The sequence below is a fragment of the Dendrobates tinctorius genome, unplaced genomic scaffold (genome assembly GCF_039654945.1).
Source record: "Dendrobates tinctorius isolate UK_male_01 unplaced genomic scaffold, ASM3965494v1 ptg000206l, whole genome shotgun sequence".
Taxonomy (NCBI): domain Eukaryota; kingdom Metazoa; phylum Chordata; class Amphibia; order Anura; family Dendrobatidae; genus Dendrobates; species Dendrobates tinctorius.
Window position 1 is genome coordinate 2,237,834 of NW_027361873.1, and position 144,179 is coordinate 2,382,012.

Genomic DNA, 144,179 nt, shown 5'->3' on the forward strand with positions numbered 1-144,179 from the left:
GTGACTCAAGACCGCTTCAGCAGGCCATCCTGTCGCAGTGGAACAGGTCTGTCTCTTCCCTGCATCGTCCGATTTGACCCTCATTCCGTCTCAAACAGTCCCTCAATTGGTGGCTGACATCACTGCTCATCTCCCAGGGCTGGTCCTTCCTTCCGGTCCACTGGCAAGTTGTGACGACAGACGCCAGCCTTCTCGGCTGGGGTGCGGTGTTTCATCATCTGATCGCCCAGGGTCGTTGGTCGGCGCAGAAAGCTGTTCTGTCGATCAACGTCCTAGAGATACGGGCAATTTTCTGTCCCTACTTCACTGGGAAAAGCTTCTCAAGGGTCTGCCAGTCCTGATCCAGATGGACAATGCCACAGCGGTGGCATATGTCAACCACCAGGGAGGGACTCGGTGTTCCTTGGCGTTAGCCGAGGTCTCCAAAATCCTCCATTGGGCAGAGGTGATGGTTCCAGCGATATCCGCTGTGCACATTTCCGGTGTGGACAACTGGGCCGCCAACTTTCTCAGCCGTGAGGGCATCGCGGCAGGGGAATGGTCCCTACATGAGAGATCTTTCACCAAACTTGCCTTAGTTGGGGGACCCTGGATGTGGACCTTATGGCGTCCTGTCTGAACAGGAAAGTCCCACGGTTTGTTTCCAGGACCCGAGATCCTCTCGCGGTGGGCGCCGATGCTCTGACCATTCCTTTTGGTTTCAGTTTGTGCTTCCCTGTTTCCTCCTCTTCTTCTTCCAAGCTGTTGAAGATCAAGGCGGAAGGAGTACCAGTCATTCTCATCGCACCGGTCCGGCCCAGATGGTCTTGGTTCGCGGACTTCGTCAACCTTCTCGCGGACGCTCCCTGGAAGCTGCCAGACAGATCAGATCTGCTGTCTCTGGGTCCGATCCACCACCCCAATTCTCTGTTGCTTAATTGAACGGTGTGGCAGGTGAAACCGCGGTTCTGAAAGAGTCAGGTTTTCCAGATCGGGTAATCCACACAATGATCTGGGCTAGGAAGCCCTCGTCTTCCAGAATATACTATCGCACGAGGAAGGCCTATTTCAGTTGGTGCGAGTCTAATCACATCCCGCCTATGTCCTTTTCGTTCCCTTCTATTCTAGCATTCCTCCAGGCGGGCCTGGAGACGGGTCATGCCCTTAGTTCTCTAAAGGGTCAAGTATCTGTGTTTCCCATTCTTTTCCAGAAGACGTTATCCTAGCGACCGCAGGTCGACTTTTCTTCAGGGGGTTTTCTTCCTTTAAACCTCTCAAGGAAGTTTTCCTGTCCTTTCTCTCCTGGAAAGTGGCCTTTCTCGTGGCCATCACCTCCATCCGGTGCGTCTCGGAGTTGGGGCCCTTGTCGCTCCCCCTTTGGGTACTTCACCAGGATAAGGTGGTTCTGCGGCCTCCGCTAACCTCCCTTCCAATGGTGGTATCCGCTTTCCTAAATGAGGACATCGTTTTACCTTTTTGTCCTGGTCCAAATCATCCTCTAGACTTCTCCCTGAACAAGCTAGACCTAATCAGGATGATGGAGGTCTATTTGGGTAGAACGGCTTCTTTCCGGAAGACAGACTCCCTTTTTGTCATTCCGGATGGTGCGCGAAAAGGCCTGCCTGCTTCCAAGGCGGCTATTGCTCACTTGATCAGATCGGCAATTTTGGAGACTTACCGAGTCATGATCAGAGTGCCCCCTCCTGGGGTTAAGGCTCACTCTACTCGTGCGGTGGGCACCTCCTGGGCGGTGCACCACAGGGCTTCAGTGCTGCAGTTTGCAAGGCTGCAACCTGGTCTTCTATTCGCAAACTTTTACTAGGTCCACACCTACGCTTCGGCGGACGCCAGCCTAGGCAGAAGCATATTGCAGGCGGCGGTGGTAAGTTCTCTGACCTAGTGGAAGTTTGATTTTCCCTCCCCAGGGACTGCTTTGGGACGCTGAAATCTCATCTCCCGAGATTTCAATGCCGAGATCTCCATCTGCGCTTGCGCGGCGGCCATTTTCCAGGAAGCAAGCCACCGCACAGGCATGGATGGAACGGCAGAGCCCCCCACGCAGCACAGGACAGAGCCCGGCGGCAGGCACCGGGGGACACAGCGTGGAGGCGGCCGCACCCGAGGGACCCAGCGCTGTGGCGGCAAGTAACGGACACCCGCAGCGGCAGCACAATAAAAGGTATGTTTGCATTGTAAGACGCACCCCTATTTTCCCCCCCAAATTTGGGAGAAAAAAAGTTTCTTATATACCGTATTTTTCGCTTTGTATTTTTTATATTTTTGCACTGTATTGTTTTATCACTGCACAGGTTTATTTACACTTTTTGTGCCAATACTTTTGCATTATTTTTGCACTTTTTATAACTCTTTGCTGCTATATTGACTGTTTCTATGGGTTTTATTCTGATCTGTGTCAGGTTTGGTGGTCTAGAGATAACATTATTTGAGTTGATATAAAGCGGATAATAAATCCAATTAATAAGTCATATATACTCTTTATATTATGGCGGTCTAATTGCCTCATGCACTATTTTTATGTCTTTGTTGTTGAGCCAAAAAATATTTTAATAAAGGCTATTTTAATAAGAAATTTTTTCCTTTTATTTATTTCCATGGCCCCCATCAGGTTTTTTTCTCACCATCTTCAGTTGGTTTCTTCATTCATTTATATTGGATGGTCAACCATCCAATTGCTTGGGTGAGGGCACTTCTTCTCACATATAGTCACGATATTCTATTATTGACTTAATTTGATTCCACTTATTCCCACCCTTCCTTAACCTAGTTCAGAATTTGGCCAGTATTTTACATACGTGTTTCTAAGCCAAAATCAAGAGTGGGCCAATTGGAGGAAAAATATAATAGAAACACGTCACCACTTCTGTATTTGTAAGCCAAAACCAGGAAAAGGTGAGAGATACAGACGTAGAATACTGAATAGGTGAACGTTACATGAAAGTTATGTTCACATACGTTTTTTTTTTTCAGTGAGGTTTGTCAGCCGGACAAAAAAATACAAAAACATAGCAGAAAAATAAGCTGTAATTTCCAACACTGCTCAGAAAACTAAGCACTACAATATGCAGTAGCACCCCATAATAAAGGCGGAAGCAACACAGGGGCAAAAAAAATAAGGAAGCAACCACACACAAACCTAATTCATGGAGGGGGTGATTGCCTAGTATTAGAATTGCAAACGGCACCTGTTACAGTTGTGTTGTGCAGTGTCTGGCTTGCAGCCCATTAATGACACCCCATACTATTGGATCAGTCAGGCTGCCCAGCACTATATAAGTGCACCCCTCAGGGACCCTAGTTTTCAAGGCCAACATTCATGAACTTGGCTGCATTCTGAATAAAAATGTGCAGTAAAATATAATGTTTATGAGATGTTCGATATTTTGGCCAAAATGCGCAAGCTCGCAACCCATGTCAAGGGTCCTTATTGTCTTGAGAGACTCTACACTAAAATGAAAAAACACATAAAAAGGACATGAAAAAAAACATCAAAAAAACTAATGCCGCAACCACACACAAACCAAATTCATGGAGGGGGTGATTGCCTAGTATTATGACCAGTATTGTTCACATTATGCCAGACACACAATGAGATACCTGCGCTAAAAGCCTTCAGAGATGGACAGCCTATGGGAGAAAAAAAAGCTGAAAACAGGTATGTTGCATATGCTGAAGACGTGCTAACTAAAAATAAAATGCACTAAAGAAACCATAACTCTGTATACACCTTTGCGCTAATGTCCTTCCCTGGAACATGTAGGACCCACAGAATCTGTACTAAATTGCAAAACAACTTTGTGTACATCAACAGCACAATAGGTATATATGTAAATGAACACCAGGCTATATATGTGCACTGTACTCTGAACAGCAAACTATGGGGTAGGTGGTTTATTGAGTGGTTTATTAACCAGGATGTTTCTTGGTTTAGAACCCACAATCTTAGTGACAGGACCTAAATACCGAGAGGGGGTAATTTCTATTAAATAGTCTGGAATGAATGATTTGGGGTTCTTTAAGAGATTTTTATTGCTACAATTTCTCTTCACTTTGTCTAGTTCACCGACAGCAATGGCACGAATAGTGGGAGATGGATGAAAACTCTATGCATCTTTTATTGTGTTACCGGATGTAACGACTAATAAGGGGGAATTATGATAGCCAGATAGTTCCAAATCTAGAAAAGTAATAGAATGCTTATCTGTAAAGCGTAAATTGAATTGATTATAATTATGCCAAGAATAAAGGGATATCAGACTATTCTCCATTCCAAACATGTGATAAATCGTCAATGAATTTAGCATAATATTTCACAGATGTACAGAAGCACATGGTAACCTATAAAGCATTCCTCCAACCATGCCATCACCAGATTTGTTACCTAGGGAGAATTTGGTGCCCATGGAAACCCTGCTTTTTTGGAGAATTTTTTTTTTATTGAACATTATTTTGTGTCCGTAAAAATGAAAGTATAGATTTGATGAACCCTTGTAAATCTGGGTAAATGGACTATGTTTATTCGAATGTAACAAATGGACTATTTATTTGTATGGACTATTCCAATGGTGCGGTGTGCTATGATAAAGTGCTATTGCGTCACTGGTTAACCAGGACTAGAAGTTATACCATCTAATATTTTGAAACGTGTACGACATCACATGATTTCTGTATATGTCCCGGGATGCTGTGGACCAGTCACTGGTTGGAGGGAGGAGTCCAACCAGTCATCAAATGCTAGATATAATTGGATGCATGGCATTGGGAAAACCTGTTTTATGGGTTTTAGGAAAGGTGTGCATGATGGGCATTACATGATTTTCAAGAAGTAAAAATTCACTTTCCTTAGGCTAGTTTCACACTAGCGCATGGAGGAGGTGCGAAACTCCTCCCCCTGCCCCGCAGGCCACATGCAGATGTAGGTGGAGCTGAACGGAGGAGGCGTGGCAGGGGCGGAGCTTCATAGAAGTCCACATCCCTCCGCAGCTCCTCCATATGCTAGTGTGAAACTAGCCTTATTTGAAAAAAATTCCTAATGATAATCCACATTGTATGATTGAAAAATTTGTAGGATCACACTTGAGAGAAGTATTGACATTGAGATCAGCAAGCATATTAATAGAATTAACAATCTGTAACGACTCTCAGGTGTTCTGGGACCAGGGGATCCTTCCCTGTCCGTAACGCTAGAGGCGCTCTAGTTCGCCCTGTTCCCCGTATTACTTCTGATGGTGAAGACTCTGGGGCCATGTACCTTGCCTTAGCTCCTGAATCTGCTCTGTCTGTACCCTTCCCCCACCCAGGGAAGAGGGGAGTAGTAGTGTATTGTAATACACCAACCAGACTAACAAGGTAATACAAACAGGGGTAATGAAAAATACCAAACATAGAAATACTGTGTCCGTAAAGTCATGGTGCACTTTTGACCAGTCACAGGAAAGCAACAAAAGACGATAGAAATGTGAAATCTGCACCAAATAAAAGGAAAACCCTCCCAGGTTCTGTAGGATGATGTGGCAGCACGTGCACATGCGCAGATTATGACGTAACACAGAAAACAGAGAATTACAGATGTCCTTATCCGTGTGTGGCAAGAACTTCACTATCGTCTGGATGTGTGTAGGGCAACAAATGGAGCCCACATCGAACTGCACTGAATAGGTATGAAACTGGGAGAGTTTTTCTTTTATTTGGAGCAGATTTCACATTTCTATCGTCTTTTGTTACTTTCCAGTGACTGGTTAAAAGTGCACCACGGCTTTACGGACACACTGTATACTCACACATATAACAGGAATGCACCAAGGAGTTGAGGATGGGGTTAAACCAAAGTAGGAGGCGGAAGGAGATTTTATCACACACTCAAAACCTAGCAGCAGTCATAGATAAACCCTCCAGCCATGCAGCATAAGCTACTCTGCCAATGAGTGTTAGCCAGGAGCCCAGATTATATAGGAGATGGGAGTGGCTAAAAGTGCACAGCTGAGAGGATTAACCCTCCAGGAGCTCTCAATTGAACAGATTAACTCCTGCATTGCCAAAAGAATTTTACACTGTTTAATAAGAAGGTGAAGTGCTTCTAATTGGTGCAGGAGTAGGAAAAATCAGATCCAGCCTTCCGGCTCCTATCTGTTGAGGTGAACCCATGACACAATAATGGTTAATTAACACCACCACCGAACCCCCTTTGTCTGACATTTTTACTACAACATCCAATTATATTCTCTGTGCTTTTTAGGTGAGGAAATATCACCAAATATATGTAGATAATAGGGAAATGTACACATCCCATATAAAAAGTGTATATTCCCTGTGCTTGTTAGGTTGGGAATGAACCTGAAATACGTAGATTACAGTAGAATTGCCCCATAAAAACAGGTGTATATTATATTCCATATGCTTGTTTGGTGTGGAATCAATATGGAACTTATGTAGATTACAGGGAACTGAACATGTATCTCATAATCAGGTGTATATTATATTCTCAGTACTTGTTAGATGGGAATGAACATGGTGTGTGTGTATATATATATATCTCTATCCGTGTGTGTGTATATGTGTGATTATATATATATCTCTCTCCGTATATATTTGAGTATAAGCTGAGGTTTTTCTCCTAAAATGCCCCTCCTTGGCTTATACTAGAGGGTCCAGAAGATGGAGGGGGAGCGACAGTGGGGTCACAGGAGGCAGGAGCTGGCTGCTGCTAAAGAGAAATGAATATTCACTGAACTGGCAGTGAATATTAATTTCTCTGTTAATAGCGGCCACAGTAGTTGCAGCCGCTGGCTTCCTGCAGCGGCCAGGCAGTCACGTGTGCCCGCTGCTTAAGAGGAATGAATATTCACTTCTCTCTACCCCCATGGGAGTGGAGAGAAGTGAATATTTATTTCTCTTAAGCAGCGAAGCAGCGGAGACACATGACCGTCCGGCGGCTGTAGCTGACACTGTGTGCTATTTAATAGCAATGAATACTCGCTGCACATAGTCTTGGCGTGGAGAGCACTGAGTATTCCAGCAGCTGGGGGGGCCATGCAAACAATGATAAGGAGCCATGCAGACCGGGATAGGGATGAGGGGCCATACATATCAGGATGGGGATGATGATACAATGCATACCCGGCTTATACTCAAGTCAATAAGTTTGCCCAATTTTTTGTGGTAAAATTAGTCTCGGGTCGACACACACACTCTTCTCCTAAAATTAAATATTTTTGATGATATTCTATTTCATTTCTTCTGTACAAAAAGTGAAACTCATATAAAGTAATTACAGAGTGATGTATTTCAAGTGTTTATTTCTGTTAATGTTGATGATTATGGCTTACAGCCAATGAAAACCCAAAAGTCATTATCTCAGTAAATTAGAATAATTAACAGGAAGCCTTTGCAGGTGTTTTTTAAGTGTTTGAAAAACTCCCTTAGTCTGTTTTAGTAGGCTCTACAACTATGGAGAAGACTTCTGACTTGACAGCTGTCCAGAAGGCAGTCAATGACTCACTCCACAAGGAGGGTAAGCCACACAAGGTCATTGCTAAAGAAGATTCCTCACCGTGCCCGCACTGCGTGTTGTGAGGATACTCCAATGACGGGATCGGGCGGTCATGTGACCACTAGTAAGCAGTTCTCATATTTCCGACCACAATCTGACTTTGTGCCCGGTCTCAATCAATACACTGCCATTGAGTGAGGTTGCGCCCACCTTGTCGGCACGACTGCATGCACACAAATCACATACTTGCATTCACGTGACTGCCCGCTCCCGGGCACCAGAGAATCCTCACAGAGCGAAGTGCAGGTGCTGTGTGGATTCAAAAGTCTGACTTTAACCTGAATATATAGCCCCTTTACGACCCAAAAAAATACAAAGGGGTTGTCTACTACCTGGACACCCACTTTTGAAATAACGTAGTCCTCCTAATATAAAAATACCCTATACTCGCCTCTTACTGGCACAGTGCCAGTGCTGTTGGCGCCGGTTCTCCATTATGCCACGTGACCACTACAGCCAATCAGTGGCTGCTATTAACGCTGCTGCACTATCACTACTTTGTCCAAGGTTCGGCCATGGGAAGTGATGAGTGCAGCAGTCTAATAGCTCATGTGGAATAACGTCATACGTGACCTGGCGCCAACAATGCCTGCACCAGAGGGGAGAATATACTGTTATTATTTTACAAAGTGGAATATAGCATTAGAGAAGGGGATGTCTGAGCAGTGCTAACGCTACTGCCTGGTATTCAGACCCGATGTCATATCAGATGGTAGAATGCAGGTCAACAGTAGACTTCTAAAAAGGCTTTGTGCTGTTTGTGTGCTTAGACACTGTGCTGTCTGGCCACAGCTTCGGCAGTGCTCACCTTTGTGAGGTGGGTAGAAAAGTGCAATCGCCCGTTACTTTATGCATGCCTCAGAAAGGTGGACACTGCTAAGCGGGCAGCCATATTTCTCGCGCGAGGGTCACATCGCAGTGCACGGGCTGGCCCAGCACTCCTTTTGACCTGAGTGTGACCGTGTGATGTATTTCGATGCAGCGGTCCGGTCAGGAGAGCCGACTGTGAGTTCGAGGATTGCGATGCAAAATACTGCCGTCTGTATGCACCCTCAAAGACGAAGCACACCGTGACTCCATCTGCCTCGTTGAAGTCAACAGCCCCGTAACCGATTGTAGTATTATCCTATTTTTCAGGTCTTTAGACGGAAGCACTGATGGAGCAGCCGACGTGTGGCAGTAACACATAGCCTCAACTTTGATGGGTCCACTTTTTTTTAAGGCCAAAATCGCACAAATAATAATGTGATGTTGGTTAATTGGGGCTATAAAAGTGGTGATCTGGGACTTATGTATTTTTTTTTTTTCTTAAGGGGCAAGACCTTACAGGCAGGTAGTTGCTGACTATTATGGGGTGGCCTAAAGGGCCGCAAACTTTATCGCTCTTTCCCTTCCTTATGATGTGGGAGGTTCAGATGTCATATAGTGAAGCCACAGAAGGATGAGAACGTTCTGGTGGCTCCGACTGAATGAAGAAACAAAGAATAAATCCACAGGTCCTAACTTGAGATGAGCAGGACGCACAGATGACGTCCTGCCGGCCCTGGGTGATCAAAAGCTGCTCCAGGGACGCTGGAAAGTTAGAGAATCACGGCCTCCCGTCTAGCTGCCAGGTACCACTGACCTGGACCAGAGACCCATGAATCCATCCACTCCTCTCTAGTCCCAACTGTCCCGGATCCAGCGGACAGTCCCGGATTTGGTCTCAGGCGTCTGCTGAATGTCCCTCACTGCCAGCGCCCCTCCAACCAATCCTCCTGCGGGGGAGAAATGGGAAAGCAGTGTGGATCAGAATGTGGCCAAAATTTGGCACGGCATATTCTGTTCCTCTTCTGTTATTCAAAGTTGGGACTGGTGTCACTATTGGTATGTTTTTAGTACGTCCCCCCCGAAGTGCTATAAAAAGTAGGATCATCCCACCGCCAGAGCGTCACTCCAGCAGCGTCTATCTGACGAAAGCTATTGCTCTCTGGTATCAGTCCTTACACTGGGATGGAGCCCAGTATCACCTCTATGGAGGATGTATAGCACGACTGCGCTCTGACACAAGCGTCACTCTGCAGACGTGACGACACCCGCCCAGGCACAGCAGGCAGGCACTGTCTTTCTGCTTTTACCCCCGCCACGTACAGAGGGCGCTCCTCGCACTCCTGTATGTTCGGGTAAGACTACCCTTCTGCTGGGCAGCTCTATGGTAGAGAGCTGGTGTCAGAGGTCGCGTTTCCGGGCGGCGCACGAGCTAAGCAACCGGAAGTGGTGGCGCCCGGCTGTATCCATTGGAGAGTGTAAGTTAAGTTGTCTGGCTTTTGTAATGGCCGTTTCCAGAGCAGACTGTTGTCTTGTGCCCGACCGTGGCAGATGTTTAGCGCTGGCACCAGGACCTTCTTTCTTGTTGGGCTAGTGTCGGCTCTATTTGGTGGTCATGGCTCCTCTCCAGAAAGAGCCGACTCTCTGGTATCCCCAATGGACTCCTATTTACCGTCTAGGTGATGAAGTCCAACCTATAGGCAGCCATTTCTCTGGGTGGGTGGGTGGGCCGTCAGTTTCATCTACCCCCCGACCCAGTCATGTGACCCCCAGTGAGGGCCGTTCACAGGAGGGACCGCCTCTTTGTGCCGGATCGGCTGCCAACAACCCATCTCTAATTCTTGGACCGAGCGGTATCGGGGAATGGCTCGTTGGTGTTTCTGTGTTCCCAGTGTCAGTAGATGTTTGTGATCTTCTTCCCTGTGTGGTAGGGGTCCCATCACCATAAAGAATGTCTTCAGATGCAAAGAAAAGGAAGCCAAAAGTAATCCGGAGTGAAGAAGGGAAGCGAAGCCGCCATGAGGAGCAGGTACCTGAAGATGGACATACTGTAGTCAAAGGCGAGGCGCAGCTGTTTGTAGAAAGGGAATCTGGTGTTTGCCACCTTACCTGAGAGAAGGAAATGTACAGAAAGGTTCTTATTCCAGCAATGGGTTGCTTGCTGTAGTTTTGCTAATTATTACTATGGAATTGAGCACCAGAAAATATATGCAGCACTCACCAAATAATGATCATATTGCTTTTATTCCATAATAAAAGAAATTCCATGATCCAAGCCAATCCTGCTTGGAGATCCTTCTGACAGAGTTAACACTACGGCCGAAACAGCCACAGTGTGAAGATGTAGGACTGATTGCCCCAAGGATCATGGAATAAAAGCAATATGAACATTATGTGGTGAGTGATGCATGTATTTTCAGGACTTCAATTCTATACTGTACGATTGGTTATCTATTCTGGTTATTTGTGGATACTGAGAACCAGCAGTTCAGGTTGGGTCCGTTTTATTCTGTTGCGATACTGTGCGATATGGAGCCAAACCTACAATCTATGTAAGGACTTCTGATAAAATCGCTGTTTTTATCAGCAGATTATGCCGAGAAGACTAGTAAAAATGCATTCATGTAATCCTCCATAATCATGAGCTCTCTATACCAGCAACCCCAGCAATAATTCAGTTTTCTGCCTATGGACAGTGCACACTGAAAGCTGGCAGTCGGTGGTGTGGGTAGGGTTTTACAGAGCTCCGCATTCAGAGAACTTATAGATATGCAGCATATAAAACAGATGTTATCAAAACTACAGCAATCTGCCCAATAGGTGACACATTGCTGGAATCAGGGTCAATGCCCCTACATTATTGTGCTGTTTTCAGATGGGGTAGCAAAAACCTGGTGATTAATTCTCATATGAAGCTACTGTAAGAGCAGTGAGACTATGGAACTCTCTGCCATATGAAGTTGTAATGAGTGATTCCCTACTAAAATTTAAGAAGGGACTGGATGCCTTTCTTGAAAAGTATAATATTACAGGGTATATACACTAGTTTCCTTAATATTGCGTTGATCCAGGGAGCTAGTCTGATTGCCGTATGTGGAGTCCGGAAGGAATTTTTTTCCCCAATGTGAAGCTTACTGTTTGCCACATGGGGTTTTTTTTGCCTTCCTCTGGATCAACATGTTAGGATAGGATATGGGTTGAACTAGATGGACTTAAAGTCTTCCTTCAACCTTAATAACTATGTTACTATATTAAATAGGAACTATTAACACTCACAATGGAGAATGCCCTCTTAAACTTCAGTGTAACTAAAGTAAGAGATCACAGTATACCTGGGAGCTTGTCCTGAGGTGGCCCTCTAGGACAGTTTGGGGTGGGCATTTTAAATTGCACTAACGTCCTTGAATGTAGTGTCAAGTTTTGTAAAAACCCATTTTTGGCACTATTTTTTTTGTACAGGAAGGACGATATTACAATGAGGAATCAGAGGTAGATGTGCGAGACCCAAAAATAGACTACCAGCTTTACAAAGAAACCTGTGAAGATTTGCAGAGACTCATGGCTGAAATTCAAGATCTTAAAAGCAAGGGCAGCAAAGACATGGTATTTCCTGATGATTAAATAATTGTATGATTGTTTAACTTAAAGGGGCTATCCAGCTCCTTTTACTTTGCATCAGCAAGCAGCATATTGTTTTCATTACCTGTAGGCGTGATGTCACCAGCCTCTCTCATATCCCAGTGTGGGGGTGGAGCTGGATTATGCCTCAAGTTCTGTTTGCGCAATTGTTGGAGACTCTTTCCCTGAATAATTTATAGTATTTGAAATGCTCTTAATAAGTCTCTTGAGACCTGCTGGTTATTGGTTATATCTGTCATACAATAGATCCACTATAGTGTTGTCTACATTCATAAAACAAGCCAACATGCCAGGTGTGCACTTGGCCTTCTTGCATCCAATTTATCAGTACATGCCTTTTGGATAAATATATCAGTTTTGAGATTATTTTTTTATTTTTCTTAAAGGGAACTTGTCATGTGAGATTGCATCAGGAAGGTGCTTGGGAGCTGCTGGCTTTGAGGCATGCCGGCATGACTTCAGTCACCACTCACAACACTCTGCGTTGGGGCTGAAAGCACGCCTTGACACTTGTGATGACCGAGATTCAACTTTGGGTTGTAGTACATCAGTGCAGATTTGGCTGTGAAAGTGCGGGTCGTGCTTACAACTGTTGTGCTCAATGCGGTGACTAGTGGCACGCCTGTATGTCTGCAAGCTGGCGGCCTTCCGGAACCGGGCTTTCAGTAAGGAGATCGGGCACCTTGCTAATGCAATTAATGTGCAAACTAACTCTGTATCTGGGGGTTGATGGTGTTATATGATGTGACCGGTTCCCTTTAATGAAAGATACAGCAATAGATGGCAGAATGAATCGATGAATTATAAATATCAAATTGCTATTCCCATTTGTCACTATATTCTCTATTTAACTGTCTCCCGGATCAGTCTGCGGAGATTGAGGAAAAACGTATCCAGACCTGTGTACACTTCATGACCCTCAAGAAACTGAATCGCTTGGCTCACATCCGATTAAAGAAGTCTAGAGATCAAACTCATGAGGTGCGCGGCTTTTAGGCCATTTTAATATCTTATTAAATACACATATTGAAATTGCAACAGCAGGAAGGACAAGAAAGAACTAGCATTAAAATACTGCTCAATATATTAATTTTATATACACTCTTCAACATTGAAAGTGCATCACGAAGAATGAAATGTCATGGAATAATGGAAATCACAGGCTGGATAGACATGGTAGCAATATGCAAGTGTAATGTCCATGTAAGGCTAGTTTCACATTAGCGTTTTTTTGCGCAGCGCGTCGGGCGCATAAAAAACGCAACGAAAAACGCAAAACAAACGCGCGTTTTTTTAACGTCATGCGCACGCTGATGCGTCAAAAAAATGCAGCGTTGCTTGCATTTTACATGCGTTTTTGGATGCGTTTGCGTTTTTTATGCACATGCGTTTTTAGGTGTGACATTTTTTCCATTGTCTAGAGAACATTCTAGACTTGTTTAACTCAAAAACGCATGCGCCAAAAAACGCAAGCGTGCGCAAGACCATGCGCACGCATGCGTTCCCATAGACTTCAATGTGGGTTTTTTTGCGCATTCCGTGCGCAAGCGTGCGCATGCGTTTTTTTGCCAAGACAGGGCGCACCAAAAAATGCAACATGTTGCGTCTGGCGCGCCTGGCGCGAAAGACAAAAAAACGCATGCACACGAAAACGCAAGTGTGCGCAAGACCATGCGCACGTCATGTTAAACATAGGTGCGCAGTGCGCACGGGTGCGCACGATGCGTTGCGCACAAAAGTGCTAATGTGAAACTAGCCTTATGCACATCTCTTGACTGTATGTTATTGCAATTCAGCCTGATTCACACCTACCATTTTGTGTCTAGAGCTACTGTGTAGACCTTATGTGTCTCTCATGGTTACAGACTGTAAATTAACCCTGCAGTAATACGTCTTTTCGTCTGTCTGCTTTTCAACATACTTCCTATAAACAGCACTCAATATATAGACTTCAGCAACTCTTCTTTTTTTCCCACGTCAGTAAATGTAAATCTTCTTTTATACTTGTTTTATTTTTTTTATAACATACCAGGCTAAACAGAAGGTGGATGCATATCATTTGCAGCTGCAGAATTTGTTGTATGAAGTTATGCACCTTCAGAAGGAGATCACCAAGTGTCTGGAGTTTAAGTAATACTTAAATACCTATTAGTAAAAAATACAAATACACATCCTTCAGTTTTTCAGGTCCTCATTTAATGATTTATTACTTTGCCTTCTTCCTAGATCCAGGCATGAGGAAATTGAGCTTGTAGATGTGGAAGAATTTTATCGAGAGGCTCCTCCAGAGATTAGCAAACCAGAGACTACATCAAATGACCCACATCAGCAAACGTTATCCCGTCTGGACTGGGAGCTTGAGCAGAGAAAAAGGTCAGATCTAATTGTTCTGCTCTGATAGATCTTTACACCACCAGGTTTCTCATACACACGTGAAGAACACTTTGTTATATTTGTCCATAATGATGTTATTCTACTCAATATCGCATTTCTAAGCAATGTTCACATTTTGGAAAAGCTTTATTTTTTTATTTTTTTTTTTTCTTGGCCCACTTTAGGTTGGCAGAAAAGTACAAGGAGAGTTTGGCCAGTAAGGAGAAGATTCTAAAGGAGATTGAAGTGAAGAAGGAATATCTGAACAGTCTCCAGCCACAGCTTCAAAGCATTATGCAGGTTATTTGCTCTAAGATTTCTTTAACGGAATAACATCCCACCATTGACCTTTCGTATCCTCATAGTGTGTGTGCCTTTAACAGTTACTTTAACAACCTGATCGCTGTGCTCTCACTTCTGCCTTTATTTGCTGCCACCAGTAGTTTTGGCTTGGTTAGCAGTGTGATTATCCCCCATCAATGCTAGTCACTGATCACAAATCGGAAACACTCCCCTAGTCACTTGCAGTAATTAGTAAACAATGGAAAAAATATATGAATTTAATATAATTTTCCCATTCAGTTATGGTGAAAGATGTAAGGAAAATGGAGGACAGCTGTAATAGCATGTCCCAGTATTTTTTTTTTTTTGTCAGCAGATGTATCTTAACCCCTTAATGACCGGAGCTTTTGTCGGTTTTCGCTCCGCTTCTTCCCAGAGCTATAACTTTTTTTTATTTTTCCCGTCAATATGGCCATGTGAGGGCTTATTTTTTGTGGGACGAGTTGTACTTTTGAACGATACCTTTGGTTTTACGATGTCGTGTAACAGAAAACGGGAAAAAAATTCCAAGTGCGGTGAAATTGCAAACAAAGTGCAATCCCACACTTGTTCTTTGGTTGGCTTTTTGCTAGGTTCACTAAATGCCAAAACTGACCTACCATTATGATTCTCCAGGTCATTACAAGTTCATAGACACCAAACATGTCAAAGCTCTTTTTTCTCGTTCGCCTTATTGGGGGACACAGAGACCATGGGTGTATGCTGCTGCCACTAGGAGGCTGACACTATGCACAAAAAAAGGTTAGCTCCTCCTCCGCAGTGTACACCCCACCGACCGGACAGGGAATTCCTCAGTTTAGCTTGGTGTCAGTAGGAGGTGGACACGGGTCTTTCATTAGACCCTTATCTACCTCAGTGTGCGTCGTTCCTTTTCAGGTTCCGGTGGGATACAGTGTGAAAAGTCACAGCTGTACTCCCACAAAGAGACTATGAGTACGATGTGTACTGCCACCCCGTATCCTCATAGGTCTCTACAGCAAGACTAAGAGCTCAGCACGGATGCGTGCCAGCGATCCAGATGGTCCTCGCTCCCCGTCTCCCACCCACTCGCCCACCAGAGCCTGTCGGTCTGGATGAGACGCAGACACTACAGAAGACAGGCAGCGTGGGATATTGAGGTACCTTTATTGAATGCCAGAAGGAGGTAAGTATGGGGGCCGAGTCACATCCTCCTCATCCCTAGATGGGCATCTCGGCGGCTCCAATCTTATTCAAAGCGGCCACTGCGGCCGCCGCAATTACTCCTGGCCCTGGCGTCAGAAGGGGCCTTGCCCGGCGTTTTCCCCCCCGCCTTCAGTCCTGGGCCCAGCTGATAGCGGCGTTCTGCAGAGCGGTTGCCGCGGCAGTGCTGCGGGACCTCCGCGCCGCCCCACGCTAACAGGTGGCCGCCGCTAATAATTTAGGCCCCGGCTTCATATCGGGCCTTCCTCTGCGTCGCAGCCACGCCCCCCGCCCCTTTCTTCTAAGCGGGCTTCTCTCCCGCCCGTTCCAGGTCCTCCCACCGCCTCCTTCTTGCACCCAGCCTATTCTTGGACAGTGGGCGGTGCCTCTTTCAGGCTAGCAGTTAGCGCCGCCCTTCTTCTTCCCCTGGAAGCGCGCGTTTTTCCCATTCCTCTCAGGCGGTCGCCATCTTCCCAGCCTGTCAGCCGGACGCCGTTCTGTCAGCCGGATATCGCTCTGACCTGCAGCTGCAGACAAGCCGGATAGCATTGTCTCTGGGGACACCGGACCGTGAGTAGCTCTGCATCTGCAGACTGACACCCTCCTCTGCCTTCTGTCCCCCAACCTTCCGGCACTACCTCAGTTATCACTATGTCTAACTCTACATCTGATCGTGCCCGCTCTACGGCTCCCCCCTGCACTCTAGTCAAGTACTTTGCGTGCTCTTCTTGCAATCGCAAACTTCCCTCAGGTCAGTCCACTCCCCTCTGCCTGGACTGTAGCAATCCAATTCAGCCTGACGCCGCCCTTGAGCCATCTATGGCCCCAGGTGAGAGTGAACCCCCCATGCCTGGCTGGGCTTCATCTCTTTCTCAATCAGTGGCAGACCTCACCAGGGTGTCTCAGTCCCTAGTAGCCGCTCTGGATAAGTTGCCCCTGGACACTTCTGCAGGGTCCAGCAGGTCTCAAGAGATACCTTCTGAGTCAGCCAGCGTTAGTTGCAAAAGACCCAGGCAGGATCTCCAGCCGGAATCCTCTCCTCGTCCCATCTCACCGCATAGTCCGTCTCAGCAGCCTCCTTCCCGGGCCTCCTCTCCCGAGTCAGGTGAAGTGTTCTCGGACAGGTCTTCTGAGGGGATTTTAGAGCTGGATTCGGACCAGGATGCGAATATGAAGGTTACGGTGCAGAACCTCATTGCAGCGATTCACCAGACCTTCGAGATTGCTGACCCCCCCCCTGCGAAATCCTCAGATCAGGAGGTTTCGTTCAGACGGGCGGAAACACCCTCCAGGGTATTTCCTTTCCATTCTGAGTTTGGAAAGATTTTTACCAGGGAAAGAGAAGATCCGACCAGACGCTTTCAAAGAGGAAAGCGTCTCGGCGTACTGTACCCGTTTGCTAAAGAGCTCATGGACAACTGGGCTGCTTCTCCCTCGGTGGACCCGCCCGTGTCCAGACTTTCTAATAACACGGTTCTCCCGCTTTCAGGCGTGGCGGCTCTAAAGGATTCTAATGATAGGATTATAGAATCCCTAGCTAAGTCCGCCTTCGAAGCGGCTTCAGCGGCAGTATGTCCAAGCTTTGCTTCATCTTGGGCAGCAAAAGCCATAGCTACTTGGGCAGAGGATCTTCGTCAGGGCATCCTAGATAAAGCACAACCAGAGTGATTGGCCGATCTCGCCAATCAGATTTCCCATGCGGGGGATTATCTGCATTCTGTTTCTTTGGATGCCGCATCCTGCGCGGCTCAGGCGTCAAGCAACGTTGTGGCAATCCGACGTACAATTTGGCTCAAGGCCTGGCAGGCGGACTTGTCTTCTAAGAAGTCTCTTACTAATCTGCCTTTTCAGGGAGTACGCCTCTTTGGATCCCAATTGGACCAGATTATTAAGGACGCCACCGGAGGCACGAGTTCCCTTCTCCCTCAGTCTAAGCCTCGCAGACCTCCACTAAGGCGTCAGTTTCGACCCTTTCGGGCTTTCCGCCGTTTCAATACGGCAGAGAACCCATCCAACCAACAAAGACCGCAGGTGCGCCAAGATAGAAAGTTTCCTTAAGACCCACTCCTTCCTGGCGATCCCACTCTTCCCAGGGCAGACCATCCAGATCCAGGTCTGGACGGTCTACATCTGCATGACTATCGTCAGACTCCCGAGGGTCCCTTCCGATTGGGAGGTCGGCTTCTCTTCTTCAGGGACGTTTGGCTGGCCTCAGTAGAGGACGCTTGGGTCAGGGAGGTTGTATCGTCAGGATACAAGATAGAGTTTGTTTCTCTTCCACCGAATAGTTTCTTCGAATCCCGTCCTCCAAAGGATCCAGCCTTGATCCCGGGGTTCTTTACGGCCATCACCTCTCTCCTCAGTTCCGGTGTGATTGTGCCCGTTCCCGTCTCAGAGCGGTTCACAGGATTTTATTCGAACCTTTTTGTGGTGCCGAAAAAAGGCGGGGCGGTCCGACCCATCTTGGATCTCAAGCTTCTCAACAAGAGAGTACGCCTTCGCCACTTCCGGATGGAGTCGGTTCGTTCGGTAATCGCTTCCATGGAGGAGCAGGAATTCATGTGTTCAATAGACATCCAAGATGCCTATCTACACTTGCCCATATTCTCCGGACATCAGAAGTTCCTGCGTTTTGCGATACGCCAGGAACATTACCAGTTCGTCGCGCTCCCCTTCGGTCTCGCCACCGCTCCCAGAGTCTTCACGAAGATCATGGCTGCGCTGATGGCCTTGTTGAGGATCAGAGGTCTCGTTCTTTTTCCGTACCTCGACGATATTCTGATCAAAGCTTCCTCTTTTCAACAGGCTCGCCTAAGTTTGACGATCGTCCTAGACACCCTTTCCAATTTCGGGTGGATCGTCAACAGGAAAAAGTCTTGTCTGATTCCTTCTCAACGTCTTGTGTTTCTGGGCCTACTGTTCGACACTCGTCGGTCAAGGGTCTTTCTCCCACGAGAGAAGATTCTTTCCCTGCAGCAGGATGTATGATCGCTGCAGATCACACGATTTCCGTCCCTCCGAACAGCTATGAGGGTCCTGGGAAAGATGGTGGCGGCGATAGAGGCAGTTCCCTTTGCCCAATTTCACGCCAGACCTCTCCAGCACGCCCTTCTGTCGAAGTGGAACAGGTCGGCTCTGTCCCTGGATCGCCTTGTACGTCTTTCATGCCGGGTCAAGCGGTCACTCAACTGGTGGTTGATGTCACTTCTTATCCACTTGGGTCGGTCTTTTCTTCCCATTCACTGGCAGGTTGTAACAACGGATGCCAGCCTCCTCGGCTGGGGTGCAGTGTTCCACCATCACACTGTTCAGGGTCGTTGGTCGACTCAGGAATCAGCTCTGCCGATCAACGTCCTAGAGATACGAGCGATCCATCTGGCTCTTGTCCACTGGGAAAGGCTCCTCAGGGGCCTGCCGGTTCGGATTTAGACAGACAATGCCACAGCGGTGGCATATGTCAACCGCCAAGGAGGGACACGGAGTGTCTCAGCCCTGGCAGAAGTGTCCAAGATCCTTCAGTGGGCAGAGATTTCGGTACAGACAATCTCCGCGGTACACATTCCTGGCGTAGACAACTGGGCCACTGACTTTCTCAGCCGCGAGGGTCTCGCGGCAGGAGAGTGGTCCCTACATCCGGAGGTTTTTCTTCAGCTCTGCAGTCGTTGGGGAACCCCGGACGTAGATCTGCTAGCTTCTCGCCTCAACAGGAAGGTCCCACAGTTTGTATCCAGAGCTCGAGATCCTCTCGCAGTGGGCGCCGACGCTCTGGCCATTCCTTGGTCACAGTTCGAGCTCCCCTACCTGTTTCCTCCCCTTCCTCTTCTTCCCAAGCTGTTGAAGAAGATCAAGGCAGAAGGAATTCCAGTCATTCTCATCGCCCCGAATTGGCCCAGAAGGTCTTGGTTCGCGGACATTGTCAACCTTCTCGCGGACGCCCCCTGGAAGCTTCCAGACAGGGCAGATCTGCTGTCTCAAGGTCCGATTTGCCACCCCAATTCTCGGCCGCTCAATTTAACGGCGTGGCTGTTGAGACTGAGGTTTTGAAACGAGCAGGATTCTCCGGTCGAGTAATTCATACCATGATCCGAGCCAGGAAGCCATCATCTTCCAAAATTTACTACCGTACTTGGAAGGCCTATTTCACTTGGTGTGAGGCCAATAACATCGCGCCTATGTGCTTTTCGCTCCCTTCCGTTCTGGCGTTTCTTCAGGCAGGGCTGGATGCGGGGCTTGCTCTCATTTCCTTGAAGGGTCAAGTTTCGGCACTGTCCATTTTATTTCAGAAGACTCCCGCCCTCAGGTCAAAACCTTTCTTCAGGGCGTGGCTCACACGGCTCCTCCGTATCGAGCACCCGTGGATCTATGGGATCTGAATCTGGTGCTTGACGTTCTGCAAGGTTCTCCCTTTGAACCTCTCGGAGAAGTCTCCCTTTCCCTTCTCTCCTGGAAGGTAGCCTTTCTGGTGGCCGTCACCTCCATCCGGCACGTGTCGGATTTGGCGGTTCTTTCTTGCCGCTCTCCTTTCCTGGTACTTCACCAGGACAAGGTATTTCTGCGGCCTCCGCCCTCTTTTCTTCCGAAGGTGGTGTCCTCCTTTCACCTCAATAAGGATATTGTTCTGCCGTCCTTCTGTCCGAGTCCAACTCACCCTCAGGAGCGGTCCCTGAACAAGCTGGATCTGGTCAGGGCGATGAGAGTCTATCTGTCTAGGACGTCTTCCTTGCGAAAGACAGACTCTATTTTCGTCATTCCAGATGGGGCGCGGAAAGGCCACTCGGCTTCCAAAGCTACTATTGCTCGCTGGATCAGATCGGCAATTTTGGAGGCCTACCGGGTTAAGCATCGAGTGGCCCCTCCGGGGATCAGAGCGCACTCTACCCGGGCAGTGGGTGCTTCCTGGGCGGTACGCAACAGAGCCTCCGCGCTGCAGCTTTGCAAAGCTGCAACCTGGTCTTCGGTTCACACGTTTGTGAAACTCTACAGGGTCCACACCTACGCTTCGGCGGACGCCAGCCTAGGTAGAAGGATTCTGCAGGCAGCGGTGGTGAGTCCACTGGCCTGATGGAAGTTTGTTTCCCACCCCAGGGACTGCTTTGGGACGTCCCATGGTCTCTGTGTCCCCCAATAAGGCGAACGAGAAAACAGGATTTTTGGGTTGCTTACCGTAAAATCTGTTTCTCGGAGCCTTCATTGGGGGACACAGCACCCTCCCATGTTCTACAACTCCTGTTCTTACTTTGGTTGATTTGGTTACAGTTGAGTTGTTTGTTCTGTTTTCAATCTATTCTGTTACTTCTCCTACTGCTTTCTCACTAACTGAGGAATTCCCTGCCGGTCGGGGTGTACACTGCGGAGGAGGAGCTAACCTTTTTTGTGCATAGTGTCAGCCTCCTTGTGGCAGCAGCATACACCCATGGGCTCTGTGTCCCCCAATGAATGCTCAGAGAAACAGATTTTACGGTAAGCAACCCAAAAATCCTGTTGTTTTTTTTTGTTTTTTTTATCTAAGTGGTGAAAAAAATTTCAAAGTTTGGTTTAAAAAAAAAAAAAAAAAAAATTGCGCCATTTTCCGAGACCCTTAGCGTCTCCATTTTTCGTGATCTCAGGTTGGTTGAGGGATTATTTCTTGCTGACGTTTTGATACCATTTTTGTGCAGATACGATCTTTTGATCGCCCGACAGATTGACAGTTTGTCTTTTTTGGTCACTACGCCGTTTAGCGATCAGGTTAATCCTTTTTTTTAATTTATCGGGCTATTCTGAACGCGGCGATAGCAAATATGTCTTTTTTTTTTTTTTTTTTTTTTTTTTTTTTTTCTTTTGGCATGCTTCAATAGCCTCCATGGGACTCTCGAAGCTGCCACAACTCGATCCCCTCTGCTACATTGAAGAGATGCTCAGATCATCTCCGTGTAGCAGATTTACTGCATTGCTTTGAGTGCTAACCACGGGGTGGCGCTCACAGCAATCCGGCATCAACAACCATAGAAGTGGGGTCACTGGTGAGCGCATTTCCTTCCGGATGGCCAGGAGCACTTGTTAAATGCTGCTGTCAGAGTTGGACAGCGGCAGTTAACTAGTTAATAGCCGTGGGCGGATCGCGATTCTGCTCCGCGGCTATTGCGGGCACATGTCAGCTGTTCAAAACAGCTGACATGTCCCGGCTTTGAGGTGTTCTCACTGCTGGAGCCCACATCAAAGCAGGGGTACTGCCATTGGACGTACTACTTCGTCCAATGGCAGTAAGGGGTTAATAGGTTAAAAGGGTTTTCAAAATTGACAATCCATGCTTAGGCTAGATCGTAAGATGAATGGGTGGCCAACGTGAGGCACCCCACATTGATGAACTTTTGGCATGTCCTGCGATGGAAGTGTATCAGGCCAGAACACCACAGCTCAGCGCTCTGCAGTGGATAGTAGGGCTGTGGCGTTGGAGTCCATTTTGGGGGAGTCAATATAACATGGATGGACTCCTAAAAAATATAATAAATTGGGTACAGTAGTTCAGTGCAGGATGTGCTGTAAATGTTTTCATAATAATTTGGGAAAGTTATGAAATGTCCTATAAATGTCTGTTCTGTTCCTGATATAAGGAGAGAAGAATCTGTGCTGCTCTTTATGTACATGCTCAGTAGTGACCAGTGCTGTGGGGTTGGAGGTTTAGGTGAGATGAATCTGTGCTGCACTTTATGTACATGCTCAGTAGTGACCAGTCCTGTGGGGTCGGAGGTTTAGGTGAGATGAATCTGTGCTGCACTTTATGTACATGCTTAGTAGTGACCAGTGCTGTGGGGTCAGAGGTTTAGGTGAGATGAATCTGTGCTGCACTTTATGTACATGCTCAGTAGTGACCAGTGCTGTGGGGTCGGAGGTTGAGATGGCTGTTCCCCATGTCGCTCCTTCCCCAGTCCTGCGGGTGCTGGTTCGAAGTCGAGACCCCCCTCCTTCCCCAATTCCATTTGGTCTTGAGTTGAGGTCGAGGTGAGGAAGAAGCCCCCTGATGGTGACAGCAGCACCCTCCCTAATCCCCCTCTGGGGGAATTAGGTTGAGGCGCCTCAGGTAGGGTCTGTACCACGGCAATCTGCAGCTCACAGTATTCAGGGACCCCAGCCCAGCTGCGGGCTCCTGTCGGGGCCGGGGGGGAGTGCGGGCAGGCATGGCACATACAGATACAGGGCGCCCTGTCTCTGCCGCAGCACCAGCTCCATAGCGCCTCAGGGGGACCCATCACAGGGCCCCGCTTCGGATTGTGGCCCCACCGCTATCCTACCTTTCAATCCTGGGGGAGTCCGGTTCAGATCTGACCCCCTCCCGGACTTCCGCGCCAGCCTGGAGCCCTTTCTGGGCATCGGTAACTAATTTAGGCCACGGCTTCGGCCTAGCTGAGGTCGCCGCCTCCTCTCCGCCCCCCCCTGGATGACAAATATGACACTCTACAGTGTCATAGAAGGGGCGGATCGAGACAGGGCGTGTTTTTACACATCTCTGCGCGCTCTTTCTCAGCTCTCCGCCCCCTTCTTCTCCCTCCTCATCCTCTCGGCGGCCATTTCTGCTGTAGGCATCAGCAGCACCACGCCAGCCAGTCTCCGGGGGGCACAGGACTCTGGATCTTTGGTGCTGGACCTAGGGGCATGCTGGTGGGGTAAGATCACAGCTAAGGTTTTTTTACTCGGCTGTGAATCTGGATTCCCTATAAGGCTCTCATATAGGTTTTTGCCTGCATAGCCACCCCTGTAGGCTACTCTCATATCCAGCCCTTCCGCACTCTGTGCACTATGCCGGGCTCAAGGTACAAGAGAACCAAGCAGGACTGCTTTTATGCATTCTGCACAGCCTGCAAAACCACTCTCCCCAGTGGCAGCACGTACCCGCACTGTCGGGACTGTATCCAGAATACTGGGTCAGAACCCCAAGAGGCTCCTACCAATGCTTCAGCGGCTGCTACCACGCCGGAATGGGCTACCCAGATGACGCAGTCCATAGATAACCTAACCTCCACATTGCTCCAGGCTCTGGAGGGTCATGTCTCGGCTATGAGCGTTACCCAGCAAAGGGACAGCTCCACTCAGGGGCAGGCCGTTTCTGGCTCTCCCAGACGTAAGCGCACCCACACGTCGCGTTCCTCTGCATCATCCCATAGCACACGGTCATCCCCCTCTAGGGAGAGACACCGTAGTTCCAGGTCACCTAGACCGTCCCCTACCAGAGTCAGACAACGCAGATCTCCACAGCGATCCCCGACGACAGAAGGCCTTCGCCCCAGCTCGCCCTCCAGGGAACGCCTCAGCGATACGCAGGATTCGGTAGGCATCTGTGACTCCGACTCAGACAACGAAACGGAGCGGTCTCTGGTCCCTTGTCCCCCTAGCAATACAGCGCTAGTTGAGGACATAATCTCTTCCATCCATCGGGTCCTGGACATTTCCGATCCAACCCTGGAAGCCCCAGAACACAAGATTTGCTTTGAAGTTGTTCTGAAACCACCTAAGGTCTTCTCTAACCACCCAGAATTTCAGGCGATCCTTACTAAGCAGTTTTCGCAGCCTGAGAAGAAATTCACCAATTGCAAATATTTGGAGGCTAGGTACCCCTTCCCACAAAAGGGCACCAAGGAGTGGACAGATCCGCCCGAAGTGGACCCCCCAGTCTCTAGGCTAGCAGCACAGACCCTCCTATCACTGCCAGATAGCTCAGCCCTCAGGGACGCTGCAGACCGGCAGGTAGAACGCATGGCTCGTTCAGTTTTCGAAGCAGCAGGGGCCTCCCTGGCTCCCGCATTCTCTTCAGTATGGGCGGCCAAGGCCATTCTGGCTTGGGCCAAAAAATTGCAAACTTGCCTCCAAGCTTCAATTCAAACCCTGAGCTGTCGGACCAAGCGTTTCAAATGGCAGTGGTAGCAGATTACATGCTTCATGCAGCCCTGGATTCCGCAAGAGGTGTAGCGGGGATAGCATCAAACGCCATCACGATTCGGCGTATCCTCTGGCTGCGGGAATGGAAAGCGGATGCGGCCTCAAAGAAGTCCCTCACGCATCTCCCGTACCTCAGTGGACGGCTTTTCAGTGAAAAGTTGTACACAATGATATCCAATGCCACTGGGGGTAAGAGTACCTCTCTCCCTCAACTAAAACCTAAACGCACGTTCAAACGGCGTAACCAAACACAATTCCGATCCTTTCGGAAGTCTTTGGGCTGGTCCGACTCGCGTCCAGCACAAAATCGTAACCGCTCTCCACACAGGGACAACCCACGGGCGGCGCAGAGGCCAGACAGGAACTGGCAGTCGAAAACAGGCCAGACGAAGCCCAAAGTAGGAAAACCTCAGAATTTCTCCTCATCATAACTCACGAACTCTGGCAGACGACTTCTACTCTTTCAGCAAGTCTGGCTGCCTATTACAGAAGACTGGTGGGTCAGGGAAATAGTGTCTTCCGGGTACAAGATAGAGTTAACTTCCAGTCCACCGAACCGGTTCTTCCTCTCTGTTCCACCAAAACCGCCAGAAAAGGCTTGTGCTTTCCACCAAGCGGTTTCCTCTCTCCTTCTAGCAGGAGTCGTAGTACCGGTTCCCGCGGCCGAATGTTTCCGAGGGTTCTACTCCAATCTATTCGTAGTCCCCAAGAAAGGAGGCAGCGTCCGGCCCATACTAGACCTAAAACAACTCAAAAAGTATGTACGAGTTCGTCATTTTCGCATGGAGTCCCTTCGGTCCATCATTGCGTCCATGGAGCAAGTACAAAATCTCGCCTCCATAGACATACAGGATGCATACCTGCATATACCGATTGCTCCCGCCCATCAGAGATTTCTCAGGTTCGCAATCGACCAGGACCACTACCAGTTCGTGGCTCTCCCGTTCGGACTCGCCACGGCTCCCAGAACATTTACCAAGGTCATGGCTGCCACCATGGACGTTCTACACTCCAGAGGCGTAGTAGTCGTTCCATACCAGGACGACCTTCTCATCAAGGCTTCCACCTTCAAGGACTGCGAGGTCAGCGTCTCAATCACAATCGACACTCTGAGTCGCCTGGGCTGGTTAGTCAACTTACAAAAGTCATCGACTACCCTGAGTCAGTCTCTGACCTTCCTGGGGATGCTATTCGACACCTCCAGGGGTCTGGTGCTCCTTCCCAGAGACAAGGCACTGGCTCTCCGTCTAGGAGTTCGCATACTCCTCCGCAATCTCCCCCGATCTCTCCGGTGTGCCATGAGAGTCCTCGGCAGGATGGCAGCAGCAATGGAGGCGGTACCATTTGCCCAGTTTCACCTCAGGCCTCTTCAACTAGCCATCCTCAAGTCCTGGGACAGGAATCCTTTCTCCCTCGACGGAGTTCCGGCTAAAATCGGCAACCAGGAGGTCCCTGCACTGGTGGCTCAAGCCAACCTCTCTGGCAACGGGAAAATCCTTTCTCTCAGGTCAATGGAAGGTCCTGACCACTGACGCGAGCCTGACAGGTTGGGGTGCGGTGCACCTACGGCACAGGGCAAGTGGTCACCAGTGGAAGCGAACTTGCCCATCAACGTCTTGGCAATTCGGGCCATCTTCCTGGCATTGAGAGCCTTTCGTCACTTACTGGCAGCCTCTCATATCAGAGTACAGTCGGACAATGCCACTGCAGTGGCATATGTGAACCACCAAGGCGGGACCTGCAGTACCCAGGTGATGAGAGAAGTGGCACATATCCTCCATTGGGCGGGAGACACGAGGTCGGTACTCTCTGCGGTCCACATTCCGGGTGTGGACAACTGGGAAGCCGACTTCCTAAGCAGACAAGGAATGGACTCGGGAGAGTGGTCTCTCCATCCCGAAATCTTTCGACAGATCTGCCATCGCTGGGGGACCCCGGACGTGGACCTAATGGATCCCATCTCAATGCCAAGGTCTCCAACTTCATGGCCAGGACACGCGATCCGCGGTCGCTCGCAGCAGATGCCATGGTTCAGGACTGGACCCAGTTCCAGCTTCTGTACATCTTTCCACCTCTCCCCCTGATATCCAGAGTCGTGAGGAAGATCAAACACGAGGGAGTTCCAACCATCCTGATCGCGCCAGACGTACATGGTACGCCGACATCGTACAACTTTACAGCAGACGTCCCCTGGCGTCTCCCCGACCGTCCCGATCTTCTATCACCAAGGCCCGTTCTACCACCAGAACTCAGGGGCTCTCAATTTGACGGCGTGGCCCTTGAGACCTGGGTTCTAACCCAGGCAGGACTCTCAACGGACGTCATTAGATCCATGATCAGGGCACGGAAGCCAGCCTCCGCCAAGATTTATTACCGTACCTGGAGAGCTTTCTTCACCTGGTGCGAATCTCGCGGCCAGATTCCACTCCCTTATTCCCTCCCAAAAGTCCTTGGCTTTCTCCAATCGGGCCTGGACGCCAGACTATCCCTGGGCTCGCTTAAGAGCCAGGTGTCAGCGCTCTCAGTGCTTTTTCAGAGGCGCATCGCTAACAAGCCACAAGTAAGGACCTTTCTCCAGGGGGTTTCCCGATTGGTTCCCCCCTACAGACATCCACTGGAAACGTGGGACCTTAACCTGGTCCTGACAGCATTGCAGGCACCACCTTTCGAACCCCTTAAGGAAGTCCCACACCGCATTCTATCACAAAAGGTGGTTTTTCTGGTGGCAATCACCTCGCTTCGCAGGGTGTCTGAATTGTCAGCACTCTCCTGCAGACGGCCCTTCCTAGCCTTTCACCAGGACAAGGTGGTTCTCCGTACAGTCCCATCCTTCCTTCCGAAGGTTGTGTCCAACTTCCACCTCAATGAGAAAATTTCATTGCCATCCCTTTGCCCGGTTCCGGTTTATAGAGTGGAGAAGGCTCTGCATACGCTTGACCTCATCAGGGCATTGCGTATATACGTGTCTAGGACTGCGCCCTTCCGGAAGTCTGATTCCCTTTTCCTTCTTCCAGAAGGCGTTCGCAAGGGTTTGCCGGCTTCCAAAGCTACCCTTGCCAGGTGGATCAAGTTCACCATACAAGAGGCTTACCGCCTTAACAATTCTCCTCTTCCGGCCGGTATCGCGGCACACTCTACGTGGGCGGTAGGGGCCTCCTGGGCCATTCGGCACCTGGCTTCGGCGCAACAGGTGTGTAAGGCGGCCACTTGGACTAGCTTACACACGTTTATGAAACACTACAGAGTTCATACCCAGTCCTCAGCGGATGCGAGCCTGGGTAGACGGGTTCTGCAGGCGGCAGTGCCCCAAGTTTAAGGACCTGTCTGCACAATATTCGTCCATTGCTTCCCACCCAGAGACTGCTTTAGGACGTCCCATTGTTCTGTGTCCCCCAATGAGGCGACAGAGTAAAGGAGATTTTTGTGTACTCACCGTAAAATCTTTCTCTTAGCCTCCTAATTGGGTGAAACAGCTCCCACCTTGTTGCCCACGGGCCGTTGTTACGGTTGAGTTCTCATATTCTTCTTTGAGCTTGTACATGGTGGCCTTATTACAGGCATGGTTATTTCTGTTAACTTCCTCCTAATGCTTTTGCACAAAACTGGAGAAGGCTGACGCCGTCCAGGGGTGTATACTGCAGAGGAGGAGCCATAGTTAATCTTTTTCAGATTATGCATAGTGTCGCCTCCTAGTGGACAGCAGCATAACACCCATGGTTCTGTGTCCCCCAATTAGAGGCTAAGGCCTCTTTCACACATCCGTTTTGCGCCGTTAGGCGAGATCCGGCTTTTTTTTGTAAAACCGGATCCGGCGAAATGCAATGCCGGATCCGGTTTTTCGCCATTGGCTTGTATTAGTGCCGGATCGCGCTGGATGGCCTTGCGGTTCGTCCGTTTTTTGGCGGATCCGGCTATTTGTCTCATTCCGGCGTCTGGAAAAAACGACTACTGTAACGTTTTTTGTCTCCGGCGAAAAAGCCGGAAGCGCCGGATCTGACGCTTCCGGCTTTTTGCCACAATGAAAGTCTATGGGCGCCGGATTCAGAAAAAGACGGATCCAGCCACCGGATCCGTTTTTTTTAGGTCTGCTCATGCTCAGATCCAATTGGCCAGCCCCCAGGAAACAGATATAACCTGCTAGATGGATCCGGCAGAAAAACGGATCCGTTTCTACAGTTCTCCAAAATTTACGCCGGATCTGTTCTTTCTAAAAATAGCCGGATCCTGCCTGACGGCAAAAAGATGTGTGAAAGTAGCCTTAGAGAGATTTTACGGTGAGTACCCAAAATCTCATTTTTCTGCATTGCGTTTCCTTCTTTTTGTGTTTTTAATATTGTCATAAATATCAGGGCTGTGGAGTCGGAGTCGGTGCTCATTTTGGTGGAGTCGGTATAAAATGGACCGACTCCGACTCCTAAAATATATAATAAATTGGGTACAGTAGTTCAATGCAGAATATGCTGAATATTTTTTTCACAGGAATTTGGGAAAGTTATGAAATGTCCTATAAATGACTGTTCTATTCCTGATCTAAGGCTACATTCACACACAGCGTTTTTCCTGCGTTTTTTTTGAGGATACGTTTTTCAGTTGCAAAAGCAGATCAGCTTTTTAAAAAACCGCATCACCTGAAAGGTTTTTGAGATCATAGATAATGTTTTCAATAGCAAAAGCAGATTAGAAATCTGCTCTATCTATATATCCATTTATCAATATCTGTCTATCCATATCATATCTGTACCAAAAAGAATGAAAGCCGGATAGCACACAGACTAACACTCCTTTTTTTTTTTTAGCACCAGTCAGGTACACCTCATAGCTGCCCAAAAGGACGCCCAGGACAGGCATTGCTCGTCTTCAGTAACATCAACTGATAGTTGGAATAAATAGACTGCATTCATCACCACATCTTCTTAAGGTGCAGGCTTTATTTTCAAGTGTAGGGGTGTGCAGTATGAGGTTCTGCAGCAGCTGAGGTGTGCAGCATGAAATTCTGCGGAACAGTATGAGATTCGCCCCCCCAGGTTTGATCCTGGCTACGCCCATAGTGTGAATGTAGCCTGAGGATCTAGGCTTTATCTTAGCCGAGATAAGTCATAGTGTGTATGTGTGTGTGTGTATATATATATATATATATATATATATATATATATATATATATATATATATATATATATATATATATATATATATACACACACAGTACGGACCAAAAGTTTGGACACCCCTTCTCAATCAAAGCGTTTTCTTTATTTTCATGACTATGAAAATTGTGGATTCACTCTGAAGGCATCAAAACTATGAATTAACACGTGGAATTATATAGTTCAACAAAAAAGTGTGAAACAACTGAAAATACTGTATGTCTTATATTCTAGGTTTTTCAAAGTAGCCACCTTTTGCTTTGATTTCTGCTTTGCACACTATTGGCATTCTCTTGATGAGCTTCAAGAGGTAGTCCCTGGAAATGGTTTTCACTTCACAGGTGTGCCCTGTCAGGTTTAATAAGTGGGATTTCTTGCCTTATAAATGGGGTTGGGACCATCAGTTGTGTTGTGCAGAAGTCTGGTCGATACACAGGTGATAGTCCTACTGAATAGACTGTTAGAATTTGTATTATAGCAAGAAAAAAGCAGCTGAGTAAAGAAAAACGAGTGACTATCATTACTTTAAGAAATGAAGGTTAGTCAGTCCGAAAAATTGGGAAAACTTTGAAAGTGTCCCCAAGTGCATTGGCAAAAACCATCAAGCGCCACAAAGAAACTGGCTCACATGAGGACCTCCCCAGGAAAGGAAGACCAAGAGTCACCTCTGCTTCGGAGGATAAGTTCATCCTAGTCACCAGCCTCAGAAATCGCAGGTTAACAGCAGCTCCGAATAGAGAATAGAGCTAATACTAGAGAAGAGAGAGAGAGGATTCAAAAAGATTTAAATAAACTGGAGAAGTGGGCAGTAACTAACAGAATGGTTTTTAACAGGGAGAAATGCAAAGTACTACATCTGGGCAATAAAAATGAAAAAAGCATATATAGATTGGGAGGAATAGGGCTAAGTGACAGCACATGTGAAAAAGACTTGGGTATACTAATAGATCACAGACTGAATATGAGTCAACAGTGTGATGCAGCAGCAAAAAAGGCAAATGCAGTTCTAGGATATATTAACAGAAGCATACAGTCTAGATCACGTGAAGTCATTATTTCCCTCTACTCCTCTTTGGTCAGACCTCATCTGGAATATTGTGTCCAGTTTTGGGCACCACATTTTAAAAAAGACATCAACAAACTGGAGCAAGTTCAGAAAAGAGCGACCAGAATGGTGACCGGTCTGCAAACACTGTCTTATGAGGAAAGGTTGCAGGATTTGGGAATGTTTAGTTTGCAAAAGAGAAGACTGAGAGGAGACTTAATAGCTGTCTACAAATATCTAAAGGGCTGTCACATTGTAGAAGGATCAACTTTATTCTCATTTGCACAAGGAAAGACTAGAAGCAATGGGATGAAACTGAATGGGAGGAGACACAGATTAGATATTAGAAAAAACTTTTTGACAGTTAGAGTGATCAATGAGTGGAACAGGCTGCCACGAGAAGTGGTGAGTTCTCCTTCAATGGAAGTCTTCAAACAGAGGCTGGACAGACATCTGACTGGGATGATTTAGCGAATCCTGCTTTGAGCAGGGGGTTGGACCAGATGGCCCAGGAGGTCCCTTCCAACTCTACGATTCTATGATTCTATGAGACCAGGTCAGTGTTGCACAGAGTTCTAGCAGCAGACACCTCTACAACAACTGTTAAGAGGAGACTTTGTGCAGCAGGCCTTCATGTTAAAATAGCTGCTAGGAAACCACTGCTAAGGACAGGCAACAAGCAGAAGAGACTTGTTTGGGCTAGAGAACACAAGGAATGGACATTAGACCAGTGGAAATCTGTGCTTTGGTCTGATGAGTCCAAATCTGAGATCTTTGGTTCCAACCACCATGTCTTTGTGCGACGCAGAAAAGGTGAACGGATGGACTCTACATGCCTGGTTCCCACCGTGAAGCATGGAGGAGGAGGTGTGATGGTGTGGGGGTGCTTTGCTGGTGACACTGTTGGGGATTTATTCAAAATTGAAGGCATACTGAACCAGCATGGCTACCACAGCATCTTGCAGCGGCATGCTATTCCATCCGGTTTGTGTTTAGTTGGACCATCATTTATTTTTCAACAGGACAGTGGCCTCAAACACACCTCCAGGCTGTGTAAGGGCTATTTGACCAAGAAGGAGAGTGATGGGGTGCTACGCCAGATGACCTGGCCTCCACAGTCACCAGACCTGAACCCAATCGAGATGGTTTGGGGTGAGCTGGACCGCAGAGTGAAGGCAAAAGGGCCAACAAGTGCTAAGCATCTCTGGGAACTCCTTCAAGACTGTTGGAAGACCATTTCTGGTGACTACCACTTGAAGCTCATCAAGAGAATACCAAGAGTGTGCAAAGCAGTAATCAAAGCAAAATGTGGCTACTTTGAAGAATCTAGAATATAAGACATATTTTCAGTTGTTTCACACTTTAATTCTATAATTCCACATGTGTTAATTCATTGTTTTGATGCCTTCAGAATGAATCTACAATTTTCATAGTCGTGAAAATAAAGAAAACTCTTTGAATGAGAAGGTGTGTCCAAACTTTGGTCTGTACCGTATACAGTGTATTACATATTTACAATTTATTACAGTTTTTTGTGTTCTAAAGTTGTATTCCAATAAATAGATATTATGTTCTATCTAAATATCTTGATTATTGGATCATAGAAATGATTAAATGTCTGATGTTCAAATTGTACTACAATAAATTTTTCACTTAAATATAAGCAATATATGTGTGGGAGTCGGAGTCGTGGAGTCGGAGTCTGAGTCGGTGTAAGGGAAATTGAGGAGTCGGGAGTCGCAGGTTTGGCTTACAGACTCCACAGCCCTGATAAATATACAATAAAGATTTGTTAGTTATAGTTTTGTTTGGAGGAGTTCTCCTTTTGTCGGTTTTCTAATTCATTTTTTCAACTCCCATTCACGTTTTTTTCCCTCCATCTTTGGGTTTTGTTGCGGCACCAAGTGTCAGCTGAAGATTCACCCCCAGTGATCTAAGATTGATGACCTATCCAAAGGGTTGGCTCTTCAGTTTCTTGTTCCCGGATATCCCCTTTAATGTTCAGTGGGAGTAATGGATTGCTATCTCAGTACATGATAGAACATAGATGAATGCTTTTATGTGCTATTGAATTTAACCACAGTACAGGGCTTTGGAAGCTTGAAATGTTAATTTTCTCTCCTCAGGCTTCGTTGCCAGTACAGGAGTTTCTGTCAATGCCGTTTGACTGTTTGCACAAGCAGTATGAGATTGCACGACATCTACCAGCACCCCTGTATGTGCTTTTTGTTCAGGCTAGTGCCTACAGCCAGGCATGTGGTGAGTGTGGTTTTCTAAGATACTTTCCTTTTTATGATTCCATTTACCAAGTTTAAATTTTAAAGACATGGGGTTCCCCATAGTTACATCACTTTTGTATTGTAAAATTGAATTATGTTACATGTGTCTTTATTTTACTCATTTATATAGCACCATTAATTTAACTGCACTTTACGGACATCATTGGCACTGTCCTCGATGGGGCTCACAATCTAGATTCCCTATCAGTATGTCTTTGGAATGTGGGAGGAACCCGGAGGAAACCCACACAAACACGAGGAGGACATACAGACTCCTTGCAGATGTTGTCCTTGGTTGGATTTGAACCCAGTACCCCGGCGATGCAAGGCTGCAGTGCTAACCACTGAGCCACCGTGCTTGTACAAGCTTCAGTAAGAATTAGCAGGAGACTGCCAAGAAAAAGGGTCCAGCCTATTTTTGCTCTCATTTGAGAACTTGCGGAAGGTGATTTTCATTGCTGCTTTCATTTGGTGTTGGTGCAGTGTGGCAGCCAGTGTTGCTGTGGTTTTGTGCTTTGAGGACGGTGTGGTCTGGAATCATATGGACTCGGTCCTGTAGCATAGGCGCAGTGAAGCATAAGACCGCCCGCCCTGCTGGTGCATTTTCGCTGTGACCGCACTTTGCGCACGACTGCGCTCCTTAAAGGCCTTAGAAGTTAGGACCCACTAAGAGGTTTGCCGTGACATGGCAGTGGGCTTCATACATGCTGATCAGATTGTTAAACTAAGAACCTCATGTTCAGTATTATATTTTTGCCTAGCGGCATTAGATTAATTTGTGATTTTTTTTATTTTTGGAGGTGCGGTCCATGCATTGTTGCCTTATCGGCTGTCTCGTGCTGCATTCTGCACCACAGTTTTTCGTTGCCGGATGCAGGAACGTGAGGTGCTGCATAACCCCTTTACTCTTAAAAAAAAAAAAAAAAAAAAAGCGAAAGTCAGATTGTGCATATCACCTCATATTTTGTCTCTGTGTGTACACATGGGTCTTCTACTGTAGCTCCAAATAGAAAGTTAATTTTCACGTTTTTGTCTTTATTCTTTCGACCTCCACATTCATCTGCACTCTCTGCTAAGCTAAGTGTTCTCAATGGGAAGAGGGGAGTGAGCCTCTGCCATACTCCTCTGATGGTTGATTATCTCCCCGGAGGACAATGTTTCGGACTTCTTGAAATCCAAAGACGAGCAAATGCACATTAGATGTTCTGCCTGTCCCTCTGAAGTCTGCGGACTCTGCTGACCTCAGTCCAATGTGTATGGTTACCTTTTAAGTCTTTTTAAAATATTAGACCTCTTTATCTTGGCAGAGCCATGAATGATCCGGTTGAGCTGTAGTAAATGGCTGACGTTCCATTCAGTTCTTGCTGGTATTTTGTTCATGGGTGCTGTTCTGATTGATCATTAGACTGATCACTGTCAATGTAATGTTCATCAGAAGTAAAATATTGCTTGTGTTGATATGTTACCTATACTACCCTTTTTTTTTTTTTTTTTTTTCTCTTGAGATTTTGTAAAAAAAAATCCTCCAGACGGGATATCCCTACACTTTTTCTTGTTATCAGCATATAGGTTAACACCATACAATTTTCTTTGCTGTCCAGACAGCGCTAATCATCACTCTTCTCCTTTTTGAATAGTACAGAATGTCGGCAAACTTTTTCCATACTGTCAGGATACATTACTTTGTCATCACTGTTTTCTTGCTGTCAAGTTACAGGATATATCAACATTCTTTTCCTTGTTATGACACAGTATATACCCACACTCTTTTTCCTTGCTTTCAGGACATGGAATATTACCCCTTTTTTTTTTTTTTCTTGGTGTCAGTACACAGGCTGTCACCACACTCTTCTCCATGCTGTCAGAACACAGGCTGTCACCACACTCTTCTCCTTGCTGTCAGAACACAGGCTGTCACCACACTCTTCTCCTTGCTGTCAGAACACAGGTTGTCACCACACTCTTCTCCATGCTGTCAGAACACAAGCTGTCACCATACTCTTCTCCATGCTGTCAGAACACAGGCTGTCACCACACTCTTCTCCATGCTGTCAGAACACAGGCTGTCACCATACTCTTCTCCATGCTGTCAGAACACAGGCTGTCACCACACTCTTCTCCATGCTGTCAGAACACAGGCTGTCACCACACTCTTCTCCATGCTGTCAGAACACAGGCTGTCACCACACTCTTCTCCATGCTGTCAGAACACAGGCTGTCACCACACTCTCTTCCTTGCTGTCAGGACACAGGCTGTCACCACATTCTTCTCCTTGCTGTCCAATCATACATTCTCTGGACGCATTTTACTCTAATTTATGTCTTGCTCTTTCTCTACCTATTTCCCCTTTTGCCCTGATGTCAGCCCACATGAAGAGTTACTCCCAGCCCTATCGGCAGGGTGAGTATTCATCTTCTGTTCAGCTTTTTGTCACTTTTCCTGTGTGGTAAACTTCAAAATTGCATTTTGCTTCCGGTATGAAGAATTTTGGCTATGATTGCAAATGAGAACGATGCTGTGACGTCTCATGGGGTGTTACTTCACTGTGTGCTGACTATTGAGCTTTCGTTGTGGTAAACTGCTTCGTGGTTTGGGGCTTAAAGCATTACCAATGTTGATTGCATGACTCATGCATGCGAAAATGTTCTGAGATTTTATCCTGGAAAAAAACAATATTGACTTGTCTTCCTATATCTTAATGGCACCATGATACTAGTTAGTACATGCATATCTGTAGTTGGGAAACATTAAATGCTATTCATTTGTATATACATTCAGACTGAGATACGACAGACTTATTATTCACATGGCTGGAGCAGACCATACATGGTTTTTGATGCTTTTTGTACCATTTGCAATTTAATGAATTAATTTTCCCATCTTGTGTTGTAGACAAGAAGCTTGTGGTCAGCATTGAAGGGAGTGTTGAAGAAGCCAAAGCTTTATTTAAACCACCTGAGGATTCTCAAGGTATATAATCCAACATGTAATAATGTATGGGAATCTTTTCTATGTAAGCGTTGTTATATTCTGTCAACATAAAAGATCTGCTATGGAAGAGTCTTGGATTTTCTAGCTGTGTCATATCTCAAATCATGTGCACATACGACTTTCTTAGCAAGACGTGTTTCGTGTTTATTTTTTCTAAACATTGCAATATTGCAGAATATTATTTAGTACTTTTATAATGCAGTTCTGAAGTGTGATCTCATGTGAGCTTGAACAAGATAAGTCGCAAAAAAGACTCAGTCATAATCATGATAATCTCGAGAAATTCTGTAAAATCCCTATTTCTCGTTCGCCTTATTGGGGGACACAGAGACCATGGGTGTATGCTTTGCTGCCACTAGGAGGCTGACACTATGCACAAAAAAATGTTAGCTCCTCCTCCGCATTGTACACCCCACCGACCGGCACCAATTTCCCCAGTTTAGCTTAGTGTCAGTAGGAGGTGGACACGGGTCTTTCATTAGACCCATATCTACCTCGTCGTGCGTCGTTCCTTTACAGGTTCTACGGAAGGATACAGAGTGAAAAGTCACATCTGTACTCCCACATGGAGTCTGCGAGTACGGCGTGTACTGCCACCCCGTATCCTTGCAGTTCTCCGCGGCAGGACCAGCCAGCCGGACGCCGACACCAAGACGTGCCAGCGACTCTAGGGGTCCTTGTCGCCAGTCTCCCTCCCACTCGCCTACCAGAGCCTGTCGGTTGGATGAGACGCAGGACTTCTTCAGACCCAGGTAACGGATCGGGGATGGGTGAGTATAGATCTTCCCCTCCCCCCCCCCCCCTTTCTGGGGACAGGGAGCACAGGGCCTTTTTCCTTTCCTCCCCTTGAGAGCGGCTTGCGGTTGCGGCGTCCCCTTCTTCCGACCTCTGCGCCGACCCACTGCTGACAGGCAGCCGCCGCAACTAATTTAGGCCCCGGCTTCAGTTCGGGCCTACCGCTGCGTCGCGGCCACGCCCCCCGCCCCTTTCTTCTAAGCGGGCTTCTCTCCCGCTCTTCCCAGGCCCTCCCACCGCCTGTCCTTCACCTGCCCAGCCTGCTATTGGCTAGAGGGCGGTGAATTTTAACCCTGCGATGTGCTCCGCCCTCCCTCCTCTCCTGGACGCGCGCTCTTTCTCAGGCAGGCGCCATTTTACCAGCCTGTTAGCCGGACACCAGCTCGTCACCGGATCATCTTCTGCCTGCTGGTTTTTTCATTCAGGAGATCTATCGGCCGGATTTCGCTCTGACCTGCATCCACTGACAGGTCGCAGAGCATCGCTTCTTGGGACACCGGACCGTGAGTAGCTCTGCACTGCAGACTGACCCTTCTCTGCCCTCTGTCCCCCAACCTTCCGGCATTACCTCAGCTTTTCACTATGTCTACCTCTAAGTCTGATCGTACCCGCTCTACTGCCCCCCCCTGCACTTTAGTCAAGTTCTTTGCATGTTCTTCGTGCAATCGCAAACTTCCCTCAGGCCAGTCCACTCCCCTCTGCCTGGATTGTAGCAACCCAATTCAGCCTGTCGCCGTCCAGGAGCCTTCTACGGCTCCAGGTGAGAGTGAACCCCCCATGCCTGGCTGGGCCTCCTCGCTATCTCAATCAGTGGCAGACCTCACCAAGGTGTCTCAGTCCCTGGTGGCCGTTCTTGATAAGTTGCCCCTGGACTCTTCAGCAGGGCCAAGCAGGTCCCAAATTGTTCCATCTGAGTCAGCCAGCGTTAGTCGCAAAAGACCCAGGCAAGATGCCCAGCTGGATTCCTCTCCTAGTCCCATCTCACCGCATAGCCCTTCTCAGCAGCCTCCCTCTCGGGCCTCCTCTCCCGAGTCAGGTGAAGCGCTTTCGGACATGTCATCTGAGGGGATTTTAGAGCTGGATTCAGACCAGGATGCAAACATGAAGGTCACAGTGCAGAACCTCATTGCAGCGATCCATCATACTTTCGATATTGCTGACTCCCCTGCGAAATCCTCAGATCAGGAGGTTTCGTTCAGACGGACAGAAGCTCCCTCCAGGGTTTTTCCTTTCCATTCCGAGTTTGGGAAGATTTTTACCAAGGAAAGAGAGGATCCGACCAGACGCTTTCAAAGAGGAAAACGTCTAGGCGTACTCTACCCATTTGCTAAGGAGCTCACGGACAACTGGTCGGCCTCTCCCTCGGTGGATCCGCCCGTGTCCAGGCTTTCCAATAACACGGTTCTCCCGCTTTCAGGCGTGGCGTCCCTAAAGGATTCTAATGACAGGATTATAGAATCCCTGGCGAAGTCTGCCTTTGAAGCGGCTTCAGCGGCTGTGTGCCCAATCTTTGCTTCATCCTGGGCAGCAAAGGCCATAGCCACGTGGGCAGACGACCTTCGTCAAGGCGTCTTAGATAAGGCGCAACCGGAGCGTTTGGCCGATCTCACTAATCAGATCTCCCATGCTGGGGACTATCTTCTTTCCGCTTCCTTGGATGCCGCATCCTGTGCAGTTCAGGCGTCAAGCAACATAGTTGCAATTCGACGTACAGTTTGGCTAAAGGCCTGGCAAGCGGACTTGTCTTCTAAAAAGTCCCTCACTAACCTGCCTTTTCAGGGGGTGCGCCTCTTTGGGTCCCAATTGGACCAGATTATTAAGGACGCCACCGGAGGCACGAGTTCACTCCTCCCTCAGTCCAATCCTCGCAGACCTCCTCTAAGGCGTCAGTTTCGACCCTTTCGGACTTTCCGCCGTTTCAATACGACGGACAACTCCTCCAGCCAACAGAGACCGCAGGCTCGCCAAGAGAGAAAGAAAGTTTCCTTCAGACCCACTCCTTCCTGGCGATCCCACTCTTCCCAGGGCAGACCGTCCAGATCTGGACGGTCTACTTCAGCATCACTATCGTTGGACACGCGAGGGGCCTTTCCAATTGGGAGGCCGACTTCCTTCCTTCAGGGACGTTTGGCTGGCCTCCGTAGAGGACGCTTGGGTCAGGGAGGTCGTATCTTCAGGATACAAGATACAGTTCGTCTCTCTCCCACGGGATCGTTTCTTCGATTCCCGGCCTCCAAAGGATCCAGCCTTGATCCCGGGGTTCTCTACGGCTATCGCCTCTCTCCTCAGACAGCACCACTACCAGCTCGTCGCACTGCCCTTCGGTCTTGCCACCGCTCCCAGACTCTTCACGAAGATCGTGGCTGCGTTGATGGCTTTGTGAGTCAGAGGTCTCGTTCTTTTCCCGTCCCCAGACGATATTCTGATCAGGGCTCCCTCATTTCAACAGGCTCACCAAAGTTTGTCAATCATCCTGGACACTCTTTCCGATTTCGGGTGGATCGTCAACAGGAAAAAGTCCTGTCTGGTTCCTACCCAACGCCTGGTCTTTCTAGGCCTTCTGTTCGACACTCGTCGGTCAAGGGTCTTTCTCCCACAAGAGAAGATTCTCTCTCTGCAGCAGGAAGTACGATCGCTGCAGATCTCACGATTCCCGTCCCTCCGTACAGCCAGGAGGGTCCTGGGAAAGATGGTGGCGGCGATAGAGGCAGTTCCCTTTGCCCAATTTCACGCCAGACCTCTCCAGCAGGCCATTCTGTCGAAGTGGAACAGGTCGCCTCGGTCCCTGGATCGCCCTGTTCCTCCTTACCGGATCAAGCGATCCCTCAACTGGTGGTTGTCGTCACCTCTCATTCTATCGGGTCGATTCTTCCTTCCCATTCGCTGGCAGATAGTAACCACAGATGCCAGTCTCCTCGGTTGGGGTGCAGTGTTCCGCAACCACACTGTTCAGGGTCGATGGTCGGATCGGGAATCAGTACCGATCAACATTCTGGAGATTCGAGCTATCCATCTTGCTCTCGTTCACTGGGAAAGGCTCCTCAAGGAACTGCCAGTACGGAATCAGGCTGACATCACCACAGCGGTGGCATATGTCTACCGCCAAGGGGGAACACGGAGTGTCTCAGCCCTGGCGGAGGGGTCCAAGATTCTTCGTTGGGCGGAGATTTCCGTTCCGACAATTTCCGCGGTGCACATTCCCGGCGTAGACAACTGGGCCGACGATTTTCTCAGCCGCAAGGGTCTCGCGGCGGGGGAGTGGTTCCTCCATCAGGAGGTGTTTCATCTGCTCTGCCTTCGGTGGGGAACCCCGGATGTAGACCTCATGGCGTCTCGCCTCAACAGGAAAGTCCCACAATTCGTGTCCAGGTCTCGGGACCCTCTGGCAGTGGGCGCCAACGCCCTGGCCGTTCCTTGGTCCCAGTTCGGCCTTCCCTACCTGTTCCCTCCTCTGCCTCTTCTTCCCAACCTGTTGAAAAAGATCAAGGCAGAAGGAATTCCAGTCATTCTCATCGACCCGAATTGGCCCAGAAGGTCTTGGTTCGCGGACATTGTCAACCTTCTCGCGGACGCCCCCTGGAAGCTTCCAGACAGAACAGATCTGCTGTCTCAGGGACCGATTTGCCACCCCAATTCTCGGCCACTCAATTTAACGGCGTGGCTGTTGAGACCGAGGTTCTGAAACGGGCAGGATTTTCCGACCAGGTAGTTCAGACCATGATCCGAGCCAGAAAGCCATCATCTTCCAAGATCTACTACCGTACTTGGAAGGCCTATTTCACTTGGTGTGAGACCAATGACATCGCGCCCATGTCCTTTTCGCTCCCTTCAGTCCTAGCGTTTCTTCAGGCAGGATTGGATGCGGGCCTTGCCCTCAGTTCCCTGAAGGGTCAAGTTTCGGCGCTGTCCATTCTATTTCAGAAAACATTGGCTTCCCGTCCTCAGGTTAAGACCTTTCTTCAGGGCGTGGCTCACACAGTTCCGCCGTACCGGGCGCCCGTGGATCCATGGGATCTTAATCTGGTTCTTGAGGTTCTGCAAGGTCCTCCCTTTGAACCCCTCAGGGATATTTCCCTTTCTCTCCTTTCTTGGAAGGTAGCCTTTCTGGTGGCCATCACCTCCGTCCGTCGCGTGTCGAAACTGGCAGCTCTTTCGTGCCGCTCCCCTTTTCTGCTGCTCCACCAGGATAAGGTAGTTCTGTGGCCTCCGCCCTCTTTCCTGCCGAAGGTGGTGTCCTCGTTTCACCTCACCGAGGATATCGTGCTACCATCCTTTTGTCCGTATCCAACTCATCCCCGAGAGCGGTCCTTGAACAAGCTGGACCTGGTTAGGGCGATAAGAGTCTATCTGTCTAGGACGACTTCCTTGCGAAAGACGGAGTCTCTTTTCATTATCCCTGATGGGGCACGGAAAGGTCACTCGGCGTCAAAGGCCACTATTGCTCGCTGGATCAGATCGGCAATTTTGGAAGCCTACAGAGTTAAGCGTCGCGGAGCCCCTCCGGGGATCAGGGCCCACTCTACTCGGGCAGTGGGTGCCTCCTGGGCGGTGTGCCACAGAGCTTCCGCGCTGCAGCTTTGCAAAGCTGCAACATGGTCATCGGTTCACACGTTTGTGAAATTCTACAGAGTCCACACCTACGCTTCGGCGGACCCCAGCCTAGGTAGACGGATTCTGCAGGCCGCGGTGGTGAGTCCGCTGGCCTGATGGAAGTTTGTTTCCCACCCCAGGGACTGCTTTGGGACGTCCCATGGTCTCTGTGTCCCCCAATAAGGCGAACGAGAAAACAGGATTTTTTTGGGTTGCTTACCGTAAAATCTGTTTCTCGGAGCCTTCATTGGGGGACACAGCACCCACCCATGTTTTACAACTCCTGTTCTTATGTTTGTCGGTTGGTTACAGTTGAGTTGTCCTGTTTTCATTCTGTTTGTTACTTCTCCTACTGCTTTCTCACTAACTGAGGAAATTGGTGCCGGTCGGTGGGGTGTATACTGCGGAGGAGGAGCTAACATTTTTTTGTGCATAGTGTCAGCCTCCTAGTGGCAGCAAAGCATACACCCATGGTCTCTGTGTCCCCCAATGAAGGCTCCGAGAAACAGATTTTACGGTAAGCAACCCAAAAAATCCTGTTTTTCTTGTCAGTTCGATCTTTTTGGTCTTATTTTATTCATGCGCCTCTGAATATTTCAGTTTGTTTTTCGTTTTTTTCCTCCTTTTTAAATTTGCCATATGCTCCAGAAATATGGCCACTTTTATTCAGTGCTTATTTTGATGATCATTACCATGGGGTGGTTCTCATAGGGCAGCGGGGCACACACAGCCCTCCGTGTGGGCAAGTTTGTAATCGCCTTTCTGCATCAGTGGACTGGGGCCGGCGGGTGAAGAGCCCTGCGCGATGCCAGCCCTTACTGAATTTGGATCTGCGTCATCGGACACACATCTAGCTGGTGTATTGCAGCGCACAAACTTGCCGGGTCCGTGCATCGTAATACGTGCTGCTGGCCAGTTGGCAGCTAACGTCTGCATACACGTGATTGGGCGCATGGCAGCGACGTCATGCTCCTCCCGTCACTTCGACGCTGAATTCAGCTGCTAGCTTCAGAAGACGACACGGCGGGGAAAGAAGGAAGGTGAGTAGCAAAGTTTGTATTGTGTGATATGGAGGCACATACATAGGAGGGGAGCATATACCGGGATGAGGCGTGGTGGAGCATGTTCCAGGATGTGGGTGCATATACCAGGATTGGAAGCATATTCCTTTATATCTGCTGTCTGGTACGCCTCCTCCTCTCTTTGACTGCTCTCTGCTGCCTCTGCCTGTTCTCTGGTGCCTTCGCCTGCTCTCTGCATGAGCTGTTTTTTCTAAACTAAAACTTCAGTATTCAGGTTAAATTGCCTTTTTCCCGTCTCCTATGATGGCACACATGAGAGAGGGGATCCGCCCAGCCAGGACAGGAACCCTACTGAAGATAAAAGGGACGGTACCTCTTTCTCGCTTCAGTTGGGTTTCCTGTCCTGACAGGGACCTGTGTGCTGAAGACGGCATCACACGTACCTGCCCCTCTCCTGTGCTGGCGTGGAAGAACAGGCGGGGTCCTGGGCGCTGTGCTTCGGGGGGGGGGGAAGTGCCGTCCGCGGGTCCCCTGGGGGCTCAGCGTCCAAGCGGACGTAGATGCAGCACGGCCTGGGGTCCTGGGGCTTTGCCGTGGCTGCCGCGCCGCTCTCCCCCTTCTGCCGCATCTATCCAGGTCAGGAGGGGCGGCTGCTTCCGGGTCGCGCCCCTCTGACGTCACACGCAGGGCACGCTGGGAAAGGGGCGTGCCCGTGTGATTTTGTGAGGCGGCGCCGGGATCCAAGATGGCGGCGCCCATCGGAAAAATGCCGGCCGGCATAAGAAGATCCCGGCGGCGTGGCAGGGGGGCTGTGGGGGTAACCGGAGGAGGCGGAGAGTGCAGTGGATCCCCCTTATTAGGGGTATGACCACAGAAGACGCACTCATGCCCAAAACTTCACAATGGAAGTGGGGCAAGAAGAGCAGCAGTGGCAGCAGCAGCAAGAGCTCTCGCCAGATGCCAGGCTGAGCCGCCAGCATACCAGGAGCAGCCACTCGTGTGGTGGGAGCGGCAGTCGTAAACGCGACCGGCATGACTCTGAAACGTCCAGAAGAAACGTCACGAGTGCATCTGAGGAGCCTCCGAGATCGGTACCCCCGATTGACAGCGCGGTGGTAAGTGATCTACGTGAATGTCACCCTTATGGTATCGGGGTTCGATTTTTTTTCTGTTTGATCACTAGGGGTCGAGGAATTCTAGCAGCAAAACAAAGAATAGAGAATGCGCCCTATGCAGACACCCGCTGACAGATCAGTGGCAGAAAGATCTCTGCGCTAACTGTACAAACAAAACCATACAGGATGAAATCCCTGATTTGGTGACTAGCCTTAGGGCTATAATACAAGAGGAGGTGAAAGGCTCCCTAAAAGCAGCCCTTAAAACGGATAAAAGAAGCCGTAGAAGGGATTCTGATTGAGGCCTCGCTAGTGCAGAAAGGTCGGGAAAGATTGCTGTCCCCCTCCACCTCCTCTTCCTCTACTCAGTCCTCAGAATCCTCCTCGGACAGCGATATATGGGGCCGTCCATTTTTCCCAACAGAGGACGTGGAAAAGCTGGTCAAAGCTGTCAGGTCTACAATGGGCCTTAAAGAGGAAAAAACTCCTAAATCATTGGAGGATGTTATTTTTGGAGGACTGGAGGAAAGGAAAAAGCGCACCTTCCCTGTAAACGATAAGATAAAGGCCTTAATTGACAGGGAATGGAAAAAACCTGAGAGGTCAGGGGGCTTACCTTCTACATCAAAAAGTAGGTACCCATTTGAGCAAAAGGATTCAGAAACCTGGGAAAAAGTCCCAAAAATTGATGGTGCCATAGCTAAATCCTCAAAAAAGGTATCTCTACCATTAGAGGACTCTGGTGTGCTGAAAGACCCGCTTGATAAAAAAAAGCAGATGGTTTCCTGAGGAAGCTTCGGCAGGTGGATTAAAACCAGCGATAGCTGGTACTTGTACCGCTTGTGCCCTCATGGTCTGGCTACAACAAATAGAGGACCAGATCAAGGATAGAGTTCCTAGGGACGAAATACTGTCTAATCTGACACTGGTACATGGAGCAGTGGCTTTCCTAGCGGATACCTCAGCAGATTCCGCGAGATTAACAGCTAGAGCAGCAAGCCTGTCAAATGCGGCAAGACGAGCCCTGTGGCTTAAAGGGTGTCCAGGAGATTTGCCATCGAAACATAGATTGTTCCATTTCATGTGATGGCCAATTCCTCTTCGGGAAAAAACTAGAGGAAATTTTGGAACATGCGGGGGATAGGAAGGATAGGAAGCTTTCCCCGATTTCCGGGAGAACCCAAAAAGCAGCCTTTTCGGTGGAGGAGATTTAACAGGGGTCGTCCCCCAGGAGATAGGAAAAATTGGGACTTTAAAGAAAGGAGGATCGAGCTATATGTTTAAAGGGCCCTCTACTTCCTCCAAAAAATCTCCCCGATGACATCAGGTAGGGGGAAGGCTTTCTCTCTTCCTTTCTGCCTGGGCAAATATCTCCCCCAGTACATGGGTCCTAAACATAATCAAGGACGGTTTAAAAATAAAATTCACCAGTCAGCCCAGGCATACCTTTATAATGACACCCTGAAGGAGAGCCCAAGAGCAACAGCTGGCCCTGGAGACGGAAGTCTTGGGACTAGTGCAAAAACAAGTCCTACAAGAAGTCCCAGTGCAAAAAGTAAGAAGGGGGTTCTACTCCCCCCTCTTTAATACAAAAACCAGACTGCTCTTGGAGAAACATAGTCAACCTGAGTAGACTCAATCAGTGGGTAGGCAATTGCTCCTTCAAAATGGAGTCAATCAATACGGCCACAAAAATTCTGTTCCAGCACTGCCTCATGGCAGTGATAGACTTAAAAGATGCCTACTATCACATCCCAGTCCATCGGGAGTAACAAAAATACTTGAGAGTAGAGCTCTACGTCCAAAGTCAGGTAAAACACTACCAATACGCAGCCCTTCCGTTCGGCCTGTCTACAGCCCCCAGAGTTTTCACCAAAGTGATGGCCGAAGTAATGTCTTTTCTTCGTTCCCGGGACATTGTCCATACCTGGACGACTTTCTTGTTGTAGGGAGGTCGGAGACCCACTGCACACACCAAGTGAAGGAAGTGATATCAACTTTAATAGGACTAGGATGGATAGTAAACATCCCCAAGTCAAGATTAACACCAGTAAAAGTGCAATCCTTCCTAGGGTTAATACTGGACTCCGAGCGACAACGCTGCCTCCTACCAGAGAACAAAGTGACCAAGATAAGGGGCCTAGCTCGCACAGCAATACAAAGGCCAGCTATGACACTGAGGAACGCAATGTCCCTTTTAGGCTCGTTGACATCATGCATACCTGCGGTAGGATAGGGACAGTACCACTTAAGACAACTACAGTGGGATGTTCTGTCAGCACAAACAATTGAAAGGGCATTTAGAGAGCGAACTATGTCTCTCCATGGCTCTAAGAGATTCCCTACTCTGGTGGACTGTAGAAAAGCATCTAACAGCCGGTGTCCCGTGGCAAAAACCAGTCGAGGACATCATTACAACCGACGCGAGTGCCACAGGATGGGGAGCACACATGGGATCCCACTCAATACAGGGAACCTGGTCCTCGCTAGAAAAGGATTACGGTTCAAATGTAACTATGGGCAGTAGAAAAAGCCGGGAAACATTTTCTCCCCTTGCTTCGGGGCCGCCACACTCGAGTCATGACGGACAATCGGGCAGTAGTAGCCTACATCAACCACCAGGGGGGAATGAGATCTCGGGGCCTCATGGAAATATCAGATCTACTTTTCCATTTAGCAGAACAACATCTGTTATCCATCACAGCACTGCATATAAAGGGGGTAGAAAATACACAAGCAGGCTTCCTGAGTCCTAGGCACCTAAGACAGGGGGAATGGTCCCTAAACTCCCAACTTTTCCAACAAATAGTTCAAGCCTGGGGCAAACCGGAAATAGACCTGTTCGCCACTGCACGCAACAGAAAGGTTAGGAAGTTCTACTCACTGAATCCAGGAGAAAACCCTTTCGCAGTAGATACCCTGGAATTTCATCCTGGCCTATGCATTCCCCCCGATACCGATAACAATGATCCCAGTAGTGGTCCGGAAAATCAGGGAGGATCGAGTGAGAATAATTCTTATAGCTCCGTTTTGGCCGAGGAGGCCTTGGTTCTCCCTTCTGAGATTCATGTCAGTGACAGATCCATGGATCTTACCTGAGGTTCCAGACCTGCTTTCCCAGGGACCAGTGGTCCACTCTCAGGTGAAGGGCTTCCATCTGGCAGCCTGGAATTTGAGAGAGCGCTACTGAGTTGCCAGGGATTCTCTCCAGGGTTAGTCTCCACCCTGTTGAAGAGTAGGAAACCTATAACATCCCAAATCTACGGTAGAACGTGGAAAAAGTTCCTAGACTTCCTGGGGGAACCTTTTAGGGGATGTAGCTCCAGTGGGACCTATCCTAGAATTCCTACAGTCGGGGCTGCAACTTGGGTTAGCCACTAACACCCTCAAAGTCCAAGTCTCAGCTCTGGGGGCCCTATATAACTGCAACCTAGCAGCCAATAGGTGGGTGTCCCGGTTCATAAAGTCCTGTGGCAGGTCGAGGCCGGTCATTATCCCAAAGATACCACCCTGGGACCTGAATCTAGTCTTAGAAGCTTTAACCAAAGATCCCTTTGAACCATTACAAGAGCTGTCACCAAAACTACTCACACTTAAAACTGTATTACTGGTAGCCTTAACATCGGCCCGTAGGGTGAGCGAACTACAAGCTCTATCTATATGCCCTCCATATACGCAGATCTTGGATGACCGAGTGGTTCTAAGACCAGACCCGGCCTACCTCCCCAAGGTGGTCCAAAAGCTTCATGGGACTCAGGAAATCTCCTTGCCATCTTTCTGTAATAATCCTAGAAACCCTGGGGAGCAAAAGTTCCATACATTGGATGTAAGGAGAGCCATATTACAGTATATGTCAATAACTAGTCAGTGGAGGAAAGATCAGTCCCTTTTTGTAGCCTTTCAGGGTAGTAGAAAAGGGCACGGGGTAGCTAACAGAACCATTGCCAGATGGATCAGGAAGGCCATTGTTATCCTACTCTGCAAGTGGCGCTCCGGTTCCAGAAGGCATCAAGTCTCACTCCACCAGAGCCGTGGCTACCTCCTGGGCAGAGAAGGCTGAAGTATCAATTGAACAGATTTGTAAAGCCGCTTTTTGGTCCTCACCTTCGACCATTTTTAAGCACTATCGACTTGATTTATCTTCCTCTACTGACCTAATCTTTGGTAGAAGGGTGCTTCAAGCGGTGGTCCCTCCCTAAGGTGTCTTATTCTACAAAAGTCTCTCATGTGTGCAGTCATGGGAGACGGGAAAACACCAAGGTTACTTACCGGTAGCCGGTTTTTCCGGAGCCCATGACGGCACCTGTATATCCCCCCCCTTATCACTCCTTTGGTGTGCACTATAGTTTGGGTGCTTTTTTTTTAGTTAGATATAATGTGGTGATAGTTTTACCACGTGTACTAACCCGGGGGGCCTCTCATGCTCTGTAAACCAACTGAAGCGAGGGAGAGGTACCGCCCCTTTTATCTTCAGTAGGGATCCTGTCCTGGATAGGCGGATCCCCTCTCTCGTGTGCCGTCATGGGCTCCCGAAAAACCGGCTACCGGTAAGTAACCTTGGTGTTTTGGCACTTTGTAGTAAATGAGTGGATTTTGGGTTGCAGTTTAGGCACTTGGTTTCTAAAAGGTTCACTATCATTGTCATAGGGACTCACAGTGTCATATTGCAGAGAAAATGCATGCCCACAGGGAATCTGGAATCACGCTCCCTTTTTAAAGATCATAAAAATTACTACTAACCAAAAAGTCTCCAATCACTAGAACCATGTGTCAGATATAAAACAAAAAAAAATCAGGGGAGCAACAGAAATAAACTGTAAAAACTGGCTGCTTTTGACCTATTGACAGGTCCACTTTAAATGTATCTTAAAATTTTTACAGAAAAGTTACGGAGAAGCTAAATGACAACGTTTTTACATTTCTGATCATTTTATATTTTCAGCACAAAATGTCAGTTACATGTCAAAAACTATGCGCCGAATGTATAGCAAACTTCTTAAACATTAGTATAGGTTTTAATTCTGCTCGGTTTTCTCTTAGATGATGAAAGTGATTCTGATGCCGAGGAGGAGCAGACAACGGTGAGAAATAGTGGTGTGTGTGTGTGTGTGTGTGTGTGTGTGTGTGTGTGTGTTTTTTGTTTTTTAAGCAACTCAAACATTTTTGATAACTCCTGATCATACATACATACAGGTTATATTTCGTTCAGGCACTACAAGGTATGCCTTACAACTGACTCACTGAAGAAGTGGAAGTAATTCCTATGTATATATTGTGTATACACAAGTAATAAAAGAGGATTCTGATTGACTAGTTTTAATTCAGCAGATATTGAATAAATTGCTAGATATCACAAAAATATAGGACTGTAGGCCATGTGCATGTAAATATGCTGATCATGTAAGAAAATTGGTGAAAATTACGATCAAGCAAAAAGGTAATTCAAATTTGTATACATTTTATTTAGAATAATCAATAATATTCAAGGGTTGAAAAAAGACTGAACCAAAAGGGCAGGGCACAAATAGAACACTGGTACATATTCGTAAACACACAGTGGTATTAAATGCACTAAATTATATATAGTTAAGGGTATGCGTACTGTTAAGTACCGTAATATATATTTTGCCAATCTAACTAGGGCTGTGGAGTCTGTAAGCCAAACCTCTGACTCCGACTCCTCAGTGTCCATGACACCGACTCCATGACTCGGACTCCCTCGTACCAGGGCTATGGAGTCGGCAAGCCAAACCTTCGACTCAGACTAAGGCTCCTCAATTACCATGACACCGACTCCACCAAAATGGTCTCCGACTCCACAGCCCTGAATCTAACTGGAGGCAAGGTGAATGTATGCTTGTAATGCCTTTTCCAACCTATGCAGCCGCCTATTTCAATAATAAGGTGCAAAGTGCAGTATGGAATATATGAGAGGCTGTTGGTATAGAGTCTTGCTAAATAAATATAATTTATAAGATCATAGAATCATAAAATCGTAGAGTTGGAAGGGACCTCCTGGGCCATCTGGTCCAACCCCCTGCTCAAAGCAGGATTTGCTAAATCATCCCAGTCAGATATCTGTCCAGCCTCTGTTTGAAGACTCCCATTGAAGGAGAGCTCACCACTTCTCGTGGCAGCTAATTCAGTAATAAAGTACGTCTGCATGATAAACAAGTGAAGCTAGACATAATAGCATTCATTATCAAGATATAGATGTGTCCTGCGTCCCCCTACACGCATTTTGGCACGTAATTTTTAATTCGTTTTTTGCATAGTCATAATTGGCACCAATTTTCTTATGATCTGCATATTGACTGGTTTAAAGTCCACTTTTGTCTTTTTGGCAATAATTATACTATGTATAAACTTAAGTCCATATCCATTTTAGGAAGCTGAAAAAAGTACTTTGCAGCAACTTAAAATAATAACGTTCTGAGATATACTACATGAACAGGAAAGAGCCTTGCCTGACTGAACCGGTTTCCTTCTCAGGAGCTTGGCGATCTCAGGCTAATGTGGCTACTGCGTCCTGGTTTCCCAATGTCTGAACTGCCTATACAACTGGTCTGGACTGTGCTGATGTTGCTACTAGAGAGCCAAGTGTGAAAGTTGATAATAAATGTAGCAAGGGTTCGCCTGGACTAATCTTGCACATCAGAATTTGCCATGCTTGCTGGTTGATAAGACTGTATTTTATAACTGTTCCATTTTTGAATGGTTGACCCCTATTTAGATATGAGGGCACTACATATTCCCTGGCGGCGTGCCCCCACCAATCAGCTGTTTCCAGTAGTACTAGCAGGATACAGTTTACAGCTCCAGAAGAGCACAGCTCCATACATTGTGTAGTGTTTTTTTCGGGTACTTAAGCTTAACTCCTATACACTTGAATAAGAAGTGAACTACAGGACCTGCGTGCAGTCATTGGTCACTGCTGGGAGCCATGGTGTTCCTGCACTATACATACATTCTGCTACCTGAGCTGCAAACAGCTTGTTAGTGGGGTTGCCTGGATATTAAACCCATACTGTTCTGAAATGACCTAGCCAATGGTGAACTCCTTTAAAACCCACTGACTATGAAAACAAAGTTCTATCCCTGTATATAACTGAGCCATGGTCACTCATGCACAATACTGCTGCATTCATTATCTGTGGATGGACAGAAATCTTGACGTAAAGTGCTTAGCTATGTTCATCTGTTCCACAGATACCGGTTGTATGTGTTATTACAGCTCAGCCCCATTCACTTGAGTGGAGCAAATCTACAGTATCAAGCCAAGCTGATGGACTCTGGTCTCACTGTTAAATGAACACTACTTGGAGGATAGCCAGCCTAGAGAGGGTTTTCTTTTGGGCTATGTAGACTCATTCTTTATTTAGTAACACATCAGAATTGAAACATTTTTCCTGGTCCGGATTGCCAAAACTGACATTGATGTGAAGGAATTTAAGTGTGACTATTCTTTTTATTTTTTTTTTTATTATTTTTTTTTTATTATTAACAATTTTAACAACAAGGAAAAGGTACAGACAGTTACATTATATATATATATATATATATATATATATATAATATATGACATTAAGCCAAAAACTGTGACTGTTCTTATAATATTTCACCTCCTATATATAGAAAAACACGACAGACTGCGACAACTATGGAACACCCTGCAAACACATTTTAACCCCTCTCTCTCTTCCGGTATCTTTCCTTCCTCATTTAAGTATGCGTCATACAGCCATTACTTAAAAAACCTTCCCTCGACCAAAACTGTGCTATAGACCTGTCTCTAATCTTCCCTTCATCTCTAAACTCCTGGAACGCCTGGTCGACTCCCGTCTTATCCGCTGTCTCTCAGATCACTCTCTTCTCGACCCTCTCCAATCCGGTTTCCGCTCTTTACAGTCTACTGAAACTGCTCTCACTAAAGTCTCTAATGATCTACTAACAGCTACATCAAATTGTCATTACTCCATGCTAATTCTCTTGGATCTCTCTGCAGCATTCGACACTGTGGATCACCAGCTCCTCACTATGCTCTGCTCCATCGGCATCAAGGACACCGTTCTCTCCTGGTTTTCCTCCTATCTCTCTGACCGCTCCTTTACTGTATCTTTTTCTGGCTCTTCATCTTCCACTTACTGTTGGGGTTCCTCAAGGATCGGTTCTAGGCCCCCTCCTCTTCTCTTTGTACACTGCCCCTATTGATCAAACAATCAGTAGATTTGGTTTCCATTACCATCTCTATGCTGATGACACCCAATTATATGCTTCTTTTCCTGACATCACGCCTGCCTTTTTAGAAAACGCCAGCGATTGTCTAAATGCTGTATCTAACATCATGTCCTTACTATATCTGAAACTGAACCTGTCAAAGACTGAACTCCTTGTGTTTCCTCCCTCCACTAATGCACATATGCCCGACATTGCCGTTTCTGTGTGTGGTTCCACTGTTACTCCCCAGCAACATGCCCACTGTTTTGGGGTCATACTTGACTCCAAGTTTTCATTCGCCCCCCCACATCCAATCACTGGCTCGCTCTTGTTATCTGCATCTCAAAAACATTTCTAGAATTCGAGCTTTTCTTTCTTTCGACTCCGCAAAAACTCTTACTGTTTCTCTTATTCATTCTTGTCTGGACTACTGTAACTCTCTTCTAATTGGTCTCCCTCTTACCAAACTCTCCCCCCTCCAATCTGTCGTGAATGCAGCTGCCAGAATTATATTCCTCGCCAATCGTTACACCGATGCCTCTACCTTGTGCCAGTCATTACACTGGCTACCCATCCACTCCAGAATCCAGTACAAACTTATTACCCTCACCCACAAAGCTCTTCATTGCTCAGCACCACCCTACATCTCCTCCCTTGTTTCAGTATACCATCCTACCCGTGCCCTCTGTTCTGGTGATAACCTGAGGTTAGCATCCTCAATAATCAGAACCTCCCACTCCCGTCTTCAAGACTATGCACGTGCTGCGCCAATTCTTTGGAATGCACTTCCCAGGTCAATACGATTAGTCCCCAATCCCCACAATTTTAAGCGTGCCCTGAAAACGCATTTATTCAGACTGGCCTACCGCCTCAACACATTAACCTAATCTATCCCTATGTGGCACAGCCAAAAGTTTTTTACCATAACCAGGTTCCCCGCTTCATGTTCCCACATGCTTTATGCATCCATTAGCCCTCTGCATCCGTACTGTTACACACTTAACATTATGGCTGGTCCATACAATCAGGGCAACTGTTACCACCCACCTTTCGTGTCTCCCCTTTTTTTCCTCATAGATTGTAAGCTTGCGAGCAGGGCCCTCATTCCTATTGGTATCTCTTATGATCTATGTGATTATTGCTATGCTGTAATGTATATTGTCTGTACAAGTCCCCTCTGAAACGTAAAGTGCTGCGGAATATGTCAGCGCTATAGAAATTAAATTTATTATTATTATTCCCTGGTCAATACAATTAGTCCCCAATCCCTACAATTTTAAGCGTGCCCTAAAAATGCATTTATTCAGACTGGCCTACCGCCTCAACACGTTAACCTAACTATCCCTGTGTGGCACAGTCAAAAGTTTTCCAATAACCAGGTTCCCCGCATCATGTTCCCACATGCTTTATGCATCTATTAGCTCTCTGTGTCTGTACTGTTACACACTTAACATTATGGCTCGTCCGAACAATGAAGGCAACTGTTACCACCCACCTTTCGGGTCTACCTTTTTTCCTCATAGATTGTAAGCTTGCGAGCAGGGCCCTCATTCCTCTTGGTATTTGTTACAATCTATGTGGTTATTGTTATGCTGTAATGTCTATCGTCTGTACAAGTCCCCTCTGAAATGTAAAGTGCTGCGGAATATGTCGGCGCTATAGAAATATAATTATTGTTATGTATTTTTTTTTTTTTTTTTTAAATGTTACAGAAACGTCGGCGCCCCACACTTGGTGTGCAGCTAGATGATAAAAGAAAGGAGATGTTGAAGAGACATCCACTCTGTGTTTCTCTTATAGTTAAATGCAAAGGTAAGTTAGTTTTGGCCCTTGGAAGACTGTAGGATATTAAAGGATCTAGAATATCACATTGGAGGTTTAATCATTTTTAGAGAAATAAATGGTAGACTGAACTACTTTTCCAGTAAAAGGAGACATAATGGAAACATGACAAACTCAGCTATGATTGTAGTCCTTTGTATCTATCATGTAACAAATCCATCCCTGGCATGAATTCCATTTTCTCTATCGCTTCATTGGGGGACACAGAAACCATGGGTGTATGCTGCTGACACTATGTACAGAAAAAGGTTAGCTCCTCCTCTGCAGTATACACCCCACCGACCGGTACTAATTTCCTCAGTTTAGCTTAGTTTCAGTAGTAGGTGGACACGGGTCTTTCATTAGACCCATATCTACCTCAGTGTGCGTCGTTTTCTTTTCAGGTTTCCGGAGGGATACAGAGTGTATAGTCACATCTGTAGTCCCACAAAGAGACTGAGTACGGCGTGTACTGCCACCCCATATCCTCATAGCTCTCCACAGCAGGACCAAGAGCCTAGCACGGATGCGTGTCAGCTATCCAGATGTTCCTCGTCCCCCGTCTCCCACCCACTCGCCTACCAGAGCCTGTCGGTTTGGATGAGGAGCGGACCTACTTCTACAGGGTTGAGGGAACCCAGCTGGAACGACTTGCCGAGCTAGCCAATCAGATCTCCCATGCAGGGGAATATTTGGTCTCTGCCTCCTTAGATGCCGTGTCTTGCGCAGCTCAAGCGTCCAGCAACGTCGTTGCAATCCGGCGCACAATTTGGCTTAAGGCTTGGCAGGCGGATTTGTCTTCAAAAAAAGTCCCTTACCAATCTGCCTTTTCAGGAGCGCGTCTCTTCGGATCCCAATTGGACCAGATTATTAAAGACGCTACTGGGGGTACAATCTCTCTTCTCCCTCAGTCCAAGCCTCGTAGACCCCCTCCAAGACGTCAGTTTCGGCCCTTTCAGTCTTTCCGCCGCGTCACGTCGGCAGAACCTTTTTCCAACCAACAAAGGCCGCAAGCGCACCAGGATAGGAAGAAGGTCTCCTTTAGGCCTACTCCCTCCTGGCGATCTCGCTCCTTCAGGGCAGATCCTCCAGGTCCAGAACTGGACGGTCCACATCGGCATGACTATCAACAGTTCCGAGGTACCCTCCCAACTGGGCGTCCGACTCCTTTTCTTCAGGGACGTCTGGCTTGCCTCGGTGGAAGATGCTTGGGTCAAGGAAGTTGTATCCTCAGGATACAAGATAGAGTTTGTTTCTCGGCCCCGGGATCATTTCTTCGAGTCCCGAGCTCCAAAAGATCCCGCCTTAGTTCCGAGTTTCTTTGCATCCGTGGCCTCTCTTCTCAGTTCCGGGGTGATTGTGCCCATTCCCGAAACAGAACGATTCACAGGGTTTTACTCAAACCTGTTTGTAGTGCTGAAAAAAGGCGGTGCGGGTCGGCCCATTCTGGATCTCAAATTACTGAACAAAAGGGTCCACCTGCGGCATTTCAGGATGGAGTCCCTTCGTTCAGTAATGGCTTCCATGGAGGCGCAGGAATTCATGTGCTCAATAGACATTCAAGATGCCTATTTGCATGTCCCCATCTTTCCCGGGCATCAGAAATTCCTGCGTTTCGCTATTCAGCAGGAACACTACCAGTTTACAAAGATCATGGCGGCGGTGATGGCCCTGTTGAGGATCAGAGGTCTCGTACCTCGACGACATTCTAATCAAGGCTCCGTCCTTTCCCCAGGCTCACCAAAGTCTTGCCATCGTTCTCGACACCCTTTCCAGTTTCTGGTGGCTCGTAAACAAAAGGAAGTCCTGTCTTGTTCCGACTCAACGTCTGTTGTTTCTAGGCTTATTGTTCGACACCCGTCGATTGAGGGTGTTTCTTCCCGAAGAGAAGATGATATCTTTACGGTGGGATATACGATCGCTGCAGAGCTCCCAGCTTCCATCTTTCCGGTCAGCCATGAAGGTCTTGGGAAAGATGGTGGCGACGGCCAAAGCAATTCCCTTTGCTCTATTTCACTCGAGTCCACTTCAACAGGCCATCCAGTCTCGGCGGAACAGGTCTGTCCTTTCCCTGGATCGTCCAATCCGCCTCTCGTCTCGGGTCAAACAGTCACTCAATTGGTGGCTGACGTCACCTTTCATTGCCCTAGGCCGGTCATTCCTTCCGATTCACTGGCAGGTTGTGACAACGGACGCCAGCCTTCCCGGCTGGGAGGCAGTGTTTCGCAATCAGACTGTTCAGGGTCGGTGGTCGACTCGAGACAATTCTGCCGATCAACGTTCTCGAGATACAGGCGATTTATCTGTCCCTCATTCACTGGGAAAGGCTTCTCAGGGGTCTGCCAATACGAATTCAGACAGACAATGCCACAGCGGTGGCATATGTCAACCACCAAGGGGGGACACGGAGTTCTTCGGCTCTTGCGGAAGTGTCCAAGATTCTCCACTGGGCAGAAGTATCAGTCCCAGAGATATCCGTGGTGCACATTCCCGGCGTGGACAATTGTGCCTCCGATTTTCTCAGCCGCGAGGGTCTCGTGGCGGGAGAGTGGTCCTTACATCCGAACGTCTTTCATCAGATTTGCCGTCGTTGGGGGACTCCAGATGTAGATCTGCTGGCGTCTCGCCTGAACAGGAAGGTCCCACAATTCGTATCCAGGGCCCGAGATCCTCACACAGTGGGCACCGATGCTCTGACCATTCCCTGGTTTCAGTTCAAGCTTCCATATCTGTTCCCTCCCCTTCCTCTTCTTCCCAAGCTGTTGAAAAAAAGTCAAGGCGGAAGGGGTACCAGTCATCCTCATCGCTCTGGATTGGCCCAGAAGGTTTTGGTTCGCGGACATCGTCAACCTTCTCGCGGACGCCCCCTGGAAGCTCCCAGACAGAGCAGATCTGCTGTCTCGGGATCCAATCTTCCACCCCAATTCTCTGCCGTTTAATTTCACGGCGTGGCTGTTGAAACCGCGGTTCTGAAACGGTCAGGTTTTTCGGATCGAGTGATTCACACCATGATCCGGGCTAGAAAGCCATCGTCTTCCAGAATTTACTATCGTACATGGAAGGCCTATTTCACGTTCCGCCCATGTCCTTTTCTCTCCCTTCTATCCTGGCTTTCCTCCAGGCAGGCCTAGATGCGGGCCTTGCCCTCAGCTCTTTGATTGAAGGGTCAAGTTTCGGCGCTTTCCATTCTTTTCCAGAAGACGTTGGCCTCCCATCCGCAGGTCAAGACCTTTATTCAAAGAGTGGCTCATGCAGCACCTCCTTGCCACGCTCCCGTGGATCCATGGGATCTCAATCTGGTCCTGGAGGCTCTTCAAGGGTCACCCTTTGAACCTCTCAGAGAAGTCTCCCTATCTCTTCTCCCCTGGAAAGTAGCCTTTCTGGTGGCCATCACCTCCATCCGGCGCGTGTCGGAATTGGCGGGTCTTTCTTGTCGCCCCCCTTTTTTTGGTGCTCCACCAGGATAAGGTGGTCCTGCGGCCCCCGCCTTCTTTCCTCCCTAAGGTGGTGTCCACTTTCCACCTAAATGAGAACATTGTTCTCCCGTCCTTTTGTCCGGGTCCAATCCACCCTCTGGAGCGCTCCTTGAACAAGCTAGACCTGGTCAGGGCGATGAAGGTCTTCCTGGCTAGGACGGCTCCCTTGCGGAAGACAGACTCACTTTTCGTCATTCCAGATGGTGCGCAGAAAGGTCAGCCAGCCTCCAAGGCTACTATTGCTCGCTGGTTCAGATCAGCAATTTTGGAAGCCTACCGGGTCAAGCATCGAGTGCCCCCTCCTGGAATTAGAGCTCACTCTACCCGGGCAGTGGGTGCCTTCTGGGTGGTGCGCCACAGAGCCTCCATGCTGCAGCTTTGCAAAGCTGCAACCTGGTCTTCGATCCACACATTTGCCAAATTTCACACCTATGCTTCAGCGGACGCCAGCCTAGGCAGAAGGATCTTGCAGGCGGCGGTGGTGAGTTCTCGGACCTAATGGAAGTTTGCTTCTCCCTCCCCAGGGACTGCTTTGGGATGTCCCATGGTTTCTGTGTCCCCCCAATGAAGCGATAGAGAAAACAGGATTTTTGGGTTGCTTACCGTAAAATCTGTTTCTCAGAGCCTTCATTGGGGGACACAGCACCCTCCCATGTTTCTGCAACTCCTGTTCTTCTGTTGGTTGTTGGTTACAGTTGAGTTGTCTGTTCTGTTACTCTATTTTGTTACTTCTCTTACTGCTTTCTCACTAACTGAGGTAATTAGTGCCGGTCGGTGGGGTGTATACTGCGGAGGAGGAGCTAACCTTTTTCTGTACATAGTGTCAGCCTCCTAGTGCCAGCAGCCTACACCCATGGTTTCTGTGTCCCCCAATGAAGGCTCCGAGAAACAGATTTTACGGTAAGCAACCCAAAAATCCTGTTTTTCTGTTCTTAATACGGAACCGGTATACTGAATTCCTAACTCTGTGATCCTGGCCTTAGCTGGTAAAAAATGTATGATTGTTATCCTCCTCTAATTTACAGATCACAGCTCCTTCAATCTTACTTTCTACTTCCTTATGAATCTCAACATACTCACTGTGAAGGCAAAAGTTGTGCCAGTGTCTGAACTGACCAGCTCCATCAGTGCTGGGTAAGTGGCCATAAGCCTATGTAAAAATGGATATACAAGTCTTTTGTTAAAGGGAATCTGTCAGAAGTTTGCTGCTATGTAATCTGACAGCAACATGATATAGAGACAGAGATCCTAATTCAAGCTATGTATCACATAGTTTACTGGGTGCAGCAGTTGTAATAGAATCAGTTTTCCCTGCTGCGGAGCTCAGATTAAGCCCTGTGTACAACTGCCCACATCACTGAATTACAGTTTTCTGTGAATATTGAGGGCCCCTTTTCATCAAGACATCAAGTACACACCTCATTATGAATCAGAAGCGTTTGACAAGTGGTGTGTGCCATACTATATTCCTATCTCCATTCAGTGACTGGAGTGAGATTTTTTCCATATGCAGTGCCACAGCTAGTCATGAATTAGATGAGTTTTGGTGAAGAAGTAAGAAACTGTTTTAAAAACATCAAGTCACCAAATTTTTGTGCAATTTAGTCAAAATTTCTCTTGCTTCATTGGTGGATACAGACTATGGTTGTATGGTGCAGCCACTAGGAGGCTGAAACAAGGCAAAAAAAAGTAGGCTCCTCAGCAGGTTATACCCACCAACTGGCACAAAACTAATCACTTTTAGCTTAGTGTCTGTAGGAGGCAGACACTGGTCTGTTGTCAGACCCATTTCTAGCTTTTTAGGGCTTTGTTGTTTTTAGTAATCTGTCCCACTGTCCCTTGTCAGGTCTGCACAGTAGGACCCTAACGCTTTAAGAGCATTCAAGTGTCCTTGCCTTCCTTTTCATGCCCGCTCGTCCCTCAGAGCAAGGCTGCATTGGGGACGAAGACTGTCCACAAACCCAGGATGCCATCCACAATCTCCTCAGAAGAGGAGCCATACGTCACTTCAGGGAGCTCAAGGTGCTCCCCCTTTTCCTCTGTAGGGCAGTGGGCGGTGGAGTTTGAGCTGAGTGTAAGTGGAGCGTTGGCTCCAGATTTTTCACTAACCTTATGGAGTTTAAGATTCTTGCCGGGGCTTCATCTGGTGGATCTAGCCAATCAAATTGCTCAGGCAGAAAAATATCTTCATTTAGCATCGCTGGATGCCACTGGCTGTGCCTCTCAAGCCTCCAGTAATGTGGTTGCCATCCACAGTGTTACTATGGCTTAAAGCATGGCATGTTGATATTGCTTCCAAAAGAGTGCTCATCAGCCTTCTCTTCCAAGGCTCTCCTCCCTAGAGCAAATTTGGGCCAGATCATATTGGAGGTTATCAGTGGGAAAAGCGCCCTACTTCCTCAGCCTTGAACCAAGTGCCCTCTGTCAAAAGGGAAGTCTGTTCCCTTTTGCTTCTTTCGCCAGTTTTCCTCTGGTGAAGGGTCACTCTGTCAGGATAAGTCATCCAACCCTCAAGAAAAGAGGAGACCCTCCTTCAAGCCAGCTTTATCCTTGTGCCCACGCAGTACTCAGATCAGATCTTCCAGGAACAAATAAAACAGACTATCTTCCACATCACTGGTCATTACCACCAGGGAAGTCTTACAGTGTGGGTGGCTCTCCACAGTCGGAGATGCTTGGGTCACTGAATCATCTATTCCCAATACAAAATAGTTTCCTCAACGCAGCGCCCAAACCCCCCCCCCCCCCCCGCGCAAGAGATCCCATTCTCTTTTGAGGGTTTTTCTTCTCTTGTACAGACATTTGTCATCGTTTGTCCCTCCACAAGAGCACTACAGGGATTTTTATTCAAATCTTTTGTCTGTTTTACGCAATCCCTGCATATGTTGCTTCTAACAGACACGACATGCCGGCACGCAAACATATTTCTTTATCGCCTTATTGGGGGACACAGAATACCATGGGTGTATGCTGCTGCTGCTAGGAGGCTGACACTATGCAAAACAAGAAAATTAGCTCCTCCCCGGCAGTATACACCCACCAACAGGCACCAAGCACCTCAGTTTGTGCTTAGTGTCTGTAGGAGGCGGACCGGGATCTCCCCAGATCCGCATTTAATCCTTTTCTTTTCAGGTTTTAGTTGTGTTTTTTAATGATTTCCCCTTTCTTTATCAGATACAGCATCAGGAAACGGGATGTGAGTTCATCCTGCTTTTCCTATTAATGCGGCTGAGCGAGCAGTGTGGTGTCACCCACATCGCAACTCTCAGGACCGCAGGCAGGACCTTCCCCTATCACCCTCGGGTGCTATGGGCTTATAACGGTGGCCGGTCCTAGCCGAGTACCCTCCTCACCCCTCTCCCGGGACAGGGCTGAGAGGAAGACGGCGGTCGCCAGCGGTGACGTTTCCCCTACCATGGCCGTCTTCTGCACCATACGGACATAGTGCGGGTACTGAGGATCGTTTCTCCCAGCGGCCTGCTGGCTATCGTGGGCCCCTGCGGTCGTCATCCTCAAGGACGTCAGGTAAGCGGATCCAGATGTCCCCTCCAGCCCCGCTCTCAAATATGGCCCCTAGCCCTGCAGTGTTACAGCCAGTACTGCGCTGTATTAAAATAACCACGCTATCAGGATCAGTACCTTTTTGAATTTCCCGCCAATTTTCCTTCTCCAAGCGCTGTTAGACGCGCTTTTCATCGGGGTGTTCAGCGGTGGCCGCCACAGGCAGCATCCTACCCGGTGGCTGCAATGTCCCTGTGACTTTCCTATCCCTGTGGCCTCCCTGTCTCTGTGGGTCCTGTCCCTGTGGTTTCTTTGCTCCGGGCGCGCTGTCGCTCATGAGGGCAGAGGGAGCACTTTCACTTTCGTTTTCAAAAAAAAAAAAAAAAGTTAAGGAAGCTTCTCCCCTCTCCCTGCGCGCGCTTTCTTCGTGCACACTTACAGCATATCACAGGGCTGCTTTCACTTCAGCCCTGTCAGTGGGACATTTACCGCGCCCTCCTCGGTCCTCTCCCAATCAGGGCTTGGCGATTAAGCCCCGCCCATCGCTAGGGTCTCTTCCTGCCTCTCTCTTCACAAGTTTTCTTTCTGGGAGACACAACGCTGGTTTTTCTGCACCTGAACCTCGGTAGGCTCGGCGCTCTTCAGCTGACGCTAGAATTAGCTCCCATCCGCAGTTCCACATCAGGCAGGGTTTCTACCCCTTTGACATATGCCCAATCCTGCAGGGGCTCTCTGCTCTAGGACCCACTGTTATTCACTACGCCTGCGCGCGGCGTAAAAAGAAGTGAGTATCAGGTCAGTCGTCTCCCTTCTGTCCGCCCTGCAGCCCTTCCTCCATGTCTGCCCCTCAGGAGCACTCCGAGCCCCGGGTTGAGAGCACCCCACCCCCTGAGTGGGTCGTGGCGGTCTCAGTCGGTCTCTGATCTCACGAAAGTGTCTCAATCTCTGGTCCAGGTCTTAGAGCGGTTACCCCAGCTATCTGCAGCCACCTGTGCGCCGACCTCCTCTCACGGTGAGTCGCCAGCACCTGACCGCGACCCTCAGACGGACAAGCCGGGTAGGGGCTCTAGGAAGCGGGTCCTGTCTGGCTCTTCTTCCAGTTCGCAGGGTCCCTCCGCTTCTCCCAGGCTACGCTCTTTGTCTCCATCCTCAACAGACGATCCTAGGTCAGACGATGATTCCCAATCTGCATCTGACTCAGAAGCGGACAACATAGCTAGAACTCGGGATATGGTAGATGGTCTCATATCAGCTATATTCCAAACTCTCAAGATAAAGGAGGATAAGGCACCCCCTCAGGAATGCCCTGTTTCCTTTGAGAAAGTGAGGCCTCCATCTCGAACCTTTCCTAATCACAAAGAGTTCGACACTTCCTTAGCCAATCACTGGTAACATCCTGAGAAACGTTTTTCAGGCCGCAAGTACTCAGATGTACTATATCCCTTCGATGCAGATCTAGTCACGAAATGAACCAAAGCTCCCGACGTAGATCCACCAGTTTCTCGGATTTCCTCTAAGACGGTTCTTTCCCTTCCGGACGGAGCTTCTCTTAAAGATCCAACAGATAGGCAAATAGAGTTGTTGGCTAAGTCAATTTTTGAGGCATCCAACTCTCCCCTCTGTCCTATCTTCGCCTCCGCTTGGGTGGCGAAGGTCATTTCAGCTTGGGCAAAGATTCTGCGCAAACGCATTTCAGCAGCAGCCCCTCAGGACGAGCTGGCGGATTTAGCAGGCCAATTTAGTCATGCGGGCAAATACCTTTTGGCTGCCTCCTTGGACGCGGCTGGGTGCGTAGCAAGAGCTAACAGCAACATAATAGCCATACGCCGCTTTCTTTGGTTGAAGTCGTGGAATGCGAATCTCGGATGCCACTGGTGGAAAGAGCATTTCCCTTCCCCAGTCCCGCCCTAAGAGGTTCTTTAACAGGAAGGCTTCTCGGCCATTTAGGTCCTTTCGCCCCTCCTCTCCCGCAGAAGGTTCATCCCAGCAGTACCGGCATCCTGCTTCCAGAGACCGGAGAAAGCCTTCTTATAAGCCAGCTCCCCGCTGGAGATCCAGAGGTCAGCCCTCCAGGTCCTCAGGCTCCCGATCCGGCAGATTTTCATCTAAGTGACGGGTCACCCCCACCTGGAAATCTTTCCAGGGTGGGAGGCAGACTTTCCTCTTTCAAAGACGCATGGTTATCCATTATCGACGACGCTTGGGTCAGGGAAATCATCACATCCGGATACAAAATCGAGTTTTCTTCTCCCCCAGTCGCTTCTTTCTGTCTCGATCCCCAAGACAGCGATCACAGATTCCAGGGTTCCTTCAGGCCGTCTCCTCCCTCCTTTCCGCAGGGGTCATCGTTCCCGTTCCTGCAAACGAACGGCTTTTAGTGTTCTACTCGAATCTCTTCGTAGTCCCAAAAAAAAGGACGGCTCTCTTCGTCCAATTTTGGACTTCAAGTTGCTCAATAGCCACGTGAAGATCCGGAGAGTTTCTCTGTTCTGTGGACATACAGGATGGCTGCCTCCACATCCCCATTTCTCTGTGGCATCAGAGATACCTCTGCTTTGCGATTCAGGACAATCACTATCAGTTCACGGCCCTCCCCTTTGGACTAGCCTCCGCTCCCCGTGTCTTTACGAAGGTGATGGCAACAGTCACGGCCATCCTTCGATCCAGAGGGATTCTTATCATCCCTTTCCTGGACGAGCTCCTGATCAAGGGTTCGTCCCGCCAAGACTGTCTTCACAGTCTTCAGGTAACCCTGTATGCCCTCAGTCAACGAGGAGAAGTCCATCCTGCGCCCTACCCAACGTCTGACCTTTTTGGGCATGGAGTTCGACACGAACCTAGCCCGGGTGTTTCTACCGAGGGACAAGTTTTCAACCCTTTCCAAAAGGATCCAGCCTCTACAACGCTCGAGGATCAAGTCCCTTCGGTCCTGCATGAGGGTCCTGGGGAAGATGATAGCTTCCATGGAAGCAGTGCCCTTCGCACAATTCCACTCTCGCCCTCTCCAACTGTTCCTCCTGTCAGTCTGGGACAGACCTCGTTTTCTCTGGACCGCCCCATTCTTCTTCCGCTCAGGGTCAGACAATCGCTGACTTGGTGGACATTGCCGGCGTCAGTTCTCCGTGGAAGGTCTTTTCTTCCGCCTCGGTGGCAGGTCTTCACCACCGATGCCAGTCTCCTAGGATGGGGGGCGGTTTACCATCAGAAAACGGCCCAAGGGCGCTGGAACGCCTAGGAGACTCTCCTGCCCATCAACCTTCTGGAGATCAGGGCAATCCTCCTTGCTCTCCTTCGTTGGCAGCATCTCTTCGTAGGCAATCCAGTCCGCATTCAGTCAGACAACGCCACGGCTGTGGCGTACAAAAACCACCAGGGCGGTACTCAGAGCAGGCAGGTAATGTCAGAAGTGGCAAGGATCCTGCGCTGGGCAGGGCGTCACGTTCCGGCGATCTCCGCTGTTCACATTCCAGGGGTGGAAAATTGGGCAGCCGACTTCTTGAGTCGCCAAGGTCTAGCGTCAGGCGAATGGTCCCTTCATCCCACAGTCTTCAGTCAAATATGCCAGCGTTGGGGCACCCCGGACGTCGATCTCATGGCATCTTGGATGAACAACAAAGTTCCTCACTTTGTAGCCAGGTCCAGGAATCCTCTAGCCGTCGGTTGCGACGCCCTAGTAATTCCGTTGTCCCAGTTCCAGCTGCCTTACCTTTTCCTTCCCTTGCCCTCATTCCTAGAGTGGTCAAAAAAAAAAAAAAAAAAAAAAAAGATAGTCAGAGGGCATTCCAGTCATCCTAGTGGCTCCAGACTGGCTGAGACGCCCTTGGTACGCGGAGTTGGTGAACATGCTCGTGGACGTCCCACGAAGGCTTCTAGACCGTACAGATCTTCTCTCGCTAGGCCCTCGTTACCACCAGCATTCTCAGTCTCTGAGTGTAACGGCATGGCCGTTGAGGATGCAATGCCGAAGGATTCAGGGTTTTCCAGCCGGGTCATTCAGACCATGATCAAGGCTCGGAAGCCAGCTTCCTCCCGCATTTACCATAGGTTCTGGAAGGCCTTTTTCCGTTAGAGCGATAACAAGGTTCTTCCACTGTCATTCTCCATTCCATCCATTCTTCTTTTCCTCCAATCTGGTTTGGATGCGGGCCTATCCCTCAGTACTCTCAAAGGCCAGGTGTCTGCCCTAGCAATCCTCTTCCAGAAGGATCTAGCTTCCTTACGCAAGTGAAGACTTTTCTCCAAGGAGTCGCCCATGTGGCTCCTCCTCATCATTCTCCGATAGATCCATGGGATCTCAATCTTGTTCTTGGCGCCCTCCAGTAGGCACCATTCGAACCAATCCATGACATCCCTCTGTCTTTCATGGCAGGTGTCTTTTCTAATCGCCATTACTTCCATCAGGAGAGTTTATGAGCTGGCGGCCTTATCCTGTCGTTCTCCGTACCTTATCCTCCACCAAGATAAGGTGGTTCTCAGGCCAGTTCCTTCCTTCCTTCCAAAGGTGGTATCTTCCTTTCACATTAACGAAGATATCGTCCTTCCATCGTTTTGTCCTACGCCTGCTCTTCCTCTGGTAAAGTCACTCCACAAACTGGATGTAGTGAGAGCCTTGCGTGTTTACCTTGCCAGGACCGCTTCTCATTTCTGAGGGTTGCCGGAAGGGTTTTCCGGCCTCCAAATCCACAATGGCTCGCTGGATTCGGTCTACCATCCTGGAAGCCTATCGACTTCAGGAGAAACGGCCCCCTTCGGGAGTGAAAGCCCACTACACCCGGGCTGTTTGGGCTTCTTGGGCTGTGCGACACCAGGCTTCGGCCTCACAACTTTGCAGGGCCGCGACCTGTTCGTCTTTGCACACCTTTGCGAGGTTCTACAGGGTTCATACCCAGGCCTCGTCTGATGCAGCTCTTGGTAGGAAGGTTCTGCAGGCGGTGGTCGCACATCGGCCGACCTAAGCCCTTCCTTCTGTCGTTCCTTTATTGCTGTTCCCACCCTCGGGACTGCTTTGGAATGTCCCATGGTATTCTGTGTCCCCCCAATAAGGCGATAAAGAAAGAGGGATTTTGGGTTCTTACCGTAAAATCTTTCTTGGAGCCTTCATTGGGGGACACAGCACTCTCCCTGTTTAAGTTGTACCGTGCTGGGTCTTCGAGTCCCTTGTTGGGTTGGTACATATGTTCATTGTTTTTGGTTGCTTCTCCTACTGCTTTTTCACCAACTGAGGTGCTTGGTGCCTGTCGGTGGGTGCATACTGCCGGGGAGGAGCTAATTTTCTTGTTTTGCATAGTGTCAGCCTCCTAGCAGCAGCAGCATACACCCATGGTATTCTGTGTCCCCCAATGAAGGCTCCAAGAAAGAGATTTTACGATAAGAACCCAAAATCCCTCTTTTTTGAGTATGCCAAAGACACTCTGTTAGCACACATGCATGCTCAGGTAACACCTTATCCGAGCATGTTTGTTCATCACTATTGGTTGCCAAGAAAGATGGCTAGATCTGGCCCATCCTGGATCTCAAGTTACTAAACAAGCGAGTACGCATATGCCATTTCAGGATAGAATCCTTTTGTTCAATGTTAGGCAGAGGAATTTCTTTTCTTTATCGCTTCATTGGGGGACACAGGTAACCATGGGTGTATGCTGATGTGGCTAGGAGGCTGACACTAGGCAAAAAAGGAAAATGTCTCCTCCCCAGCAGTATACACCCACCGACAGGCGCCAAGTACCTCAGTTTCTGCTTAGTATCTGTAGGAAGCGGACCTGGATCTGATCCCAGATCCACTTTTTTCCTTTGCAGGATCCCTGTTTTTGTGTATTAATCTTTTCCCTTTGTTTTTCAGATTCATCTCCTAGGGTAACAGGGTGAAATGTCTCACCCTGTTTTCCCACACGTATGTGACCGAGAGAGCAGTGTGGTGTCGCCCAACCACTGACCTCCAGGCAGGACTTTGTCCCCTGTCACCCTTCTGGGTGTTTCAGGGCGACTCAGTGGCCAGTCCTTGCCTTTTCCCCTCCTCTTCCCTCTCCTCGGAGAGGGCTGACAGGAAGACTGTGGTCACCAGCAGTGACCTCCCCCCTTCTTGTAAGGGGTTGATGCCGTCTTCTGCACCTGTCTGGAGACGGTGCAGGAAGGAGGATCCGTAATACCAGTGACCCTCCATCATCCGATGGCTCCTAATGGATCCTCAGCTGTGAAGAGGAATCGGGACCCACCTGCAGGTAATGTATGATTCCTACCTCTTTATGCAGCTGCGCGGTGCAGCTGCGCAGGCAGCTTCCCTGGTAGGCACAGGGCTTCCTCCATCTACTTCGGAAGCCCTTCTCTCCACCCCCAGCAACGCGGTGCAGGCACGATCACCTCATTATAGGCTTTACAGCCGCAGACATTGTTTTTCTATCTACCGCGCTTTCCCTGCCACTCCAGCGCTTGAATTTCGCGCTCTTTCTTTCCCAGTGTGGGGACTTTGCTGTCCAGATAGTTTGTGCTGTTTAGGCCCCGCCTCGCTCGCGTCCTTCGGCACTCATTCTTTACTCCGCCCTCTCTTCGATGTCTAGCCAATCCAGGGACAGCTCTTACTTGACCGGCAGGTCACAGGCTGGCTACTCCACCCCCCCCCGCGCGGCAACCAATCACAGGGCCTCTTTCTCTTTCACTCTGGCTGATTGCGGGGCTGGTCACGCCCACCCCTATGAGCTATCCAACTGGATTCTATACTACTGTTTCTCCGGCCTCCTTTAGCCTACGCCTCCTGCTCTTCAGTGTGCTGCCATCTCCGCTCTGCCGGAGACATCTTGGATCCGTGAGCTCTGCTGATCTGCACCTCACAGCCTTCACGCGCTTCCTGCTGCGTACTTCAGACAAGGGGACACAGCTAACCTGCAGTCATCTGCTGTTCGTCGCTGGTCTGGTAGGCTCTATCCTCTACCTATATAGTCGCCCCTCAGCACTAGCAACAAGGCTCGATTTATGCCCAACTCTAAAAGGGTTTCTGGTCCCCCCTCTAAGCCCACCCTAATTTATTACTCCTGCGCCCACTGCAGGATTTCTGCCCATCCTGCAGCCCTTCTACCATGTCTGCCCCTCGGGACCACACCAACGCCCAGGATGAGAGCACACCCCTCCCTCCGGAGTGGGCTGTTGCCATGTCTCAGTCGGTCTCTGACCTGACTAAAGTATCCCAGTCCCTGGTCCAGGTCCTTGAACGTCTTCCACAGCTATCTGCGGTCACCTGTGCTCCGAACACCTCTCAGCGATTCACACACACCTGACCACAACCTTCAAAGGGACAGATTGGGTAGAAGCTCTAGGAAGCGGGCTCTTTCTGGCTCCTCTTCCAGCTGACTGGGCCCCTCTGCAGCCTCAAGGATGCCCTCCTCTTCCCATTTCCCCTCCTCGGAGGAGGACCTGGGGTCGGATGTGGTTTCTCAGTCCGGGTCTGACTCTGATACAGACCGGACTTCCAAAATGCAGGACATGGTAGATAGCCTTATCTCGGCTATTACCCAAACTCTTGATTAAAGAAAGATAAGATGCCTTCTCGGGATCACTTCGTTTCATTTAAACGAGTAAAGCGTCCTTCCCAATCACAGGGAGTTTGAAGCTACTTTGGCCAAACATTGGGAGCATCCCGGAAACCGCTTTCCGGGCAGGAAGCACCTAGACGTGCTATATCCCTTTAGTCCAGATTTGCTCACCAAATGGGCGGAGTCCCCTAAAGTGGATCCGCAGGTATCTCATCTGTCCTCCTAAACAGTTCTGTCTCTACCGGATGGTGCGTCTCTTAAGGACGCGACAGACAGGCAGATTGAGTCCTTGGCCAAATCGGCCTTTGAGGCGACTGGTGCCTCCCTCTGCCCCAGTTTTGCCTCCACCTGGGTGGGGAAATCCATCTCTGCTTGGGCTAAAACACTTTGCCAAGGCATCTTAGCGGCAGCTCCTCCAGATGAACTGGCAGTTTTGGCAGAACAGATTGCTCACGCCAGCAAATATCTTCTATCTGCCTTCTTGGTTGTGGCTTCCTGTTCCGTCAGAACAAGTAGCAACATCATTGCCATACGCCGCATGCTTTTTTTTTTGAAGGCGTGGAATGCAGACCCGATCTCTAAGAAGTCACTCACCAACCTAGCCTTCCAGGGTTCTAGACTCTTTGGGTCCAGGCTGGACCAGATAGTTTCAGACGCTACCGGTGGTAAGAGCACCTCTCTGCCTCAATCCAGATCTAAACGTCCTTTCAACAAGAAAGGTCCTCTGCCTTTTCGGAGGACCGTCCTTCTGCTACAGGTGAAAGGAGGAAATCATCCTTCAAACCAACACCTCACTGGAGGCCAAAGGGCCGCTCCTCCAAGCCCTCCTGGTCCCGCTCTAACAGATTCACTTCGAAGTGACGGGTCACCCCCACCTGAAAGTTTCTCCAGGGTGGGAGGACGTCTTCTTTTCAGGGACGCATGGTTCTCAGTGGCCGGCGATGCCTGGGTCAGGGAGATCATGACGTCCGGCTACAACAGGGGTGGGGAACCTTTTTTCTGCCGAGGGCCATTTGGAATTTTATAATAGCGTTCGGGGGCCGCATAAAATTATTAATAATGATGAGCGAGTATACTCTATGCTCGGGTTTTCCCAAGCATGCTCAGGTGTCCTCTGAGTATTTTGGCGTGCTCAGAGATTTAGTTTGTCGACGCATTTGCATGATTTGCAGCTCCTGGACAGACTGAATACATGTGGGGATTCCTTAACAAACAGGCAATCCTCACATGTATTCAGGCTGTCATAAATCATGCAGCTGAGGCGACGAAAACTAAATCTCTGAGCTCGCCGAAATACTCGTAGGACACCCGAGCAACGAGTATACTCGCTCATCACTCATTAATAAACTTAAACATTAGCCAACTATATTTATTCAAACATTTAAATAACTCCTACCTAATGTGATGGCTGGAATGACTTCTCTTTGGTGAGGTGTTTGATATTGGGAGGTATTGATGATGTTGCTACTCGCAACTGGTTTTCTAAGCTTGCATCAGTCAATCTTGAGCGAAGGCGACACTTTGCAATGGAAAGTTTTGAAAAGAAATGCTCACAGCAATATGTTGTTCCGAACACAGATGCATATTTCAATGCATGTCTCCTCACAGTGGGAAAATCATCATTGTTCACATAACGTTTGTAAAACTCAAGCAATGGGAGGTTATTGTATCTAGCTTTCAGCTCAGCATTGTTTTGCAGCTGAATGATTTCGTGTTGTAGGTCATCAGGCAAAGATGTCCAGTTCTATTTGTTTACTTTTGATATCCTTGAATCTTTCATCAAATGCTTCAATTAGTTTGGCACATTCACCAGCATATTCAAGTGTGGTGGAAGGCTTTTGTCTTTCCAGAGTGGTGAAATGAACTGTGTTATTCCTTTCAAGTTGCACTTTCCACAGCTTTAGTTTAGCTTCAAATGATTTCACGTTTGAAAGCAGAGAGCTAAGAAGCTGATTGGGACCTTGCAGCTTAACGTTCAGCTCTGAGAGGTACTTGGTAATGTCTACCATGAACGCCAGATCACACTGCCACTTGCCATCATTGAGTTCACTGATGGGTTTCCCTTTCATCTCCATGAACTGCTTGACTTCTTCCCGCAATTCGTAAAACCTCATGAACATGTTCCCGCGACTTCACAGTGATAAACAAGATCACCATACTCCGATTCAAGATTATTCAGTAACTGGCGACTGTTCAGTGCTCGGCTTTTGATAAAGTTTATGCATGATACTACTGTTGACATCACATTGTTGAGCCGCAATGACTGAGCACAGAGACTTTCTTGGTGTATGATGCAGTGGCATACAACTAAATCACTTGAATGAAGACTAAGGCGATTCATTTATTTCTTGACAAATGCAATTAACCCTTTTTGCGAGCCAACCATGGCTGGAGCTCCATCTGTAGTAAGGCCAGTTAACTTTTCAAATGGTAGTTGAAGCTTCTTCATTGATGAAACAAGTGTCTCAAACAAGTCTTCACCTTTTGTACTGCCATGCATGGCTTCCAGTGACAACAGCTCTTCTCGTGTGTCAAACTCTGCAGTGATTCCACGAATGAAAATGGCCAGTTGGGCAGTATTTGTTATATCTGTTGTCTCGTCACAAGCCAGAGAGAAAAATTGGAAATCTCCTGCTGAATCCTTGAGCGTTTTTACAATATCTTGTGCTAAATCAGTAATCCGATCTGAGACGGTTCTCCGAGACAAACTAACATTCTGAAACAATTTTACTTTGTCTGGTGCTAACAGCTCTGCAGCAGCCACCATGCACTCTTTCACAAACTCTCCCTCTACATGAGGTCTCAACTTCTTTGCAATTAGGGTACCGTTACACCTAGCGACTCACCAGCGATCCCGACCAGTGATATGACGCGGTCAGGATCGCTGGTGAATCGCTAGGTGGTCGCTAGTGAGCTGCCGCACAGGCAGAGCTCACCAGCGACATCGCTGGGGACAGGGATCGCTACTTACCTGTCAGACGCGGCGATCCTGCGTCCTCCCGCCCGGCTCCACGCGTCGCTCGTCGGCGCCACAGGAAGCGCCGCAGGAAGCTGACGACGAGGAATGGTCCAGCAGCTTCTCGCGCGATCAGCGATAACCAGCGGGGGAGCCGGTCGGAGGTAAGTATCAGACACAGCGATATCGCTAGCAATATCGCTGCAACGTCACAAAATCGGTGACTTTGCAGCGATATTGCTAGCGATATCGCAGTGTGTAACGGGGGCTTTAGCTCACTAACTACATAGCTTGTCTGGATAACACTGCCTCGGTCACAATGCGACCTAGTCAAAGCGGATTGTTGCGATTCCAAACTCCGTCGAAGAGCATTGATTTTATCCACACGCAGTTGGCCTTTCAATTCATTGAGCTTTGCATGTTTTGTGCTGTAATGACGCTCCAGATTGGCTTTTTTCAATACTGCTAATGCATCAGCACAAACCAGGCACACAGGTTTGCCTTTGACTTCAACAAAAAAATAATCATTTGTCCATTTATCTTGAAAACCTCGACACTCTGCATCAACTTTTCTTTTCTTTACACTGGCCATTTTGTCTCACCACTACCTGAACCTACTTGAAAAATAAAAAGTATGACTGAGCAAAATAATTTCAAGGGAACCTATCACCTGTAAAAACGCTATTAGCCTGCAGATATAGGTTAATAGCGTTTGAATCCTGCTTGGCGCCTGCAGATTGAACCCCGCTGAACTTTAATTCTCCCAGCAGCGTTATGGTTTCCGTCATGGAGGTGGCGCCGGTGTGGGTTCAGCACCGCTCTGTGTATGGAGAGCAGCGGCTGTAACCGCAGCCTTACGCACTGACTGACAGCTGCTATGCATTGGAAACCATGAAGGGGGGGCGCAGTTACAGCCGCTGCTCTAGATTTACAAAGCCGTGACTGAACACCTTCAGGAGGATTAGAGTACGTTTCCTCCCAACAGTGGGGTTTTATATGCAGGAGCCAAGCGGGTTCAGAACGCTACAAACCTGCAGATTAACCCCATTTCTGGGGCCTGAGCCCTGAGGTATACAAACATATACAAGTAGGGACACAGTCAAACAGTTGAAAAAAGGTCCCCAATGGGCAGCACAGGTCCCCAATGGGCAGCACAGGTCCCCAATGGGCAGCACAGGTCCCCAATGGGCACGTCCCGTCCCCATTAGGCAGCACAGGTCCCCATTAGGCAGCACAGGTCCCCATTAGGCAGCACATACTGACCTTACACAGCAGCTCCGGTGACCAGGATGATGAAGATGGCAGGCCGGGTGATTAGGAAGGCAGGCCGCAGACCGCGCCGCTCACACTGGGTAGCGGCGTGCGGTTACTCGTCCTGGTTAGTATCAGTGCGCGGGGGCCGCTGGGGTCCGGCGGGGTGTGCTTAGTCCCCGTCAGTGCCTGTGGCTGCACGTATCAGTGCGCGGTATCCAGCGGGCGGGGCTAGGAAGCAGAGCAAGAGTCCTCCTCTGCTCCTCTGGCATCAAGGTACCCGATCGCGGCTCTGGAGCGGCTGCGGGCCGGATCAAAGGATATGGCGGGCCGTATACGGCTCGCGGGCCGGACGCTCCCCACCCCTGGACTACAAGATCGACTTTTCTGCCCCCCCCCAGGAAGACGCTTCTTTCTGTCTCGCCCACCAAAACAGCTGTCTCAGGCACCAGGGGTTCTTCAGGCCATCTCTTCCCTTCTAGCCACCGGAGTAATCGTACCCGTCCCTCAAAACGAACGATTTTCAGGGTTCTACTGGAATCTTTTTGTAGTCCCGAAAAAAAAAAAGACTTCGCTCCTCCCAATCTTGGACCTCAAATAGCTGAATCACCATGTTCAGATCCACCACTTCAGGATGGAGTCCTTGCGCTGATCATCGCCATGGCAGGGGAATTTCTCTGTTCTGTAGACATGCAGGATGCTTATCTTCACATTTCTGTTTGTGTACAGCATCAGAGATTCCTTCGGTTTGTCATCCAGGAGGATCACTATCAGTTCACGGCCCTTCCTTTCGGTCTGGCGTCTGCCCCCCGGGTCTTCACGAAGATCATGGCGGCTGTCATGGCCATCCTTCGCTCTTGGGGGCTTCTCACAATCCCTTACCTGGACTATCTGCTGATCAAAGGCCCGTCCCACCGAGACTGCGATCAGAGTCTTCAAGTCACTCTGGACAATCTGGTCAATCTCGACTGGATAGTGAACTGAGGGAAGTCCTCCCTGACCCCTACTCAGCGACTGGTGTTCCTGGGCATGGAGTTCGACACGAACCGGGCTCGTGTTTTCCTTCCAAAGGACAAGTTTTCATCTCTTTGCCAGGGAATCAGATCCCTAAAGCGTCCAGTCCCTCTCCCCCTTCTGTCGTGCATGAGTCCTGGGGTGGATGATTGCCTCCATGGAAGCTGTGCCCTTTGCCCAGTACCACACCCGTCCTCTTCAGCTGGCCCTCCTGTCTGCCTGGGACAAGACAACGGTCTCACTAGACCGACCTGTGCTGCTGCCTCTCAAAGTGAGGCAATCCCTGACCTGGTGAACGCTTTCCGCCTCAGTCCTGCGCGTGAGGTCCTTTATTCCTTTTCGGTGGCAGGTCATCACCACCGACGCCAGTCTCCTCGGGTGGGGGGCGGTTCTCCTTCAGCACACAGCGCAAGGTCGCTGGAACGCTCAGGAAGCCCTTCTCCCCTTCAATCTTCTGGAGATCAGGGCAATCTTCCTTGCCCTTCTCCGCTGGCAGTCTCCTAGCAGGCAAGCCGGTTCGCATTCAATCGGACACCGCCACAGCCGTGGCTTACATAAACCACCAGGGCGGGACTCGCAGCAATCAGGTGTTGGCAGAAGTGGGGAAGATTCTGCGATGGGCGGAGCGTTGCGTTCCGGCCATATCAGCCATTCACATTCCGGGGGTAGAGAATTGTGCAGCAGATTTCCTGAGTCGCCAGGGTCTCGCATCAGGCGAGTGTTCTCTCAATCCCACAGTCTTCAATCAGATATTCAGTGATGGGGCACTCCGGACGGCGACCTAATGGCGTCTCGGATGAACCACAAGGTTCCTCTGTTCGTAGCTAGGTCCCAGGATCCACTGGCCGTCTGTTGCGACCCCTTAGTAATCCCATGGTCCCAGTTTCAGCTACCTTTATCTTTTTCTGCCTCTCCCCTTGATTCCGATGGTCGTGAAAAAGAAAGAGGGGATTCCCGTGATCCTGACAGCTCCAGACTGGCCAAGACGACCTTGGTATGCGGAGCTGGTAAACATGCTCTCGGACGTTCCCTGGAGGCTTCCAGACCGTCCAGATCTTTACTCGCAAGGCCCCGTCTTCCACCAGGAGTTCTCAGTCTCTGAGTTTAACGGCATGGCCGTTGAGGCCGCAGTTCTGAAGGAGTTTGGATTTTCTCACCAGGTCATTCAGACCATGATTAGAGCGAGAAAACCAGCATCCTCACGCATTTACCACAGGTGTTGGAAGGCCTTCAGGTGGTGAGAGGAAAACCGCTTGTTTCCAATGTTCTTTTCCCTTACTTCTATCCTGGGCTTTCTTCAAGTGGGTCTCGACTCAGGTATATCCCTCAGTACCCTCAAGGGCCAGGTTTCTGCTCTGTCTATCCTTTTCCAGAGGGATCTGGCTTCCCTTTCAAGACCTTTCTTCAGGGTGTCGCCCACCTGGCACCTCCTTACTATCCTCCGATAGATACATGGGATCTTAATCTCGTCCTTGGCTCCCTCCAAGGTTTGCCCTTCGAACCCATTCAGGACATTTTATTTTCCTTTGTCATGGAAAGTGGCCTTCCTAATTGCCATTATGTCTATTAGGAGGGTTTCTGAGTTAGCATTATCTTGTTCCTGATTCGACATCAGGACATGGTAGTTCTCAGACCTGTTCGTTCCTTTCTTCCCAAGGTGGTCTCTTCTTTTCACATCAATGAGGACATTGCCCTTCCTTCCTTTTGTCCTTCTCCGGTTCATCCTCTGGAGAAGTCCCTCCACAAGCTGGATTTGGTCAGAACCATTCGGGTCTATCTTTCTAGTACCGCTTCCTTTCGTCAATCCGATTCCCTGTTTGTCATCTCTGAGGGTCGACGAAAGAGGCTCCCAGCTTCTAAGTCCACTATCGCCCGTTGGATTTGTTAGGCAATAATGGAGGAGTACCGCGTTCAGGACAAACAATCTCCTTCCGGCGTGAGGGCTCACTCCACCTGGGCCGTGGGGGCTTCCTGGGCTGTTCATCACCAAGCTTCGGCCTTATAAATCTGCAAGGCCGCAACCTTGTCGTCCTTGCACACATTTGCGAGGTTCTGCAGGGTTCATACCCATGCCTCGTCCGATGCAGGCTTGGGTAGGAAGGTCCTGCAGGCAGCAGTTGAGCACCGGCCGACCTAGGTCCATTTTTTGGCCATTCTTACTTTTCCCACCCTTGGGATTTCTTTTGGATGTCTCATGGTTACCTATGTCCCCCATTGAAGCGATAAAGAAAGAGGGATTTTTGGTACTCACCGTAAAATCTTTCTTGGAGCCTTCATTGGGGATACAGTACCCTCCCTGATTGTACCATTTTTTGGGCGTACGTGGCTTTTTTTTGTTGGGTTGGTACATATGTTTGAAGTGTATACTGCTGGGGAGGAGCTATTTTTTTTTTTTTCCTTTTTTGCCTAGTGTCAGCCTCCTAGCGACAGCAGCATACACCCATAGTTACCTGTATCCCCCAATGAAGGCTCCAAGAAAGAGATTTTATGGTGAGTACCATAAATCCCTCTTTTGTTCAGTGGATATTCAGGACGCTTCTCAGTAAGGCCCCCTTCACATGTCCGTGTTTGCAGTATGTGTGGCATCCATTTTATAAAAGTATTCAATATGTACCCATTATAACCTATACTGCTGTGCACGTCAGTATTTTTACACTGACAGTGTGTCTGTGTAAAACACACAGAGATATGTCCGTTTTTTACCGGCAGCCCGATAAGGACCAATACAAGTCTAGGGGTTCATGTAACAAATGTACAGCACACGGATAGCATCTGTGTGCTGTATGTATTTAACATTGTAAAGTATAGGAGAAATTTTATAATTGTTTTCTTTTGCATTACCTGAAAAATTACTGTATCTGGAAGGCCTTTTTCTGTTGGTGTGAATCCAATCTTACCGTCCCTATGACCTTTTCCCTGCCGTCCCTCCTGGCCTTTTTGCAGTCGGACTTTGAGGCCAGTGTTGCCCTCAATGCTCTGTATCCTGTTCCAGAACTTGGCCTCTCACTGTCAGATCAGTACCTTCTCCAGTGTGTGGCCCATTCGGACCCTTCTTACCATCCCCCTGAGCTCCTGTGGGGACCTCAACCTGGTTCTGAATGTTCTTCAGGGCTCTCTGGGTGATCTGTCTGCATCTTATCTTGGAAGGTTTCACTTCTGGTGGTGATCATGTCCATCTGACAGGCTTCTGAACTGGTTGAATTCTCAATCAAGACAAAGTAGTCATTCGTACAGTCCCCTCCTTTCTTCCAAAGGCGGCCTTTCATCTTAATGAGGAAATTGTCCTCCCCTCTTTTTGTCCTCCCTCTCATCTTTTCCAATAGTTTCTGAACAAATTTAGATTGGTTCGCATTTACCTTTCCAGACAGCCCTACTGTGCCCGGAAAGGTCTTTCAGCTTCTAAGGCTATTTTCGCTCGTGGATCCTGTCCGCAATTTTGGAAACATATTGGAAAAAGAACAAATCTCCTCCCTCTGGGCTTATGGCTCATTCCACTAGGGCAATGGGAGCTTCTTGGGCCGTGTTCCACCATGCTGCCGTTCTGCAGGTTTCCATGGTGGCTAACCGCTCTTCAGTTCACACATTTGTCAAATTTTACAGCGTTCATACACATTTCTCTATTGTGGCCAACCTGGTCAGAAGGGTTCTCCAGATGGCAGTTGCTCTCCTCCCAACCTGAAACATATGTCTTTCATTTTTGTTTCCTGGTTGTTGTTGTTTTCCCCACCTTCTTTTGGATGTCCCATGGTCTCTTGTGTCCCACAATGAAGCTATAGAGAAAAGAGGATTTTGGGTATGCACCGTAAAATCTTTCTTTGAGTCTTCATTGGGAGATATAGCACCCTACCTTTCTATGCATGTTCTACTCTTTTGTGTTACTTCTCCTACTGCTTTCTCACTGATTATTTTCTTGCAAGTCGGTGGGTGTACCCTGCTAAGGAGGAGCCAACTTTTTTTCGCCAACTGTCAGCCTCCTAGTGGCAGCAGCAGCATACACCCATGGTTACCTGTGTCCCCCAAATGAGGCTCAGAGCGATTTTACAGTGAGTAACCAAAATCCTCTTTTTGCGACTTTTCAAGAGCAATTTGACAGAATTGAGGCAAAATTGCTTTGATGAATCAGTGCTATGGAGTCGGACTCGCTGTCCATTTTGATGGTGTCGGTATAAAATTGACTCCTAGAATGTTTATAATATTGCACTGAGCTACTGTACATAATGTATGTGCTGTAAATTTTTTCATAATTTTGGGAACGTTATGAATTGTCCTATAAATTTCTGTTCTGTTCCTGATCTAAGGATCTCTGCTTTTAGATGAGATGACTCTGTGCTGTACTTTATGTTCATGCTTAGTAGTGACCAGTGCTGTGGGGTCGGAGGTTTAGGTGAGATGAAACCGTACTGCACTTTATGTACATCCTCAGTAGTGACCAGTGCTGTGGAGTCGGAGGTTTAGGTGAGATGAATCTGTGCTGCACTGTATGTACATGCTCAGTAGTGAGGCAGTGCTGTGGGGTCGGAGGTTTAGGTGAGATGAATCTGTGCTGCACTTTATGTACATCCTCAGTGACCAGTGCTGTGGGGTCGGAGGTTTAGGTGAAATGAATCTGTGCTGCACTTTATGTACATGCTCAGTAGTGAGGCAGTGCTGTGGAGTCGGAGGTTTAGATGAGATGAATCTGTGCTGCACTTTATGTACATGCTCAGTAGTGACCAGTGCTGTGGAGTCGGAGGTTTAGATGAGATGAATCTGTGCTGCACTTTATGTACATGGTCAGTAGTGACCAGTGCTGTGGAGTCGGAGGTTTAGGTGAGATGAATCTGTGCTGCACTGTATGTACATGCTCAGTAGTGACCAGTGCTGTGGAGTTGGAGGTTTAGGTGAGATGAATCTGTGCTGCACTTTATGTACATGCTCAGAGTAGTGAGGCAGTGCTGTGGAGTCGGAGGTTTAGGTGAGGTGAATCTGTGCTGCACTTAGTGTACATGCTCAGTAGTGAGGCTGTGCTGTGGGGGTCGGAGGTTTAGGTGAGATGAATCTGTATTGCACTTTATGTACATGCTCAATAGTGACCAGTGCTGTGGAGTCGGAGGTTTAGGTGAGATGAATCTGTGCTGCACTTTATGTACTTGCTCAGTAGTGACCAGTGCTGTGGGGTTGGAGGTTTAGGTGAGATGAATCTGTGCTGCACTTTATGTACATGCTCAGTAGTGACCAGTGCTATGGCGATGGAGGTTTAGGTGAGATGAATCTGTGCTGCACTTTATGTACATGCTCAGTAGTGACCAGTGCTGTGGAGTCGGGAGGTTTAGGTGAGATGAATCTGTGCTGCACTTTATGTACTTGCTCAGTAGTGACCAGTGCTGTGGGGTTGGAGGTTTAGGTGAGATGAATCTGTGCTGCACTTTATGTACATGCTCAGTAGTGACCAGTGCTATGGCGATGGAGGTTTAGGTGAGATGAATCTGTGCTGCACTTTATGTACATGCTCCGTAGTGACCAGTGCTGTGGAGTCGGGAGGTTTAGGTGAGATGAATCTGTGCTGCACTTTATGTACATGCTCAGTAGTGACCAGTGCTGTGGAGTCGGAGGTTTAGGTGAGATGAATCTGTGCTGCACTTTATGTACATGCTCAGTAGTGAGGCAGTGCTGGGGAGTCATGGAAATTGAGGAATTGGAGGTTTGTCTTACTGACTCCACAACTCTGCTGTATATTTATAAAAAGCTGCTAATGAGTGGTGTGGGGCGTTGTCTGACCAGGAGGTAGCTTGTCCTGTAGTGATAATTCCCTGATTTAATTGAATCAAAAACACCACATAGCAAGTGATAAATCTCTGGAATCATGCTTTCAGCCCCTATATCATGCTGCACTCAGATTACATAAGAAAAGCCTGCTGATGGATTCCCTTTCATCTCTCTAATATTACTGTTATATTTGCTTTACCTAGTGAGCTACTTTACCCTGATACAGTTCTTAGCTGCCTCTACCCTGGAGATGATGGGAAGAAAACTCCAAACCCAGCTAACCAGTATCAGTTCGATAAAGTGGGGTGAGTCATGCTGAATTACTGAAGGATGGTGCTAATTAAGGGAGCCATAAACGGCTCTTCCTACATTTCGTACATCCCTGTCTCAGTTACATGTTCATTACAGTAGGTAAGACTGCTGCTTCCCTGTAATCTGTCTGATTCTGTAATACACAGCAGAGTGCACAATACTTGGTTCTCTCTTGTTTGAACAATATCTCAACTACCTGACTGCAGCAAAACCGAAGAAATGAACTGGAATATCAGTTGGTGTGCATGCAATGTATAGGGGCATGTTCACACTTGCCATTAAACAGACAAAACCTGAGAGAGAAATAAAATTAACATATACCCTGCTGTAAGTAAAGGAAATAATAAATATAAGTAGCATAGGGTACTTAGTAAACAGTGTTTTTGAGCAAAAAAAAGCTTAAGACATCAAACAAGTTCCAAGCTGTACCCAATCTTGATGGTCCTAACCTCTAGTATGAAAACCTTTTCATTAGAGATGAGCGACTTTGCCTTTTTTAGGGTCGAATCGGGTTTCATGAAACCCGACGTTCTCAAAAGTAGAGTCGAACGAAATCGGCCGACTATAGGGAACAGTCGTGAAACACGAAACCCAATGCAAATCAATGGGGAGAAAAGTCGGCAGTGAGTAGAGGACTGTAAACACCTGGCATGAATTTTAACCCTAGAGGTGGCGAAATCTCTCTCTCTCTCTTCCCCCTCTCTCCCACTCCCGCTACGCTCCGCTTCTCTCATTGGCTGAAAAGTCACGTGCAAACATTCGGCGAAACCCCACTTTGGCACTTGGGTCGCCAACCGCATGGCCGACTTCACACTGTGGTCGGGTTTCGTTTCATGAAACCCGACTGGTGAAAGTCGGCGACTTTTGAATCTGACCGACCTGTTTCGCTCAACTCTACTTTTCATGCTTTTTTGTTCAAAAACAGTGTTTGCTAAGTAGCATATGTTATTTATATGCACAATTGCTTTTTACTTATATCAGGTTATATGTTCATTTTATTTCTATCTTAGGCTTTGTCCAATTACCTGCCTGGTTAAATCTTGTGTTACAAACATTCACACTGTCTTTACAGGATCTTAGATCTGAGTGACTATATAACAGAGCTTGGCCAACCTTATCTGTGGGTACAAGCAATGGGAGGACTGCATTTTCCAACAGATCAACCACAGGTAAGACTAAATAATTTTTTTTTTTTTCTTTTTACCTATCAGCCTTCGTAAACCTTAAATCTGCCTGTTCCTCAGCAGTCAGTCATTGCAGACAACACGCTTAGTGCCAGTCACATGGAGAAGACAATTAAGTTATTGAGGTCGCGGCTGATGTCTCGTCTATCTCTACACAAACAGTTTGCTTCCTTGGGTAAGCGATCAAGGTCTTTTCCATCTCCTCGCCCCCCAGATGTTGTACTTTTGTTTTGTGACATTGTAATTTATTTTACAGAACATGGCGTTATTCCAATTTCTGGAGAATGCCAGAATCTCTTTCCCTCAAAGGTTGTATCCCGTCTTACCAGGTGGAGCATGATCCCGTTTGAGGATTATGTGGTGAGTTGAAGTTTTAATATAGCAATAGAAAATTTCTACAATATTGTATGTAGATGGGTTCAAATTTGTGCAAAATTCATATGTCCTGCTAAGAAAATAAAGCTAAAATTTTTATGTACTTTATTTAAGGTATTGGTAGATGTGGATCCCCCAATTGTACCTGCATCTATCTCAAGAATTGGGCTCTATCATACATTTTTGTCAGCAGAGAGGTGGTCAGAATGCTCTTTCAATTGTTTGGGAATTCTATCCACCTTCACTGAAAGCTGCGTGCATGTGTGATATTTTATCATGAAAGTAGGGCATTTAAGTAGAAGCATGCAATGGTGATTTCCTCATCTTAAATAATTTATTGAAACAAAAGCCAACAACAGTGGTGGGTATACCCCCAACAAAAAGTGTCAATGTCTCAATAATTTGAGCATTAATTACAGCTTAACAACGACGTCTCGTGGTGTTCACAAGTCCAGTTATTGTCGGCAGAGCCATGGCATCCCACTCTCCTTAAAAGGCTCAGGTCGTTGAAGTTCTGAGGTATAGAGTTACAAGCCTCTACACGGCAATTCAGGTCTGGGTAAAAGTGCAGGCCACTCCATTTGAGGTACCCTAGTCTCCAGCAGCTGTTCCCTAATGATGCACCCTTGATGAACTGGAGCTTTGTCGTCCATTAAAATGAAATTGGGCTTCTATTGTTTCATACAGAAGCACAATGCCTGGATTAATGTTATTCAAGTAGTAGGTTGTGAAGTATAGCGTGGCACTGCTGCAGGGTGCACAAGTAGGTTACCCAAACCAAGAAGTGATAATAAAAATAACTTGGCACTCAACTTCTAGTATTCATGAGATTGGAGAAGAATTTTATTTAGGCAGTCTGCAAAAAACGTTTCGGCCAACAACCTGGCCTTCGTCAGTCCGACTGCTTAAGATAATTAGGTAAGGCGGTAGTGTAGTAAAGGATGTGTCAATTCCTTTTGTGAGGACTGTGATGGTGAGCCATCCAGCTCACTATTAAGGTGAGGTTCTATGTAGTAGTCTCATATAAAGAAATATCCAATTCACTTTACTTATAATGGAGTTGTCTGTATGATATGCCCATGGATAGCCAAAATCCTGTTATATGCAAGAGTGTAGAAAGTAGTACAGCTGGCTTGTTATAGCGATGAGCACTCTAGACAGGAAGATAAGGTGAGTAAATGGAACTAAGTATTTGAATGGATACTGGCAGGGGAGGCTTTTACTTGCTCACTTCTTTTACATGGGTCTGTCAATACAGCAAGTCCTATTTAGGCGCTGGTGTGTAGGGATCCAGACGTGGTTTCCACCACTAGTCACGTTGCAACGTTTTTGTTATCGTCTCTTACTAGCGCTTGTTGCTTTTACAACAGAGTATTCATGCACGTTTGTCATACTGTGTGTTTTTTCTGTGTCTCACTCAGAAATATATGCACCTTGCATGCCTTGGCATGTTATCAATGATTTTATTAATGGTTGTCTGAGGAATGTTCTGCCATGATGAGTGCACTTGGGCATGCAATTCATCAAGATCCGCTGTCACGTATACACTTCTCAGCACGTGACGTGGGGTGCGACTACAAGGTTTCTCTCGCCTTACTCAATTTGCAATCTGTTATGAGCTGCAAATTGAGCATAAATCAACTCAACCCAGTCCATCCATACAGAATACTCCGCACGCTGTCACCAATCATCAGACACATGGGTTGATGAATCCCTGAAATTCAAAAGGCCCCACGCACTCTGAAAAAGCTATGGATTCTTTAGAGCATACAGGACCAACCTTAGTTTGGTTCAACGTGCAAATCAATGTAAAGCTGAGTTCTTGGTATACCTAGAAAGAAGACTGTAGGGATCTAGCTAACATATGCCAATCCACACCATAATTCCAGTAGTAGGACCAGTGTATCATTCCCTCGTGAAGGCATCTCTATGGCGTTGCCCACATTGTCTCCAAACCCATTTCCAGCTACCACTGCGACCAAGACAAAAGCAGAATTCATTGCTGAAGGGGATAAGCCTCTATTTCAGCCTACATTGCGATTTGTTCACCACCATGATGGCCTTTGAGAGCGGAGGCCTTAGTTCATTGGAGCACATGTAGCTGGATTTCTGGCTTGTATCCCAAACACCTTCTGATGGTTTGTGTGGACTCTGATGTCTTATGCTTGGTATGTGATGTCCAATTTAACTTGCAATACTGAATAAATCACTAATCGCGCCATTCTTCGAATCTGATACCACATGTGTAATACCATAAAGAAGCCTTCACGAGGGAAGGCCACACCAGTCTTATTCCATTTCAGGTACACTAACCTCTCTGCATTTGTCTCCCATCAAGGACATGTGAGATATCATTGGTCAGCAATTGTAAAAGGAGCTGACAGCAGCGAATTTTGATGATTTGTGTGCACAAGTGCATTCATCATTGTCTGAAAAATGTTCAGTTATTAATAACCTCAATAGCATTCTAAGGCATGTAAGATTGTAAATTTCTGTGCGTGACACTCATACTTAAAGGGGTATTCCCATCTCCAAAATCCTATCCTATTATTTAGTAGGTGTAATAATAGAAAATACCTCCAATTAGAAATGTAATATAGTTTTTCTGAGTGACTATATTGCTTACCTCATGTGCAGTGCAGTAGCTTTGGTGGGTGTAACCATGGATATTTATGCTATGGCAATGCCCTGTACATCAAAAGAGCTATAGTACATTTCTAATTTGAGTTTTTGCTACTGTTATGTAGTAGGTATAATAATAATATTATCTGGGAGATGGGAATACACCTTTTAATAATGTGTAAATCGAGATGTTTTGAAAATATTTCTCAATCTTTTGACTTCCACAGTTCAAATTTTCTTATATGGTGTTATGATTTCTATGTCGAGTATATTTCTAGATGTCTGGAGGAAAAAGTGGGAGAGCCGACTTTTCTTCACCATTATGCAACAGCCACGGATACTTTTGCCCATTGTTTAGTATGTATTTAAATGATACTGTGTGTAGTCAAATTTTAGGTTTGCTGAATTATGCTTCACTCCTGCTTCATTATGGAAGCTTTAGATGTATGTATAACTTGATGTACATAGGTATTTATGATTGCTTCTCTGTGTTACAGATGCTTCCCTATACTAAGGAAGTTGTAGAATTTGGGTTAGCACAGGATACTCATCTGTATTACTCCCTAATGATTGAAAGGGGGACCGGTAAGTATTAATGTGACTAGAATATTGTTAAGTGTTTATAGCCACATCTTAATGTGTATGGAAGACTTCAGTATACTTGTTTCTCTACTGTTCTGTGCCAAATGAGCTATTTAGGGAAAGCCTGTATACAGAAACACCATGATGAAAGAGACTGTACACATTAGCATTGAAGTAAAGAGGGGTTTAGGTGTTCACCATTAGCAGCAAAACTAACATTTCTAACTCAATTGATAGAACGAATGTGACCAAACGCAGCACAATAATAGGGAAGATTGATACTTGACCAGATTTTTGCATTCACTGCTATGCTTAGCTACAAAAATCAAAAAAGTGCATGAAAAAATACATATATAAGTTTGGTCTAATACAGAGGTCTCAAACACGCGGGCCGCATGCGGCCCCTGAGGTAAGCATCTGTGGACCGCGGTGCACCACATGTCTCACTCCCTGAGGCAGGGGAAGGCGTGCATTCAGGAGTGCGCGATGGCTGTTCTGTGTGCACACACTGCACAGGACCTGGGATGAGGTCACAGGAGGGGGAGGAGTTAGGGGTCACATGATCAGGGGCCTCAGTGTCTGCAGGACGCTGCTGTCTGTGCTGGTTGTCATGGTGCTGGATGAAGGTAAGTTTGTGTGGGGTTAGGAGGGGTTTATAGGGTGGATGTAGCAGAGCCATGTGTGTACAAAGTGTACGGAGCGCTGCCGTGTGTGCGAGGTGTGCGGAGCCGTGTGTGTATGGAGCGAAGCCGCATGTGTACGAGGTGTACGGAGAGGAGCAGTGTGTACAATGTGTATGGAGCGGAGCCGTGTGTGTGCGAGGTGTGCGGAGCCGCGTGGGTACGAGGTGTGCGGAGCGGGGCCGCCTGGGTACGAGGTGTACGGAGAGGGGCCGTGTAGGTACGTGCGGCCCATTTACTCTGCCGAGTTTGAGACCCCTGGTCTAATACCTGTTTTGTATGCAGTGTACAAGTCACTGGTCTAAAGACAGGATGGACAGTGATCTGATTTTTTGAAGGGAACTAAAGACATTGCTGGAACTGCAAGCCTGAATAGTTCTTCCTGCAAAGTGCTATAATCTTTTATAGAGGTGTTTGCATCTAGTGTAAAGATTATGGGGAAAAATGTAAAAGAAAATTGGGACTAGCAATATAGAAATTTAAGAAAAATATATTAAAAAAAAAAAAAAAAAAAAGCTTTTTAAATTGATGCACCTGCATGAAGCAGACAGAGTACATTGATACATCCCGGCGCACTTCCAACCTGATTTGCATGTCTTCTACTGCAGATTTCTCATGACTGGTATTTTTTTTTCTCCTTCGCCTCATTGGGGGACACAGATACTGTGGGTATATGCTTCTGCCGCTAGGAGGCTGACACTAAGTGGGAAAAAAAGAGGTTAGCTCCTCCACCGTATACACCCTCGCCCCTATTGCGGGCGGAAATCAGTTTTTTGCTTAGTGTCCATGGAGGCACACGTCTGGTTTTTCTCCAGACTTTTTTCGTCTTTTTCCCATGAAGATGAGACAGGGGCAACGGATCCTATTGAAAGGGTCCGATTTCCCCAAACCACCAACGGGCGAGCACGTGCGAGTGTCCCTCCACGTATCTTCTCCCGCGTCGTGGGACACAATGCCGGAATTAGCCCTGACTACCCCTAGGTATTGAAACCATGGGCTGTACAGAGGCACAAGACTAGTTCGTGCGGCCCCCACTGCTCCACCAATGCTTAGACTGCGGTGCTGCAAGGTGGCGGACGGTCCCTGAAGGGGTTAGATGGAGCTAGGGTGCCTGCACCATCCTATTTTTTTTATCGAGGCCCCCTCACATACCTGCGCTCAGGCTGAAGAGGATCATCGGTGAGGAGAGGGTCTGGGAGGGCTCCTGCAAAGATCCGAGGGCTGGAGCCCCCATCCGGCGGAAGCCACCGGCCATGCAAGGCAAGAGTGGCTGGATCTGTCAGGCGGTGCCGCGCCGGTTAGTAGCGCCATGTTTTGTCGGCGCCATGGAACCGCGCCCCCCCCCCCCCCCCCCCCCCCCCCCCCGGTCGGGTAGGGGAAAAATTGAGGCCGTGGCTTTAGCCGGAGCTAGGTCGCGGCCGGAAGTCCCGCCTCTGGGCCGCGCGTCATTTCCGGCGAAGAAGTTTAGGCCCCGGCTTCGGAGCGTGGCTATGCCACAGAACGGAAGTTCCGCCCCTAGAGCGGTTTTACATGCTGGTGACTCATTCCCACAGCTGGTGGCGCGCGATTTGAAGGTGGAAGCGTCCAGGACGGGGGGCGCAGGACAGGGGTAAGTGCTGCCCAAGAGGCCACGCTATAGGGGAACTGAGGTGCTACCCCCTCCCCAGCAGCAGACAGATGCAGCATGTCCGAAAAAGCAAAGACGCACACGTTCTTTTATGCTGCATGCATCTCTTGTCAGGCTGCGTTTCCGCGGGCGCAGAGAAAGCGATTATGCGAAGCCTGCAAATCCGAGCGCCCAGGAGCCCTCCCCTGCGACTGTGACCAATATGTCGAATCCCCCGGAGTGGGCCCTATCACTGTCACAGTCCATGGTGTCGCTTATGAGAGCAATAGAGCCCCTTCAAGCCCCAGATAGGGGCAGGGACAATGGCTCGCCAGCCTTAGAGGGACCTCCACCTCACAAGAGCCTCTGGCCTGCAGGGGCCGCTCTCACTCCAGGCAGACCCGGAGGAAACAAATCCACACGGTGTCGCCCAGTCCATCCGGTGCCTTGGCATCCGTAAGCTCTGCTTCTCGCTCCCCGTCACCAGTGGTTGATAGCGAGCAGACCTCAGATTGCGACTCAGATGAGCCCCTTGACCTGGACACTCCAGGGTCACGTGAAACAGTGGACAGCCTCTTAGAAGCCGTCAATCAGACCCTGGGGATTGAGGATGATCCCGCAGCGGCTACGGGGCATAAAGTGGTATTTAAGCGAGTGAAGCGCCCGCACAGAATTTTTTCCTCTCACCCTGAGTTTGAGGACATAGTGCAGCGGCACAGAGAACATCCAAACAGGCGTTTCTCGGGTCAAAAGGCACTCAAAACAAGGTATCCGTTTGCGCCGGACCTTCGTAAAAAATGGATGGAATCCCCGATGGTGGATCCTCCGGTTTCGCGCCTAGCCACTAAGACCCTGCTATCCGTCCATAGTGTTTCCTCGATTAAGGATCCCACGGATCGCATTATAGAGAGCTTAGCTCGCTCAGTATATGAGGTGTCAGGGTCAGCACTCGCTCCCTCGTTCGCAGCAACTTGGGTAGCCAAGGCTATGATATCATGGTCAGAAACATTAAACAAGGTCGTGCAGGAGCAGGATCTACCTGCAGAGATTTCGGTGGTCGCAGGTCAGATGGCGATGGCCGGAGACTATGTAATCAATGCGTCTTTTTTCTATCAGAAGAGCCCTATGGTTAAGGACATGGCGAGCCGATTCTACTTCTAAGAAGTCCTTGGTTTCCCTGCCTTATCAGTGCGGCCGCCTATTTGGGGAGAAGTTGGATCAACTTATCTCCGACTCCACAGGAGGGAAGAGCGGGTTTCTCCCTCAACAAAAGGTCAAAACGTTTTTCGTCACCCGTTTCAGGCACGTTTTCGGGCCTTTCGCAACCCCGGATGGACTACAGCAGCCAATTCCACCGCCTCAGGCCGCCCCAACCAGAATAGGGAGCGGCAGTTCTCATATAGAGCCAACCCATTGGAGATAATGCGTACTCAGCAGCCCAGATCGAGGGGATCCAGATCCCAAAAGATCGTCAGCCAAATGACTCGAGGCCTTTACCAGACGACACCAGCAAGGTGGGCGGCCGCCTACTTTGGTTTCACCACGTCTGGGTTAATGTCGCTCACGACGCATGGGTAAAGGAATTTGTGGCCTCAGGTTACAAAACAGAATTTGTCAGATACCCTCCAAGACGGTTTTTTTCTTTCCTGGCTTCCCAGGGTGGATTCCCAGGCAAGGGCTCTATTGGAAGCCATCAAATCGCTCCAGCACAACGGAGTCCAGTGCCAGAACACGAAAGGGCTCAAGGGTTCTATTCCAACCTTTTTGCGGTTCCCAAAAAGGACGGGTCTGTCAGGCCTGTTTTGGACCTGAAGCTTCTGAACAAATTCATCAGGATCAGACATTTCTGGATGGAGTCTCTCCGTTCAGTCATATCGGCCATGGAGCAGGGAGAATACTTGGCCTCAATAGACATCCAGGACGCACATCTGCATATTCCTATTTTTCCTCCTCATCAGAGGTTTCTATGCTTCGCCATCAGCGATCAACATTTTCAGTTCGTAGCGCTACCCTTCGGGCTAGCCACGGCTCCCAGAGTGTTCACAAAGGTTATGGCAGTTGTCATGGCCATACTGCATTCTCGAGGTATAGTCGTCTGGCCTTATCTGGACGACCTCTTGGTCAAGGGCCCGTCAATACGAGCGCATGCGAGAAACATGTCAACATCACGCTAGATACTCCTGCCCGCTTAGGTTTGTTGATCAATGTGAAGACGTCATCCCTTGTGCCAGCTCAGAGGATCTCCTTCCTGGGAATGATCTTCGACATTTGCCGAGGGTTGGTAATTCTCCCTCAGGAAAAGGCGCTAGCTCTCCGGCAGGGAGTCCGGACACTTCGCCAGCCAGTCCCTCATACCATCCAATCCGGGATGAGGATTCTAGGGAAAATGGTGGCAGCAATGGAAGCGATACCATTCACCCAGTTCCATCTTCGCCCCTTGCAGCGCGCCCTCTTGTCAGCCTGGGACAAGAATCCTTTCACGCTCGATCAGCGGTGCCGACTGTCCCCTCAAGTCAGGCAGTCGCCCGGATGGTGGATAACCAGTTCCTCTCTGGCCCAGGGGAAACCTTTCCCCCCAGATCATTAGCTGGTAGTGACAACCGACGCCAGTCTCCTCTGCTGGGGAGCGGTGTTTCGCCACCATACAACCCAGGGACTATGGTCGCCACAGGAGGCATGCCTCCCGATCAACTTATTGGAGATACGAGCAATTCGGCTGGCTCTGCAGAAGTTTCATCACTTTCTAGCAGGCCGCCCCGTCCGGATTCAATTAGACAACGCCACGGCGGTGGCTTACATAAATCATCAAGGGGGCACCCGCAGCAGAGCAACCATGCGAGAGGTGGGGCACGTTCTTCAGTGGGCCGAAGCAAACCACTCGGTGATTTCGGCTGTCCACATCCCGGGCGTGGAAAATTGGGCAGCAGACTTTCTCAGCCGGCAGAGTCTTGCATCCGGAGAGTGGTCTCTACATCCCAAAGTTTTTCAGCAGATTTGTCAGCTGTGGGGAACCAACAGCCGACGAGTTTTCGATCTTCTTGCAACAATTCCGGTTGGTCTACCTTCTCTTCCGTATCAGGTCGGTCCCCGCGCGGAGACAGAGGCTCCCAGGTCTCATACAGACCTAACCGCTCTTGGAAACCCAGGTCTAGGGCTTCTGGATCTAGGGGAGCCAGATCTCATAGATCTACCCAATGACAACAAGTGGGTCAGGGAGCTGGTGTCCTCCGGATACAAGAGAGAATTTTCTTCTCCCCCCTCCAACTCCATTTTTCCTTTCCTCTCTCCCCAAGGAAAAAGACGATCCTTCCTTCGGGCTGTTCAGGCTCTGCTAAGGGTCGGAGTCATCATTCCAGTCCCTCATCGCGAAAGGTTCAGAGGATTATATTCAAACCTTTTTGTGTTTCCAAAAAAGGACGGGACGATGTGACCCATTCTGGGTCTCAAACTGTTAAATTAGTTTGTCAGGGTACGGTGATTCCAAATGGAATCTCTCCGATCAGTTGTCGCTTCCATGGAAAAAGGAGCGTTCCTAGCATCCATCGACATCAAGGTCGCTTACCTTCACATTCCGATCTGCCTGTCCCACCAGCAGTTACAGCGTTTGCAAATCCCAAGGTAGACTTCCAGTTCGTTGCCTTGCCCTTCGGACTCGCCACCGCCCCCAGGGTCTTTACCAAGGTCATGGGTGCTGTCATGGCCATTCTCCACTCTCTGGGAGTGGTGGTGTTACCGTATCCGGACGACCTGCTCATCAAAGGTCCGTCCCTTCCAGCCTGCGAGGAATCCATGGATAACAGTAAATAGAGAAAGTGTATCGCTTCATTGGGGGACACAGAAACCATGGATGTATGCTGCTGCCACTAGGAGGCTGACACTATGCACAGAAAAAGGTTAGCTCCTCCGCAGTATACAACCCACCGACCGGAACTAATTTCCTCAGTTTTAGCTTAGTTATCAGTAGGAGGTGGACACGGGTCTTTCATTAGACCCATATCTACCTCAGTGTGCGTCGTTTTCTTTTCAGGTTTCCGGAGGGATACAGAGTGAATAGTCACATCTGTAGTCCCACAAAGAGACTGAGTACGGCGTGTACTGCCACTCCGTATCCTCATAGCTCTCCACAGCAGGACCAAGCGCCTAACACGGGTGCATGTCAGCTATCCAGATGGTCCTCGTCCCCCGTCTCCCACCCACTCGCCTACCAGAGCCTGTCGGTTTGGATGAAGCGCGGACTTACTTCTAAAGGGATCTTGCACGCTGGAAGATGAAAGGTACCTTTATCCCCCAGGTTTACAGAAGACTGATGAGGCAGGGTAAGTATGGGACCCCCGAGTCGCATCCTCCTCAGCAGCTTCAAGTATCAAAGGATCCCCTTTGGGAGCGGTCGCTGCGGCAGTGCTGCGAGGCCGCCCGCGCCTCCCAGCGGCCGCCGCATTTACTCACAGGCCCGGCTTCAGTTTGGAGCCTTGTTCTGCAGCGGCTTCGCCCCCCGCCTTCATTCTTAGGCGGGCTTCTCTCCCGCCCGTTCTAGGCCCACCCACCGCCTTCTCTCCAGGTGATATCCGCCCCTGAGGCGGCGCTCGGCCCTCCCAACCCTAGCCTGTCTATTACCAGCGGGTGGTGCCATCTTCAGCATCGGCGGTTAGCTCCGCCCATCCTCTTCCTCTGTCTCTCAGGAAAGCGCGCACTTCCTCCTCTCAGGCTGCCGCCATTTTCTCAGCCTGTCAGCCGGACCCCGTCTCCTCTGCTGTGACCCTGCAAGTCCAGACGAGCCGTGTAGCATCGCTTGCGGGAAGTATCTACAGGACACCAGACCGTGAGTAGCTCTGCAACTGCAGACTGACTCCCTCCTCTGCCTCCTGTCCCCCAACCTTCCGGCACTGCTTCAGTGACTTTGCTTCATTATGTCTAACTCTAAGTCTGATCGTTCTCGTCCTCCTGCTCCCACTTGCACTTTAGTCAAGTACTTTGCATGTTCTTGCACTCGCAAGCTTGCCTCAGGTCAGTTATCTCCCCTCTGCCTCGACTGCAGCAATCCCATTTAGTCCGCCGCCCAGTAGCCCCCTGTTGTTCCACGTGAGAGTGAATCCTCCATTCCTGGCTGGGCTTCGTCTCTATCACAATCAGTGGTAGACCTCACCAGGGTATCTCAGTCCCTAGTGGCCGTTCTTGATAAGTTGCCCCTGGACACTTCTGCAGGATCCAGCAGGTCACAAGAGGCTCCATCTGAGCCAGCCAGCATGAGCCACAAAAGGCCCAGGCAGGATCTCTGGCCGGAATCCTCCCCTCGCCCCATCTCACCACATAGTCCTTACCAGCAGTCTCCTTCCCGTGCCTCCTTGCCCGAGTCAGGCGAAGCTTTCTCGGATGCGCCATCCAAAGAGATTTTAGAGCTGGATTCGGACCATACCACGGACATGAAGGTTACGGTACAGACCCTCATTGCCGCGATCAACCACACTTTCGAGATCACAGATTCCCCTGCGAAACCCTCAGATCAGGAGGTTTCGTTCAGACGAGCAGAAACACCTTCCAGAGTCTTCGCTCCTCACTCTGAGTTTGACAAGCTCCTTACCAGGGAAAGAGAAAATCCAACCAGGCGTTTTCAAAGAGGGAAACGTCTCGGCGTGCTGTATCCATTTTCTCAAGAGCTCACCGACAACTGGTCAGCTTCCCCCTCTGTAGACGCTCCTGTGTCCAAACTATCTAACAACACAGTCCTTCCGATTTCAGGTGTGGCGTCTCTGAAGGATTCTAACGACAGGATCATAGAATCCTTAGCAAAGTCAGCATTCAAAGCGTTCTAAGCCCGGTCTTTGCTTCCACTTGGGTGGCAGAGGATCTCCGCCAAGGCATTCTTGATGGAGCCCAACCGGAACGACTGGTCGAGCTAGCCAACCAGATCTCAGATGCAGGGGAATATTTGGTCTCTACCTTCTTAGATGCCGCGTCTTGCGCAGCTCAGGCGTCCAGCAACGTAGTTGCAATCTGGCGCACAATTTGGCTTAAGGCTTGGCAGGCGGATTTGTCTTCAAAAAAGTCCCTTACCAACCTGCCTTTTCAGGGAGCGCGTCTCTTCGGATCCCAACTGGACCAGATTATTAAAGACGCTACTGGGGGTACATTCTCCCTCAGTCCAAGCCTCGTAGACCCCCTCCAAGGCGTTAGTTTCGGCCCTTTCGGTCTTTCGGTCGCGTCGGCAGAACCTTTTTCCAACCAACAAAGGCCGCAAGCGCGCCAGGATAGGAAGGAGGTCTCCTTTAGGCCCACTCCCTCCTGGCGATCTCACTCCTCCCAGGGCAGATCCTCCAGGTCCAGAACTGGGCGGTCCACATCGGCATGACTATCAACAAAGTTCCGAGGCACCTTCCCAACTGGGCGGCCGACTCCTTTTCTTCAGAGACGTCTGACATGCCTCGGTGGAAGACACTTGGGTCATGGAAGTTGTATCCTCAGGATACAAGATAGAGTTCGTTTCACAGCCCCGGGATCGTTTCTTCGAGTCCCGACCTCCAAAAGACCCCGCTTTAGTTCCGTGTTTCTTTGCATCCATCGCCTCTCTTCTCAGTTCCGGGGTGATTGTGTCCATTCCCGAAACAGAACGATTCACAGGGTTTTACTCAAACCTGTTTGTAGTGCCAAAAAAAAGATGGCGCGGTTCGGCCCATTCTGGATTTCAAATTACTGAGCAAAAGGGTCCGCCTGCGGCATTTCAGGATGGAGTCCCCTCGTTCAATAATCGCTTCCATGGAGGCGCAGGAATTCATGTGCTCAATAGACATTCAAGATGCCTATCTGCATGTCCCCATCTTTCCCGGGCATCAGAAATTCCTGCGTTTCGCTATTCAGCAGGACCACTACCAGTTTGTCGCCCTGCCGTTCCGCCTCGCCACCGCGCCCAGTGTGTTCACAAAGATCATGGCGGCGGTAATGGCCCTGTTGAGGATCAGAGGTCTTGTCCTCTTTATGTACCTCAACGACATTCTAATCAAAGCTCCGTCTTTTCCCCAGGCTCACCAAAGTCTTGCCATCGTTTTCGACACCCTGTCCAGTTTCGGGAGGCTCATAAACGAAAGTAAGTCCTGTCTTGTTCTGACTCAACGTCTGGTGTTTCTAGGCTTATTGTTCGACACCCGTCGATCGAGGGTCTTTCTTCCCGAAGAGATGATATCTTTGCGCGAGAAATACGATCGCTGCAGATCCCCAGCTTCCATCTTTCCGGTCAGTCATGAAAGTCTTGGGTAAGATGGTGGCGACGGCCGAAGCAATTCCCTTTGCTCTTTCACTCGAGACCGCTTCAACAGGTGGAACAAGTCTGTCCTTACCCTGGATCGTCCAATCCGCCTCTCGTCTCGGGTCAAACAGTCCCTCAATTGGTGGCTGACGTCACCTCTCATTGCCCTAGGCCGGTCATTCCTTCCGATTCACTGGCAGATTGTGACAATGGATGCCAGCCTTCTCGGCTGGGGGGGGCAGTGTTTCGCAATCACTGTTCAGGGTCGGTGGTCGACTCAAGAGACAATTCTGCCGATCAACGTTCTCGAGATACGGGCAATTTATCTGTCCCTCATTCACTGGGAAAGGCTTCGCAGGGGTCTGCCGATACGAATTCAGACAGACAATGCCACAGCGGTGGCATATGTCAACCACCAAGGGGGGACACGGAGTTCTTCGGCTCTAGCGGAAGTGTCCAAGATTCTCCACTGGGCAGAAGTATCAGTCCCAGCGAAATCCGCGGTGCGCATTCCCAGCATGGACAATTGGGCCGCCGTTTTTCTCAGCTGCGAGGGTCTCGCGTCGGGAGAGTGGTCCTTACATCCGGACGTCTTTCATCAGATTTGCCGTTGTTGGGCGACTCCGGACTTAGATCTGCTGGCATCTCGTCTGAACAGGAAGGTCCCACAATTCGTATCCAGGGCCCGAGATCCTCTCGCAGTGGGCACCGATGCTCTGACCATTCCCTGGCCTCAGTTCAAGCTTCCCTATCTGTTCCCTCCCCTTCCTCTTCTTCCCAAGCTGTTGAAGAAAGTCAAGGCGGAAGGGCTTGGTTCGCGGACATTGTCAACCTCCTCGCGGCCACCCCCTGGAAGCTCCCAGACAGAGAATATCTGCTGTCTCAGGGTCCAATCTGCCACCCCAATTCTCTGCCGCTCAATTTAACGGCGTGGCTGTCGCAACTGCGGTTCTGAAACGGTCAGGGTTTTCGGATCGTGTGATTCACACCATGATCCGGGCTAGGAAGCCATAGTCTTCCAGAATTTATTATCGTACGTGGAAGGCCTATTTCACTTGGTGCGAGGCCAATGACGTTCCGCCCATGTCCTTGTCTCTACCTGCTATCCTGTCTTTCCTCCAGGCAGGCCTAGATGCGAGCCTTGCCCTCAGCTCTTTGAAGGGTCAAGTTTCGGCGCTTTCCATTCTTTTCCAGAAGACGTTGGCTTCCCGTCCGCAGGTCAAGACCTTTCTTCAGGGAGTGGCTCATGCGGCACCTCCGTACCGCGCTCCCGTGGATCCATGGGATCTCAATCTGGTCCTGGAGGCTCATAAGGCCCAGGATAAGGTGGTCCTGCGGCCTCCGCCTTCCTTCCTCCCTAAGGTGGTGTCCACTTTCCACCTAAATGAGGACTTTGTTCTCCCGTCCTTTTGTCCGGGTCCAATCCACCCTTTGGAGCGCTCCTTGAACAAGCTAGACCTGGTCAGGGCGATGAAGGTCTACCTGGCTAGGACCGGCTCCCTTGCTGAAGACAGATTCACTTTTCATCATTCCTGATGGTGCGCGGAAAGGTCAGCCGGTCTCCAAGGATACTATTGCTCGCTGGATCAGATCGGCAATTTTGGAAGCCTACCGGGTCAAGCATCGAGTGCCCCCTCCTGGAATTAGAGCTCACTCTACCCCGGGCAGTGGGTGCCTCCTGGGCGGTGCGCCACAGAGCTTCCGCGCTGCAGCTTTGCAAAGCTGCAACCTGGTCTTCGATCCACACATTTGCCAAATTTTACAAGGTCCACACCTATGTTTCGGCGGACGCCAGCCTAGGCAGAAGGATCTTGCAGGCGGCGGTGGTGAGTTCTCAGATGTCCCATGGTTTCTGTGTCCCCCAGTGAAGCGATAGAGAAAACAGGATTTTTGGGTTGCTTACCATAAAATCTGTTTCTCGGATACGTCATTGGGGGACACAGCACCTTCCCATGTTTTCTGCAACTCCTGTTTTTCTGTTGGTGGTTTTACATTTGAGTTGTCTGTTCTGTTGTTACTCTATTTTGTTACTTCTCCTACTGCTTTCTCACTAACTGAGGAAATTAGTGCCGGTCGGTGGGTGTATACTGCGGAGGAGGAGCTAACCTTTTTCTGTGTATAGTGTCAGCCTCCTAGTGGCAGCAGCATACACCCATGGTTTCTGTGTCCCCCAATGAAGGCTCTGAGAAACAGATTTTACGGTAAGCAACCCAAAAATCCTGTATTCTCGCCTGGGGTGGAAGATAAACTTTGGCAAGTCTTTCCCAAAACCGGCTCAGCAGATTCCCCTTTTAGGGATGATCTTGGACACTTCCCGCGGGTTGGTCATTCTCCCTCCAGGAGAGACCCAAGCCTTACAACAGGCATCGCGACTGTTTTCTCACTGCATTCGTTTCGGCATGAGAGTTCTAGGAAAGTTGGTGTCAGCGATGGAAGCAGTTCCATTTGCACAGTTCTACCTCTGTCCCTTACAACACGCGTTGCTGTTAGCTTAGGACAAGAACCCGTTCTCCCTGGACCATCTGATCCCTCTGTCCCTGCGGGTCAGGCAATCCCTCAGGTGGTGGACACTGAGGTCCTCCCTTATTCAAGGCAGGTTTTTTCTCCCAGTAAGCTGGTTGGTAGTAACCACCGACGCAAGTCTCCTCGGCTGTGGAGCGGTCTTTCGTCGCCACACGGCACAGGGTCATTGGTCAACCCGAGAGTCAGTCTCCCCATCAACATTTTGGAGATGCAAGCGATCAGATTAGCTCTACGAACATCAGGATCCAATCCGACAACGCCACGGCTGTAGAGTATATCAACCGCCAGGGAGGTACCCGGAGCAGGATGGCCATGCACGAAGCGAGTCACATCCTCCATTGGGCCGAACGTAGAAAATTAGGCGGCAAATTTTCGCAGTCGCCAAGGCATTGCCTCGGGGAAGTGGTCTCTTCATCCGGAAGTCTTTTCAACAGATTTGTTATCGTTGGGGGACTCCGGATGTGGATCTCATGGCCTCAAGACTAAACAACAAGGTTCCTTGGTTCATTGCCCGATCGCGTGATCCATGCGCCATCGGAGCGGACGCCCTAGTTCTGCCATGGCACCGGTTCCGGCTCCCGTACATCTTCCCTCCTCTTCCCTTGCTTCCGAGGGTCATCAAGAAGATCAGAGCGGAGGGAGTACCAGTGATCCTTGTCGTGCCAGATTGGCAGCGCCGAGCATGGTATGCAGAACTAATACAACTAGCTGCTGACGTCCCCTGGCAACTTCCAGATTGCATGGATCTGCACTCGCAGGGCCCGATTTACCACCAGAACTCCGGGGCCCTGTCTTTGATGGCGTTGCCGTTGAATCCTGGATTTTTAGCACAGGCTGGGTTCTCTCACGATGTGATTTCCACCATGATTAGTGCTAGGAAGCCTGTGTCCATGTGCATCTATCACCGCACCTGGAAAACCTTCTTTTCGTGGTGCAAGGATCATGGTCATTCCGGCCATATTGGAATTCCTTCAATTTGGTTTAAAATCAGGCCTGGTGCTTAGCTTGCTCAAGGGCCAAATTTCGGCCTTGTCAGTGCTTTTCCGACGCAAAATTTCCACCAAACTTCAGGTCAAGACGTTCATTCAGAGAAGTTTCCCATGTGGCGCCTCCTTATAGAAGGCCATTGGAGTCATGGGACCTTAACCTGGAGGCTCCTTTTGAACCGCTGCAGGACGTGTCCCTGTCCGTCCTCTCTTGGAAGGTGGTCTTTCTAGTGGCAATTACGTCAGTCAGACGAGTTTTGGAATTGGCAGCTCTGTCCTGCCATTCTCCGTTCCTGAATTTTTCATCAGGAAAAGGTAGTTTTCAGGACGTCCCGGACCATCCTTCCTGCGCAAGGTCGTCTCCTCTTCCATCTCAACGAGGGAATAATTTTGCCTTTTCCTTTTGTTCGGCGCCAGTCCATCGCATTGAGAAGGCCCTCCACAACCTCGATGTGGTTAGGGCGCTGAGACGGTACATCTCGCGGACGGCTCCCTGCCACAAGTCAGATGCCCTGTTCATGCTTCCAGAGGGGCATAGGAAGGGTCTAGCCGTGTCAAAGCAACGCTAGCCTGGTAGATTCCCCTGGCGATTCAGTAGTCCTACTGTATCAGGAATGCGCCTGTCCCAGTGGGGATTAAGGCGCACTCTACCTGGTCAGTGGGCGCCTCTTCGGCTATTCGGCACCAGGCCTCGGCAGAACAGGTCTGCAAGGCTGCGACTTGGTCCAGTCTGCATACTTTTTCAAAAATATTACTAATTTCATTCTCAGGCCTGTCCGCAAGGTTGCAACTTGATCCAGCCTGCATACCTTTACAAACATTACCTAATTTATTCTCAGGCCTCTGCGGATGCAGCCTGCAATCGGCAGTACCTCACTGTTGACTCAGTGGTACATGGGGTATTAGAAGATGTATGCTCCCCACTCCCCACCCAGGGACTGCTTTAGGACATCCCACTGGCTCTGTGTCCTCCATTGAGGCGTAGGAGAAATGGGGATTTTTGTGTACTCACCGTAAAATCCTTTTCTCCGAGCCAATCATTGGGCGACACAGCACCCACCCTGTTTAGCCTATTGGCTCACTGTAGCATTCCTAGGCTTTGACTTAGTTATGGTTATTATTGACTGTTTATGCTCCTACTGCTTTTTTCACCAAACTGGAGAAATCTCAGCCAGCGATAGGGTGTAAACTGCAGGGGAGGAGCCAGCTTTTTTCCTGGTTTACTTAGTGTCCTCCTAGTGGCCAGCAGCATAACACCCACTGTCTCTGTGTCCCCCAATGAGTGGCTCGGAGAAAAGGATTTTACGGTGAGTACACAAAATCCCCATTTTGCAAACTACACCACTTTCTAAAATGTGCTGTTTCCTTTTTAATCTCACTGGTGTTTGTCACCCAAGCTTTTATGCTCAGTAATGAAATTAAAATATTGTTTCTTGGGGTCTTGAGCAGTTTCATTTTTAGATACATGTCTTAACTGTATCCAACTTCTATTTGCAGCCAAACTACATGGAGCCGTGGTTCTTAACCCTAGTTATTGCTTGATCCCTCCATTGTTTAGTCTTTGCCTAAACTGGAAGGGTGAGCGTAGTTCCAGAAATGATGAAAACATCAGAGTAAGTAGACTATTGTTGACTATTAGAAATATTGAGACTTTGAAGGACAGTGGCACTTTTTAAATAATGGCAACTAAACGCCACAAGCACTTAAACAATCGTAGGAAATTACTGAGGGCAGCACTCTGGTCTTTATCCAGAGTCCAGTGGTATAAAATGTTAGATATGTATTGAGTGGCATAGGCTTGTTATAGATCTGCTATCACAGATCCTCTAATCTGGTGTTCAGTAGAGCACCTTACCCCTCCAAAGTCCTTGGGAAAAGGGTGAATGCGCAGAGCTACTTTTCTGTGTTTTATGACACTAGGACTTAGAACGCCTTAAGGGATCAAGGGCCTTTGAAATATAAGTGTGTATATATACACTGCTCAAAAAAATAAAGGGAACTCTTAACTCCAAGTAAATCCAACTTCTGTCAAATCAAACTGTCCACTTAGGAAGCAACACTGATTGACAATCAATTTCACATGCTGTTGTGCAAATGGAATAGACAACAGATGGAAATTATTGGCAATTATCAAGACACCTTCAATAAAGGAGTAGTTCTACAGGTGGGGACCACAGACCACATCTCAGTACCAATGCTTTCTGGCTGATATTTTGGTCACTTTTGAATGTTGGTTGTGCTTTCACACTTGCGGTAGCATGAGACGGACTCTACAACCCACACAAGTGGCTCAGGTAGTGCATCTCATCCAGAATGGCACATCAATGCGAGCTGTGGCAAGTAGGTTGGCTGTGTCTGTCAGCGTAGAGTCCAGAGGCTGGAGGCGCTACCAGGAGACAGGCCAGTACACCAGGAGACCTGGAGGGACCGTAAGAGGGCAACAACCCAGCATCAGAACCACTACCTTCACCTTTGTGCAAGGAGGAACAGGAGGAGCACTGCCAGAGCTCTGCAAAATGACCTCCAGCAGGCCACAAATGTGCATGTGTCTGCACAAATGGTTAGAAACTGACTCCATGAAGATGGTCTGAGTGCCCGACGTCCACAGATAGGAGTTGTGCTCACAGCCCAACACCGTGTGGCCCTCCAAATAAATGCCACCCCACACCATTACTGACCCAGAAAGAAGGAGTTAGCGGTCCTGCTGCTGGGATGTCTCCTGCCTATGGCCCCCTCCACGTCTCCTAGTGTTCTGGCCTGGTACCTGTTCCAAGCTCTTGACGCTGTGCTGACGTACACATCTACCCTTCTGTCCACAGCTCGCATTGATGTGCCATCCTGGAATAAGCTGCACTGTAAGCAACTTCTGTGGGTTGCAGACACCGCCTCATGCTATTGTACACTACCTCTAGGCGTGAGAGCAATGACAAAATGCAAAAGTGACCAAAAAGGATGAGAACAGAGAAATGGTCTGTGGTCACCCCCTGCAGAACCACTCCTTCATAGGGGTTGTCTTGCTAATTGCGTGTCATTTCTACCTGTTGTCTTTTTCCATTTGCACAACAAGAGAAATTGAGTCACAATCAGTGTTACTTCATAACTGGACAGGTTGATTTTACAGAAGTGTGATTGACTTGGAATTACATTATGTTTAAGTGCTCCTTTTATTTTCTTGAGGTGTGTGTGTCTAAGATATTTAGTACCTATTTCTCTGTGATGGTGTCTGATTATCCACTTCTTCAAAGGTTATGGAAAGTGAAATCAATGTCCACTACAAGGAACTCAGCGGCCCTTCCCCTGGGTTTCAGCTGCTGACAAATCAGCTGCAACGATTGTGCATGTTATTGGACGTCTATTTGGAGACTGAATGCCATGATAACAGTGTGGAAGGTCCTCATGAATTTCCTCCAGAGAAGATATGTCTTCGATTAGTCAGGTATCTATGCAAGAGAAGCACTGCATCAATATATTCTTTAACTTAAAGAAGCCCTCCCATCAAAGTTTTTATCCTGCTAATATATTGCAGTCATTAAACTTTATAGCACTGTGTACTTACAATTTTTCATTTTGTCTTTCTACCCAGTAAATTCTACTCTTTTCTCTGCTCTTTGTAGAAACAGGAGGTCTCTTCTCCCTGTATAAATTATTCTTCAACTCTTGACCCAGCTGGTCCACTCCTCCCACTGCCAGGGACTTTTGCAGTGAGTCATGCAAGGAAATTTGACCTCCTGTTTCTACAGGGCGCTTAGAAAGAAGTCAGCTAGTCTGTTTTAATCATGTGATGTCATAGACGTAATGTAAAAAAGAAGAATTAACTGGATAGAAGGACAAAATGAGCAATTGTAAGTACACAGTGCTATATAGTATCATGATTGCAATATGTTAAGAGAATAAAAACTTTGAGTGTGCTTCTTTAAAGCACCACTCCAGCGTTTTGATTTTTTTTTTTTTTATTTTACCATTGGGTGGTGCTAAAAGGTGCAGTAAGTAAAGGCCCCTTTACATTTAGCGATGCACCAGCGATCCGACCACGATACGACCCCGTCAGGATCGCTGGTACATCGCTAAATGGTCGCTAGTGAGCTGTCACACAGGCAGATCTCACTAGCGACGCAGCAGCGGTCGTTACTTACCTTTCACACGCAGCTATGCTGACGTCCTCCCGCCCGCGTCCACACGTTGCTCCTCAGCGCCCGACGAGAAATGGACCCGGCCCATCTTGCGCAATCAGCGACAGACAGCGGGGGAGCCGGTCGGAGGCAAGTATCACACATAGCGATTATCGATGCTGCGTCACAAAATCGGTGACGCTTTAGCGATATTGCTAGCGATATCGCTATGTGTAAAACCCCCTTTAGACTAAGTGCAGGGACCTTAGATTACTAGCAGCACTGCAATAAAAAAATTAAAAAAAAAAAAAAGCTCTGGAGTGCGGCTTTAATGTCTCTACCAATGTCAGATCATCAATTCATATTTATTTTCTTATTCAAAACATTTTTATAAAAGTAAATTTTCATTTTAATTACATTCTCCACTCCTAAAGCTTAATTTATACTTGGCTGGAATGACATATTAAAATGCCCATTTTGTCTGTGCAGTACATGGCATCATATGATTCCAATGAGAAGTGTGTGGTGCTTTTTCCCTATCACTTTATAGAATTGATACTTGCTCAAGCAGATCTTTGAGGTCTCGGGAAAGTGTCTGCACCCTGTAAACAGCTTGTTGAGCGATCTGTGTAGCAAAAATGGATTTTCAAGGGCACACATCCCCTTTTTGATATGTAATTATTCAGGGGGAATTACTGTTGTGTTACTAATTTTTCTTTTCTTAGATCTAAAATACCATTAGGGTTCTATGATGATCATAGTCTGGTTTCATAAATGGAGGGTTTGAGTGGTCCGGCTGTAATACAGCCTTCTACAACTGACTTGTAACACTAATAAAAATAAAATAAAGAAGCCCCTATCTCTCGAATGCGACTCATTTCTGTATTCTTCACTCTTCATTTTCATTTACATTTTATTCTCTCTTGTTTGCCACAGGGGAACGAGCCGTATGAAGCCTTTCAAGTATAATTATCCACAAGGATTTTTCAGCCACCGCTGAAACAGATTCATCCCAGTTTTTATTATGCTTAACAGTTTCCCTCCCAGCAGCACATAATTGAAAGCAGTTGGCATAATAGTGTGAAATAATGGACTAAACAAGTCAATTTGGGAATTATTTTAATGTTGCAATTTTGGCGAATGAATGGATTGCAGAGCCATTTAGAAATTACAACGATTCTCTCAGAAAATGTTAACTTTTCTTCCAGTTATTTTGTGCTTTCAGCCAAAAATAAAACTCTGACTTATGTAGTACAGCGTGGAGTCTTTGTTTTGTAAGTTCATTCATTCTCACTCTAGATTTCTTTAAAACTCTTACAGGCTGTCTACTTTCTGACAGCCATACGAGCGCTCGTTCAGCGATTATCTCTTACTTTCTCAGCCACAGAGCATTCTAGTCTGTCTGTAGGTAATTTCTTGGGTTTCTCACCCCAATCCTCTTTGGTTCTCTTTGCCACCAATATGAGAAACTGCAAAGTAGTACCCAAGCTACATGTACTCTACAATAAAGTATAAATATTGCTTCTCAGAACAGATTTTATAATTGCTGTGAAACGAGTGCACAAACTACAATGCCAAATGCATTAAACATCTTACTTGCCTTGCAACATAGTTGCATTGTGTAGTAAAAATAATACCTGTCCATCAAGTTCAGCTGAGGGATGGGAAAGCAGATTTATTATGTGGTCTATTATGTGGTGGTTTGTCTGACAAGGGGGAATGGCTTCTCAGTAAAGGGGTGAGGCCTATTATGGGACAAGTTTATATTGACCCAGTGAGTATGAAATCTAGAGAGTGTGAATAGGAAAATGTGTAGAGAAAAGGGAAAAATGGATTGAGCTCACCACACTGCGAAGTAATCGATGTCCAATGTCCAGGATGACTGTGTACGTGGTGGGGTGCCGCTTCTGCCAATGAGGCACATCCATGAGGAGGAGGGAATTCGGCACAATCATCCAACGCTAAAATCCAGTTTATTCACAAGCCATTAGAAACAAAAATCCAAGGAAACTGTATAAAACCTGGCGCAACGCATGTGCCCTTAGTCATTCCAGAAACACGTAAGATTTTACACAGTTTCCTTGGATCCTTGTTTTTAATGATTTGTGAATAAACTGAATGGTTGTGCCAGTTTCCCTCCTCAGCAATATGTATACCTAATACATCTGTGCAGAGGTCAGATACCTGTTGTAAAATTTATATAGAATTTTCTGCCATGAAGGCTCCAGACTGCTAGGACATGCTGGGATTTGTGGTTTTCATATCACTAAATGTATAAAGATCTATTTGTGAACATTATAGAGAGAGATGGGGGGTAAACACCACTAGGGCAGATCTGCTGAAAATGTCTAATTTTTAGACGGTGTTAAAAATTGCTAAGTTTGTTAAAGCCTTTCATGCTGTTTGATAGCTTGCGTGCACTCGGTATAAAATTCACCAATTGCATTAGTTTGCTAACTTTGTTAGAGAAATTGACACCAAAATTGCGGTGCATGTTGTTGCATGGCATATCAGGCCTTTCCGATAACCCAAACCTGTCCAGAGAGTGTGATTAAAATGTCGATCACTGAATAAGCATGGTGCAAGGCACGCAAGACTGGCGCATCCAGTTTAGTAAATGGGCCCCATTTTGTTAGGTGTATTTTTGTACTTTACATCTGAATAATGTAGTATACCAAGCGCTTTTCTAGATTCATGAACTATTATGCACAACTCCTCCTAGGCTGTAGTGGTAAATTTGATTAATGAAAAGTAAGCTGTTTAAAAAGTAGAAAAAATAATGTGCTTAGTTTAAGCAGCACACTAAAAAAACTATTGCATCCTTTTTTTTCCCAATTTGTTTTTAAAAACTATAGGTTTACTGTCTGAACTATTATCTGTTGACTTTTAATGGATCAGTGAAAAACAAATGAAACACAGACGTACCAAGTATGTCTTCCTAATATATCACAGATCATCATAGACTTTAAAGGTTAACTGTAACCAGGCTTTTGCTATGTAATCTGAGCGCACCATAATGTAGGAGCAGAGACCCTAATTCCAGCAATGTGTCATTTGCTGGGCTTTGATTTTCTGTTTCAATCAGTGTTTTATCAACAGGAGATCACTAGAGGACAGCTGGCCATGTGCCTGCTAGTCCAAACACCTGCACCACTGATCAGCAGCTTTTTGTCACTATACATTGTACACAGAAAGGAGTGGGTGGGTTTAAACGCGGCTCAACGGCTCATCTTTGCTGGAACTGCAAGCCCACGTGAACACGTTAATTACGCGTATTTGGTGAGTTTAACCCTGAAATCTGTTTTCACCATTCTGACCAGGCCAATTTTTACAATTCTGACCACTGTCACTTTGAGGTCATAACTCTGGAACGCTTCAACATATCCCACTGATTCTGAGATCGTTTTTTTTTAACATATTGTACTTCATGATGGGGTAAAATTTATTTGATATGACTTGAGTTTATTTGTGAAAAAATCGGAAATTTGGCGAAAAATTTTGCAATTTTCAAACTTTAAATTTTTATACCCTTAAATCAGTCATGTCACACAAAATAGTTAATAAATAACATTTCTCACATGTCTACTTTGCATCAGCACAATTTTTGAAACTTTTTTTGTTAGGAAGTTATAAGGGTTAAAAGTTGACCAGCGATATCTCATTTTTACCACAAAATTTGCAAAACCATGTTGTTTTAGGGACCATCTCACATTTGAAGTTAATTTGAGGGGCTTATATGACTGGTGTCACCTTTGGGTATTTTTTTTCTAAAAACTACACCCCTCAAGGTGCTCAAAACCACATTCAAGAAGTTTATTAACGCTTCAGGTGCTTCACAGGAATTAGTGGAATGTGGAAGGAAAAAACAAACCTTTTCATTCACAGAAATCTTTTAGACCTAATTTTTTTATACTTTCACAAGGGTAACAGGAGAAAATGGACCATACAATTTGTAGTGCAAATACCCCGCATGTGGGGAGAAAACCACTGTTTGCCCACTTGGAAGGGACAAAGCGCCATTTCACTTTTCGAATGTAAAATTTGCTGGAATAATTAGCGGACGCCATGTTGTGTTTGGAGAACCCCTGATGTGTATAAGCAGTGGAAACCCCCAAGAAGTAACATCTTTTTGTAAACTAGACCCCTTTGGGACCTTATCTAGATGTGTATTGAGCACCTTTGAACCCCCTAGATGCTTTACAGAAGTTAACAACTTTAAGCCATGAAAATAAAAAAAACACATTTTTCCCACAAAAATCTTTTTTTAGCTTCAAATTTTATTTTCACAAGGGTAACAGGAGAAAATGGACCCCAAAATTTGTTGTGCAATTTCTCATGAGTCCACCAATGCCGCATACGTGGTTGAAAACTACATTTGAGGCACAGTGCAAAGCTCAGAAGGGAATAGTGCAGATTTTGCTACACTTGTTTGAGGGTGCCATGTTACATTGGCAGAGACCCTGAGGTGCCAACACAGCAGAACCCCCCCCCCATAAGTGACCTCATTTTACAAACTAAACCTCTTGATGAATTCATCTAGGCGTGCAGTGATACTATTGACACCACAGGTGTGTCACAGACTTTTATACCATTGGGCAGTGAAGATAAAATAATTTACATTTCTTTATCGGTTCATTGGGGACACGGGTTACCATGGGTGTATGCTGCTGCTGCTAGGAGGCTGACACTATGCAAAACGAGAAAATTAGCTCCTCCCCAGCAGTATACACCCACCAACAGGCACCAAGTACCTCAGTTTGTTTGTGCTTAGTGTCTGTAGGAGGCGGACCGGGATCTCCCCAGATCCGCAGTTAACTATCCTTTTTTTCTTACAGGTTTTAGTTGTGTTATTAATCTTTTCCATTTGTTTTCCAGATACAGCATCGGGAAACAAGGTGTAATTTCTCACCCTGCCTTCCCATATCAGGCGGCTGAGCGAGCAATGTGGTGTCGCCCACATCGCACCTCTCAGTACCGCAGGCATGACCCTTTCCCTATCACCATTCAGGTGCTACGGGCTGATGTCAGGTGGCTGGTCCTAGCCAATTCCCTTCCTCACCCCTCTCCCGGGAGAGGGCTGAGAGGAAGACGGTGGTCACCGGCGGTTGCCTTCCCCCTTCTAGCAAGGGTTTGACGCAGTCTTCTGCACTGCTCAGACGCAGTGCCGGTATAGAGGATCTTCCTTCCCAGCGGCCTTTCCCCTATTCGTGGGGCCCCTGTGGTCATCCTCTTCGCGTTCAAGAAGTGGGCGTCAGGTAAGTGGTCTGACTGCCCCCACCGGCCCCATGCTCTCCTTCACATAGTAGCCATCGGCGCTGCTGTTAACCCCTCAATGCCTGCACTCCCTTTAAAAAAAAAAAAAATTTGCGCCCTTTCTCTTCCCAGGCGCGCGCCTCGCCAGGTTCTTTGTTCACCGGCCGCAGCCGGGAGCTGAGCAAGGGTCCCCTGCAGCTACTGCCAGTACCTTCTGTTATCGGGGGCAGCAAGCCAGTCTCCTGGTGGTTTGGTACTTTCACTTTAGTTTGCGGGCGGACAGCGTCAGTGGCTCACGCTCTGCACGTGCGCTTTTCGCGCTTCTTTCTGGCTACTGAGCTCCGCCCACTTGCACGACACGCCCACTCACGCGGCACACCCACTAAGCTCTGCCCACCGTTCAGGTCCTTCTGCAGGAATCTCACGTTCCTCTTTGCAAGGAGCTCTGCTGGGGGACACATCTACTCGGCTCTGGTGCGCATAAGGCTACAGTAGGCTCTGCTTTTCCTGGGGCTCTAATTGGCTCCCCTCGGCAGTACTCACTCCCTTCCCTGCAGTACTTTCACCAGATACGTTCTGCTATACTGCCGCAGACTCCACATATGCCCGACCCTGCAAGGGCTCCCTATTCTAGGCCCACCGCTACTCACTACGCCTGTGCGCGCTGTAAAAAGAAGTGGGCATCTGGTCAGTTGTCACCTTTCTGCCTGTCCTGTAGTCCTACTATGTCTGCCCCTCAGGAGCACACCAAACCCCTGGATGGGAGCTCCCCCCCGCCCCCAGAGTGGGCTGTTGCCATGTCTCAGTCTGTCGCGGACCTGACTAAAGTGTCTCAGTCCCTGGTCCAGGTCTTAGAACGATTACCTCAGCTATCTGCAGCCACCTGTGCTCCGACCGCCTCTCACGGTGAGTCGTCCGCACCTGACCGCGACCTCCAGAGGGACAGACTGGGTAGGAGTTCCAGGAAGTGGGCCCTGTCTGGCTCTTCCAGCTCACAAGGCCCTTCCGCATCATCCAGGCTGCTCTCCTCGCCTCCGTCCTTTTACAGAGGACGACATTGGGTGACGTAGACTCCCAATCGAGGTCTGACTCAGATTCAGGCCACATGTCCAAAACACAGGACATGGTAGATAGTCTCATATCGGCGATTACCCAAACGCTCAAAATAAAGGAGGACAAGACGCCCCCACAAGAATTCTCTGTCCCCTTCAAACGAGCAAAACATCCCACCCGAACCTTTGGTAATCACAAGGAGTTCCAGACTACGTTAACCAAACACTGGGAGCATCCTGAAAAGCGGTTCCCTGGACGCAGGCACCTAGGCGTGCTATATCCCTTTAATGCGGACCTTACGAAATGGGCCAAAGCTCCCGAGGTAGACCCACCAGTCTCCCGTCTTTCCTCAAAAACGGTTCTATCCTTTCTGGACGGCGCATCACTTAAGGATTCAACGGACAGGCAGATCGAATCGCTGGCCAAATCGATTTTTGAGGCAACTAGCTCCTCTCTCCCAGTTTCGCCTCCGCATGGGTAGCGAAAGCCATTTCAGCCTGGGCAAAAATTCTTCGCAATGGCATTTTAGCGTCGGCTCCTCTGGACGAGCTAGCGGAGTTGGCTGACCAAATTAATCATGCTGGTAAATACCTCTTGGCCGCCTCTTTGGATGCTGCCGTGTGTTCAGCAAGAGCTAACAGCAACATAGTTGCCATACGCCGTATCCTTTGGATGAAGACATGGAGTGCGGACTCCACCTCTAAGAAGTCACTCACTAACCTAGCCTTTCAGGGTTCTAGGCTTTTTGGCGCCAGGCTGGATCAGATCATTTCTGATGCCACCGGAGGTAAAAGTACCTCCCTTCCTCAGTCTTGGCCTAGACGTTTTTTCAACAGAAAAGCTCCTCGTCAGTTTAGGTCCTTTCGCCCCTTTCCTTCCTCGGAAAATTCCTCCCAGCAGGACCGGCCCTCTACCTCCGGGGAACGGAGAAAACCATCGTATAAACCCGCACCCCGCTGGAGACCAAAGAGCCGACCCTCCAAGCCCTCAGGATCCCGCTCCGGTAGATTTTCCTCCAAGTGACGGGTCACCCCCACCTGGAAGTTGTTCCAGGGTGGGAGACAGGCTTTCTACTTTCAAAGACGCATGGCTGTCTGTTGTCAACGACGCATGGGTCAGGAAAATCATCACATCCGGCTACAAAATCGAATTTTCTGTCTCATCCTCCCAAACAACCGTCCCTCACCCCAGGGTTCCTCCAGGCCGTCTCTTCCCTCCTATCCACCGGAGTAATTGTTCCCGTTCCTCCAAACGAACGGTTTTCGGGGTTCTACTCAAATCTCTTCGTAGTCCCGAAAAAAGACGGCTCGCTTCGTCCAATCTTGGACCTTAAATTACTCAATCGCCACATGAGGATCCTCCACTTCAAGATGGAGTCCTTTCGCTCGGTAATCGCCTCAATGGAGCCCGGGGAGTTTCTCTGCTCTGTAGACATAAAAGATGCCTACCTCCACATCCGTTTGTTTGCAACATCAGTGGTTTCTTCGCTTTGCGATTCAGGAGGATCACTACCAATTCACGGCCCTCCTCTTTGGCCTAGCCTCGGGTCTTCACATAGGTCATGGCAGCCGTCATGGCCATCCTTCGCTCCAGGGGGATCCTCATAATCCCTTACCTGGACGATCTGTTGATCAAGGGCTCGTCCCACCGAGACTGCCTTCAGAGTCTTCAGATTACCCTGGATACTCTCACATGTCTCGGTTGGATAATCAACAGAGAGAAGTCCAACCTGCTCCCAACTCAGCGACTGACATTCCTGGGCATGGAGTTCGACACAAACCTGGCCTGGGTGTTCCTTCCGAGGGACAAATTTTCAGCTCTGCAAAGGAATCTGATCCCTGAAGCTGACAGTCCCAGTTCCACTTCGGTTCTGCATGAGGGTCCTGGGGAAGATGATGGCCTCCATGGAGGCCGTCCCCTTTGCCCAATTCCACACTCGTCCCCTTCAGCTGTCCCTCCTTTCAGTCTGGGACGAGACTTCAGTCTCCCTGGACCGCCCCATACTCCTGCCTCCCAGAGTGAGGCAATCTCTAACTTGGTGGACAATGCCTTCGTCAGTCCTGCAAGGAAGGTCCTTTCTTCCTCTTCAGTGGCAAGTCATCACCACCGATGCCAGTCTTCTCGGTTGTGGAGCGGTTTTCCAGCGGAAGACCGCCCAAGGGCGTTGGAACGCCCAAGAGTCTCTGCTCCCCATCAACCTGCTGGAAATCAGAGCAATCTTCCTTGCTCTCCTCAGCTGGCAGCCTCTTCTCGCGGACAAACCAGTCTGAATCCAATCAGCCAATGCCACGGCTGTGGCGTACATAAACCACCAGGGCGGTACTCACAGCAAACAATGGCAGAAGTAGCAAAGATTCTACATTGGGCAGAGCATTACGTTCCGGCAATCTCCGCCGTTCACATTCCAGGGGTGGAAAATTGGGCAGCCGACTTCCTAAGTCGCCAGGGCCTAGCATCAGGCGAATGGTCTCTCCACCCCACGGTCTTCAATCAGATATGCCAGCGTTGGGGCACTCCAGACATCTACCTCATGGCGTCTCGGATGAACCACAAAGTTCCCCGCTTCGTAGCCAGGTCCAGGGACCCTCTGGCCATCGGCTGCGACGCTCTGGTAATCCCGTGGTCTCAGTTCCAACTCCCTTGTTTCCTCCACTGGCCTTGATTCCAAGGGTGGTCAAGAAAATAAAACCAGAAGGCATCCCAGTAATTCTGGTAGCCCCAGACTGGCCAAGACGTCCTGGGTATGCGGAGCTTGTGAACATGCTTTCGGACGTCCCCTGAAGACTTCCTGACCGTCCGGATCTTCTCTCACAAGGCCCCCTTTACCACCAGAGTTCTCAGTCTCTGAGTTTAACGCCATGGTTGTTGAGGCCACGATTCTAAGACAATAAGGTTTTTCCAACCAGGTCATTCAGACCATGATTAGAGCTAGAAAACCAGCCTCCCACATTTACCATAGGTACTGGAAGGCCTTTTTCCATTGGTGCGACGACAACAATGTTTTTCCAACGTCGTTCTCTATTCCATCCATATTTGGTTTCCTTCAATCCGGCCTAGATGCAGGCCTGTCCCTCAGTACTGTCAAATGCCAGGTTTCAGCTCTGGCAATTCTATTCCAGAAGGATCTGGCCCCCTTGCCTCAAGTCAAGACCTTTATCCAGGGAGTTGCCCATGTCCCTCCTCACCATTCTCCGATAGATCCGTGGGATTTTAATTTCGTTCTCGGCGCTCTCCAAAGTGCGCCTTTCGAGCTTATCCAGGACATTCCTCCTTTTCTCTCTCATGGAAGGTGACTTTTCTGATTGCCATTACATCCATTAGGAGAGTTTCTAAGCTAGCGGCTTAATCCTGTCTTTCTCCATATCTAATCCTTCATCAGGATAAGGTCGTTCTCGGGCCCGTTCGATCCTTCCTTCCCAAGGTGGTATCTTCCTTCCACATCAATGATGACATTGTCCTCCCCTCCTTTTGTCCTTCGCCTGTTCATCCGCTGGAAAAGTCGCTCCACAAGCTGGATGTGGTGAGAGCCATGCGTGTCTATCTGGCCAGGATCGTTTCTTTTCGTCAATCTGATTCCCTGCTTGCCATCCCTGAAGGTCGCCGGAAAGGAATTCCCGGCATCCAAGTCCACTATCCCTCGCTGGGTTCGTTCTACTATCCTGGAAGCTTACCGCGTTTAGGAAAAACGTCCCCCTCCGGGAGTGAGAGCCCACTCCACCCGGGCTGTAGGTGCTTCTTGGGCTGTCCGACACCAGGCTTCGGCTTTACAACTTTGCAGGGCCGCGACCTGGTCGTCCTTGCACACCTTAGCGAGGTTCTACAAGGTTCATACCCAGGCCTCGTCTGATGCAGGCTTAGGTAGGAAGGTTCTGCAGGCGGCGGTAGCACACCGGCCGACCTAAGTCCTGTCTTCACTTTCCTCTAAGCTCTCTTCCCACCCTTGGGACTGCTTTGGGATGTCCCATGGTAACCTGTGTCCCCCAATGAGGTGATAAAGAAAGAGGGATTTTTGGTTCTTACCGTAAAATCTTTCTTGAAGCCTTCATTGGGGGACACAGCACCCTCCCTGTTTAAGTTGTACCGTGTTGGGCCTACGAGTCCCTTGTTGGGTTGGTAGATATTTTCAGAGTTATTGTTGCTTCTCCTACTGCTTTTTTCACCAACTGAGGTACTTGGTGCCTGTCGGTGGGTGTATACTGCCGGGGAGGATCTAATTTTCTCATTTTGCATAGTGTCAGCCTCCTAGCAGCAGCAGCATACACCCATGGTAACTTTTGTCCCCCAATGAATGCTTCAAGAAAGAGATTTTACGGTAAGAACCAAAAATCCCTCTTTTTACCACCAAGATTGTGTTAGCCCCAAGTTTTACATTTTCACACTGGGAAATGGGTAAAAATAGCAGCAAAATTTGTCCCACAGTTTCTACTGAACGTGGCAATACCACATGTGTGGCTCTGCAGTACTAAGCCATATGGAGAGACTCGGGAGGAACGGAGCGCTATTTGCCGCCTCGAACGCAGATTTTCCTATAATAGTTTGCGGGTTCCTTATAAAGAGCCCCTAAGTGATAGAAAAGCAGAATCCCCAACTCAAGTGACCCCATTTTGGAACTTACAGTCATATGTTAAAGTTTGGGCACCCCTATTAATGTTAATAATCTGCATTTAAACAAAATTTGACCGATGCAAAAGTATGGGCACCTCAACATAAAAGTGACATTAATATTTTATAGATCTTCCTTTTGCAAAAATAACAGCTTCTAGTCGCTTCCTGTAGCTATTAATGAGATCCTGGATGAAGGTATTTGTGACCATTGCTGTTTACAAAACAATTCCAGTTCAGTTAAGTTTGATGGTCGCCGAGCATGGATAGCCCGCTTCAAATCATCCCACAGATGTTCAATGATATTCAGGTCTGGGGACTGGGATGGCCATTCCAGAATATTGGAATTGTTCCTCTGCATGAATGCCTGAGTAGATTTGGAGCGGTGTTTTGGATCATTGTCTTGCTGAAATATCCATCCCTTGCGTAACTTCAACTTCGTCACTGATTCTTGCACATTATTGTCAAGAATCTGCTGATACTAAGTAGAATCCATGCGACCCTCAACTTTAACAAGATTCCCGGTGCCGGCATTGGCCACACAGCCCCAAAGCATGATGGAACCTCCACCAAATTTTACTGTGGGTAGCAAGTGTTTTTCTTGGAATGCTGTGATTTTTAGCCTCCGTGCATAACGCCTTTTTGTATGACCAAAAAACTCAATCTTTGTTTCATCAGTCCACAGGACCTTCTTCCAAAATGTAACTGGCTTGTCCAAATGTGCTTTTGCATACCTCAGGCGACTCTGTTTGTGGCGTGCTTGCAGAAACGGCTTTTCGCATCACTCTCCCATACAGCTTCTCCTTGTGCAAAGTGCGCTGTATTGTTGACCGATGCACAATGACACCATCTGCAGCAAGATGATGCTGCCGGTCTTTGGAGGTGGTCTGTGGATTGTCCTTGACTGTTCTCACCATTCTTCTTCTCTGCCTTTCTGATATTTTTCTTGACCTGCCACTTCTGGGCTTAACAAGAACTGTACCTGTGTTCTTCCATTTCCTTACTATGTTCCTCACAGTGGAAACTGACAGGTTAAATCTCTGAGACAACTTTTTGTATCCTTCCCCTGAAAAGCTATGTTGAATAATCTTTGTTTTCAGATCATTTGAGAGTTGTTTTGAGGAGCCCATGATGCCACTCTTCATAGGAGAATCAAATAGGAGAACTACTTGCAAGTGGCCACCTTAAATACCTTTTCTCATGATTTGATACACCTGGCTATGAAGTTCAAAGCTCAATGAGGTTACAAAACCAATTTAGTGCTTCAGGAAGTCAGTAAAAAGTAGTTAGGAGTGTTCAAATCAAGAAAATGATAAGGGTGCCCATACTTTTGCACCGGTCAAATTTTGTTTAAATGCAGATTGCACATTTTCTGTTAGTACATTAAACCTCATTTGAATCCAGAAATATAACTGAGTCCATCAGTTATTAGATATATGAAACTGAAATAGCTGTTGCAAAAACCAAAATTGTTATAAAGAAAAAAGGGTAACATTAATAGGGGTGCCCAAACTTTAACATATGACTGTATAAACCTTTGGGAATTTATCTACAGATGTAGTGACAATTTTGACTCCATTTGGGTTTTCTATCGTTGTAGTGACCAGTACGTTATGACTAACTCATGTTTCTGTAAGTTAGGCAGGCTCTCATCACTACAGAAATGCCAAACATGTGGGTGCTAAATGTTATTTAGGCACACTGGGGCTCAGAAGGGAGGGTGGGCATTTGAATTTGGGAGTGGAGAATTTGCTGAATTTGTTTTGGTGGGCGAGGAGCCATTTTGCTTTTCCAGAGCTTTTGTGCTACCAGTAACGTGGAAGCCCCCATTAACAGATGTTTGGGGGGCTTCAAGAGAGGAAAAAACGGACCTTTCCAGTGAACGAAAGGATCCAAGCGCTTATTGAGATAGAGTGGAGGAAACCCGAAAGATCAGGGGCCCTTCCCTCCACCTCTAAGAGACGATACCCCTTTGAGCACAAAGATGTGGAAATATGGGACAAGGTCCCAAAAATAGACGCAGCGGTATCCAGGTCTTCTAAAAAATCGCCCCTGCCCCTGGAAGACTCAGGGGTTCTTAGGGACCCACTAGACAAGAAAGCGGATTCATATTTGAGGCATGCATGGGAAGCGACAGCAGGAGGATTAAAGCCGGCGATAGCAGGCACCTGCACGGCACGCTCCCTGATGATCTGACTGCAGCAGTTGGAAGAGAAGCTAGCATCAAAAGTCCCAAGAGAGAAGATATTAGCAGATATGCATCTCTTGCATGGGGCAGCAGCTTTTTGGCAGATACCTCAGCGGATTCTATGAGGTTGACGGCTAGGGCGGCAGGATTATCAAATGCTGCCAGACGTGCTTTATGGCTTAAAGGCTGTCCAGGTGACCTGCAGTCTAAAGCTAAACTGTGCTCTCTCTCCCCTGTGATGGTCGGTTCTTATTCGGGAAGAACTTAGACGATATCCTGGAGAAGGCAAGCGATAGGAAAAAAGGCTTCCCCAGGTTCCTGACAGAACAGAGAAGACAGCCCTTTCGGAGGGGAAGATTCAATAGGGGGCGTCCTCCGGCCGACAGAAGATGGGAGGATAAAAGGAAAAGAGTCAGGATTTATGTTTGGTGGGGACACCTCCACCTCAAAGAAATCGCCACAGTGACGCCAGTATTCCAGTGGGGGGGAGATTGGCACTCTTTTCCCAGGCCTGGGAAAAGATCTCCAATACCTGGATCCTGGGCATCTTAAGAGAAGGCCTGAGAATCCCCTTTGTCCGCCAGCCAAAAAGCTTGTTTGTCATTACCCCTATCAGAAAGGTGACCGAAGAACAGTTGGCCTTGGAAGCAGAGATCCTGAACCTGATAGACAAGCAGGTCCTTTACGAAGTCCCAGACACACAGGAGGGAAGAGGGTTCTATTCCCCCCTTTTTCTGATAAAGAAACCGGCTCAATCGTTCAGGACAATTATAAACTTTAGAGTGCTCGATCGGTGGATAAGGAATCAGACTTTCAAGATGGAGTCAGTGGCTACGGCCATAAAGCTACTACATCAAGATTGTTTTATGACCGTAGTCGATTTGAAGGATGCGTATTATCACATCCCTATCAATCCAGATTACCAAAAATACTTGAGGGTAGCTCTTTATATCCAAGGCGTACGGAGGCATTTCCATTTCAGAGCTCTTCCATTTGGCATATCTATAGCCCCGAGGGTTTTCACCAAAGTCATAGCAGAGGTAATGGCCTTCCTCCGGATTCACGATACGGTCATAGTACCCTACTTGGACGATTTCCTTATAGTGGGCAGCTCAGAGAACCACTGCACGGTGCAGTTGAACCGTGTGACCGACACCTTACAAGAATTAGGGTGCATAATAAATTTCAAAAAGTCAAAACCACGACCCGTAAAAAAAGACCTTCCTGGAATTTATCCTGGATTCAGAACAGCAGGCGTGTCTGCTTCCGGATACCAAAGTAGAGAAGGTACAGAACATGGCTTTGGCTGCCCGAAACCAACCGCATATGACATTGAGAAATGCGATGTCTCTACTAGGTGCCCTGACGTCCTGCATTCCGGCGGTCAGGTGGGCTCAATTTCACACCTGTCAGCTCCAGTGGGAGATACTATCAGCACAAAGATCGCTAAGAGGGCGTTTAGAAGGAAGGCTGGAGCTTTCCTTAGAGACCAGAGACTCTCAACTTGTGGCTGGACAGTACAAACTTGGCCTCAGGAATACCTTGGGACAAACAGACTGCAGACATGATTCTAACAGACGCAAGCTCCTCGGGGTTGGGGGCACACCTAAGGGGTCACGTAGGTCAGGGTTCCTGGATGCCTCAAGAAATGGGGGCATCTTCCAACCTGAGAGAACTATGGGCAGTGAACAAAGCCCTAAGCCACTTCATTCCGCTACTCAGGGGTCACAATGTCCGCATCATGTCGGACAACAAAGTAACGGTGGCGTACATCAACCACCAAGGGGGGACAAGATCACACTCCCTAATGAAGGCAGCAGACGACATTCTTGGCAGAGCGGAGCAACACCTACACTTCTTAACAGCATTACATATAAAAGGGGCAGAAAACATAGAGGCCGATTTCCTGAGCCGCAATACTCTGAGGCAAGGAGAATGGGCTCTAAATCGGTCCGTTTTTCAAAAAATAACGCAGCTTTGGGGGAAGCCAGTGATAGACCTCTTTGCCAACAAGCACAACAGGCAAACAGGTTTTGCTCACTAAACCCGAGGGAAAATCCATGGGCAGTGGACTCATTGCACATTCAGTGGAACTTCAGGCTAGCTTATGCGTTCCCCCAGTGGCTCTGATCCCAACAGTTGTCAAGAAGATCAGGAACGATCAAGCCAGGGTGATTCTAATAACCCCATTTTGGCCAAAAAGGCCCTGGTTTGCTCTACTGCGAAGAATGTCCCTCTCCGATCCATGGGTTCTGCCAGAAATCCCCGGACCTACTAGCTCAAGGCCCAATATTCCACGCTCAGGTCAAAGGATTCCATCTGACGGCGTGGAATTTGAAAGGTAGAGGGTTCTCCCCCGGGTTGGTGGCCACCCTGCTTAAGAGTAGGAAACCGGTGACGACTAATATCTACGGCACAACATGGAATAAATTCCTACAGTTCCTAGGTAAGCCGTTAGAACAAGAACCCCCGATTAGTGCCATCTTGGAGTTTTTACAATCAGGGTTGCAGCTGGGGTTAGCGGTAAACACTCTTAAAATCCAGGTATCTGCACTAGGAGAGCTCTATAACTGCAACTTGGCAGCAAATAGATGGGTAGCCAGATTCATCAAATCCCGCCATAGGGCTAGGCCTATCCCAATACCCAGAATAGCCCCCTGGGATTTAAACCTAGTACTAGAGGCCCTTACAAAGGAACCATATGAGCCGTTACATCAGCTCCCCATAAAATTTCTGGCCCTAAAGACGATCATTTTAGTGGCCCTTATATCGTCTCTCTCGGTAAATCCACCCTATACACAAGTTTTTCAGGACAGGGTGGTATTGAGAACAGACCCCGCTTATCTGCCTAAGGTAGCATCAGATTTCCATCGGGGGCAGGAGATTATCCTCCCATCCTTCTGCGACAATCCAAAAAATGCAGGGGAGGAAAAATTTCATAGTTTGGACGTCAAGAGAGCCCTATTAGAATACATATCTGTCACTAGCCAGTGGAGGAGGTCCCAGTCCCTATTCGTAGCTTTTCAGGGTGCCAGGAAAGGCTATGGGGTTTCAAAAGGGACTATTGCTAGATGTATTAGGGAAGCCATTAGTGTAGCCTACTCAGCTAGTGGTGTTCCGATTCCTGATGGCATTAAGGCTCATTCCACCAGAGCCGTGGCAACCTCCTGGGCTGAAAAGGCAGAGGTATCGATAGAACAAATTTGTAAGGCCGCTACCTGGGCCTCACCTTCAACCTTCTTTAAGCACTATAGATTAAATCTATCCTCCTCTGCTGACTTAACCTTTGGTAGAAGGGTGCTGCAAGCGGTTGTCCTTCCCTAAGGTGTTTTGAAGTCTCCAAAAATCTCTCAGGTGTGCTGTCATGGGTGAAGGGAAAACCACCATGGTTACTTACTGGTAGCCGGTTTTTCCGGAACCCATGACAGCACCCGTATATTCCCCCCCTTTTCACCGTATGGGTGTGCACGATTAGTAGGGTGCTTTTGTGTGATGTGGTGTTGGATTAACATGTAACTAACCAGGAAGTCATCTCAATGCTCTGTAACCAAACTGAAGCGGGGGAGAGGTGCCGCCCCTTATTTTTCAGTAGGTTCCTGTCCTGGCGAAGCGGATCCCTCTCTCAGGTGTGCTGTCATGGGTTCCGGAAAAACCGGCTACTGGAAAGTAACCATGGTGGTTTTTGCATCATATTGTGAGAATATTCATTTTTCCATATTTCAGCCGACAGTCGTATGGAAGGTCGGCTTACTTACCTGCTCCTTGAGGTAGACACTGGCACAAGTGGGGTTAAAGTTGTGGTGTGGTTTATTGCATCATGCACCAAAAACCCAAAATGGTAACAAAACAGCCTGTATGGCTCAAAAGAAAATAAGCAGTTTATACACCGTCCTGTCCAGTACTGGGACAACGCATATGGCAGCTTTCACAGGAGCTTCAGCATGGGACTTCCTTGCCTCCACACAACACACGGAGGGAAAAAAAACTGGCTGGACATTTATTTCCCCAGCCACACCCTTGAGGTGGAGATATGGTGAGTAGGTATTCCGCCCATCTCTTACCTACTCACCTAGGCAGCTACGTGTTTTTTTTTTAAGTAAATCAGCGAAATTCCAAACTGCACAAATTGAATTTATTAATGAATGTATGATGTTTATTTTAAACCATAATTCATTTAAATTAGCGGTGCACTACTATACCCAGCAGTGGGGTACTGCTATTGGGATCAGATTCGCACCCAGCTATGCGAATCTGTACGTGGGTAGGTGGGAGCGTTTTATTGATGACATCATTTTTATTTGGTCAGATGGACAAGAATCACTGTCAGTTTTTAATGGATATTAATAAAAATGGTTTTATTTAAATTTTACTACTAAAGTCAGTTCTGAAACAGTGAATTTTTTAGATTTAAAAATATATATAGAAAATAACGAGATAAAAACCTGCACATACATCAAAAGTACACATGCCAATAGTTACATTAATATGAGGAGCTGCCATTTGCCAAGCTGCTGGATTACTGTTCCATGCAGCCAGTATATGAGGGCTCATAGAAATTGTTTAGAGATAACCGTGTTTGCAAGAGAAGCAAGTGCCCTAACAAATACATTTATAGATAAAGGATATGATCTGTTATTTTTAGAAATGGCTAAAAATGAGGTGAAAAATATCCCCAGAGAGGAATTAATGAATACAAAAAGAAATAACAGTTTACCCAATGAGGGGAACCAAATTGAGATCCCTATTATTACTCAATATAATTCAAACACAAATATATTGAAAAATATTGTAAAAAGGCATTGGCATATCTTAAAGGATGACAAAATTATAGGGGATCAATTATGTAATAAACCCAGATTTATTTTTAAAAAAGAAAATAATCTGGGTCTTTTGGTTGCCCCATCTATTAGGGACCCACCGAGATCAATAATTTCTGCTCCCTTTAATGAGAACCTCAAGGGTTTTTTCCATTGTAAAAAGTGTAAAGTCTGTAAATCTCTGAAATTGAAAAAAAAAACGGAGATAAGGAATGGGATAAATGTTATCAAATTAAAGATTTCATTACATGCACATCAAAGGGAGTTATATACTCTATTAAATGTCCCTGCAATAAATTTTATGTGGGCAGAACAAAGAGACCCATGAACAAGAATTAATGAGCACCTCCGTAACATAAAGAAAAAATGCGATGATCACCCTCTCTCAAAACATTTCGCTAAAGTACATGAAGGTTCCACAAATGGAATAGATTTAATAGGGATCCAAGTAATTAAACCACACTGGCGAAATGGTGATTTTATTAAAAAAAATGTCAAAAGCAAAGAGTAGGTGGATCTTCGAACTAGATACATTAAAAGCCAGGAGATTAAATAATGAAATTGAATTTTTTGCATTTGAATAAACGGCCACCACTTTATAAACACTCCTCCATCCCTGATGAAAGAAAATAGTAATTTTTTCCAAAACGCAAATGAAATGGTCCAAACTGCGCATTGTAGCGGAAGAGTGTGCATCACATGATTGCAAAAGAGTCACGTGACTGAAGATGTCACGCAGGACCTTTGGCTGAATACACGTGCCTACAAACGCCTTCACAGTACCGCAGGATGCCAATTTCCAGCATCTGTCACCGGCCGGGAAAGCGCTGCAACTACACCGACAATTCAGCCTACAGCACCGGCTCCGCCGTCTTAATTTAGCCTGTGCACTGGTTCATTCAGGAGAATCATGATTTAAGGATTCAAGCACTGCAGCATCGATACATGGACAGCTAGCCTCACTGCTCATAAGTATTTAAACCAGTCCCTGGTAACATTGCTATATTATTAAGTTAATGCTGCAATTATACTTGCACATATACGCATTTTTTAAGGCAACGTTCCCCCAGACCGTGTGCCATATCTCGTTTATGGATATACTCAAGAGTCTGAGCATTGCAGCACCTTTACATGATCGACACCTGACATTGTGGAGATAAGGTAATTTAACCCCCTCTTGCTTATATTAGCTGAATACATAGAGACGACGTTTATAGCAATCTGGAACCAGAGCAAAATTATAAGTATTTTTCATTGTTTTAATATTGGTCATGTTGGTGTAGACCCTAATTTTTACTGCGGCTCTCAAAGGTAAAAACGCGCCACTAATTTAATTCAGTTCTATAGTCACCTAGAAACCCTCCCATAACATGGCTGCATAACTCCTTCAGCACATACCCATGTTTCTTTTCAGCATGCTATCTGGATCATGGACGAAAGCAATCTCCGTGACCCATATCTCCTCTCACATACAGTGCCAGTGACCCTCTGTCGCACATGTTATGATTTGTTTTTTCGCGGGACAAGCTGACGTACAGTGCCTTGCGAAAGTATTCGGCCCCCTGGAACTTTTCAACCTTTTCCCGCATATCATGCTTCAAACATAAAGATACCAAATGTAAATTTTTGGTGAAGAATCAACAACAAGTGGGACACAATTGTGAAGTTGAACGAAATTTATTGGTTATTTTAAATTTTTGTGGAAAGTCAAAAACTGAAAAGTGGGGCGTTCAATATTATTCGGCCCCTTTAACTTAATACTTTGTTGTGCCACATTTTGCTGCGATTGCAGCAAATTAGTCGCTTAGGGTATGTCTCTATCAGTTTTTTACATCAAGAGACTGAAATTCTTGCCCATTGTTCCTTGGCAAACAGCTTGAGCTCAGTGAGGTTTGATGGAGATCGTTTGTGAACAGCAATTTTCAGCTCTTTCCACAGATTCTCGATTGCTTTCAGGTCTGGACTTTGACTTGGCCATTCTAACACCTGGATACATTTATTTGTGAACCATTTCATTGTAGATTTTGCTTTATGTTTGGGATCATTGTCTTGTTGGAAGACAAATCTCTGTCTCAGTCTCAGGTCTTTTGCAGACTCCAACAGGTTTTCTTCAAGAATGGTCCTGTATTTGGCTCGATCCATCTTCCCGTCAATTCCCATCTTCCCTGTCCCTGCTGAAGAAATGCAGGCCCAAACCATGATGCTGCCACCACCATGTTTGACAGAGGGGATGGTTTGTTCAGGGTGATGATCTGTGTTGCCTTTATGCCAAACATATCGTTTGGTATTGTTGCCTAAAAGTTCGACTTTGGTTTCATCTGACCAGAGCACCTTCCACATGTTTGGTGCATCTCCCAGGTGGCTTGTTGCAAACTTTAAACAACACTTTTTATGGATATCTTTGAGAAATAGCTTTCTTCTTGCCACTTTTCCATAAAGGCCAGATTTGTGCAGTGTACGACTGATTGTTGTCCTATGGACAGACTGTCCCACCTCAGCTATAGATCTCTGCAGTTCATCCAGAGTGATTATGGCCTCTTTGCTGCATCTCTGATCAGTCTTCTCCTTGTTTTTGAGATGAAAGTTTCGAGGGATGGCCGTGTCTTGGTAGATTTGCAGTGGCATGATACTCCTTCCATTTCAATATGATCGCTTGCACAGTGCTCCTTGGGATGTTTAAAGTTTTGGAAATCATTTTGTATCCAAATCCGGCTTTAAACTTCTCCACAACAGTATAACGGATCTGCCTGTTGTATTCCTTGGTCTTCATGATGCTCTCAGTGCTTCAAACAGAACCCTGAGACTATCACAAAGCAGGTGCATTTATACGGAGACATGATTACACACATGTGGATTATATTTATCATCATTAGTCATTTAGGGCAACATTGGATCATTCAAAGATCTACAATGAACTTCTGGAGTGAGTTTGCTGCACTGAAAGTAAAGGGTCCGAATAATATTGCACGCCCCATTTTTACGTATTTGAATTTCCACTAAAATTTAAAATAACCAATAAATTTCATTCAAATTCACAATTGTGTTCCACTTGTTTTTACATTTGGTATCTTTATGTATGAAGCATGATATGTGGAAAAAGGTTGAAAAGTTCCAGGGGGCCGAATACTTTCGCAAGGCACTGTATTTGATACCATTTTTGGACACATGACATTTTTTGATCGCTTTCTATTCCGATTTTTGGGAGGCAGAATGAGCAAAAACCAGGAATGCAGGAAGTACGATTACACCACATTTATATTTTTTTATGTTTTGTCGCTTTTACACAATAAAAACTGTTTTATAGAAAAAATAATTATTTTTGCATCGCTTCATTCTGAGAGCTATAACTTTTTTATTTTTCTGCTGATGTAGCTGTGTTGCTGTTTGTAGATGACGTTTTCAGTTATACCATTTTTATTTACATTCATCTTTTTAATTTCGTTTTATTTCCCTTTTCTTCTGCGGTATGATAAGTCATCATTTTTTTTTGTTTTTTTGCAGTGGTCACTAAAGGAGTTAACTAGTGTATTTATGTGTACTTTTTTCATAAAATTATTTATGGGTACATTATATATTTTTTATTTTTGTGCTATTTTTACAATTTTTTTCACTGCTTTACTTTGTCCCACTATGGGACTTTCACTTTTTGCAGTCTGATCCCTTGTAAAGCATAGCAAAGCAGGAGTTTTGCTTTACAAGCTTTACAAACTTTCAGCGTTTCACTGACAAACTTGCTACAATATGCTCTGAGCATGATCCAGCACTTTGCTATCTCGGCTAACCTGGATGTCAACATCGAGTCACCATGGCAATGATCTGCCCCTCAATATGACTTTACAGGGGGCCCTAATCAGAGAGCAGAGGGGGGCATCCCTCTGCTTGCCTGCTAAATACTGATTGCAGTATTTATTGATATCGATTGCTGTATTTATGGGGTTAATGTGTCGGGAGTGGTGCGGGCAGCATCAGCTGACACCAGGTGGCGATCACGTGCAAAATCGCCATGATGTATCCATACGTCCTAGGTTGGTAAGTTTCGGCCAACCATGACGTATGGATACGTCCCATGTCAGGAAAGGGTTAATAGTTTGTATGATAAAGAAGTCTCTTATATGGAAGTGACACCCAACCAGTTTCCCATGCAGGTACTCATACAGCACTCGCTGTCCTCCTATGAAAAAATTGGTTTCACGCAACCTGGCAGATCACAGTCCCGAATGTCCCAAATATCCACCTTGCTCGATGAAGGCTGTACTAAACTGTAAATTTTTGGAGGATTTCTAAGGCCCAGTGGGAAAATGCCCGGTTGGTTATATTACCAATCCGGGCCTGCATTGAAGCCCTCCCCTCGCGTGTAAAATTAGAAAAAGAAGCGGGAAAGTTGCAGGACACGGCCGTAGCATTTCTTGCAATTCAAAAAAGAAGGGCCTGGGTACACAGCAGCGGGCAGCTGTTAACCCGCTCGGTAGGGGGGAGGGGTTAACTGGAGGACAGGCCACTGCACTCAGGGAGAAAAAAAGAGCAGCTGCAATGGGGGGTGCACAAAGCAAGAGTTCATCAGCAAGTGAGGAAGGGAATAAAAAAGGGGAGGTGGAGGGGCAACGGAGGGCTATACAGCAAGAAAGGGGAGTGCAAGTGTCGGAAGCGGGGATTAATGGGAACCAGGCAGTGGGTAGTCAGCAGTTGGTTCAAATGGCTCCCATGCTGGACATAGCGGCGGCGCAGCTGGTTCAGCCGCATATGGCGGTAGAATGGCAGGCGCAGTCGTTGCCCCATATGGCAAGTAACTCACAGGCGACCGCCTTGCCGTCAACAATTTTGGCACCGTCTATGGCAACGGGAGCTGACGGTACCTCACAGGCAGCTGGAGTAGTTTTTTCCCCGGCACGAAATCAGTCGCAGTTGGGCATGTCGGTAGCGGAAATGGCAGGCAATTCAGCCTTTGTTAGTAATATTGGAGCATGGGGGATCTCGCAGCAGCAGGGTATGCTGGCTGCGCCCACGGGGAGTTTGGTCCCTTCAGGACTAGCTTCTAGGGAAGCTTCGGCTGATTCACGGAGCCGCAGGGTTGCGGGAAGAAGGTGATATGACAGACATTCGTCCTCTTCATCGGATTCATGTGGCAGACGTTATAGGCGCCACAGTTATCGGAGGAGGAGAGCTGAGTCACGATGCAGTCGAAGGTCAAGAGCTTCATGTCATCATTCACCGTCGTCATCGGAGTCTCGTGGCCGGAGTCGGGTATCGACTCGTCAGTCAGATCATAACCAGCAGGAGCAGCAGAGTGGGCACGAGAAAGAGGTTGTGGCGCAAATGTCAAGGCCGGTTCCTGAGGCAGCGAGTGGTGAGTTTAATTATGTGGGAGCCTGGGGGGGCTCGGGTGAGAGATTTGTCACGATTGATAATTTGAAGAGCATTTTGGAGGGTAAAAAATTGGTAGTGAACCCGAAATTACTAGTGCAAGCTTAGAGGACACAATACTCCGGCACCTTTGCGGTCGGACATTCATAGGGACACATTTTACTGCGGTGTAGCTCCATTAGGTGCTCATTTGGAGCAGGAGACTATAGAAAAAATTTGGGCGAATGATTATATAGATATTTGGTCAATAATATCTACAGAACAAAGCACAATTGATCGCGAGCGTAAATTGAGTGACAGACCTTTATGAGCGTAGGCCGAAAGTGGCAAAAACAATGAATAATTGGCTACAAGCCTTTTTCATATTCGGCTGCGTCATGGGAAGAAAGCATCCTGAGCGTTGTTCGGAGCTGTTTTTATACATGGATACTATATACAACTCATACAAGACTCATGGCGGTGCAGCTTGGTGGAGATATGATGAGGATTTTAAGCGACATTTAGCTAACAATCCGCAGTTGGGATGGGGGGTAAAAGCCACGGATTCGTGGCTGCTGCTCATGATGTCGCAGAAGAGCAGCCAGCCCTTTCATTCTGGGGCCCTTAGCCAGCAGCCGGATTCGGGGCCAGTGGTCGTACGAAGGCCAGGAACCTGCTGGTTGTTCAACGAAGGGCACTGCAGGTTTTATGGATTATGCAAATTTAAACATGAGTGCTCATCATGCGGCTGTGGGCATGCAGCCTCAAAATGCCCGCGTATCAACACAAAAGGTGCAGTTGCCTGGACAACAGCACAACACAAAAGTAAGGACCCCGGTGAAAATCACCGCGATGAAGCCATGGTTAAGCAGGTACCCCAATGAAGTGGCTGCGGCTCAGTTGAGGGTGGGTTTTAAGTTTGGGTTTTTCATACCGTTCAAGTTTTCTGAATGTTCATCATTTTCGGAGAATTTGAAATCGGCCAGGGAGCTTCCGCTGGTGGTGGTGGAAAAAATAGGTAAGGAAGTATCTTTAGGTCATATGGTGGGACCTTTTGTATCCCCCCCTTTCAAATTTAAGGGTTTCTCCGTTGGGAATTGTTCCTAATAAAGAGCCTGGAGAATTCAGGCTGATTCAGCACCTGTCGCACCCGAAGGGTTCTTCAGTAAATTACGGTATTAGTGAGGAAGACTCTTCAGTGGTGTATGCTTCATTTGATCAGGCAGTTAGGATGGTGCGGCAGGCAGGCCGGGGAGCATTATTGGCCAAGTCGGATATTGCGTCTGCGTTCCGCTTGCTACCTGTTCACCCGGATTGTCATCATTTATTGGGTTGTTTTGTGGATGGTTCCTATTATTACGATACTTGCCTTCCTATGGGTTGTGCCATTTCATGTAGGTATTTTGAGTTATTCAGCAGTTTCTTGGAGTGGGTTATCAAGGTGGAAGCGGAGTCGCAGTAGATTACACATTATTTGGATGATTTTTTGTTTGTAGGTCCAGCAAATTTGGATGGCTGCGGCAAGGTTTTGGATAAGTTTAAAGAGATTATGAGCAAGTTTGGAGTACCGCTAAGTGAAAAAAAAAAACGGTTGGTCCGGTCACCTGCCTTGCTTTTTTGGGAATTGAGATTGACACGGTGGAAATGGTGTTTCGTTTGCCTCTGGAAAAGATTTCAAAATTAGTGGATTTGATAGATGGTTTCTTATCAAGAAAAAAAGTGACGTTGGTTCAGATGCAATCCCTTTTGGGTTTGTTGGCTTTCGCGTGTAGGTTCATGCCAATGGGCAGAATTTTCTCAAGGCGGTTGGCAATGGCGACACGGGGAATAAAACTGCCACACCACAGGGTGCGTTTGGGGGTTCCTTTGTTGGAAGACTTAAGGGTATGGAGGAGTTTTTTGATCAAGTATAACGGGTGTACATGTTTTCAAGAGACAGAGAAGTTATGTCAGGAGATATCATTGTTCGCGGATGCGGCAGGGTCCACAGGTTTTGGAGTCATTTACCGGAGTAAGTGGTGCGCTGAGAGATGGCCGTTGGAATGGGTAAAAAAAGGGGTGGACAAAAAACCTTACGCTCTTGGAGCTTTTTCCATTGGTTGTGGCGGTGGGGATTTGGGGGGAGCAATTGCGGAATTCCCGCATTTGTTTTTGGACAGACAATGAAAGCGTGGTTCACACACTGAATCACTTATCGTCATTTTCCATTCCGGTAATAAAATTCATTCGGTTCTTCGTATTAAAATGCTTGCAATGGAATATTTGGTTCCGGGCGCGGCATGTGCCAGGTATTGAAAATACTATGGCTGATTCATTGTCACGTTTTGACTTTCAGAAATTTCGGGAGCTCACTCCAACCGCCAGTCGCAGAGGAATGCAGTGCCCAGAGTACCTTTGGGAAATTCTGGGAACCTCCTAATGTCATTGGTTCAGGCTTCGATTGCTTCGTTGACATGGAATGCATACGGTAAGGCTTGGCACGAGTGGTTGGGATTCGTGGGTGACCTTCAGGTGGGTTTTTCTAATGTATCAAGGTTGGAAGTGACGGTGTCTTACATTCAACATTTGCATGCAATGGGCATCTCGGCAACGTTGGCAAGAAATAGCTTAACAGGTTTGGCTTTTCATTTCAAGCTTCGGGGTTGGGAAGATGTTACAAAATGCTTTATTTTGCGCCAGGCTTAAAAGGGGTGGGAAAGATCATGGGTACCGGTTTAGGTAAGGCGTCCTATTTCGTTTTCATTGTTGGGTAGAATTATTGGGTGTACAAATGCAGCCTGCAGCTCTCCTTTCGAAACAGCGTTGTTTTCAGCGGCGTTTGGTGTTGCCTTTTTTGGGGCTCTGCGAGTCCGTGAGCTAGTGGCTAAGTCCTCAAGGATACCCAGTGGTTTGCAAAGCAGTGACGTATCTCGGTGCAATGGGGGTATTTACATTTGGATTCGGCGGTCAAAAACTGATCCTACGGGTAGCGGGTTATGGTTCTCGCTATGGTCTATCCCGGGCCCTATATGCCCCGTTGAGTTGGTAACAAGGAATTTGGAGTTAAGGCCAAGCAGTCATTTGTTTTTTGCGCACGTGGACGCGTCCCCGCTAACTAGATTTCAGTTCCTGGCAGTGTTGCGTCGTATTTTGTCAAGCTTGGGCCTCCCTCCGGGTGAGTTCGGTACCCATTCATTCAGAATTTGCGCAGCAACAGACGCAGCTCGCACAGGCCTCAGGGAAGAAGAAATAATGAAGGATAGGAAGGTGGCGTTCTGCGTGTTTTTTTTCAAGTATATTAGGCCTGAATTGTTAACTTTATAAAATATCTGTGGAAGCTAATTTTCTAATTCTCTTTTAGTTTCAGGAGGTGCCAGACCAAGTGTATGGATATTGGGACACTCGTATGTTTTTTGGGCCAAGCAAAGGGCTGAGTTGCGCCCTGGGGGGAGGTCTCTGGGGTTTTATAATGCGGAAGTAAATTGGAGAGGTATTAGGGGATTATTGTGGTCACAGGTGTTGGTGGTGCAAATAGCGAGAATCGCGTCCTCCCCGGTTATTCTGGTATTGCATGCAGGGGGAAATTATTTGGGGTCCATACATCTGACGGAGCTTTTAACGTTAACGCGAGCAGATATGGATAAGTTTCCTGGGTTTTTTTTTCTCAGTTGGTCATGGTTTGGTCCGAAATAATTCCTAGAGTGGTGTGGCGTGGTGCCCGAGATTGGGCTGGGATCGAAAGGGCCAGAAGAGCAGTAAATCTGCGAATATCGCGTTTTGTACATTTTAAGGGAGGCATTGTGGTACGGCACAGATAGTTATAGGGTAATAATGCCAGGCTGCTGAGTCTTGATGGAGTACATGTAACGGACGAGGGTTTGGATATTTTCCTGTCCGGTTTGCAGAACGGTATTGAGGAGGCAATTTTTTCCTTTGGGGGGGTCGTAGCTCCTGGAGGTGGTCGCTACTCCTTGGCGGAAAAGGAAGAATGGGTTACATGTGCCGGGAGTTCAGTGACATATCCCCACAATTTTCCGATGGTTAATTTGAAGTGCTGCGACCTTACCCCTCCAACAAAGGGTGTTAAAAGAAGAGAGTCGTTGTGATTGGTTACTCTCCAATAAAATTTTGTTCCGTTAAAGAGTGTGTGTTAGTGTCTTTCTTTCGCCAGGAAAGAGGGAGAGAGGCGGGTTTATAAGGTATGGACAGTCTGAGGGAGCCCGGCTTTGTATGTGGGGGTCCAGTGACTGGCCAGCTGTGGGTTACAAGGAGTCAGTTTACCTTCTCTTTCTTTCCTGGGTGTGCAGGGAAAGGGTTAAAGATTTAGTCCCTTACCTGAATGGGATTGTGCTCATTGGCTGAAGCAGGGTCTTCCGGTGGTGGTTCCTCCCTCTTCAGAGGGCATAAATTGAGGAGCGTGGGGTTGCTCTGCCTCTTTGACCCCGGGGATCGCGAGCGGCCCTCCCTCCCTTCCCTTTTTGGCTGGTTATGGGTATATGGTTTTGGTTGTGTTGTCTGAATGTGATGAAAGTTGCAGCAGTGGAGGAAAAGGAAGAATGGGTTACATGTGCCAGGAGTCCGGTGACATATCCCCACAATTTTCCGATGGTTAATTTGAAATGCTGCGCCCTTACCCCTCCAACAAAGGGTGTTAAAAGAAGAGAGTCGTTGTGATTGGTTACTCTCCAATAAAATTTTGTTCCGTTAAAGAGTGTGTGTTAGTGTCTTTCTTTGCGCTGGGAAAGAGGGAGAGAGGCGGGTTTATAAGGTATGGACAGTCTATGTAGGATGTACATGTCATTACTGTAAGGGGTAACAGCCACATAAATTCCTGAAACAAGGTTTCTGTAGACACGGTGCCATCTCCTCCCCGAGAACGTGATGTATTGGCAAACCACCGTCCACGTAATGGAGATAAAAAGTATCAGAGAGCACATTCTTGCATTGCTCCATGCTCCAATTCTGATGCTCTTGTGTCCATTGTAAGTGATTTCTGAGGTAGACGAGTGTCATCATGGCCCAGTCTGTGGCAACACTGCAAGATGCAATGCACTGACACATTCCTATCCTAGCCTGCATTAACTTTATCAGCTCTTCTATGGGTTTAAACCAGACATGCATGGCGAATTGTGCTCCCAACACATAGTCTTCCTAGGATCACTTTTGGTAGGTACTATCCTCTGGGAACACAAGCTCTGACATTTTGAGGACACTCTGATCCGGCCATCACAATCTGACTAAGTTGCTCAACCTGAAAGGGGTTGTCCAGCCTTAGACTACAAATCTGCTGTCACTCTGTACATTGCAAGTGTATTGGGCGCAGGCGAACACAGTCTAGTTGGCTTGTGGCTGGTAGTATGCAAATTACTGCCAACACTGGAGAATCCTCGCGGCATGCAATGTGTGGGTTCACAAGTCTGCAGTTACAGAGTGACTGCAGACTTGTTGCCTAAACACAACTTAAATGATTGTTTCTTGCTATGTAATATACTCCCCCATTTTAGTGTTTTTAATACTGTCTGATAAGTGCACTTGGATCCAATTTTATAACTCCATAAACCAGGAAAATACATTGAAGATGTTGCATGTGCTTCTCGTGCATGGCACACAATCTGCACAGACACCACTTGAATATTAAAAAATGCAATCTGGACACTAATGGATCCTACAAACACTCTATGCTCTGATTGGATACACATACTGATACATGTCGTTCGCACACAATGGATGTGTTCCTGCTGCTCAATTGGACGACTACCGCTGGCACACCGCTAAAATAGACCTCCAACTGCTGACACACAATGTATAGCAATCATATTAAACGCCTTGCTTTAGTCTACACACATGGCAAACATTGATCGGAGAGGAATACAAACCTGTTTTACTTTGGCCAATGCTGACCTTGGGAAAATTGGACACTAGTGATGAGCGAACGTGCACAGATAAGGTGTTATCTTATCCAAGCATGCTTGTGTGCTATCCAAGTGTCTTCGATGTGCTCGAAAAATATGATCAAGCCTCCGCTGCTGCATGTCTTGCAGCTGTTGGACAACCGTAACACATGCAGGGATTGCCTAACAGCCGTGAGACATGCAGTCGCAGGGACTCGAACATATTTTTCAAGCATGCCGAAGACACTAAGTTAGTACCCGAGCATGCTCGCTCATCACTACTGGACACACATCCTGATGTATGGCCTTTGCCAAGCCATGCCTTCATATCCTAGGTAATCACATCCACAATTGTTGGCAAACCTCCATGATCTAGAGCCTTGTCCCCACTGGTGTTGGCCACTCCTGCTCTCTGGTTTGGATCAGCTCTCAAGATTCAAGGCTCCTATGTTGCAGACCACCCTGCATGTCTAATTTGTAGGTTTGTTGCTAGAAGTTATTAAAACATTCAAGTAAAATAGTCTCATCCAGTATCAAAGGATCAGGATAGATTTCATAGTTTTTGTCTGTGGCTGGGACTTTGGTATTATGCAGAGATGGTTACATGCGGGGTTCACAAACCATAACGGATCCGTAATGTATTTGTGTTATAAGATTTTTACAGAAATATTCAATCAAGCAAATCTCCAAATAAACCAGATATCCCGTCATACTTTGTAGAATAATTTTATTAATATATATCTATATATTGCACAAATCGGTAAGCAAGATAATCGAGACTACAATAGTGCATTGGTAATCACATTTAAGCCATACATCTTATGCCACAAACCATTTCATCTGCTACTTCAGGTCCTGCTTTTCCATCTTCATTGAAACAACCTGCACAGAATTAGTGCCTACCCTCACTCAAGGCCTGAAAATTCAGGACTACCTGCAATTAACCCCACCTCTATCCCAGATATCTCACTCCTAGGAATCCAAAATAAGGAGAATGAATTGTAGAGTCTCCGGTTTGAAGCTGCAATAGTTGTTTCTGTGTTTGATTGTAAAGGTGGCAGGCGATTCCTCTTAGCCTTAGGCTGCATTCATTAAATTTTCTGTGTGTTGCCCTTTTTAATTTACATTGGACAGCACACTGACCTATTGAGTTAAATGGCTCTATTCATACATATGTTAAAGGGAATCTGAGCTCACCATGATATAGAGGTTGAGACCCTAATTCCAGTGATATTTCACTTGCTGATCTGAAAGAGGTCATTTTGATAAAATGATTGTTTTCTCTGCTGAAGCTCTAGCAGTGCTCTGATTGCTAAGCCCTGGATAACTGGACCCACACCACTGATTTGCAGCCTGCTCTATACACTATGCTTAAGCAGAAAGCTGCTAATCAGTGGTGTGGGTGCGGTTACACATAGCAGTTGAGTAGCAGGCCCAAGACACTTAGTTTTGAAGTGATAATCTCCTGCTGATAAAACACTAATTTTATTGAAACAGCACCCTACAGCCTATTAATGACACATCACTGGGATCAGGATCTCAGCCCCTACATTATGCTGCTCTCAGATTGCATAACAAAAACCTGCTGACACATTCCCTTTAAAAGGACAGATCCTACAATGAGATCCTTGAAACTCACAGCATGTCCTATGCTGATCCAATTTTGAGGCTCAGAATAGGAAATGCTCAAAAAATCTGTCCTGTGTTACGAAAAAATAATCATCACATTTACACATCACAGGGATGTGTGAATGCAGCTTTACTAGCAAAATTGCCTTTAGGAACGATTTTTCTATTTAAGCAGCTTTCACTCCACCAAACATCTGCCGATATCTTAGCTTCCTGGCCCCTCTTGATAGGAGAGTAACAAGGTAGACCTAGTTAAAGACAAGTTGCAACGAAGAAGAATGGCTGGCTGAAATGGTCACATTGAAAGTTCGGCTGAAACACTGTACCAATAGCTGACAAGAACAAAGAGTGCAAGTGGGTGTGAAGTGTCGTCTTCATGACTGCTCTCATATGGCTGTCGAAATACACTTGTGTTACTTCCCTGAAGTTTTATATCACTACATTCATTATTTTACTAAGAAGGCATCTTGAACTGGAAGAGTTTTGTGGCTCAGGTGTCTACAGGCAAGTGCGGTACTTCTATGGACTGGTAGTAGGCGATGTGGACTCCGCACTTATAGATGGCTTTTATACTTTTATTAACTATCAGATTAGCATCACTATCATATTTTAAAGTAGAAATTATTGCATGTATCCCTGATGCACTCAACCTTCCTAATCGAGTTCCAAGGGTCTTGTTTTTAATATACTATTATCCTCCTCTCCAACTCTTTGGTGTGTTTATAAGGGCAATAGTCTGGAAACTTCATAGTTCCAAATGTTTACTGGTCTAATAAATTAAATCACGTAGGGATTGTTGTACGTAAGAAGACTAGGTGAGATTGTTGAAAGGTGTCGGAAAGAATCCTACATGGCCATATAACAGGAACTCCAAATGTGGTAAAATCTGTAAATATACCCTCACTATATATTCATTAACTTACCCATAATCCATTGTATATATTACCATCTACTGTATGTGCCTAATACGATCAATTTTCTTTTAAAGTATATTCCTACTATATCTTACTTTCAAGACTGTCTAATTAATACAGTGGGAAAAAAAAGAATGCATTGCATTTGTCGTATTGCTAATAACCCCTTAATGTGACCCTTGGGTTATACCTCTCGTGTATTCTACATGTTCAGAAGTATATAGTGTTACTGATTCTCAAGAATAGAACTGGACCACTGGGACTAGAGGAACCTGCAGAGCTGCTGTTGCTCCTGATCACCCTAGTAAGCGGCTGGCTATTTGTCCATGTTCTGCTCAGCAGTACAGTGGGGTTCACCATCAAAGCAGTGTCTCTGAGATTGACAGTTCCAGAGCGAGATTCTTGGATCTCTTTTGACCTCTTTGGTGTTTCCAACCATCTGTGCACGCTGGTGTTTTATAAGCTAGCTTACTTTTCACTTTTCTTTGCTTCTTGAGAGGGCTCACTTGCAATCTGATCTGTACCAGAAGACTTCTCACTTTTCTCAGGCTTAGTTTTTGTACCTTGAGTAACCCCTCCACTAGACTGCTTTGTAGTGCTTGTATCTTTGACCTTTTTTGGTAATTTTGGACTATCTCCTTTTTCTTTAATTTCTTTAGTAGGTTTCTCTGTCTCTGGGGTTTTCACTTTTTCAGGCGCTTGATCTGTTTTTACCTCACTTGTTTTTTTTACCTTCTCTTCTGCCTTAACGGGTCCATTTTCTTCCTTGACTAGCTGCTTTTCTGCTTCCTTGCTCAGCTTCTTCTCTAATGTGGATGCTTTTGTGTCATGTTCCTTAGCAGACTGTTTTTCCTCTGTTTTTTTCTCTGCCTTAGTTGGTTTCTTCTCTTCTGTCTTTGATGACTTTTTTCCATCTTCCTTAACTGTTTCCTTAGTTGATTTATGCTCATCTTCATTTGGTTGCTTCTCTTCCTTAATAGGCCGCTTATCTTCTGTTTTAACTGGTAGCTTTTGATCTATTTTAGATGATTTCTTATCCTCTTTCACAGGTTGCTTTTCTTCTGCCTTGGTTGTTTTGTTTTCTGTTTTAACAGACTTCTTTTCCTCTTCCTTCACTGGCTGCTTCACTTCAGTACTTGTCTTATTTTCTTCTCCCTTTACTGGCTGTTTCTCCTCCTTCTTAGTCATTGTTTTGTCCTCTGCTTTAGGAGTTTTCTTTTCCTCTTCCATTACCTTCTGTATTTCCTCTTTATTAGCTGGTTTCTTCTCTTCATCTTTGGAAGGCTTCTTTTCTACCTGTTTTTCTTTATCTTCTTTAGCTGGTTTAGCTTTCGCTTCTATATCTTGCTGCTTTACTTCTGCCTTAGTTGGCGTCTTTTCCTCTTCCTTTACTGGCTGCTTTTCTTTAACTTGAGCTGGTTTCTTCTCCTCAACCTTAGATGGTTTCTGTTCCTCCTCTTTTACTGGCTGCTTTTCAACTTTCTTTTTTTCTTTCACAGGTTCTTTTTCCTTCTTTGTCTCCTCTTTAACTGGCTCCTTCTCCTCCTCTTTTCCTTTTGGCTTTTCCTCAAACAAAGGCGGTGTCTTCTCCTCCACTTTAGTTGGTTTCTTTTTCTCTTCCTTTATTTCTGGTTTTTCATCACTCTTGGGTGGTTTAATCTCCTCTACTTTAGTTGGTTTCTTTTCCTCTTCTTTTACTTTTGACTTTTCTTCAACCTTAGGCAGTTTCTTTTCTTCCACTTTAGTTGGCTTCTTTTCCTCCTCTTTTACTTTTGCTTTTTCTTCAACCTCAGGTGTTTTTATTTCTTCTTTAACTTTTGGCTTTTCCTCCACCCTACGTGGTTTAATCTCTTCCACTTTTGTTGGTTTCTTTTCTTCTTCTTTTACTTTTGGCTTTTCCTCCACCCTAGACTGTTTCTTTTCCTCTTCTTTTACTTTTGGCTTTTCTTCAACCATAAGCAGTTTCTTCTCATCTGCCTGAGTTGGTTTCTTTACCTCTTCTTTTACTTTTTGCTTATCCTCAACTGCAGGTGGTTTCTTTTCCTCTTCTTTTACTTCTGGCTGTTCCTCAATCTTAGATGTTTTTTTCTCCTCCACCTTAGTTTGTTTCTTTACCTCTTCTTTTTCTTTAGGCTTATCCTCAACCTTATGTGGTATCTTCTCCTCCACTTTAGTTGGTTTCTTTTCCTCTTCCCTTACTTTTGGCTTTTCCTCAACCCTAGGTGTTTTTTTCTCCTCCAATTTGGATGGATCCTTTTCTTCCTCCTTCATTGGATGCTTTTCTTCAATCTTAGTTGGTTTCTTCTCTTCTGTAGGTGGCACTTTCACTTCTTCTTTCATAGGGTCCTTTTTTTTCTCATCTTTAGTTTGCTTTTTTTCTTCTTCCTTATCTTGCTGCTTTTCTTCTGCCTTGGGTGGTTTCTTTTCCTTTGCTGGCTTTTCATCTTCCTTTACACTTTTAATTTTGTCTCCTCCTTTATCAGGTTTTTCTTCTTTTTCCTTAGTTTGATCTTCCCTGCTGGGTTTCTGTACTGTTTTAGAATCTTCTTTACTATCTGGCTTTTTATTTTCTTCCTTAGAAATATCACTCTCTTGAGTTTTGGTTTCAGTTTTTTTTTCTTCTGCTTTAGTAGACTCTCCCTTTTTTGTTGACTTTGCATGTTCTTTTTCCTTATCCTCTCCCTTCTCTTCGTTCTTGATTACCATTTTCTTATCTTCTATCTTTCCAGAATCGTGCGTTGTTTTGTCTTCTTTTTTATTAGTGTCTGTTTTTTCTTCATGGCTAACTACCTTTTTTTTCTCTTTCTTGCCTATTGTCTTTTGTTCATTTTTAGGACTTTTGTCTTTCGGTTCGATTTTTACAGTTTTTTTGGATGGTTTTTCATCTTCTTCCGTTTGTTCATCTTTTTCTTTTTTTGCTACTCCAGCTTTCTCTTTGGCATCCTCTAATTGATTTTTGATTGGTTTGCTTTTGTCTTCTTTCTTTTTTAGCTCTTCATCATCAATCTTTCCTGACATTCCTTGTTCTCTATCTGCAGATTTATCCTCTTGTTTCTTGTTGACATCCTTATCCTTTACCTTTATTTCACTTCCTTTGTCTGATATATTATTTTCTTCTTCCTTTCCTGGCTTACTGTCTGCTTCTTTTTCTTCATCTTTAGCACTTTCCATAACCTCATTTTCTCCATTTTCTTCTCCATCTTCTTCCTTATCTTCTAATTCTTCCTCCTCTGTTACATCATTCTCTGCTTTTTCTTCTGCCAACTCTTCAGATGTCTTCCCATCATTGTCTTTTTCAGGCTCCTCTATTGGAGATGTGATCACTTCTTCCTCTGTCACGTCTTCAGTCACATGAGTTTCTTCTGTCTGTTTCTCTACAATTACTGTTTCTTTGTCTGACTTTTCCACAATCTTGATTTTTTCTTCCTTTTTCACTTTAATATGCTTTGGTGTGCTTGGTATCCTTGGAATTCTTGCATCAAATGGATAATAGTCAAAACTGCTTCCAATACGACATTCTTCTCCCTCAAGTAGCTTTCTAAAAACAAAAAAGTGGTAAAATGCATTTTTTTTAATTATTCCAAGAAAAAAAACAAAATTACATTTTATTTGTTTCAACATGAATACAGTAGGGGAAATAAGAATTTGATCCCTTGCTGATTTTGTAAGTTTGCCCACTGACAAAGACATGAACAGTCTATAATTTTAAGGGTAGGCTAATTTTAACATTTGAGCAATAGAATATCAAAAATAAAAGCCAGAAAATCACATTGTATAAATTATATAAATTTATTTGCATTTTGCAGCGAGAAATAAGTATTTGATCCCTCTGGCAAAGAAGACTTAATACTTGGTGGCAAAACCCTTGTTGGCAAGCACAGAAGTCAGATGCTTTTTGTAGTTGATGATGATGTTTGCGCACATGTCAGGAGGAATTTTGGTCCACTCCTCTTTGCAAATCATCTCTAAATCATTAAGATTTTGAGGCTGTCTCTTGGCAACTCAGAGCTTCATCTCCCTTCATAAGTTATCTATGGGATAAAAGTCTGGAGACTGGCTAGGCCACTCCATGACCTTAATGTGCTTCTTTTTGAGCCACTCCTTTGTTGCCTTGGCTGTATGTTTTGGGTCATTGTCTTGCTGTTCATGTCTTTGTCAGTGGGCAACAAATATGAACCTAGCACTCAACTTAAAGGTATTTGTAAGGCGGTTTATTGTAGTACACGAAAAAAGACGCTTCGGTCAATGTGACCTTCTTCAGTCACGTGTGGTATATAGATTGTGTAGAGCCCATAGGCATCCATCAGAAAGGACGATGGTATATAGGAGAGGGGCAAACGTTCCTCCAGATGCGGTGTCCACCGGTGTCAGATGGCCGGTGGACACCGCATCTGGAGGCACGTTTGCCCCTCTCCTATATACTGACGAGCTCATTACCTTGGAGAGATCATTCTCCTCAATGCCTAAAGCACCATCGTCCTTTCTGATGGATGCCTATGGGCTCTACACAATCTAAATACCAAACGTGACTGAAGAAGGTCACATTGACCGAAGCGTCTTTTTTCGTGTACTACAATAAACCGCCTTACAGATACCTTTAAGTTGAGTGCTAGGTTCATATTTGTTGCTTTAACGGTTTGGGAACCTAACCTTAGCACCATCTTGAGTTATGCTCACGGTGTTCTTTCTATATTTGTCAGTGGGCAAACTTACAAAATCAGCAAGGGATCAAATACTTATTTCCCCCACTGTAAATACTGCAGCAGCTACAAATACTTTATTCATTATTCTTGTTCATTCAGTCAATAAAAGATGATTAATCGGTTATCATTTCTGTGGCTATATTTTACTAAATATTCTAGAAAGACCCATTTAAGTTTCTTTGCTTACTATTCAGAATTATGTTTTATGCTAAGATATTTATAAATGGTAAGACATTTAGAAATGTTAAAAGTCTTATGTATAAGGACTTATAAACTTACAACTTATTTGCAACAAATATGTTTCATTGCTTTTACAATGTTGGGTACATACAGTGGGGAAAAAAGTATTTAGCCAGCCACCAATTGTGCAAGTTCTCCCACTTAAAAAGATGAGAGAGGCCTGTAATTGACATCATAGGTAGATCACAACTATGAGAGTCAAAATGAAAAAACAAATCCAGAAAATCACCTTTTCTGATTTGGCAAGATTGATTTTGCAAATTATGGTGGAAAATAAGTATTTGGTCATTAACAAAAGTTAATCTCAATATTTTGTTATATATACTTTGTTGGCAATGACAGAGGTCAAACGTTTTCTGTAAGTCTTCATGAGGTTGACACACTGTTGGTGGTATGTTGGCCCATTCATCCATGCAGATCTCCTCTAGAGCAGTGATGTTTTGGGCCTGTCGCTGGGCCACACGGACTTATAAATCCCTCCAAAGGTTTTCTATGAGGTTGAGATCTGGAGACTGGCTAGGCCACTCCAGGACCGTCATATGCTTCTCACAAAGCCACTCCTTTGTTGCCCTGGCGGTGTGTTTGGGATCATTATCATGCTGGAAGACCCACCCATGTTTCTTCTTCAATGCCCTTGCTGATGGAAGGAGGTTTGCTCTCAAAATCTCACGATACATGGCCCCATTCATTCTTTTATTTACACGGATCAGTCATCCTGGTCCCTTTGCAGAGAAACAGCCCCAAAGCATGATGTTGCCACCCCCATGCTTCGTAGTATGTATGGTATTCTTTGGATGCAACTCAGCATTCTGTCTCCTCCAAACACGAAGAGTTTTGTTTCTACCAAATAGTTCTACTTTGGTTTTATCAGCCCATATGACATTCTCCCAATACTCCTCTGGATAATCCAAATGCTCTCTAGCAAACTTCAGAAGGGCTTGGACATGTTCTAGCTTAAGCAGGGAGACACATCTGACACTGCAGCATCTGAGTCCATAGCGGCGTAGTGTGTTACTGATGGTAGCCTTTGTTAGGGTGGTCCCAGCTCTATGCAGGTCATTCACTAAGTCCCCCCGTGTGGTTCTGGGATTTTTGTTCACGGTTTTTGTGACCATTTTGACCTCACGGGGTGAGATCTTGCGTGGAGTCCCAGATTGAGGGAGATTATCAGTGGTCTTGTATGTCTTTCATTTTGTTATTGCTCACACAGTTGTTTTCATCACACCAAGCTGCTTGCCTATTGCAGATTCAGTCTTCCCAGTCTGGTGCAGGGCTACAATTTTGTTTCTGGTGTCCTTCGACAGCTCTTTGGTCTTCAACATATGAAGTGGAGTTTGGAATGTGACTGTTTGAGGTTGTGGACAGGTGTCTTTTTATACTGATAAAAAGTTCAAACAGGTGCCATTACTTCAGGTTTTGAGTGGAGGACAGAGGAGCATCTTAAAGAAAAAGTTACAGGTCTGTGAGAACCAGAAATCTTGCATGTTTTTAGGTGACCAAATACTTATGTTCCACCACAATTTGCAAAATAAATCTTGCCAAATCAGGCAAGGTGATTTTCTAGAGTTGTTTTCTCATTTTGACTCTCATAGTTGTGGTCTACCCATGATGTCAATTACAGGCCTCTCTCATCTTTTTAAGTGGGAGAACTTGCACAATTGGTGACTGACTAAATAAGAAATCTCTCTTGTGGTTCTTGTGTAATCAGTTTTAGAAGTTTACAGTTAATAATATGCCTGTGCTCCAGGATGGGATTGTAGGCCGTCTTATCTTCCTGCTCTAGGCCAGAGAAACCAAGAAGAGACCTGCCCACAGGCCGCCCCGAAGCACAAACCATCTGTCTCTCTCACTGTCTCTATGATGAAGAACATGTGTGTGCTTCGGGGAAGCCTGTGGGCAGGTCTTTACATGGTTTCTCTGGCTTTGAGCAGGAAGATAAGACTCTGCCTACAGTCCTGCCCCAGTGCATGGGCATATCATTAGCTGAACACTGATTACAAAAGAACCACAAGACAGATGTCTTCACCCCACGTGTCACTTTAATCAGTGTAGCAGCGCCGACCTGGCAGCGTCTGTAGTTTATTTAGCAAAATCCTGCTGACAGGTTCACTTTAAAGAGATTGTCCAGACTTTGAAATTTATTATCAGTGGGCCCAGAGTGGTGAAAACATAAAAAATACCTAGCACACCCCACTACTCTTCTATTCTATGCAATGTGTTCTAGCAGGGGGCATCAGGTTATGATAGGATCTAATCATCAGCCACAGCAGTCACACTCCGTCTTAGCTAAAAGAACTAGCCAGGAGACCAGCAGGGGACACAGTACGGAGTACGAATGAGCATTGGGCCCATTAGTAATAAGTAGTGGACAATTCCTTTATTTGTTGCATTTTACTTTTCCCAACCAATTGTTTTGCAGCCAACTCCTCATTCACTTTTGCAGTAAAAATGGTGGATATCTGAGATAAGCATGAATGGACACTATTGCTAAAGTGATGTCAAGTAGTATTCAAAAAACACTAGAGTAGAGTGACTTTAGTCGGATCAGGTTTCATGAAACAAAATTTGTTTCAGATGAAACTGGTCCGACTAGGGCAAAAAAAGTCGGAGTTTCTTCCGAAACCCGACCCCAATGCAAGTCAATGGGAAATAAAAGTCGGCATTGAGCGGATGACATTCATCCACTCAATGCCGACTTTTATTCCCCGTTGACTTGCATTGGGGTCGGGTTTCGGACGAAACTCCGACTTTTTTTGCCCTAGTCGGACCAGTTTCATCTGAAACAAATTTTGTTTCATGAAACCCGATCCGACTAGTCGCTCAACTCTAAAAAAGACTAATGTAGCATCAAGAGAATATATAAAAGATATAATATACAAAAGAATATGTTAAAGAGACTAAGTAACATATGAAGTATGTGCAACAAAGTGTGCATACTCTCCCAGGTAAACTGGCTCATAGGAAAAGCATCATATTGGAATGAGGACCCAACATTCACCACAAGAGGTGGCTTCCTCAGGGAAAAAGGTTGTCGAGGTTTTTGTGTTTGTTTTTTAATTTAAATTTAGGAAGGGCAACTGATCTTTATTGTGTGTTTTTCCTCTTCTTTTTTTTTTTTTAATTGCATCTGTCTTAGGCCGGGGTCCCACTAGTGTATCACATCAAACGCGAGAGCATTGAATGCTATATGCTATTGAATCTCAGCTCCAATTCTCTCGCATGACAGGATTTGAGCACAGGTGCGGAGAAGACAGAGAAAGTAATTTCTCCATCTCCACTGCACTGGGGTGACATCCGAGTACACTGTGTTTCACATTCACCCATAGATTTGTATGGTTGAGTGCAAACCGATACTCGGATTGTTTTTTCATATTGAATCAGCACTGCCCCATAGTATAACGCTGGGCTGAGTGTAATCAGATTTTTTTTAATCAAATTGCACTTGTCCGATTTATTCTCTTGTGTGAGTGAGCGATTACACGTATTTTGGTTTGCTCTCCACCAATGCACAGATGATGCCCGCTTCATTGTTACTTTTTGGTAAATTCTTATAGACAAACAGGTTTTTTTTTTTTAGAAAAATAAAGTCAGACTTCAGTACCTATATGCAGCAATCTCAATATCCAGAGCCATCTTGACATTCAGCAAGTCTTGATACTCGCGTATCTGAGCAGCCATTTCCCACTTGGTATTCCTTAGTTCATTTTCCAACTGATGCAATGTTTCCTGAATTTCAAGAAATGTTAAGACTATGTCAGTAAGAAGTTCCATAGTGAATACTCACAGATGTCTTGCTTATAGCTGGATATAACTGTGACTTTATAAAGTCTGATATTTTGTTATGTCGATCAGGCCCCATATTGTTGAAACAATAAGCCTAGCGAAACGCTGATAATGCTGTGAGACTCGGTAAACGAGGAACTATGATCTGTAATTAATATTTTGTAGGCAAATGAAAATGTTCTTTCATTTTTAGATAGCCATACTGTTGTAATGCTATAACATGACAACATGCGCCATGATTTTAGTGATGATTGGGTCGGTTAGTGGTGGACAAGTGTCTCGATCAAAAAGACAACCAACTATCTAAAAAGACATGTAAAATCATCTCATCATTTTTGTATAATTTTCTTTTTTATTTTGTAACTTTCGCATCCCTATCTGTTCCTGTTTCAGCGGCACGCTATGTCACCAGGGGCTGCCGTATTCATTTTGCAGTTGGCGCTAAAGATGGAGGAGACATCGTGGCCAATACCTCTGGATGGCACAGTCTAGTCAGAGATGGGACATGAGATGCCACCCTGTCAGGCAGAATAGATGGGTTTGTGTGTGCTGTCCAACAGCTCAGTAGAAGTGATTTGCTCCTGCTGTAGCCAATGGGCAGAACTACACCCTACTTGGATTACCAGTATACAGCTGAGAGTTGCCATTTATAAGTAAATACTGTAGTTTGCCTGGTTACAATGCTACTTATCACAGCTTATTTGATACCTGCTGCTGACCTTTGACTGACTTAAACCTCTGTTTGTCTGCCTGTGACTCCATCTTCCTCATCATGATTTTGTCTAGGGCCTGCCCTCGCTGGTTTTAACATGGCTAGTTTACTTTTCTTTGCCGGGTCGTGCCACTGGCCAACAGCTACTCCATATAATCAATCCAGGAGTCCCTGTTGTAAATCAAGATTCCTGTATAGGAGCTAAAGGAAGAAGGTCAGGGTCAGCGTCGGACTGGAGTACATTGGGCCCACCAGAGAAAAATCATTCTTAGGACCCACATTACCATGTCCAGTGTTAACACAATTAGCTTAGCTACAGCGGGGGCAATATGGCTGCCTGATTCTCGCAGTAACTGCATAATAATGTTGTTTAAAGGGTTGTGCATTAGCACTCTATGAAAAGGAATAATATATCATCTCTGAGAATGAGCCTACGCAGTTGAAAGGAAGAAAAAAAAAAAAAAGCACTCTCCCAAATGCTTTGTAAGCTGAAAATGAGATGGAGGTGTAAAAAGCACTATCATGCATTGTTATGTGCCATGGGTTTTAACAAGGCTCTATGGAGCTGAGGCCTGTGTGAGAGGTAGGAACAGAGTGCGGCTTGATAGGTTACTGTGATCCACCTACTAGGCCTCAAGAAGCTGGGAGCTACATTTTGCAAAAAGGATAGCAGAATCTGGCCTGGAAAAAAAAGGAGAAGCTGCCTGGAGGAAGAGGGCAGCTGTGGAGGATGAAGACACCATGCTTGAAGGCCAAACAAAAAACTAAGAAGAAATGAGGCTAAACATAACAATGGAGGTGTCAATGAGCAATGGAGCTGGGGCTACTGTCTTTAGGAGGGGTATGCCAACATTTCTAATCAGAGTTAAGATTACGGTCTTCGCTCTCCCCTAATTGGACGATCAAGACAATTATATACACAGTTAATAATGGGGAGCATAATTCGTACAGATACATGTAATATGATATCATACAAGTCCTTACATTTTGGTTTGGTCATAAATGGGAGGAAGAGACTCAACTTGAATGTTTGCATCAAGACCCACAAACCCTTATCATTCATCTCTGCATAAAGTCTGCTTGTCATTGATTCTTATTACTTTACAAGTGCAATTCTTACCCAACCCTACACAAAATGGAAAACCACTACTCCCAGGATGTTGCTTCATAGATCTCTGTAGTAAAAAGCAATGCACTCTAATGCTAACAGAGGCAAAGGCTTCTTCTAAATTGAGACATGAAATTACAAAGACTCAGAGAGAACCCATTGCTCAGCATGGTGTGCCTAGCTGGCATATACAAAGGAGGTGCACCAACAGAGAGCAAAACCAAGTACTGAACAGACCATGAGGTTGCGCTGGCAAACACTTGAGTAGATTATGACTACACTGCAGAGAAGGGTTACAACATCCACCACGAGTGATGGATGGCTGTTTTTTACAGCTTAGTACCTAGTGATGCTTTAATAAAACAAATTAATCACAAATCCTGTAAACAATATTTCGGATTGCAGATTAATAAAGGTCTATTTTATTTAGTATCATATGGATAAAATACAGGGCATAGTAGACAGATGGATTACACCAAACTCT

General features: G+C 47.1%; 2 protein-coding genes across 8 annotated transcripts in view; one reads left to right on the forward strand and one right to left on the reverse strand.

Moving 5' to 3' along the window:
* The first annotated feature begins 7,396 nt into the window (after nucleotides 1-7,396).
* THOC5 (THO complex subunit 5) lies at nucleotides 7,397-102,734 on the forward strand. Of its 7 annotated transcripts, none has more exons than XM_073554081.1 (21): nucleotides 7,397-7,507; nucleotides 10,285-10,382; nucleotides 11,813-11,956; nucleotides 12,860-12,973; nucleotides 14,025-14,122; nucleotides 14,219-14,365; nucleotides 14,551-14,665; nucleotides 33,097-33,229; nucleotides 35,615-35,650; nucleotides 36,143-36,220; nucleotides 48,804-48,844; nucleotides 53,693-53,792; nucleotides 58,303-58,411; nucleotides 79,471-79,572; nucleotides 80,652-80,748; nucleotides 80,824-80,938; nucleotides 81,020-81,123; nucleotides 84,258-84,345; nucleotides 98,872-98,987; nucleotides 100,620-100,810; nucleotides 102,420-102,734. In XM_073554081.1, exons 2-21 carry the CDS (start codon nucleotides 10,305-10,307, stop codon nucleotides 102,481-102,483), a joined length of 2,070 nt encoding a protein of 689 aa, XP_073410182.1. In that variant the 5' UTR covers nucleotides 7,397-7,507; nucleotides 10,285-10,304; the 3' UTR covers nucleotides 102,484-102,734. The 7 variants fall into 7 exon arrangements, with proteins under 7 accessions (XP_073410182.1, XP_073410184.1, XP_073410181.1 ...); XM_073554083.1 differs by lacking the exon at nucleotides 7,397-7,507 and adding an exon at nucleotides 9,486-9,708; XM_073554080.1 differs by lacking the exon at nucleotides 7,397-7,507 and adding an exon at nucleotides 9,696-9,831.
* Nucleotides 102,735-133,417: 30,683 nt separating this feature from the next.
* Nucleotides 133,418-144,179, reverse strand: part of NEFH (neurofilament heavy chain) — a 15,731-nt gene continuing 4,969 nt past the window's right edge. The window contains exons 3-4 of the mRNA XM_073554087.1: nucleotides 141,694-141,818; nucleotides 133,418-136,687 (exon numbers count right to left, since the gene is read on the reverse strand). Coding sequence (XP_073410188.1) covers nucleotides 133,618-136,687; nucleotides 141,694-141,818 — 3,195 coding nt within the window. The 3' untranslated portion in view covers nucleotides 133,418-133,617. The remainder of the gene's footprint in view (nucleotides 136,688-141,693; nucleotides 141,819-144,179) is intronic.

Bases quoted from the DNA above. Each gene is read 5' to 3' on its own strand.
- THOC5 (XM_073554081.1), top strand. From the start codon at position 10,305: ATGTCTTCAGATGCAAAGAAAAGGAAGCCAAAAGTAATCCGGAGTGAA. The intron at 36,221-48,803 runs GTATATAATCCA...GTTTTCTCTTAG, and splicing joins ACCACCTGAGGATTCTCAAG to ATGATGAAAGTGATTCTGAT. The intron at 84,346-98,871 runs GTAAGTATTAAT...TTCTATTTGCAG, and splicing joins AATGATTGAAAGGGGGACCG to CCAAACTACATGGAGCCGTG.